At 40.0% G+C, this 144,179-nt stretch overlaps 1 protein-coding gene across 1 annotated transcript; it reads left to right on the forward strand.

The window, feature by feature from the left end:
- Window positions 1-14,995: 14,995 nt before the first annotated feature.
- bcam (basal cell adhesion molecule (Lutheran blood group)) lies at window positions 14,996-116,846 on the forward strand. Its single transcript, XM_062990991.1, has 16 exons — window positions 14,996-15,235; window positions 84,878-84,996; window positions 87,209-87,428; window positions 91,913-91,995; window positions 92,406-92,502; window positions 94,080-94,262; window positions 94,357-94,478; window positions 94,565-94,709; window positions 96,133-96,248; window positions 96,551-96,692; window positions 99,065-99,189; window positions 100,209-100,350; window positions 100,502-100,534; window positions 112,655-112,796; window positions 114,600-114,699; window positions 114,806-116,846. The coding sequence occupies exons 1-16, from the start codon at window positions 15,169-15,171 to the stop codon at window positions 114,806-114,808; spliced, it is 1,839 nt and encodes a 612-aa protein (XP_062847061.1). The 5' UTR covers window positions 14,996-15,168; the 3' UTR covers window positions 114,809-116,846.
- Window positions 116,847-144,179: the final 27,333 nt, after the last annotated feature.

A 144,179-nucleotide genomic window follows, 5' to 3' on the forward strand; every position in this document is an offset into this window, starting at 1 on the left:
TATCAAACCTTTGTCAAGCACTACAATACAGAGTTGCATGCACAAATGCCACTTAAAACTTTACTGTGTAAACAAGAAGCCTTATGTTAACCATGTCCAGAAGTGGTGTCGACTTCTCTGGGCTCAGAGTATCTAGGATGGACCATCACACAGTTGAAACGTGTTTTGTGGTCAGATGAATCAGCATTCCAGCTCAAAGTCGAAAAGGACCATCCAGACAGTTATTAGCAACAAGTTCAAAAGCCAGGGTCTTTCATGGTATGGGGCTGTGTCAGTGCCCTTGGGGCAGTGTCACTTCTGTGATGGCAGCATTAATGCAGAAAAGTACATTGAGATCTTAGAGCAACATATGCTGCCTTCAAGACGTCATCTTTTCCAGGGACGTCCATGCATTTTTCAACAAGACAATGCAAAACCACATGCTGCACACATTACAAAGTCATGGATGCAGAAAAAGAGAGTACGGATACTGGACTGGCCTGCCTGCAGTCCTGACCTGTCCACAATAGAGAATATGTGGAGAATTTTGAAACGAAAAATGCGACAACGACGACCCCGTACTGTTGCACATCTTAAGACGTGTTTGCAGGAAGAATGGGACAAAATAAAAGCTGAAACACTAAATCACTTGGTCTCCTCGGTGCCAAAACGTCTTTTAAGTGTGGTGAAAAGGAATGGCAACATTATAAAGTGGTAAATGCTTTACTGTCCCAACTTATTTTGGAATGTGTTGCAGGTCTGAAATGCAGGAATGAATGTTTATTAATATATGAAATGAAGTTGATTATTTCTTTGTACTTTTTTGTCAGTTAAATACATGTTCAAGAGAATGAACAATTGACAGATACTATTTTTACTGCATATGAAACATGTTCTAACCTTTCCAGAAATATGATTTGTAAATCAAAAGTAGTAAAGACTTGTTTGTTCCTGACTGTTCACTGGTTGGTTTCATTTTCATACTTATTTAACTGCTGTAAGTGTTTGTCTTTGAAGTGGGTTTTGTGGGTTACATATATTTCAATTTTCCACATGATTAGCTTCGGAGTAAGAGGCAAAAAAAACATCGTCCCACACACACACACACACACACACACACACACACAGTCATGCACTGAAGTGCTACACCCACCTTTGGACTTGGTCGGGAAAGCTAAGGGAAGGCATGTTAACTCTGTGTGTGTGTGTGTGTGTGTGTGTGTGTTTTCACTTCAAATTGTGTTGTTTTCAATTTTGTTGCAATAACCTTCAGGGCAAAGAGATATGCTACATTTTCAATATTAAGAAGCATGTAAGCCAAGTGAGGGCGGCACAATGGCTCTGTGGGTAGCACTGTCGCCTCACAGCAAGAAGGTATTGGGTTCGATTCCCAGATGAAGTGGATTCCTGCATGTCATTTGCATGTTCTCCCTGTGTCCAAATACATACAGTCAGGTTAACTGGAGATACAAAATTCCCCCTATCTATGAATGTGTGTGTGTGTGTGTGTGTGTGTGTTTGCCCTGTCATAGACTGGCAACCTGTCTAGGGTGTTTCCTGCCTTCTGCTTTGTGAATCGGACTCACTGCGACCCTGAATAGGATGAAGCGGTGGTAAAACAGACACTGATTGAATGTCAGCTAAGTGCTTTATATTGTATTTAGCTAGGCAGTCGAGTCACATTATTATGACCACCAGCTAATATCCAGAGTAACCGCTGTGTGCAGCACGGCCAGCAGCTAGATGAGCGGGGAGTGGCTCAATGAGGTCCTGGTAGGTTGCCACAGGTATTTGGAGCCATGCTGACTTCAGTGCATCCTGCAGCACAGCTGATGGAGGGGACGTGGGGGAGGATCGAGATGGTCCCACAGATGCTCAATTGAGTTCAAGTCTGGGGAATTAGAGAGCCAGAGTAGTACTTGGTAGTCTTGGTCATGCTCTTCCAACCAATGTCAGACATTTCTAGCCTTGTGGCATGTCACATTGTCTTGCTGGAAGATCCCATCCGCCCCAGGGGAGACAATTTTACCCATTGTACTTTTACCCATGACAGCAACAAGGGACGACAGCCTATCGAACACCTTATACACCCACCAAGCCAGCTCACAAAACTTCCTTCAGTGCTACATGCTGCCGTCGAAAGTAGGACGTGGTCATAATAATGTGACTTGACTGTGTATAAGGTGTGAAAATAACTCATTTCAAGCTGGTAATATGAAAATCTTGCTTATAAGATAGTGTCAAACAAGGTTTCCAATTACTCTCAGCCATATACTGTACATTCCACAGTGAAACCTCATTGGATTTTGACACCCACTGAATAAAGAACATTGTGGAGCTTGACCAGAGACTATTGTGTACGTTCAAGAAGAAGAGCAGGGAAATTGTATTATCCTCGTCCACATGGCACGCTGCTAAAGTAAGCTCAAATATGCAAATGATCATGGAATCCCAAAGCGTAGACACCACACACTGGGACTGTTGTGACTGGATGGGGATAGGTGTGTTGAGAAAGCCTTGGTTACTGTAAAATAACATGTATAACATCTAGCATATCTAACCCATGTTTGTCAAATGAACTGTTTTAGTGCATTAATTACTCCAAAAGTCTTTGTCAAAGTCATAATAATGACACATTCAACCTAAACTTGCAATCAACAACGTGTAGAACCACCTATAGCATATAGAACCACAATAACAATATCTGCTCCTGCCTACGCCACAGTAAATTCATCACATTTAAGTCTAGACTGTGTTTTCCCATTCTAAAAGCATTATAATTAAGGCCCTACCTAATTTACGGACGTGAAAGTCACAGTGAGATGAGCCGTTTCCCGTGTAATATGCATTTTACTGTAAAATTAAAAATTTAAGCTTTGTGTTTAGCTATTTAACATTTGTCATTCACGTAGTGTTTGAAATATGACGCCTAATATGCAATATGCTTTTTAGCCTAATTTCACCCTGTTCTTCAATGGTCAGGACCCCCACAGGACCACCACAGAGTAGGAATTATTTAGGTCGTGGATAATTCTCAGCACTGCACTGCACATGACACTGTCATGGTGGTGGTGTGTTAGTGTGTGTTGTGCTGGTATGAGTGGATCAGACACAGCAGCATTGCTGGAGTTTTTAAATATCGTGTCTACTCACTGTCCACTCTATTAGACTCTCCTACCTAGCTGGTCGACCTTGTAGATGTAAGTCAGAGACGATCGCTCATCTATTGCTGCTGTTTGACTTGGTCATCTTGTAGACCTTCATCAGTGGTCACAGGACGCTGCCCAGGGGGCGCTGTTGGCTGGATATTTTTGGTTGGTGGACTATTCTCAGTCCAGCAGTGACAGTGAGGTATTTTAAAAACTCCATCAGCGCTGCTGTGTCTGATCCACTCATACCAGCACAACACACACTAACACACCACCACCATGTCGGTGTCACTGCAGTGCTGAGAATGATCCACCATCCAAATAATACCTGCTCTGTAGTGGTCCTAAGGGGGTCCTGACCATTGAAGAACAGCAGTCAGTAATTGTAGAACTACAAAGTGCTTCTATATAGTAAGTGGAGCTGATAAAATGGACAGTGAGTGTCGAAACAAGGAGGTGGTTTTAATGATATGGTTTTAAATTGGGGTTTTTATTTAGTAATCCCAAAGAGTTCAGAAATGTTGGCTTGCACCAGTTATTAGACTCTCTACATTCAAAAGCAACATAAACTTTTTTTTAAATAGCTGCTTTAAAAAAATAATAGAGCTTCCTTTTGAACAATTACATTAAAATGAATCATTTTCGATCTCCCCGCCTGACAGAGTGCTTAAGTGATTTCCCATCACAGCATGTCCATTGTTATCTGAGAGAAAATAATTGCAGAGGTACCACTTAGTATAAAATAGAAGTGCATAGGCAAGTAGAAATATACAAAACATTCTAAGGTTGGTGTTTGCATCCTAAAGAAAGATGTTACTGTCACAAACACAAACCCAGCGTTAGATATGATTGGAAGGCTTTTATAATTCTTTGTTCTTACTGTTTTTTCTCTCTTAGCCAGGTAGGTCATCTTTTTTTCTTTTTAACATCCAATTTGTCATTCAGAGTGTCTTTGTTCTCTCCCGGTGCATGTTTTTGTTCCCCGAGGCTCCACGTTAAGCGAACCCTCGCCACGAAATCAAAGCGTGAGCAGTCTTCTACATGCTTTTTTTGTCATTTCATTTTTCATGGCTTTATCAGCCAATCATCCGGGAACGCTCAAGATCCCTGTGGCATCCCTATTTTTTTTTTTCCCTAGTAGGATGAAGGTTTTGATGTTGGTGAAGTAGCAGGGCAGACCATGAAAAAGTCAATAGGTCAGCATGAAATACTAGAATATTCTTTTTGCCTTGGCCAGGCTTTGCAATTCTATGCTACAGGCATTAGAGGCCAAACATAGGACTCACTCCATTTCAAATCTCCTGCCAACCTGCATTAGATAGTTATTTAAGAATCTACACTGGTACTATCATGAAGCATTTAGAGGTATCACTTCCCATGTACCCATGAGCCGGTCATGTAAAATCATTAAAATAAGGTACAGTGCTGTAAAAAAGCAGCTGCATACACCGACTAGGCATAACATTATGACCACTGACAGGTGTAGTGAATAACACTGAATTATCTTTCATCACGGCACCTGTTAGTGGGTGGGATATATTAGTCAGCAAGTGAACATTTTATCCTCAAAGTTGATGTGTCAGAGCATCTCCAAAACTGCAGCTCTTGTGGGGTGTTCCCAGTCTGCAGTGGTCAGTATCTATCAAAAGTGGTCCAAGGTAAAAACAGTGGTAAACTGGCAACAGGGTCATGGGCGGCCAAGGCTCGTTGATGCACGTGGGGAGCGAAGGCTGTACCGTGTGGTCCGATCCAACAGAGGAGCTACTGTAGCTCAAATTGCTGAAGAAGTTAATGCTGGTTCTGATAGAAAGGTGTCAGAATACACAGTGCATCACAGTTTGTTGCGTATGGGGCTGCATAGCCGCAGACCAATCAAGGTGCCTATGCTGACCCCTGTCCACCACCGAAAGCGCCAACAATGGGTACGTGAGCATCGGAACTGGACCATGGAGCAATGGAATGGAATGGTCTGATGAATCAGGTTTTCTTTTACATCACGTGGATGGCCGGGAGCGTGTGCGTCACTTATCTGGGGAACACATTAAACCAGGATGCACTATGAGAACAAGGAAGCCAACGGGGGCAGTGTGATGCTTTGGGCAATGTTCAGCTGACAAACCTTGTGTCCTGCCGTCCATGTGGATGTTACTTTGACACGTACCACCTACTTAAGCATTGTTACAGACCATGTACACCCTTTCAGATTCAGCAGGATAATGCGCCCTGCCACAACAACGAATTTGAGGTGTTGACTTGGCCTCCAAATTCCCCAGATCTCAATCCAGTCGAGCATCTGTTGGATGTGCTGGACAAACAAGTCCGATCCATGAAGGCCCCACCTCACAACTTACAGCAGTTAAAGGATCTGCTGCTAACATCTTGGTGCCAGATACCACAGCACATCTTCAGTGGTCTAGTGGAGTCCATGCCTCGATGGGTCAGGGCTGTTTTGGCAGCAAAAGGAAGACCAACACAATATTAGGAAAGTGGTCATAATGTTATATCTGATCGGTGTATGTTTGAAAGTAGAAGGGTGTGGCATTTATTAGCCCAAATCACATTATAAAAGAAGTTTTAGTATGCCTAAATGGGCTAAAAATAAGCTTTAGAAATGGCCATCCCAATTCAATTCAACACTTTCAAGCAATTCATCCCTTTCAAGCTAATGTTTAATGTACTTAAAAGTGAACATTTACACCACAAAGCTATGAAAGTTGGTAAAACCGGATGGCCTTTAAAGTGTTAAAAAGCAGAAGTAAAAAGAGCTGGGTGACAAATAGACACTCCTACCTAGTTGGTCCACCTTGTAGATGTAAAGTCAGAGACAATCACTCATCTATTGCTGCTGTTTGAGTTGGTCATCTTCTAGACCTTCATCAGTGGTCACAGGACGCTGCCTACGGGGTGCTGTTGGCTGGATATTTTTGGTTGGTGGACTATTCTCAGTCCAGCAGTGACAGTGAGGTGTTTAAAAACTCCAGCAGCGCTGCTGTGTCTGATCCACTCATACCAGCACAACACACACTAACACACGAGAATCATCCACAATCTAAATAATACCTACTGTGTGGTGGTCCTGACCATTGAGGAACAGGGTGAAATCAGGCTAGAAAAGTATGTAAAGAAACAGATGGACTACAGTCAGTAATTGTAGAACTACAAAATGCTCCTATATGGTAAGTGGAGCTGATAAAATTGACAGTGAGTGTAGAAACAAGGAGGTGGTTTTAATGTTATGGTTGATCGGTGTAAATAAATACAGCCCTTCCTCCCAAATTAGCAGCTTAATGCTTGACTGATGTTAGTTGGTGATTACAACAGTCAGAGACAAATGCCCCTTCCCCAAACTGTTGTCATTAATCTGGTAGCTAAAGTTATGTAATTTAATTGATTTTATACTTCTGTTAGCAGTGGTTGTAGCTAAAAACCAAGCTGAACTCAATCATGAAAAGTACGATACACAGTATAGAATGTTCAGTGACTAATCCATTAAGTGAGTGCATGGGTAATCCAGTAGGCATAAATAGCTACATTATATGTGAGTTCTTATGTCTCCTGAGCATATCATTGCTTTACTGAGAGTAGTAGTGGAGTCCCAGATGTTGTCATGTGATGACCAGTGGTTGTGCTGTGCTGTCATGCTCCCTGAATAGCTCTCAGCCACTGAAGTAATGATACGCTATGTATAACTTGGATTGAGCTTGGATTCCCTCATATGGTGTAACAAATAACAGTCACTGAATTACAATTACAACACATAACTGTACAGGTAAATAATATATCACTGGTTGCCAGTTAACACTATGCTATATTTCAGAGCAATATAAGGCAACTAACAGAGGTCCAAAAAGACCAAACTGCAAAATGATTTAAAAGTAAAATTTCACATTAAGGGTAGTTTCACAATATCTCAAAAACACAGACAGAGCCTTTTTTATTTCACCAGTCTCCTAATCCATGGTGAAATAAAGCACGGTGGACTATAGACAGTGACACCTGTGTTCCATTGGCCTGCTTTCCTGTTTTTCATAGGGCCATCCAGATAAATTACCTCTCAGATTAAAAAAAATAGTTTAGAATTTTTTTTAACTTGACCACTGTTTCTTGAACTTTCAGAACTGCTGTGCTATACATTATATGGCCAAAAGTATATGAACACCTGTCCTAATTATAATTATTATAATTGAGTTCTGGGAGGCTGTTGTAGCTGCAATAAAGGGGGAAACTTGAAATGTCCAAAAACAACATGGTCAGGTATCCACATACTTTTGGCTGTACTGTGTACAGGTTTCAGATATTTTGTTGACTGCTCATCTTTGATCTTTCTTTTTCCCTTCAGTATTGCACCAAATCCCTTGTGTCTTATATGTACTAATAACAGTGTCTGACTTACTCAGGGGAGAAAAACAGCTGTTTTGGTTCAGTTATCCCAGGAATTCTAGTTTTGGGTCTTCACTGAGATACTATTATTATCCTCTGAGAGAGAGAGAGAGAGAAAGAGAGAGAGATTAACTATTTTGCTGCAAGCAATAAAGACTGCAATCAGAAAGAAGTTTAGATATTGTGTACTTCTACAACCCCATATCAGAAAACGTTGGAACAGGATGGAAAATGCAAATAATAAAAAAACAGAGTTTCTTATGTTTACTTTGACTTTTAATTAATTGCAGACAGTTTGAGATATTTCATGTTTTATCTGCTCAACTTCATTACATTTATTAATAAACATCCATTCCTGCATTTCAGGCCTGCAACACATTCTAAAAAAAAGTTGGGACAGTAAAGCATTTACCACTGTGTAATGTTGCCATTCCTTTTCACCACACTTAAAAAACGTTTTGGCATCGAGGAGACCAAGTGATTTAGTGTTTCAGCTTTTATTTTGTCTCATTCTTCCTACAAACACTTAAGATGTGCAACAGTACAGGGTCGTCATTGTCCCATTTTTCGTTTCAAAATTCTCCACACATTCTCTATTGTGGACAGGTCAGGACTGCAGGCAGGCCAGTTCAGTACCCGTACCCTCTTCTTCCACAGTCATGCCTTTATAATGTGTGCAGCATGTGGTTTTGCATTGTCTAGTTGAAAAATTCATGGACGTCCCTGGAAAAGATGACGTCTTGAAGGCAGCACATGTTGCTCTAAGATCTCAATGTACTTTTCTGCATTAATGCTGCCATCACAGAAGTGTAAATGACCTTTGCCAGGGGCACCGACACACCCCATACCATGACAGACCCTGGCTTTTGGACTTGTTGCTGATAACAGTCTGGATGGTCCTTCTGGTCTTTGGTCTGGAGCACACGGCGTCCATTTTTTTCAAAAAACAGCTGGAATGCTGATTCATCTCACCACAATACACGTTTCCACTGTGTGATGGTCCATCCTAGATGCCTCCATGCCCAGAGAAGTCCACGCCACTTCTGGACATGGTTAACATAAGGCTTCATAAGGTAAAGTTTTAAGTGGCATTTGTGCATGTAACTCTGTATTGTAGTGCTTGACAAAGGTTTATCAAAGTAATCCCTCACCCATGTGGTTATACCAGCTATTGTTGAGTGGTGGTTCTTGATGCAGTACCGCCTGAGGGATCGAAGATCACGGGTGTTCAGCTTAAGCTTGCGCCCTTGGCCTTCACGCACTGAAATTCCTCCTGATTCCTTGAATCGTTTAATGATATTATGCACAGTAGAGGGAGAAATATGCAAATCCCTTCCAAGCTTTCTTTGAGGTACATTGTTTTTAACCATTTCAATCATTTTCTCACACATTTGTTGACAAACTGGAGATCCTCTGATCATCTTTACTCATCAAAGACTCAGCTTTCCTGGATGCTGCTATTGTACCAAACCATAATTACAATCACCTGTTGACATCACCTGTTTGGAATCACATCATTATTTAGTTTTTTCACCTCATTAGACCTAAATTGCCCCTGTCCCAACTTTCTGGAATGTGTTGCAGGCCTGAAATGCACGAATGGAGGTATATTAACAAATGAAATGAAGGTGAGCAGATAAAACATGAAATATATCAGGTTCAAACTGTCTGCAATCAAATAAAAGTAAATGTAAGAAACACTGCATTTTTATTTTATTTGCATTTTCCATACTGATTCGGGGTTGTATATATAGGTTTTATTAATGAGTTTAGGTGTTTTAGCCACACCCATTCTAACAGGGATATATAATCAAGTATATAAAATCAGTTATATGCTTTCAACAGTTTGGCCATTATTCTTTCATGTTCCAGTAATCATTGAGGGTCTATATGATCTATAGGTTTCATGTAGAAACAGTGGTACTTAAAGAGTGGGGATGTTTTAAGGGTCCTAGGTAGTCAGTTGGTCCAAAAGCTCCCCAGGGAACAAGAAATCATTCAGCAGAATGAAAACGGGCTTGGGTGAGGGGCCCAGTGTAATAATTCAAAAAGGGTCCAAAATCTGTATAGATATGGAAATTAAACCATCTGTTAATTTAGGAGCAGGATCTGCTTTTTTGCATTCTATTTATTCCCCGCTGCTAAACAGCATCCGTCTAATCATGATCCTACCACCACCACGTTTTACAGTTATAATATTGTTACTTGGCTTGAGATCCAAAACAAAAAGTTCCACTTTGGTCTTGGTTTTTTCCCTAAATCTGTGTTTTAATAGTACTAAGACCCTAAACAACTCTCTCTCTTTTATAATTATGACTGACTACAGCTGCTGGCTTCTCGGTGCCCATATTTGGTCTATCTTACATGCACTTACTAGAATAATCCATTAAAACTACAGTTAAACATAAACTGTGCTATAAAGCCATTTCTGAGCAACTTCAGGTCTCAAGATCAATTAAGCATGCAAATGTCTATAGGTGCAGTGCACATGGAACAGTGGATAATTTGTCAAGGTCAGAAAAAAAGCCAAGTAAAAATTGTAATCCAAGAATCAGACAAATTCAGCTATTGGAACACAGGTGTCACTGTCCACAGTCAATCAAATCTTCAACACCATGGGCTTAGAAGGTGTCGTGCACAAATAAACAAATAAATGAATGCAGCCCTGTCTCCAAAACTGGTAGCTTAATGCTCAACTGAAGTTGGTTGATGGTTACAACAACAAAAACAACCCCTCTGGAGAAGAATTATGTGGTCAGAATAAACAAAGATTGAGTTATTTGGTAACAGTATGTTCAAAACGGAAAATGTAAGTCATTCAAACCCAACAACACTGTTCCCACTGTCAAGAAGGGTGGTGGGCGGCAGCAGTGTTTGGCTCTGGGCTGTTTTGCTGCTGTTGGACAAAAAAAAAGGAAGATTACAACATGTTTCAATCTTGCACACAGTTCAGTGTTAGGATAGGACAAATAGGTCAAACGAACATCCCAAAACTGGCACCCAATTTTAGAAATGGCTATCAGACTAAAATGAGCATTTGGAATGGCCTGTCTAAAGTCCTGACCATAACTCTATTATAAATATACAAATATGTGAACTGTACTGAAAAGTCAAATCTGTGCCAAAAAAACAACAACTTTGTGGGCAGTGGTAGCAAAAAGTCAAAAGGACATGCATGGACGTCCCTGGAAAAGATGACGTCTTGAAGGAAGCATATGTTACCCTAAGATCTCAATGTACTTTTCTGCATTAATGCTGCCATCACAGAAGTGTACCATGACAGACCCTGGGTTTTGGACTTGTTGCTGATAACAGTCTGGATGGTCCGTGTCTTTGGTCCAGAGCACACGGCGTCCACCTGGAATGCTGATTCATCTGACCACAATACATGTTTCCACTGTGTGATGGTCCATCCTAGATGCCTCCAAGCCCAGAAAAGTCGATGCCGCTTCTGGACATGGTTAACATAGGCTTCTTTTTTGCACAGTAAAGTTTAAAGTGACATTTGTGCATGTAACTCTGTATTGTAGTGCTTGACAAAGGTTTGCCAAAGTAATCCCTCACCCATGTGATTATATCAGCTATTGTTGAGTGGCGGTTCTTGATGCAGTGCCGTCTAAGGGATCGAATATCACGGGCGTTCAGCTTAAGCTTGCCTTTACGTACTGAAATTCCTCACAATTCCTTGAATCATTTGATGATATTATGCACTGTAGAGGGAGAAATATGCAAATCCCTTCCAATCTTTCTTTGAGGTACAGTGTATCACAAAAGTGAGTACACCCCTCACATTTCTGCAAATATTTCATTATATCTTTTCATGGGACAACACTATAGACATGAAACTTGGATATAACTTAGAGTAGTCAGTGTACAGCTTGTATAGCAGTGTAGATTTACTGTCTTCTGAAAATAACTCAACACACAGCCATTAATGTCTAAATAGCTGGCAACATAAGTGAGTACACCCCACAGTGAACATGTCCAAATTGTGCCCAAATGTGTCGTTGTCCCTCCCTGGTGTCATGTGTCAAGGTCCCAGGTGTAAATGGGGAGCAGGGCTGTTAAATTTGGTGTTTTGGGTACAATTCTCTCATACTGGCCACTGGATATTCAACATAGCACCTCATGGCAAAGAACTCTCTGAGGATGTGAGAAATAGAATTGTTGCTCTCCACAAAGATGGCCTGGGCTATAAGGAGATTGCTAACACCCTGAAACTGAGCTACAGCATGGTGGCCAAGGTCATACAGCGGTTTTCCAGGACAGGTTCCACTCGGAACAGACTTCGCCAGGGTCGACCAAAGAAGTTGAGTCCACGTGTTCGGCGTCATATCCAGAGGTTGGCTTTAAAAAATAGACACATGAGTGCTGCCAGCATTGCTGCAGAGGTTGAAGACGTGGGAGGTCAGCCTGTCAGTGCTCAGACCATACGCCGCACACTGCATCAACTCGGTCTGCATGGTCGTCATCCCAGAAGGAAGCTGACGCACAAGAAAGCCAGCAAACAGTTTGCTGAAGACAAGCAGTCCAAGAACATGGATTACTGGAATGCCCTGTGGTCTGACGACACCAAGATAAACTTGTTTGGCTCAGATGGTGTCCAGCATGTGTGGCGGCGCCCTGGTGAGAAGTACCAAGACAACTGTATCTTGCCTACAGTCAAGCATGGTGGTGGTAGCATCATGGTCTTGGGCTGCATGAGTGTTGCTGGCACTGGGGAGCTGCAGTTCATTGAGGGAAGCATGAATTCCAACATGTACTGTGACATTCTGAAACAGAGCATGATCCCCTCCCTTCGAAAACTGGGCCTCATGGCAGTTTTCAAACAGGATAACGACCCCAAACACAACCTCCAAGATGACAACTGCCTTGCTGAGGAAGCTGAAGGTAAAGGGGATGGACTAAACCCAATTGAGCACCTGTGGCGCATCCTCAAGTGGAAGGTGGAGGAGTTCAAGGTGTCTAACATCCACCAGCTCTGTGATGTCATCATGGAGGAGTGGAAGAGGATTCCAGTAGCAACCTGTGCAGCTCTGGTGAATTCCATGCCCAGGAGGGTTAAGGCAGTGCTGGATAATAATGGTGGTCACACAAAATATTGACACTTTGGGCACAATTTGGACATGTTCACTGTGGGGTGTACTCACTTATGTTGCCAGCCATTTAGACATGAATGGCTGTGTGTTGAGTTATTTTCAGAAGACAGTAAATCTACACTGCTATACAAGTTGTACACTGACTACTCTAACTTATATCCAAGTTTCATGTCTATAGTGTTGTCCCATGAAAAGATATAATGAAATATTTGCAGAAATGTGAGGGGTGTACTCACTTTTGTGATACACTGTACATTGTTTTTAAACATTTCAATAATTTTCTCACACATTTGTTGACAAACTGGAGATCCTCTGATCATCTTTACTCATCAAAGACTCAGCCTTTCCTGGATGCCGCTTTTGTACCAAACCAATCACCTGTTGACATCACCTGTTTGGAATCACATCATTATTTAGTTTTTTCACCTCATTACTAGCCCTAAATTGCCCCGTCCCAACTTTTTTTGGAATGTGTTGCAGCTGTCAATTGAAGCTGAGCAGACAAAACATGAAATATTTTAAAATAAATGAAATAAACTGTTTGCAATCAAAAGTCAAAGGAACACTGCATTTTTATTTTATTTGTGTTTTCCATACTGTCCCAACTTTTTCTGATTTGGGGTTGTATATTTTGATAGAACTTATATACAAGAACTTAAAGTGAAACTACAGTTTAGTTATTGTTGTTTGGGACAGTTGCTAATGTGTTGTTGTGTTTAATCTGAACTTAGACATTATTTGTTTATATCTATGCTATATTTCCAACAGTGGTGGACCGTGAGGGCCAGCAAGGCCTTCTCTGCTGGCCTAAACACTGTCAGAATCACTGACTAATGTGTTAATATATTTTTCCATGAATATTCATAAATTATTTCCAAATAGTCTGTTTTCTTTCTTTCATAGATTTTTTTCCTGGTTGTGCTGCTTCCAGTCGTGCATATTTATACTAGAGCTATTATCAAATCATATTTCAGTCATCATGTGTTGCCTGGGTCAAATAAATCTACCTTAAGGGCTTTAAAATCCGTAGTGCGGGCGCCTCTAGCCTAAAATAAATGGCAATGAAATTGATACTTTAACCAATCAGAATTTGAGTTGCCAAGGCCATCTAGCACGCGTGCAATTACATTGGCGTTTTAAGTCCTCTGATTGGATGGTTAAAGAACATAAAGTGTAGATTTAACGAACTTTATCTGTAGTGACTTGCACACTCGAAAATATATTTTTCTTGATTTAAGCTGTTTTATCAACCCACAATGGCTGAAGGGAGAGAAGAAATTGATTCGGTCGCAGATTTACTTACAAACCCATTTTCTACACGGACTTTTCAAGAAAAGCTGGACATCGTTAAGAAAGGACGGACAACCCCGAAGTTATCATGCCTGTCGCAACAGGGAAAAGGATTCGTTTGCCACTTTCAATTGAGTAATTACGAGCGGTAATTGTCATTTTATTATGTTATTATTGATGCATTTTGATGTGTGTCGCAGCTGTGACTGCAGTGGAAGGAAACTTGTTGAATTGTGCTATGTGGGTTTGTTGCTTTAGTAATGGCATTCTATTGGCTACTTGAGTTATCTGTGAGGCAACGACGCGTTATACTACATTTCTGCATAATATTGATGGTTTCTATAGCCATAATGATGTTATTAAGAGGTGGATTTATTCAGGCAATAAGCCACTGAAAGCCTAGGTGTGAAATACACGGCTCGTCACTGATTTCCAATATGTTTTGTGTGGATTATATTGACTTGTGGCTTGACTCGGACTCTAGCCTAAAGACTCGTGACTTGACTCGGACTCTAGCCTAAGACTCGTGACTTGACTCGGACTCGTATTTTGTGACTTGTGAACATCTCTGCCCAGATGTCTAGCCATCACAATTAAGCCCTTGTCAAACTTGCTCAAATCCTTATGCTCGCCCATTTTTCCTGCTTCTAAACACATCAACTTTGAGGAATCAAATCACTTGACATGTCAGTGGTCATATCGTTATGTCTGGTCGGTGTATAATTGATATGATATTAATCAAGATTATCCACCTGTTAGCAATAGGTGTGGTCGAAACACTTGAACTTGGTGATGAGGACAGGTGTCAGCACACTTTTGGCCATATGGTGTACATTTCCCAAAACAACTTGAGACAATGAAGTACACAGCTGTCCAAGAAGCTGAATCATTTTTCACTGCACCGTATGATTCATCTGGACTTCTTCCCCTGCTGAGATTTTGATATTAGTCTTTCGAGGGGGGAAAAGAAGGAGGGGAAGACGGAAGAAGAAGGGGGGCTGTTTGGAGGGTCACCTTTTGTGCAAATACATCAACCAAAGGCACCGCCTGCCTCCCGCATCAAGTTTCTCTGAGCGCTCAGGCACCGGCTGTTGGTTTGACTGTGCGTGTGTGCGCCAGTGCGTCAGTGTGTTTGAGACACAGCCAGAGATAGGATCGGAGTAAGATCAGCAGATCAGAAGTGCTAACGGGACTCCACACAGCAGACTACAGCACAGCACAGCAGGACCGGGAGTCCGAGAGAAACCAAGTCTTGAGGAGTTGTTGTGAACATGCAGAGAATGATGGGTTCGGGACGTGTGTGTTTTTTCTGCGTCTGGCTTTTACTCGCACTGCACGGTAAGCGCGCTTTCACTTTTTACTTTACTTTTTTATTTCAACTGTGCAATCTCATTAGAACTTGCATTTCAATCAGTGCTTTGTGTGTTCGCTTCCTTTTCACCTTTTTATTGCACTTTAATTTCTCAGCGCTTAAATTTTAAACGCCAACTGGATTTAGTAGACTAGATTGAGCGCTTCGGTTGCCAGATTCACAAAATCCCGCTTTGTTGTACTCGTTTAATCATCCTATACTGCAGGTATTAAATCAAGGTGGCACGGTGGATTGGTGGAATGGGTGCTGCAGAGCAACATAAGTCCTGTGCACTTGAGTTCGTTCCTCTCCTTCAGTAGTTGTCTGTAAGGAGATTGGAATGCTTTCCCTGGTACTCCTGTTTCATTCCACCTCTAATTACAAAACCAGTAGTAAGGTGGACTGGCTACTATAAATGTCCCCAAATTACTGTCATAGTGGCACATCAGGTTGGTTTGTTTATTGGGATTTTTTAACGTCATGTTTTACACTTTGGTTACATTCATGACAGAAATTACAGGGTTACAATTTTGTATCTCCAATTTACCTCACTTGCATGTCTTTGGACTGTGGGAGGAAACCGGAGCACCCAGAGGAAACCCACGCAGACACGGGAAACACGTGCAAGGACCACCCCTGGGGATCGAACCCAGGACCTTCTTGCTGTGACGCAACAGTGCTACCCACCGAGCCACCGTGCCGTCCTTGTATTCTTTTAATCATACTGTACAGCAGGTATTAAAATCAGGGTGGCACGGTGGCTTGGTGGAACGGGAAGTCCTGGGCACTTGAGTTCGTTCCTGTCCTTTAGTGGTTGTCTGTAAGGGGATTGGAATGCTTTCCCTGGTACTCCTGTTTCATTCCACCTCTAATTCAAAAACCATTAAGAGGGTGGACAGGCTATTATAAATGTCCCCTAGGTGGGATTAGGTTCATATATGAGTAAGTCTGTCACTGTGGAAGAAACTAAACCCTCTTCCAAGGTGTAGTCCCAACTTGTGATAATTCTATATGGGTTGGCTGGACCCACCATTGGAAAGACTGAAACGCTTAGGAAAAATGAGTGAATAAATATGGCTATTCAATTTATTGGCATAGTGGCACATCAGGTAGAGTGGGTTCTAGAGACCTTTCCCTTGAACACTCTGTATTTTCATTGGTGCTTTGGGTGCCCTGAACTTTTGTGTTGCTTCGCAATGGACTGATGCCTAATCCAGGGTATGTCCCCACTTTGTGCCCAGTGTCTTCTGTTGGCCGAACTAATCATGACCCTGATTAGTATAGTGGTTGGTTAAAATGAATCAATGAATGAATATTCAAATATTTGGAATTTATAAGCCAGGTTCTAGAGATGTGACAGGTGTAATGACAAAGTCACCTACTGGTTAGATTAGAGGTTTAATTAGCTCTTATAAAATGACAGATCCAGGACCAGATTTGCATTCCTACTGTACGCAAGAAGAATGTCTTTAAGATGATAGAAGGAATTCATTTGAAATGAGGGATTTGGTATCCAGGAGGATAAAAATCCGGCAACCCTGCGAGACGCTCAGCCGCTACAACCTGCTTCTTCACCTGCAGCTACCAAACTCAACAGAAACAAAAGGGTGTTTCAAAAGTTATTAGGGGCGATTTTAATCAGTTAGAATAATGAAATGGGATACATTTTACACCAAAATTTCCATATATTAACAACGATCAAGTTTTAATTGTGGATTATAGCACGCGGGTCTTAGACGGTCTCGTGCGTGTGTGCGTGTGCGCGCGCGCATCTGCGTTTGTGTTCAGATTTTGACCCTGTAACAATTCTGAAGACATTTGGTCGGTCTAGTTCTTCTCAAAAAGCAAATAATACTTCAAATATTGTTTAATTTGAATATAATTTTTGATTATTAATGTTAAAGAGGAACAGGGACACAAACAGAAATTGGCTTCAAGGTAACTGTATAATGTTAAGAATGCATTTAAAAGAACAGAAGCCTTTGTCGAGAAATGAGAGAACTTGAACCTCAAAAGTCACATACACTGATCAGCCATAACATGAGCAGCGCTGCTGGAGTTTTTAAATACCGTGTCCACTCACTGTCCACTCTATTAGACACTCCTACCTAGTTGGTCCACCTTGTAGATGTAAAGTCAGAGACGATCGCTCATCTAAGCTGTCCTCACAATGAAGGACCCCCCCCCCCCACACACACACACACACAATAACTCAAGATCCCCCCACCCTTTTTCTCAGCACTGGACTCTACATTTTATTATACACACATATGTATACATTTACATACAGAATATATGGTTGGTTATTATGTTGTTATTACCATACTGATGTATAATAGTAATTGCATCTAATTGTATTTTATTTACTCTATTTACTGTACTTACACTGTACTGGAGGTGCTGTAACACTCAAATTCCCCCCATGGGGATCAAGAAAAAAGGAATCTTATCTTATCTGTATCTTATTGCTGCTGTTTGAGTTGGTCATCTTCGAAGACCTTCATCAGTAGTCACAGGATGCTGCCCATGGGGCGCTGTTGGCTGGATATTTTTGGTATGTGGACTATTTTCAGTCCAGCAGTGACAGTGAGGTGTTTAAAAACCAGCACAACACACACTAACACACCACCACCATGTCAGTGTCTGCAGTGCAGTGCTGAGAATGAGCCACCACCCAAATAATACCTACTCTGTAGTGGTCCTGTGGAGGTCCCGACCGTTAAAGAACAGGGTGAAAGCAGGCTAAAAAGGATCACCTTCTACATTGCAGAACATTCTTCCTGGAGATCTTTAGTTCTAAACCCAGACTCAAACCACACCTTCTTCAGCTGGCAGACACTATCTGAATACCTGTAGATCAGCTGGAGCAGGTGTGTTAAATCATGCTTGGAGCTAAACTCTGTAGGAAAGCACTGCAGACCTCCAAGAGATGGCATGGTGCCCATATGACTATGATTTATGAAGGGCTGTTATATCAATATGCGCTGCAGAGTTTGCTGTATTCATTTCGGGCCTCACAATCCCCGGTTAGCATGTAATATACAGTAGACCCTTGAGTTATGAACGGTTTACCATACGAACATTTTGGGTTACGAACGATCTTTTTCAACTTAACGTACGAACAAATTTCAAATTACGAACCGAAATTTGTGAAATACGTGACGTTACGAACAAGTTGACTCAGAGGGTCTCTCTCTCTCTCTCGCTCTATATATATATATACTGTATATATATATATATATATATACTGTATATATATATATATATATATATATATATATATATATATATATATATATATATACTGTATATATACTGTATATATATATATATATATATATATATATATATATATATATACTGTATATATACTGTATATACAGTAGTGTTCAAAAAAATAGCAGTGATTTTAAAAAAGTCAATAAAGCACAAAATCATTATAATAACTTTTATTTCCATAAATGCAAATGCACTGAAAATACTACACTTTTAATTCTAAATCAAAACATTTACAACATTTAGCCAGTTTGTGTTAATCCTTTACAGAAAGTTAAGAAAAATGAATATTAGGCTGTTCAAAAAAATAGCAGTGCCAGCATTTTTCTTTAAAAACTCAAAAAATGTATCTATAAACTGAAAATGTTCACTTCACTTTACTTTAAATTACTGAACTAATATTTAGTGGCATAACAATTGTTTCTGAGATCTGTGTTGCATGGAGTCGACCAACTTCTGGTACCTCTGAACAGGTATTCTGTTTGGACCAGTCAATGTGTTCTTTGGGAAATTTGAACCCATTCAGGACACGTCTTTTTCTTAACAACGGAACTTTGCAAGGAGTTCTTGCTGGTAAATTGGCTTCATTTAATCATCTTCTGTACTCACTGGTAACTTCAGATGTTCCTTGATCTTTCTGGAGGTGATCACTGGCTGAACCTTTGCCATTCTGGCTATTCTTTGATCCATTCAAACAGTAGTTCCACGCTTCCTTCTGCATCTTTCAGGTTTTGGTTGTCACTTTAAGGCATTTGAGATCATTTTAGCTGAGCAGGCTATAATTTGCTGCACTTCTCTGTATGTTTTTTCCCTCTAAAATCAACTTTTTAATCAAAGTACGCTGTTCATCAGAACAATGTCTGGAACAACCCATTTTACTCAGTATTTCAGAAGGAAATGTGCTATGACCAACCTGTGCAACATTTGCCACCCTCCTACCTTAAATAAGGGCCAAAATTGACACCCATTCTTCTGCAGAATGAATGACTTCACCAATTAAACTCCTCACTGCTATTATTTTGAACAACCCCCTTTCAATCAAGGCTTTGATTACTCAGAATGAACGGCATGCATGTCCTAATTGTTGGGTTTGTTTTGTTTTCAATACTCTACTACACTTTCAAGTAAATTTTTTGCTATGTAGAAATAGCATTTCTACTAAAAACTTTTATTTATCAAGTTAGTGGTGTTGGACTGCTATTTTTTTGAACACCACTGTATATATATATACAGTATATTAGGGCTGTCATGCGATAATTGTTTTTAATCGAGATTAATCGTGATTAAAGAGCCAAATTAATCTCGATTAATCGCAATTAATCGCAAACTAATAATTAAGCAAAATTTGAACAGTTATGCACATTTTTATTGCAAGAACCATTTCTAGATGCAACACCAGTGGTGTAACTAGGAGCTCATGGGCCCCAGTTGGGCCCCCTCAACAAATTGCATATGCTGATGGCTGAACAGAAAAAAAGAACAGAATAAAAGTTACTCGGAAGTTACAATAACTGCCTCTGGTATTTTTAATGCACAGTTTTAGTTTTTTTAGTTTTACTTAACGAAAATATTGTAATTGTAATTGTAATATAATAAAAATGACTTGGCGAGTGCAGCCAGGGGGGAGGGGGGGGGTCTTAGTGAGGTGAGTGGTTGAGTTCATGTCGTGGAGGACCCCAGAAACCCCCCCCCCCTTCCCTGGGCCCTGGTGCTTAAGCTTTCTGACTAACCCAGAAATCATGCTTTCAAAATATTTTTATCTAATATTATGCGTCAGTAACAAAACACAGATATGATTATTTCATAGATCTATTAAGAAAAGCTTTTAATACTGTGTTGTGCAGAAACATGACTGGGAAATATTGTTCTAAATTACCATTTAAACACCTATAAATACCTAAAACAATTAAGTTACCAAACATTATATATAAGTTATTGACTGTAGCTATAAAAAGTGTTAATTAATACAGCCCATGTAAATGCTTAGTCCATATAAATATCAGATACAAATGTGTTTTTAAAAAACTAAAAACATCACAAATATAAATCATGTTTATAGCCATGTGATAGAATAACCTGAATAAACTGTAGAGGTGAAGCATTACGCAGTTTCACTTCTGTCTCAAACAGTACCTGAGGGAAGGAGGCGGAGCTACGCGGTTTTGATGGACAGGTCTAGCAGCCAATGGAGATACTCGTTACAGAGATTGCGTGATTTCATTCATCTTTGTGGACAGAACACCCCGGACTTTGGACATGCTGCTTTACACAGTCCAGTGTGTTCTGTGTACAGTTCATGCGCTTTACATCCAAATTCATCTGAAATACAGTTCATTACCACAGAGACACATATTTACGTGGCACAAACAGCCAAATAAAAATAGTTCGATAAAAAATTTAAAATGTGTTAAATTAAAAATGTAATGCGTTAATCGCGTTAATTAACGCGTTAAACGACAGCCCTAATATATATATATATACAGTATATATACAGTAGACGAACATTCGGACAGCGGACGGTGTTTTTTCTGTGTTTTCTTTATATTTTGTAAAATTCTACAGTATATTAAAATGGCCCCAAAGAATGTGCAGAGAAAGTGCAGTGGTGAGAAAATGAACAAATCTATTACTACTGTATTTGTTGTGTTGTATAATTACTCCTACCAGTAGCTGTCACTGTCTATCAGACAGAGGGGACGGTTAGTGAGAGAGAAGAAGGAAGTTATTCTTTCATGCAATTACACCTACAAAATACAATACTTATTGTTGTTATTGAGTTATTGTTGTTTCTGGTAGATACATTTCATAAAAAAAGAAGGAAATGTATTATGGTGTACGGTACAGCACACGTACTGTACTGAAATGTGGTGTGTGTTTTATGTACAGTACTACTGTGTATTGTTGTTCATTATTGTTTATTACAGTATTATCTATTCTATAATTTAAGATTAAGGGAAAATATACTTGTATTTATAACAAAAATGACAATTTAAGACATTAGAAAGGTTAGGTAAGGGGGTGATTTGGGAGGTCCGGCACAGATTCATTCTATTTACATTATTTCTTATGGGAAAAATAGGTTTAACTAACGAACATTTTGACTTAAGAACAGCCCTTCGGAAGCAATTAAATTCGTAAGTCAAGGGTCTGCTGTATGGCCGATCACGGTATGTTATGTTGATGGGATATATTTTGAGTGCCTGATATACTTCCAGTAAACTCATCCCTGTTTAAGTTAGTGCTGGATGTTGACTTGAAAACACATACAGTGGTGCTTTCCTAATTGCTTTCCTAATTCCTAAATGTTCCAGACTTTGCGGCAGCAGTTTGGTTCATAACGGTGAGCTCCATAAAATGGAAAAGGCACTTCAGTGGCCTCGCAGAGCCTAACCTCCACCCCTCTATGCACTTTTGGGATGAATTAAAACATTGATTGCGAGAGAGGGTTTCTCATTTAACATCTGGGACTGTCTCTAAAATTTTGTGGAAGCCTTAGTATAAGCATGGATGCTGTTAAAGCTAACAAAGGGGGCGTGTAACTTTACATTTATGCCCATGGTTTGGAAAAAGGATGTCCAACATCTAGTAGTGAACAACATTGCTGTATAAGGGACCTATCCCAAATCTATTGTGTCTTAAAATGAACCAAATATACATTTAGTTTGGTGGTACAGAGGGTGCTGTGATGCCATTTTTACATCTTTTAGTCAAGCTCAGCACACTAATAATACAGTATGAGGTTTACTTTTGATTACAGTAACAGAAGGGACCCTGGTGGTAAATCATCAGAACATCACCGTGTGCAAAGTGCTATTTACAAAAGCACTGCTTCCCCTCTTTGTCCTTTCCAGCATTATTTCCCCGCACCTATTTCCTTGCTCCTATTTCTTCTACATTAAGACCCCCCACCCTTTTCCACCTTGCCATCAAGTACACGCACACTGCCTACCCCCCTCAGCCTCCAGTAATTATTATGGCATTAGGGAGTCTTTAAATGAAAAAAAACTGTGCTTTCATCCTGGCCACGAGATAAAAGCTGAGCTGTTTTTTAAGGGATCCCAGTCTCAAGGGCCACTGGTTCACATTATGGTACTTGAAGCTTGCAGTTGTGATTTTGTTATTATGGGGTGGTGCTCACTGTGCTCCTTCCAGTTTCTGATAATGGTCCACACAATACATTAAGGATTAATCAACTAGACTCATTGCTAACAGGTGTACACTGATCAGCCATAACATTAAAACCACCTCCTTGTTTCTACACTCACTGTCCATTTTATCAGCTCCACTTACCATATACAAGCACTTTGTAGTTCTACAATTACTGACTGTAGTCCATCTGTTTCTCTGCATATCTTTTTAGCCTGCTTTTCACTACAGAGCAGGTATTATTTAGGTGGTGCATCATTCTCAGCACTGTAGTGACACTGACATGGTGGTGGTATGTTAGTGTGTGTTGTGCTGGTATGAGTGGATAAGACACAGCAGTGCTGCTGGAGTCTTTAAATAGCGTGTCCACTCACTGTCCACTCTATTAGACACTCCTACCTAGTTGGTCCACCTTGTAGACGTAAAGTCAGAGAAGATCGCTCATCTTCTAGACCTTCATCAGTGATCACAGGACGCTGCCCACAGGGTGCTGTTGGCTGGATGTTTTTGGTTGGTGGACTATTCTCAGTCCAGCAGTGACAGTGAGGTGTTTAAAAACTCCATCAGCACTGCTGTGTCTGATCCACTCATACCAGCACAACACACACTAACACACCACCACCATGTCAGTGTCACTGCAGTGCTGAGAATGACCCACCACCCAAATATGACCTGCTCTGTAGTGGTCCTGGGAGAGTCCTGACCATTGAAGAACAGCATGAAAGGGGGCTAACAAAGCATGCAGAGAAACAGATGGACTACAGTCAGTAATTGTAGAACTACAAAGTGCTCCTATATGGTAAGTGGAGCTGATAAAATGGACAGTGAGTGGTGCATTTGTGTAAATCAGGATGGCAATACCGTGGCTGATTGTTGAGCTTGATTAGGCTTTTTTAGGAGGGGGGTGTTGGTTAAGGGTGGGATTTAACATGTTGCTCCAGGCCTCTTATTAGTTGTTATTCTTGCATGGCAGCAGGAGGGGTCTCAGCTTGGAATGAGAGGTATTTTTCTAAGGACAGGCTCCATCTCGCCCCCTGATTCTTTACTTCCTTCGCTCTTACTCTATCTCTCTAAGACACATGGGCATGCACAAGTGGCCAACAGTGGTTGTCACAAAACCGCAACATGCTGGTGTTAATCCAACAACACGTTATGCTACTTCTCTCAAACAGTTGTATGTTTTGGACAACTGCATTTTATGTGGTCATGATTTGTTACCAACTCACACTGTATAATAACAAGTGTTTGAGGATTATAGAGAGCGTAGCATGTAGCTCCTGTTCTGGCTGGCACTGGCTGGTGAAAACTGTGTCAGAGGAGTTAGCTATTGACCCCCCTCAACCAGCATTGGAAAAATTGCAGGGTGGAATTGAAAGTCACTAAATAGGGAAAAAAATGTGTCCCAAACCTCATGGTATATAGATGTATAAAACCAAGCACCTAGGCATGCAGACTGCTTCTACAAACATTTATGAAAGAATGGGTGGCTCTCAGGAGCTCAGTGAATTCCAGCGTGGTACCGTGATAGGATGCCACCTGTGCAACAAGTGCAGTCATGAAATTTCCTCCCTACTAAATATTCCACAGTCGACTGTCAGTGGTATTATAACAATGTGGAAGCGATTAGGAACGACAGCAACTCAGCCACGAAGTGGTAGGCCACATAAAATGACAGAGGCGGATGCTGAGGCGCATAGTGCGCAGAGGTCACCAACTTTCTGCAGAGTCAATCGCTACAGACCTCCAAACTTCATGTGGCCTTCAGATTAGCTGAAGAACAGTGTGTAGAGAGCTTCATGGAATGGGTTTCCATGGCCGAGCAGCTGCATCCAAGCCTGACATCACCAAGCACAAAGCAAAGCGTTGGATGCAGTGGTGTAAAGCACGCCGCCACTGGACTCTAAAGCAGTGGAGACGTGTTCTCAGGAGTGACGAATAACGCTTCTCCATCTGGCAATCTGATGGATTCTGGATTTGGTGGTTGCCAGGAGAACGGTACTTGTCTGACTGCATTGTGCCAAGTGTAAAGTTTGGTGGAGGGGGGATTATGGTGTGGGGTTGTTTTTCAGGAGTTGGGCTCGGCCCCTTAGTTCCAGTGAAAGGAACTCTTAATGCTTCAGCATACCAAGAGATTTTATACAATTTTATGCTCCCAACTTTGTGGGAACAGTTTGGGGATGGCCCCTTCCTGTTCCAACATGACTGCAAACCAGTGCACAAAGCAAGTCCTGACCTCAACCCGATAGAACACCTTTGGGATGATCCAGGCCTTCTCATCCAACATCAGTGTCTGACCTTACAAATGCGCTTCTGGAAGAATGGTCAAAGATTCCCATAAACACACTCCTAAACCTTGTAGAAAGCCTTCCCAGAAGAGTTGAAGCTGTTATAGCTGCAAAGGGTAGGCCGACATCATATTAAACCCTATGGATTAAGAATGGGATGTCACTCAAGTTCATATGCGTGTGAAGGCAGACGAGCGAATACTTTTGGCAATATAGTGTAGTAATCCAGCCAATGACAAGGTTATGACATGACCCACCTGGCCAGGTGTTAAGCACACGCCCAGTAGAGGCTTTTCTATGGATCTGGACTACCTACTAGAAGATTGCAAGTTCAAATCCTGGTTTACTAATCCACCAATGCTGGGCCTTTGAGCAAGAAACTAAAACGTCAAGCTCTAGACATCATCGGATGCATACCTTCAAACTAATGATGGTTTTCTTACTTTTATTATTATATGTTAACACACCAGTGTAAACAAATGTGGGAACTGGACTTTAATGTGGGAACAAGGATCCCCTTGTCTGGCAGTGGGTTTAGGTGCATTTTTTTGCACCACAAAGACAGCTGCTTTTTTATCTTCAGTGTCCTACTTTGATGTGGGAGCAACATAAGAGAACTAAAACTCCAAGGTGTTATAGAACATCCCGTCCATGAGAGTCTAGCTTTAGATCCTAATATCAGTAAAGCTCTGGTAGAGATCAGATAAATACACACTCGTCTAATGTTCTGGATCATCTTGTCTATTTTGGCGATCTTGGCACCTGTTTCCTCATGTCGCTCTCTTTGTTGTCTGTAATTATAGTGCTATTATAAGTCATGGCCGTTCATTAATGTTTCAGGTGACTTACTATGTTTACCTTGTTTAGTCTGGTGGTGCATGACCTGGCATTGCTGACTGTCTTACTTGTGAGTTTATTGAACTAAAGTCCTGAGATTTGTGTTCAGGTAGTTCTAAGCAGAGATGTTCACAAGCCACAAAATACGAGTCCGAGTCAAGTCACGAGTCTTTAGGCTAGAGTCCGAGTCAAGTCACAAGTTTTTAGGCTAGAGTCCGAGTCAAGTCACGAGTCTTTAGGCTAGAGTACAAGTCAAGTCACGAGTCTTTAGGCTAGAGGCCGAGTCAAGTCACGAGTCTTTAGGCTAGAGTCCGAGTCAAGTCACGAGTCTTTAGGCTAGAGTCCGAGTCAAGTCACGAGTCTTTAGGCTAGAGTCCAAGTCAAGTCACGAGTCTTTAGGCTAGAGTCCGAGTCAAGTCACGTGTCTTTAGGCTAGAGTCCGAGTCAAGTCACGAGTCTTTAGGCTAGAGTCTGAGTCAAGTCACAAGTCTGTAGACTAGAGTCCAAGTCAAGTCACGAGTCTTTAGGCTAGAGTCCAAGTCAAGTCACAAGTCTTTAGGCTAGAGTCCAAATCAAGTCACGAACCTTTAGGCTAGAGTCTGAGTCAAGTCACAAGTTACAAAATACGAGTCCGAGCCAAGTCACAAGTCTTTAGACTAGAGTCCAATTCAAGTCACAAATCAATATAATATGCACAAAACATATACTGGAAATGTAGCGTAGAAATAAACAAATAATATGTAACTTCAGATCAAAAACAACAGATTAGCAACTGTATTTTGCCGTTTTACTTAGTGCCTTTACTTTCCTAGTCATTGTGCAAATGAATGTAATTTCCGTAACAAGAAGGTACCAGTTAAAAGCTTAAACTGATACGTTTTGTTTTCATTACATTACAAAAGCTATAAATCACGGGACAGCGGCCAAAATCCAAAACACAGCAAAAAAAATCATAACCACTGCTTACCTTAGCTTATGTTCTCCCAGATGCTATTAAATTTATAACAGTGTGTTGTGCCATTAGGAATATAATCCGTTATTTTGTAAATGTGCTTATACTTAAAAACCTCCAAACTTTTCCCGGTTGTGAAGTAAAACACGAACTCGTTAGAAATCCAATCAAGCGTTTCATTGACAATCATCTGTGTGAGGCAAACTAAATAAATGTAAATAACAGCATTTCTTACTAAAAATTACAATCAGAAAGTCTGATTGGTTCAGAAAGCGGTCTTTCAACCATTAGCGCCAATTCTGCCCCTATCTCTGGTTCTAAGAGCTAAGAGCTACAAATCCAGTGAAATCACTAGAACATCCAGCCTCCATCAATTATTTTCTCTTAACTTTAAAAACAAAGCCCATCTCAGTCTGTTCCTCCACCCCTCAACGAGGTTGTTCCTAAGTCTCAGCTCTGCCCAGAGCTCCGGTGTTCAAACGCTTTTTTTGACACTACAAAGTGCTGGAGCCGGGCACAGGCTGAGCCAGAGGAAGCACTCTAGCCTTTGATTTTTTTCTAAGCCTGTATTTTCAAGGCTGCCCTGTTATTAGGGCCATGCTGGAAATGCAGAGATAAAAAAGATAAAAGAGGTTATCTATGTATCGGTGTGTAAGCCTTTATTTTAAGGGATATGGTACTTTGAAGGATGGCCTTGAACATGAGGTAATGGTGTTGAGAATGGAGTTTCAGTAGCTCTTCTGGGAAACATGGTTAATTTTGGCTGATCAATTAAGCTATAGGAAGTAGTGTGTGATAAGTACTGGTGCATTCAGATCTCTCGGGGTTTTTTGGAAAGAAATATCTCACAAATTACAGAAAGCCATCCTCTCCCCTGGCTCCATTAGACATGGATCGATAGGGAACTACGCATTAGATGCGCCAAATTGATCTGTTTACTGTTTGTTTCACATCCGTCAGCAAAGTGAACAAGACTGGAGCTTGCAACCATGACTATTTTTACCCTTTCTGGTTTCTTTTTCAATGCCTCAGTTTCTACTAGCAAGTATCCCAAGACTCAGTTTGAAAAGATGACAGCTCAGGTCTAAAGCTTGGATTATGCTTTTTTGTGGTTCTTACAGAGAGGGCCTTCGGGAAAGACTATTGCTATAACCTCTGTAAAGCTCTTCTCTTGTTTAAGACTACACCTTAGAGCAGTGTTGAAAAGTCAAAGTTCCCATCCACCTCTGGATGGGAATTTCAGCTTTTCAACACTGCTTTAAGGTGTAGTGTTAAACAAGAGCAGAGCTTTACTATACACCGAGCAGCCATAACATTAAAACCACCTCCTTGTTTCTACACACACTGTTCATTTTATCAGCTCCATTTACCATGTAGAAGCACTTTGTAGTTCTACAATTACTGACTGTAGTCCATCTGTTTCTCTGCATGCTTTGTTAGCCCCCTTTCATGCTGTTCTTCAATGGTCAGGACTCTCCAAGAACCACTACAGAGCAGGTATTATTTGGGTGGTGGGTCATTCTCAGCACTGCAGTGACACTGGCATGGTGGTGGTGTGTGTTGTGCTGGTATGAGTCCATTCACTGTCCACTCTATTAGACACTCCTACCTAGTTGGTCCACCTTGTAGATGTAAAGTCAGAGATGATCGCTCATCTATTGCTGCTGTTTGAGTTGGTCATCTTCTAGACCTTTATCAGTGGTCAAAGGACGCTGCCCACAGGGCGCTGTTGGCTGGATATTTTAGGTTGGTGGACTATTTTCAGTCCAGCAGTGACAGTGAAAGCAGTATCCCCTCATACCAGCACAACACACACTAACACACCACCACGTCAGTGTCACTGCAGTGCTGAGAATGATCCACCACCCAAATAATACCTGCTCTGTAGTGGTCCTGGGAGAGTCCTGACCATTGAAGAACAGCATGAAAGGGGGCTAACAAAGCATGCAGAGAAGCAGATGGACTACAGTCAGTATTTGTAGAACTTCAAAGTGCTCCTATATGGTAAGTGGAGCTGATAAAATGGACAGCAATTGTAGAAATAAGGAGGTGGTTTTAATGTTATGGCTGATCGGTGTATGTGCCAGCAGCACGAAAGTAGCATTTCTTGTTTATAAATTAAGCAGCATGTAGCTTGGTATTCAATATTTTAATCACCCATTTACCATGGCAGCAAGTTGTGTATTTCTTATTGGTAGAACTTCTCAGCCCAATGGTTCTTTTACTCCAACTTGTTTACTACCTCTGTGACTACCTCATGACAAATTGCCATCAAATTACTGGTCTGATTACCAAGGCTCCAGGTTTTCTAAAGACTGTCTCAGATGGCTTTCCAGAGCACGCATAAATGGACCTACTCTGGGGACCCTCCCACACCTGCCTCAAGCCGAAGCAGCTTTAACACGCATGGGTCAAAATGCCACAGTGTGTTGAAACAAGTCTTGAGTAAAGACTCCTTAAACATTCCCTTCCTCCACTAGACTGTGACTACTGTCCTGCTTATCCCAGCGGGCAAACATTCCCCGCAAAACAGCATGCAAGTGCCGAGTGAAGAGAGGGTTTTTATAGCCGTGAGCTGATAGCTGTTTGGTTAGTTGTAAGTACCCCTGGGCTAAAGATCTTTTGCACCCTCTTAAATGCCATTCGAGTGGGGTTTTTCCTGGGATACTACTGGTTTAAGTCTATTTTCATTCCAATATGGTGCAGTCAGAATATATAGAATTGAGTACAATATTCAACATAAATTATTTATGTCAATAACATAATCAGCCTAAAAGGTATTCTTGACCTCCCCATTAAGGTTGTCGATAACTACCTCCTCTGTTTTGGCAAGGTTCTCCAAAAGAATTTAGTCTGTTGTCTATAAAAATTTCTGCCCATTCAGCTGAAAGACCATTTGTGAGGTCAGGCACTGATGTTGGATGATAAGGACGGGCTTAAACTGACATTACAATTCACCCCAAAGATGCCTATTAGGGTAGAAGGATTAGGGCTGTGTACTGGTCCTTGGAGTTGCTCCTCACCAAACTTATAAAACATTAAATCACGTCTTAATACAAACTCCTTTATGCTTGAATAAAAAGAAAGCATATAATTAATTTTTAATTGATTTAATACATGTTAGCAATGGGTGTGGCTGAAACACTTGAAGTGAATAATTAGAAGACATGCTTTTGACTACACCGACGAGGCATAACATTAAAACCACCTCCTTGTTTCTACACTCATTGTCCATTTTATCAGCTCCATTGACTGCAATTACTGACTAGTCCATCTGTTTCTCTGCGTGCTTTGTTAGCCCTCATTTATGCCGTTCTTCAATGGTCAGGACTCTCACAGGACCACCACAGAGCAGGTATTATTTAGGTGGTGGATCATTCTTAGCACTGCAGTGACACTGACATGGAAGTGGTGTGTTAGTGTGTGTTGTGCTGGTATGAGTGGATAAGACACAGCACCGCTGCTGGAGTTTTTATACACCTTACTGTTACTGCTGGCCTGAGAATAGTCCACCAACCAAAAATATCCAGCCAACAGTGCCCTGTGGGCAGCATCCTATGACCACTGATGAAGGTCTAGAAGATGACCGACTCAAACAGCAGCAATAGATAAGCTATCGTCTCTGACTTTACATCTACAAGGTGGACCAACTAGGTAGGAGTGTCTAATAGAGTGGACAGTGAGTGGACACGGTATTTAAAAACTCCAGCAGCGCTGCTGTTTCTGATCTACTTATACCAGCACAACACACACTAACACAACAACCACCATGTCATTGTCACTGTAGTGCTGAGAATGATCCACCACCTAAATAATACCTGCTCTGTGGTGGTCCTGTGGGGGTCCTGAGCACTGAAGAACAGGGTGAAAGCAGGCTAAAAAAGCATGCAGAGAAACAGATGGACTACAATCAGTAATTGTAGAACTATGAAGTGGAGCTGATAAAATGGACAGTGAGTGTAGAAACAAGGAGGTGGTTTTAATGTTATGGCTGATCAGTGTATAATGTAACACATTGCAGTGTGATCTGGCAGATGTCTAGCTTTCACTCTAGAATATACTGGTTTGGTATTACAGCACTACCAAGTTGTAATTTCTTTTACAAAATAGTTAATTTGACTAGCAAATCACATACCAAATTGTTGTTTTGCACTGAAATAAAGGATTGTAGCCTCACACAAGTTGTAAATGTCTGTGGACTTCTAAGTGTACAATAACAAAAGAAAGTTACAGTAGCTAAGCTTTTAAAGCTAAAATTATTAGATACCTGGTTATGTTGGACGGGCCATACTTTAATACTATTGTAACTACATGTTAAAATGATTTTCTGAGAAACTAGCAAGCTTACAATGCTGTAATAGTTCTTGATAAGGCATGTTTTTGTCAAAATACTGCCCAATACCTAAATCCTAAAGCTCATACACATATAAAAAATTTAAAATAACAGCATCAGGAAGGAATATGCTCTCTTTCTACATTAACTAGCTGTCCTTAGTAAACCTCTATGGCGCAGAGTGGCCCCTCCTGTAATTTCCTACCAAACAGAGAATGGCCATCTGTACCCTCAGGATTGGGTCCAAATGTTGCACCAAACCTCTCCACCATGGAATCAGAGGAATCAGAGCTACACATGAGTTCTTGGCCAGCTTGTTGAATTGTATTGGCTTAATAGTCACTAGGATGGCATCAAGTTCCACCAATAGGTCATTTTTCCCTGCAGTGGTCCATTTTTTTGGTCCTGTTATTTTATCTCTGCACCAAATAACATTGATTACTGGTAATGCTGGTACTAGTGGTGGTAAATTCGGTTAATTCATGGACTAATCTGAGTCACTCAGTAATGAATCACTCAGTAATGTGATCCGGTTCACATGAGTCACTCGAGTCACTTGCCCAGTTTTAGAAAAAACACACTCAGAGATGGCCACAATGCAGAGCCTGCTCTTCATCACTGTGGACAAGTTTTTATAGAATTCATTTTTTTATATACACTCGCCTTGTGTACGTAGCAGCAGCCAGTCAGAGGACTAATAGGATCCGGGTTAATTGAGACCTCAGACTCGTGATTCACGATTCAGTACGAAGATTCGAATCATTAACCCGGGTGATTCAGGAACGGCCTAGCTCTAGCTGGTACTAAACATGAACCGGTAATGTTGGAACTGGAGTAGAACCTGTGATACTGGATCAGCTGTCATTTTAAAACCATGTTATAAAAGCAGTTGCATGGGCTCATACAACTGCTAGGAAACATACACATATGTGGACAACTGACCATGAGCTTGTTGGACATCCCATTCCAATACCAGACATCAATCTGAAGGCTTATAGGCTGTTTACTGTTTGAGCCTCTACTCTTCTAGTGTCTGTGTAGGTATTTGTTCAGCATTTGGAAGGGTCAGGTGCTAGTGTTGTCTAACAATCACTGTTCCAGTTTATCTTAAAGGTGTTCATTGGGGTTAAGGTCAGGGCTCTATGTAGGCTACTGGAGATACTCTATACAAGGGGCACAGTCATGCTGGAACATGAAATTAAAGTTGGAAGTTTAAACTTTATATGATTAATTTGCACACTTGTAATCGAGAGTGTCTAAAACACCTGAACTCAGTAATTAGGAGGGGTGTCCACATACTTTTGTAAAATTTCTTGAATGTAACCTGTCCAGTATCTAGTTTAAGTTAACAAGATCTATTGCAAGAACAAACACAGTTATTTAAGTCTAGTCAGGCATCACATTACTATCTTAAATCTTTTTATCTTGTCTTTTTACTTTTGGACAGTGTGTACTGGTAGCATGAAAGTAACCTTTTCCTTTGCCTCACATTTCATGCTTTTTAAGGTGGTTAATGGTTAACAGCTCATTGTTAACTCCCTTTCGGCAAAATGGTCACTTTTTATTACCCTGGTGCTGCATGACCAGGGAGCACTCTAAGGAATTTTGGGAATGATTGTAAATGTCCCACCCAAGCTTGAGGAGACAGAAGGAATTTTTAAAGAACCCTGTTAAGGATGTCATGCTTCTTTTAATATGAGATAGTTCCAAGTCTTATATGACAAACACAAAAACTGCTTTGTCTTGTTAAATGCACTATGCTTAGGCCCACCACTACTGACATCTTGAGCTTTGGAGTTGTTGCTACCAACCTGGCCAGGGTTAACAGACACAACTGTGAATTGGGAAGGAGGTTAATGGAGTTCCTTATTGCTGCTGCAAATGTGGCTTCTGCTGGCTGGTCAAAGCGCCTGCCCAGGGGTGCGGGAAGCTCACGGAAGGGCATACACTGGCCGGCAGAAAGACGTGGTCAGTGACCACATGCATACATTTCAAGCTCATAGAACAGGTTCCAAGAGTGATATTGCATGTGTCCTCGGCTGCAACAGTCACTGCCAAGTTCCAAACATATTTTGGAGGCAACATTGGCCCAAATTCAGGGTTAAAGATTGGATTTCCAAGGTCGCTTAAGTGCTCCCAAGACTAAAATCATCAAAGCAATGCTAAGAACTGGCTAGAGTGGAACAAAGCCCAGTGCTAATGAATCCTGGAGCAATGGAAGGTTTGGTAGAAGTCATAGTGCCAAGTGTAAAGTGAATGAGTAATACTATTCTGAGCAGTGGCGTAACTAGGAGCTCATGGGCCCCAGTGCAAAAAAAAATGTTGGCCCCCCTCAACAGATTTCATATACAGTATATATCCGATCAGGCATAAAATTATGACCATCTCCTTGTTTTTACATTCACTGTCCATTTTATCAGCTCTACTTACCGTATAGATTACTTTGTAGTTCTACAATGACTGACATTCTTAGCACTGCAGTGACACTGACATGGTAGTGGTGTGTTAGTGTGTGTTGTGCTGGTATGAGTGGATAAGACACAGCAGCGCTGATGGAGTTTTTAAACACCTCACTGTCACTGCTGGACTGAGAATAGTCCCCCAACCAAAAATGTCCAGCCAACAGTGCCCTGTGGGCAGCGTCCTGTGACCACTGATGAAGGTCTAGAGGATGACCAACTCAAACAGTAGCAATAGATGAGCGATCGTCTCTGACTTTACATCTACAAGGTGGACCAACTAGGTAGGAGTGTCTAATTGAGTGGACAGTGAGTGGACACGGTATTTAAAAACTCCAGCAGCGCTGCTGTGTCTGATCCACTCATACCAGCACAACACACACTGACACACCACCACAATGTCAGTGTCACTGCAGTGCCGAGAATGATCCACCACCTAAATAATACCTGCCCTGTGGGGGTCCTGATTATTGAAGAACAGGGTGAAACAAGGAGGTGGTTTTAATGTTAAGGCTGATCAGTGTATGTGCTTCCAACATTGTTACACCAGTAGCCCTTACCTGTCTGGGAAGTGAATTTGTGTCCATTTAGTCAAAAGAGCATTTGTGAGCATTCCACTATTCCATATCATTCCATAGCAGAAACACCAGAATGGAATAAAATAGAGAGGTGTCCACATACTTTTGGCTATATGGTGTAGGGGGGTTTCCGAGTTTGACACCATGGATCAGGTAGCAGAATAGGTAGCGGATCATATTTTCTGCTGGAGGTGCATGTTCAGGTGATACCCTCTGGGAGGTAATGGTCTTGCTCTTCACACTGCTCATATATCCATTACGATACCCTGCAAAACAAGCGGGAGCTTGACTTTATAGCCACTTAACAAGCGGTCTAAAGTTACCAGGTATAAAAGTTATCTAGGCCTTTCCTTGTCTAATTTTTGCAATTCTGCACAGTTTCTTTTCACTCATACTACTTCTGTCTGTAACAGATCAGAAAGCACGGTGTTGGAGCATGTATTCCTAATCATTATCCCAAGCTGCCAAGCAAGGAGCTGAGAACGGGAAGTCGGTTGCCAGCTCCAATTCCAGTTCCCAAGTTTGACTGACAGTCTTTCTCGTAATCACATTCTAGCCAGCGGCGGAGGAGCTCACATTTGTTTCCAGTATGACCTAGGTCGTTCTGTGGCTTACCTATTATATAAACCTTTACTGTATGACTGCTGGAAATGCTGAATTTGTCGATTGAATGAATGTTTATCAGCCCCTGTTCTTGATTATAACCCAGCCAGACGATGATTTATTTTATCATGAGCACAATTAATTTATTTTCCTCTCTGCGCTTAGTGGTTCCAATTTACCGTTTATCTGATGCACACACTGACATCAAAATAATTTAAGTAAAACAGGAGCGGATGTGTCGTCCTGACTGCACAAGCTCAAGAAGCGGTGTATTTGTAATGAAAAGCTAATTAGAAACCTAACTGGATGCTTTAAAAAAAAGTAAGGATTAAGATCAAATCTGCTTTGCACATGCTGAGCAAGGTGGTCTTACCAGGGTGTGCCAGAGCAGATATTGTGTTATTCCATGTACCGGGTGTGGTAGGAATGAATTCAGGACCCAAGGGGTTGAAAGGCTTACCTTATCTGTGTCGGACAGTGCCCCCATGGCTTTAGATTCACAAGACACCAAGTCAATTAACAGTTGGAGTTGCCATGTGGGCGTGGGTGTGGGTGTGGGTGTGGGTGCATAGTAAAAAGGCCTCAGTGGGGAGGGTTCGCTGAAGCATGACATAAGAAACATGGTAGGAACAGATGCCCACAATGCAGCATATGGGCAGGGAGGACAATCAGTATTGGCTTCACATATTTCTTTTCCCATTCCTTGTCCTGATTTCTCTTTTAATTTAGTGCCTATGTGGGATAAACAGGGGATGGTTTCATTACTATATTACCCCGCCTATTTACACCAATATGTCACCGTGATGCTTTCTCTACCAAGCTTCACAACAAAAATCAGGTTTTGGTGATCGTGTACAGTGCACTTACCATATAGAAGCACTTTGTAGTTCTACAATCAATGACTGTAGTCCATCTGTTTCTCTGCATGCTTTGTTACCCCCGTTCATGCTGTTCTTCAATGGTTAGGACTCTCCCAGGACCACTACAGAGCAGGTATTATTTGGCTGGTGGATCATTCTCAGCACTGCAGTGACACTGACATGGTGGTGGTGTGTTAGTGTGTGTTGTGCTGGTATGAGTGGATAAGACACAGCAGCGCTGATGGAGTTTTTAAACACCTCACTGTCACTATTGGACTGAGAAAAGTCCACCAACCAAAAATATATTCAGCCAACAGCGCCCTGTGGGCAGCGTCCTGTGACCACTGATGAAGGTCTAGAAGATGACCAACTCAAACAGCAGCAATAGATGAGCGATCATCTCTGACTTTACATCTACAAGGTGGACGAATTAGGTAGGAGTGTCTGATAGAGTGGACAGTGAGTGGACACAGTATTTAAAAACTCCAGCAGCGCTGCTGTGTCTGATCCACTCATACCAGCACAACACACACTAACACACCACCACCATGTCAGTTTCACTGCAGTGCTGAGAATGATCCACCACCCAAATAATACCTGCTCTGTAGTGGTCCTGGGAGTGTCCTGACCATTGAAGAACAGCATGAAAGGGGGCTAACAAAGCATGCAGAGAAACAGATGGACTACAGTCAGTAATTGTAGACCTACAAAGTGCTTCTATATGGTAAGTGGAGCTGATAAAATTGACAGTGAGTGTAGAAACATGTTTTCTAGTGAGATCTTTGGAGTATATACAGTAATTTGTCCACTTTCAGCAAGAATAGCAACAGTGCATTCTTTTCCATTTGTGAACTGTCTACTGATAAACACCTAAATAATTAGAAACAATTTGTAACTTATTCCATGTTCATACTTTTGTTACAATTGTTCTATTGACTGAGTCACCTCTACAAACCCCAGCCACATTGTACATAGAATATGTACATAGAATAAGTCCAGAGAGATTTGCGTGTCTTTTTCAGCCTACATTATTACAATGTACATTCCTGAAAATCCTTACTGTACAGTACTGCCACAGGAAAAAAAGAACATTTTTGTTTCCCCAATAAATCTTTTAATGGATGTCCTTTTAAGAGCTTTTAGAGTGTTTTTTAAACTGTTTAACTGAAAGGTTATTTTTGCTGTGAATTGATCTGTTTATTGTAGCACAATGATAGGTCTAGCAAGGACCATGAACTGAAGGTTTTTTTAGCAAACCAAAAAGTTTCTCCTTATGGCATTTTTATAAAAAAGCCTTTCTGGCACCCTAATTTTGAAGGGTATAGTCTGTAAATAAATAGATGGATGGATGGATGGATGGATGGATAAGATAGATAGATAGATAGATAGATAGATAGATAGATAGATAGATAGATAGATAGATAGATAGATAGATAGATAGATAGATAGATAGATAGATAGATAGATAGATAGATAGATAGATAGATAGATAGATAGATAGATAGATAGATAGATAGATAGATAGATAGATAGATAGATAGACAGGCAGAGAGGTAGATCACTTTATTAATCCCATAGGGAAAGTCTGTTATAAAAGCAGCTTAAGGTACATTAAAGTAAAAAGTATTAAAGTACACACGTATTATTGTACAACACTATGTGGTTGAATAAATAGATAAAAATGTAACATGTAATATAATAGACTATTATAAAAGTGTCATTTGAAGTGTCATATGAAAAGTACAGTGTTACTAGTTCAGACAGAATCTACTTTAAAATTTGGATGAACATAGAATAGAATGTCTTTATTTGTCACATATACATATAGAGGTGTACAGTACAATGAAACACTTTTTCTACATATCCAAGAAAGGGTTAGGGTCTTGTTTAAGGGCCCAACAGTGACTGCATAGCAGAGCCAGGGTTCAAACCCTCAAACCTTCAGTTGATAGCCAGAAGCACAACCCACCAGGCTACTGTTTTCCCACATCATTAAAGGTAATAAATACAAAAATCCAGTTGATTCCAAAGGGTTCACAAACATATCTTGTGTGCTGGGACCTTTGTATGTATAACTGCTCTTTTGTTTCTGGAATGTGTCTTTCCAGCACACACTCTTGTTTGTAGAGGTGTAACAGTGAGAGGACAGGGCTACATTGTTAAGACATTCCTCAGGCTCCTGGAATGCAGATATTAATGTGGTGAGATTAGACACAAGCGAATGAGAGAGTGAAGGAACGGGTGATGAAGGAGGGTACAGAACTAGACAGAAAGAATGGAAAAGAGGGAGAGTTTGGAATGGCAAAGGAGGTGTTGAGAGAAGACAGTGACAGAAACAGATGAGGACAAAGAATAATGACTTCTTTATGAACTGATTTGTTATTGTTCATGGAGTTGTGTGCAGCAGATATGTTCACAAGTCACAAAATGCCAAGTCCAAGTCACAAGTCTTTAGGCTAGAGTCAGAATCAAGTCACGAGTCTTTAGGCCAGAGTCTTAATCAAGTCACGAGTCTTTAGACCAGAGTCTTAATCAAGTCACAAATCTTTAGGGTAGAGTCTGAGTCACATAACAAATCTTTAGGCTAGAGTCTGAGTCAAGTCACGAGTCTTTAGGCTAGATTCTTAATCAAGCCATGAGTCTTTAGGCTAGGGTCCAAGCCAAGTAACAAATCTTTAGGCTACAGTCTAAATAAAGTCACAAGTCTGTAGGCTAGAGTCTAAGTTAAGTCATGAGTCTGTAGGCTAGAGTCGAAGCTAAGTCATGGGTCTGTAGGCTAGAAACTAAGTTATGAGTCTTTAGGCTAGACTTTAAGTCAAGTCACAAGTCTTTAGGCTAGAGTCTAAGTTAAGTCACAAGTCTTTATGCCAAATTAAGTCACAAGGCTTTAGGCTAGAGTCTAAGATAAGTCACAAGTCTTTAGGCTAGAGTCTAAGTCAAGTCACAAGTCTTTAGGCTAGAGTCTAAGTCAAGTCACAAGACTTTAGGCTAGAGTCTGAGTCTAGGCTAGAGTATGAGTCAACTCACAAGTCTTTAGGCTAGAGTCTAAATCAAGTCAAAAGTCTTTAGGCTAGAGTTCAAGTCACAAATCGTTAGACTAAAGTCTTGGGTCACAAGTCTTTAGGCTAGAGTCTAAGTCAAGTCATGAGTCTTTAGGCTAGAGTCTAAGTCAAGTCATGAGTCTTTAAGCTAGAGTATAAGTCAGTTCACAAGTCTTTAGGCTAGAGTCAGAGTCAAGTCACGAGTCTTTAGGCTAGAGTCTAAGGCAAGTCACAAGTCTTTAGGCTAGAGTCTGAGTCAAGTCACAAGTTATTCGGCTAGAGTTTAAGTCACAAGTCATTAGGCTAAAGTCTTGGATCACAAGTCTTTAGGCTAGAGTCCAAGTCACGTAACAAATCATTAGGCTAGAGTCTAAATCAGGTCACAAGTCTTTAGGCTAGAGTCTAAGTCAAGTCACAAGTCTTTAGGCCAGGGATCAGCATATAACACAAACTGTTAGTATGTACAGTATATGGGCAAATGTATTGGGACACTCCTTATAATTACTGAATTCATGTGTTTCTGAAGCTGTAGCTGACTGCTACCACTTATGGTGCCCCCACCAAAGCCATGCTACTCTGCTTTGTTTACAAATGTCGCTGCTCACCGATGTCTCGCTCACGCTAGTCGGATGTTGAGATGCATTACAAGAAAAAGTCAATTCTGAAGTCTGAATTCCAAACAAGGACTGGCCCAAACAAAAAGCAAGAGAACCTGGGGTAGATACGCTGTTTCTGGAATTAGGATTTAAAACAGTCTTTATTGTAGTAAATCTGATTAAGCTAACTGGTTTGCAGCCAAATTAGGTTACTGAAGCACAAAAGTAGTGATTTGTAAACAAGTCGGCTGCTTTTGGTAAACGCTGCAAGTGGACTTGCCTGGAACAGCCAAAGCACTGGTATCTTAAGTCTAAAACGTATAACTAAGCGATGAGTGTCTGTGCCTGCAATACTGCCTGCATTGCAAGCATGGTTGTCTTATGGTGGCTCCAAGACTTGTGCACCCGTCCCCCATCCAGCATGCCTCTATGAGCTTTGCCGCTATATTCAAATGCCAGGTGGCATTAAGCACCAGTTTGCCTCGGTGCCAGCAGGCCTCTTACCCCCCTCCCCAACACAGAAGGCAGTATGATCTCTGTCAAAGTCATCCCTCGTTCTTCCTAAACCTCTCTGGCACAGCCTTACTTTAGGTATAGCCAATCATCAAGTGTGTTTTTTGGGCCATCTTCTTCCTTCTGCCCATCTGTTTCCTGTGTACCCAACAGTTGGCTGGCTCTGGTTTGACATTACCCTGAAAATATCCAGTCTAAGATGTCTTAGTCTTCATTTTTATCTTTTTGGTTGCATCTTAAAATGTAAAAGACATAATAAAAATTATTTTTACATGCTGTTTAAACTTGGAGCTAACGTGAACTTGGTTTTGTATTTTGCACCATTGTTCTTCTGCATATGCCAGCCACCTATATATATATATATATATACACACACACACACTGTTCAGCCATAACATTAAAACCACCACCTTCTTTATACACTCACTTTGTTAGCCCCCTCTTACCCTGTCCTTCAATGGTCAGGACTCCCACATGACCACCACAGAACAGATATTATTTAGGTGCTGGATCATTCTCAGCACTGCAGTTACACTGACATGGTGGTGGTGTGTTAGTGTGTGTTTTGCTGCTATGAGTGGATCAGACAGAGCAGCGCTGCTGGAGATTTTAAATACCGTGTCCACTCACTGTCCACTCCTACCTAGTTGGTCCACCTTGTAGATATAAAGTCAGAGACGATTGCTCATCTATTGCTGCTGTTTGAGTTGGTCATCTTCTAGACCTTCATCAGTGGTCACAGGATGCTGCCCACAGGGCGCTGTTGGCTTGATATTTCTGGTTGGTGGACTATTCTCAGTCCAGCAGTGACAGTGAGGTGTTTAAAAACTCCAGCAGCACTGCGGTGTCTTATCCACTCATACCAGCACAACACACACTAACACACCCCCACCATGTCAGTGTCACAGCAGTGCTGAGAATGATCCACCATCCAAATAATACCTACTCTTTAGTGGTCATGTGGGGGTCCTGACCATTGAAGAACAGGGTGAAAGCAGGCTAAAGAAGTATGCAGAGAAATAGATGGACTACAGTCAGTAATTGTAGAACTACAAAGTGCTTCTATATGGTAAGTGGAGCTGATTAAATGGATAATGAGTGTAGAAACAAGGAGGTGGTTTTAATGTTATGGCTGAAAATATGGTGTGTTTTTAACAACGTTTTAAATATCCTGCTTTTTAAATAATCAGAAATAATTTAGTTTAACCACTACTCTCAGAGGCAATTGAAAAGAGGAAAATATTCATTTTACATCAGCGTACACGCCAGTTAAATAAAGTTTGATGTGTCTTTATTGTTTTATGATTTCATTAGAATTTTTATTGCTGTTTACTTTGCTAAATTGAGCTGCTTTATGAATGCATGAAAGGTGCTGTATACAGTCATTACCATTATAATGAAGCAAAGGAAAGCTGGCAGCACATGCAAACACAGGAGACCCCCAGTCCCATAAAGCAAAACCCAGCAGCTGGGAAACAGTTGGTCAGTCTAAGACAAAAAGCTCTTGACAGTCTGGCAAGCGACGTATTCAAAACCCGCATTCACTGAGAGAACGTGTAACGAGGGACCCTGGCCTGTTGCACATCATGGACTATAAACAGCTGGTTGTTTCATGCCGCTTTTTAGGCTCTGGCACAGATGTTGATTTCATAGATGACTTCATGCTAAGTTCTCTGATTTCTTTTGATTTTGCCCTTAGTAAGAAAGGCAGAATGAACAGTTGTGCTGGAGGACTGAACAGAGTTAACGGGGAGTAAGAGACAGCTGGGGACTCTGATGCCCAGATCGGCTTACGTCTATTCGATGCCACGGCTGCTTGTGCTTTTTGTCCGTCCACTTTTTTGGACTTCTTTGGCATTTTTTCTCTTTTTGCTGCAGCTACTGTAGAGCTACACAATATGGCCACACAAAAAATGAAGCTACATAAAAAATTTTATTGATTGTATTTATTTAATAGCAAAATTATGTTGAAATGATTGTCATTGTACAAAATACAAACAAAATGTAACTGATGCACATTCTTATTTACAGTATATTTTAAATGTTATGTTAAAGAAAGAAAGATAGAAAGAAAGATATCCTTTATTTGTCATATATACATATACAGATGTACAGTACAATGAAATTCTTTCTTCGCGTATCCCAGCTGGTGTTGGAAGCTGGGGTCAGAGCGCAGGGTCAGCCAACTTACGGCGCCCCTGGAGCAGACAGGGTTAAGGGTCTTGCTCAAGGACCCAACAGTGGCTGCATAGCAGAGCTTGGATTTGAACCGCCAATCTTCCGGTTGATAGCCCAAAGCCCTACCCACTAGGCTACCACAGGCCCAAAATAAATACAGGTATAGGGCGGCACGGTGGCTCGGTGGGTAGCACTGTCGCCTCACAGCAAGAAGGTACTTGGTTCGATCCTCAGACGGGTCCTCAGGCGGTCCGGGTTCTTTCTGTGCGGAGTTCGCATGTTCTCCCTGTGTCTGTGTGGGTTTCCTCCGGGAGCTCCGGTTTCCTCCCACAGTCCAAAAACATGCAGTCAGGTTAATTGGAGACACTGAATTGCCTAGGTGAATGGGTGTGTGTTTGTGTGTATGTGTCCCATTGAAAAAGCTGGGATAGGCTCCACCACCCCCACGACCCTAATTGGTTAAGCAGTTAAGAAAGTGAGTGAGAGTGAGTAAATAATAAATTAATCATAAATTTTAATCATAAAATCAAAGTCTACAAAAATTCAACTATATAAAGAAATGTTAATCTTCATAATAAGCTCATTTTAAAACAACAACATCTAAAATACAACTGCCTAAAAAAGAACACAAGTATATTTTGCCCCAATGCCATTACAAAGGAAAACAAGAGCAACAAAACCATGCCCAAAGGATTATGGTTGCATGATTGCAGATATAGAACATTTTTATGGATTCCTCTAAGTACCAGGAAATTTAATTGCCTTTATAGAGGAGTTACAATGGGTCATGTTTTGATCTTCTAGCATGTGATTGGCGTAAGATCAAGCTTCTGCCTTGGCAAACCCAGTTCTTTGATCTAAACCCCTATGTTAGGTGAGATGATCAGGAGACTCCACAGGAAAGAACCTATTAGCCTGGAAAAATAGAAAAAATCTGTGCTGAGAATGATTTAATTTCCTGCTCTAATCAAGCATTATATTGGAAGACTTAGTGCTGTTTTCTTGCCCAAGAGTGTTTACATTACATACAAGACACATTTGGTGCCAGTAATAGTGATACAGTGTTGTGTTTTCTTCAGCCATTACATTAAAACCACCTCCTAGTTTCTACACTCACTGTCCATTTTATCAGCTCCACTTACCATATAGAAGCACTTTGTAGTTCTACAATTACTGACTGTAATACATCTGTTTCTCTGCATGCTTTGTTAGCCCCCTTTCATGTTATTCTTCAATGGTCAGGACCCCCATAGGACCACTACAGATCAGGTATTATTTAGGTGGTGGATCATTCTCAGCACTGCAGTGACACTGACATGGGGGTGGTGTGTTAGTGTGTGTTGTGCTGGTATGAGTGGATCAGACACAGCAGCACTGATGGAGTTTTTAAACACCTCACTGTCACTGCTGGACTGAGAATAGTCCACCAACCAAATATATCCAGCCAACAGCGTCTTGTGACCACTGATGAAGGTCTATAAGATGACCAACTCAAACAGCAGCAATAGATGAGCAATCGTCTCTGACTTGACATCTACAAGGTGGACCAACCAGGTAGGAGTGTCTAATAGAGTGGACAGTGAGTGGACATTGCTGTGTCTGATCCACTCATACCAGCACAACACACACTAACATACCATCACCATGTCATTGTCACTGCAGTGCTGAAAATGATCCACTATCTAAATTATACCTACTCTGTAGTGGTCCTGAAAGACCATTGAAGAACAGCATGAAAGGGGGCTAACAAAGCATGTAGAGAAACAGATGGACTACAGTCAGTAATTGTAGAACTACAAAGTGCTTTTATATGGTAAGTGGAGCTAATAAAATGGACAGTGAGTGTAGAAACAAGGAGGTGGTTTTAATGTCATGGCTGATCAGTGTATTTACTTTAGTTAAAGGTTAAATTGTCTTCATACCTTTGTTGTGTAAGACATTACCAAGAATTTTAGATTTACATATTTTCACACTATTAAAATGATACGTTGATTAAAAAAAGTCTCAGAATGAGTACACACATACCCATGAGCCAACGTGCTGGATGATCAGTCAGTCGTCTCAAGGCCAGGCTCAAACACACAGGCACTGAAACCTAAGCTGCTGTCTGGAGGTGAAAACCACCCCAGGCAGTGGCTATAAACACACACGTTCACTCACAAATCATGGTGTTACATAAAGATACATTTTTAAAGTCCTATAGTCCCCAGGAGGAGACATGGTTGGGGGGCAATGATTTGAGAAGAATGCAATTTGTTCATTGAAAAACTTACAGCCTCTCGATGAGTGACACACCGCCATGGGCACACTCCCCACTCCTCCTCCTGAACCTGACAAATGGGCTCACTATACCCTATCCTTGTTATTTTTTTCTTTCTTTTTGTACTTGTTTGGACATGGACTGCCACCTGCTTCCTTCCTATGGTCCCATAAAACGTTCCACCTATAACACACACACAGCCGGCGGGCATGCATGCATGCTGCTTACATGTTTACCAGTAACTGAGATGTCTGTTGTTTCAAATCATGGATATACTGAGAGAGAAACTGGTCCTCATGAAATTTGTGTCAGGGTGCAAGCAATGCCAATCTGTCCCAGGGCATCATAAACTCACACCTATAGGCAATTTGAAGCAGCTGATTCACCAACAGATATACACCGATCAGTCCAACTATTTCTCTGCATGCTTTGTTAGCCCACTTTCATGCTGTTCTTCAAGTCAGGACTGTCCCAGGACCACAGAGTAGGCATTATTCGGGTGGTGGGTCATTCTCAGCACTGCATGGTGACACTGGCATGGTGGTGGTGTGTTAGTGTGTGTTAAACACCTCACTGTCACTGCTGGACTGGTCTAGAAGATGACCAACTCAATCAGCAGCAATAGATGAGCGATCATCTCTGACTTTACATCTACAAGGTGGACCAACTAGGTAGGAGTGTCTCATACAGTGGACAGTGAGTGGACACTGCATTTTAAAACTCCAGCAGTGCTGCTGTGTCTGATCCACTCATACCAGCACAACACACACTAACACACCACCACCATGTCAGTGTCACTGCAGTGCTGAGAATGATCCACCACCTAAATAATACCTACTCTGTAGTGGTCCTGTGGGGGTCCTGACCATTGAGGAACAGGGTGAAAGCAGGCTAAAAAAGTATTCAGAGCAACAGATGGACTACAGTCAGTAATTGTAGAACTACAAAGTGCTTCTATGTGGTAAGTGGAGCTTATAAAATGGACAGTGAGTGTAGAAACAAGCGGTGGTTTTAATGTTATAGCTGATCAGTGTATTTGGGAGATGGAAGGAAACTGAGTACCCAGAGGTAAGAATTAAATCCATGTTAGTGTGGTGCTACTCTACCAGCTGTGCCACTGTGCATCCCAAAATGCTTTCACAATTATTCTAAGCAAGCTTTTGGGCCATTGATAATATAATTTAGCATTTTCAGACAACATTACAATGAAAATTGGCTCTGATTACCTCCCAAATTCTGGCTAATTGTGGTTTATAGCATCATTGGGTCTCAAACTAGCTATGTTATAGGATTACCACTCTGGGGCTACAATTAATACAACACAAAAACTAATTAAAAAACACTGTGTAAAATAACCATTTTACTGCAACAGTCACAAACAGGCCAATCTTGGTGTGACTGTAATCAATGACGTAAAGGTAACAAAGTTAAAGTTGTGATATCACATCTGCATGTGTGATGTACAGTGTGATCTTTTATCTGATGACTGGTGGTTAAATAGTTTTCATATTTCTTTTTATTCAGTTTGTTATCAGCTGTCTTTGGTCTTTAGCCTGGTTTAAGCTTTGTTCTGAACAGACTGAAGCCTTTAGACTAATAGATAAGCAGTATATTGGTTCAGAAATGAACACTTAAAAGACGTTTTGGCACCGAGGAGACCAAGTGATTTAGTGTATCAGCTTTTATTTTGTCCCATTCTTCCTGCAAACACATCTTAAGATGTGCAACAGTACGGGGTCGTCGTTGTCACATTTTTGGTTTCAAAATTCTCCACACATTCTCTATTGGGGACAGGTCAGGACTGCAGGCAGGCCAGTCCAGTACCCGTACCCTCTTCTTCTGCAGCCATGCCTTTGTAATGTGTGCAGCATGTGGTTTTGCATTGTCTTGTTGAAAAATGCATGGACGTCCCTGGAAAAGATGATGTCTTGAAGGCAGCAAATGTTGCTCTAAGATCTCAGTGTACTTTTCTGTGTTAATGCTGCCATCACAGAAGTGTAAAGTGTGGGATTTTGATATCCCTCTTAAACATTTGTTAGGTAAGGCATTGCTGTTAGACGAAAAGGCCTCAAAGGTGTCCAATCTGGTTGAGGTCAGAGCCAAATTGTGTTTTAATGACCCATGCTTTGTATACAGGGGACAATCCTTCTTGTAAACAAAAGGACATAAACTTTAAGAGGTTCAAGTGGTTTATTGTTAAGATCACAATTGAAAGGAAGTAAGAATGTGTGGGTTGGAGAGAAAATATGGTTCTGTGTAAAACACGAAAAACCATGGTATGAGCAAAGTGTTAATGTTTACTGTCAGTTCATCATCGTCTCTGTTCGCACATTTTAAATGTACGTTATGCAGTTTTTTCCACCAGTTGATTTGTAGAACAGTGTGCATTAACTTAAATGAATACCAAAACCATGTAATATTTTACTACAGTGGTACCTTGTAACTCCCCTAAACTCAAAATCTTTGAAACTCAATGCCCTTCGTCGAGAAATTTGTACCCCTAAACTCAACATTTCCCTTAAACTCAACATGTTCACCTTAAAAATTGATTTATTTCAAATGAACAATGAACAGCCGCTTTGTTCCGCACTTGACTTGAGCGGTGCAGTAAGACACCATCAAAGTGCGAATATGGACAGTTGTAGCCTAGCGGTTAAGGTACTGTACTAGTAAGCAGAAGGTTGCTGGTTCAAACCCCACCACTGCTGGCTGCCACTGTTGGGCCCTTGAGCAAGGCCCTTAACCCTCAATTGCTTAGACTGTATAATGTAAGTTGCTTTGAGTAAAAGCGTCTGCTAAATGCTGAAAACGTAAATGTAAATACGAGAAGAATCTGCATTTGTGTGCATAACCGCCACATGTATCTGTGTTTAGCTGAATTTTTCTTGTTTCACTTTTAAACTTGTGTTATAGCTCAGAATTCTGAGAAATTGTAAGAATCTGCTTTTTTTTGAGAGTCTAAAACGTTATCATTAAAAAAAGCTTAACATGCATTTATGTATTAAAATTATGACATAGAAACACTAAACGTTTAATTATTAGTGCTTATAAGTTCTCTCACGTTAAGCTTTGTGCAACAGTTATTTATTTTTAACTGTTTTTAATTGTATTTCAGTGTATTTTTTTTATTATATTTGTGTTATTTTCAGTGTATAAGTGTCAAAAACAACCCCATTATTTTACATTAGCCTAAAATATTTGCAGTTTGGGACCATGGAACGCATTAACAGCTTTCCCATACTGTACATCCTTATTGGAAAAATACCTCGAAACTCAACACCTTTTAAACTCAACGCCACTCCCAGAACCAGTTGACATTGAGTTTTAAGATACCACTGTATATATAAAAAAGAAAAAATACTTATCCTTAAATGTACTAATTTATCTAATAATTAATAACTTAGTATTTTGGGAGTCATGTGACCTTGTGCACCTTGCACCCATCATCCTTTGAAGTGAACTAATCACAGACAAGCACTGATTCAAAGAAGGTTACTAGACCATTTCAAGGCACCTACAGTATCATATGTCAGAGCTCAGCTTACTATATCCTAAACATAATTTCAGCCATATAACCTAGTAAACCTAGAATCATTGGCTTTACTAGGTTACTTATTTTGAGTTTTACCTTTTTATCTGTTCACCTCTCTTATTTTCTCTTTATATTTAAAAGATTTTCGAGCTTAAAAGGGTGAAGGACTGGAAATGAACAGTAGCTCTTATTTCTTCTTATCTTTCTATTTCACCCCATACTTTCTCACTCGGGCACACTCTAAAGGTTCCAACTCACTGCCCCTTTGTTTCCTCATTCCCTCCCTTCCTCCCTTCTGTTATCAGCTTTTGCTCAAGGTTGAATCTAGCTTGCCAGATCAATTGAGGAGTTGGAGGAGCCGGTGCCAGGACTCTGCAGGGCAGCTGTAGCTCCAAATTGTCTTTTTCTCTCTTTTTCTTTTTTATGCCTTTCAATGAATATCACTGTTCTCTATTTTTAAGTAAATTAAAGACCATTCAGCATCCACACTTACTTTTCTTGCCTCTTCTTGTCTTACAATTCAATTCTATTCAAAGAGCTTTATTAGCATGACTGTTGTAGTAGTTGCAGTATTGCCAAAGACAGTTATATAAATATACTGTAGAATTTATATAATATACTATAAAATTTTAGGGAAAATATAACATTTAGGGCTGAATAGCACCGCATTTTACTCTGTTTGTGTTTGGCTTCTCCAATAACTACAGTACTTTTCTTTTTAAAGTGCTATAATTTTGTTGATGTTGATTGATTTAAGGGGAGACTGGTTCTGTTGAAGTGCGGTGTGTGTTTGTGTTTCTTTGTGTAGAGTCTGTGTGTGTGTTTGTGTAGTGTCTGTGTGTATGTTTGTGTAGTCTGTGTGTGTTTGTGTAGAGTTTGTGTTTGTTGGTGTAGTGTCTGTGTTTCTGTAGTCTGTGTGTTTGTGTTGTGTCTGTGTTTGTGTAGTGTCTGTGTGTATGTTTGTGTAGTGTGTGTGTTTGTGTAGAGTTTGTGTTTGTTTGTGTAGTGTTTGTGTCTGTGTGTGTAGTGTCTGTGGTTGTTTGTGTAGTGTCTGTGTTTGTGTGTGTTTGTGTAGTGTCTGTGCGTGTTTGTGTAGTGTCTGTGTTTGTGTAGTGTCTGTGTGTGTTTGTGTAGTCTGTGTTTGTGTAGTGTCTGTGTAATTGATGTGTGTGTTTGTGTAATGTTTGTGTGTTTGTGTAGTGTCTGTGTAATGTTTGTGTGTGTTTGTGTAGTGTCTGTGTTTGTGTAATGTTTGTGTGTTTGAGTAGTGTATGTGTTTGTATAATGTTTGTGTAGTGTCTGTGTTTGTGTAGTGTCTGTGTATGTTTGTGTAGTGTCTGTGTATGTTTGTGTGGTGTCTGTGGTTGTTTCTGTAGTGTCTACGTGTGTTTGTGTAATGTTTGTGTCTGTTTCTGTAGTGTCTGTTTGTGTAGAGTCTGTGTTTGTTTGTGTAGTGTCTGTGTGTGTTTCTGTTGTGTCTGTGTGTGTTTCTGTAGTGTTTGTGTAGTGCCTGTGTGTGTTTGTGTAGTGTCTGTGTTTGTTTGTGTAGTATCTGTGTGTTTGCGTAGTGTATGTGTAATTGATGTGTGTGTTTATGTAGTTTCTGTGTTTGTGTAATGTTTGTGTGTGTTTGTTTTTTGTGTAGTGTCTGTATTTGTGTAGTGTCTGTAATTGCTGTGTGTGTTTGTGTGGTGTCTGTGTAATTGCTGTGTGTATTTGTGTGGTGTCTGTATTTGTTTGTGTAGTCTTTGTGTGTGTTTGCTGGGTTTTAATCCACCTCATATGCAAATGTTAAAAATATGCATTAAACAGCTTGAAGAGAAAATGAAAGTTATCTTTTTAATATTGTATTTTATTCCTGCAGTGCTAGACAGAATAGCAGCCAGTGCTACGTGCCCTGTCACTCCTGTATCATTCGATGCATTTTTCATTTTCCTGCCGTCTCCCTTCTTTTCCTTTGATCTTGCTAAGCTGGTGATTTACTTTGTTCTTTCCTTCCATTATGACATGTTGGCTCTTTGTTTTAATGTCTTTTTTCACATTGTTTATAGGTTTTTCATCACAGTTATTGAGCGTGGCTTGTTCTCCACCTGTTTTTTTTTTTTTTCTTTTTTCTTTTTTTTTTTTTCGGGCGTCATATTTCTGCCCGGATCTTTTAGCTTGATAGCACCTGCATATGTCTGCAGGTGACTGGATATGCATTTTTGGTGACTTTTCAATAGCAAAGTGGAGGAAGCTGTGTATAGATCTCAGAAAGCAGATCTGAGCTTTTTAGAAGTCTGCTGGGAAATGTCATTTAGGGTTGTTTTTAAGTTCCATTACTTTCAGTTCCATCAAGAGAAATAATTGTCTGTAAGGACACAAAAACAGTTGTCTGACAGGGTAAAAACTTCATGTTGAAAAAACATGTTGAAAGCAGCTGGAACTTAGGTGTGACTGTCCACAGTCAAGCAAGTCTTACCTTGCCATAGGCTTGGACAAAAACTCCTGAAGTGAGGTCATTATAATCAAATAACTGACTCTTTGTTTGATCTGACCACAATGGCCAGAACTACTTAGAGGTATTTATACCCATATTGGGCAGTTGTAGCCTAGTGGTTAAGGTACTGGTCTAGTAATCAGAAGGTTGCTGGTTCCACTGTTGGGCCAATGAGCAAGGCCCTTAACCCTCAATTGCTTAAACAATATACACCGACAAGGCATAACATTATGACCACTGACAGGTGAAGTGAATAACGCTGATTATCTCTTTAATGCCGAAGTGTACATGTAAAAATATTGCTGCCAGTGGATCTGCGGTTTATTGCATTGCAGGAAATGAAGTCATGAAAAGTGGGTGTTAAAACATGAAAATGACCCGAAAGGCTAAATCAGACTAATATTAGATCTTGTTACAAGTCCTGAATCTTGTAACAATACATGGGCTGTACTGAAAAGTCAAATATGTGTCAAAAACCACACGATTGTTCAGGTAATTCAAATTATGTAAGTAGAGTGGTCATATATCCAATAAGACTTGTGCCAGAAGCTTCTTTACAGCTCATCTGGGTCAAAAATCAAAAATGTATGTATGTATATATTTGACCTGCCTAAAGCAGAAAATTAGATTGTACAGCGTTAAGGATAAACACTCTACAGCTTAGACTGTATAGCAGCTCAGCAAGCCAAAAGCAAAAGCAAGGAAAAGAGTCAAATAAGCAAGGAGTCAGGGAATTGACTCTTTCCTCACAATAATCTAATTACAACTAGTAAAAGAAAGCGCTTGGTAAAACCTTAACCGTGATCAGCAGGTCAGCTACTTAATCCACCTCCAAATCAGCTGTGGTGTATAAGAAAACAAAATAAGCAGTAGAGCTTCTGGGATTTGATTTATGCTTCTGGGTTGATTTATGCTTCCTGTCAGAAGAAGTGGCAGATGAAGTTAACTGACCCGTTACATCCACAGTCTAGATGTTTACTACAAATACACATAAATGTTTGACTTCTGTATTGTGTAAAGATTAAGACTACGTTTAAAAAGCACGCCCTCCGGGTTTCACAGTTTTAACATGAGGGCAAGCAGGAAGAAAGAATGTATGAGAACGGTGATCTGTGTTGATATGTGGGTTGAAAAGAAAATATGTTTCTACGTGAAACAGGAAAGGCATGTGCAGGGTGCAATGTCTGCAGTGCCTTAAATAGTCGCACATTTTCCATTTAGTAGGTTAGATTTTGTCCTAGTTGACTTATTAATATTAGAAAAATACCAAGCAACTTAACAATGTACTATGATATACATACACTGATCAACCATAACATTAAAAGCACCTCCTTGTTTCCACACTCACTGTCCATTTTATCAGCTCCACTTACCATATAGAAGCACTTTGTATTTCTACAATTACTGACTGTAGTCCATCTGTTTCTCTGCATGCTTTGTTAGCCCCCTTTCATGCTCTTCTTCAATGGTCAGGACTCTCCCAGAACCACTACAGAGCAGGTATTTTTGGGTAGTGGATCATTCTCAGCACTGCAGTGACACTGACATGGTGGTGGTGTGTTGGAGTTTTTAAACACCTCACTTTCCCTGCTGGACTGAGAATAGTCCACCAACCAAAAATATCCAGCCAACATCTACAAGGTGGACTAACTAGGTAGGAGTGTCTAATAGATTGGACAGTAAGTGGACAAGGTATTTAAAAACTCCAGCAGCGCTGCTGTGTCTTATCCACTCATATCAGCACAACACATACTAACACACCACCACCGTCAGTCAGTGTCAGTGTTGTGACTGTTGTGTTGTAGGGGCCTTAGAAGTTTTATTTGGTTGTTGTTATTAAATTTTTAGTCACATAAAATATCACTAAAGTCCCAATACATCTGTGACATGCACTGTAGAGCTAATTATATAAACATCCCATTTCAAAACCATAGGTATTATAACAGCCTTTCCTATTCTGGGGAGCCTTTGTACCAGATTTTGAAGTGTAGCTGTGGGAATTAGTGCCCATTCAGTTTGTAAAAAAGCATTTGTGAGGTGAGGCCAGGCACTCGCTCGTTATCAATGTTTTAAATCAACCAATCATCAAATTAACTGTTAATGACAGTATTACATTGATTAGATTGATTATATTGATGGTAAAGGGCAAATGATGTACATAAACCTTACTATAGAGTCTGTTTTACAGACTTTTACAGCCGTTCCAGGTAAGCCCTTCCTGGAATGCGTATGTGTACAGGTGTCATATGTGTGTTATAATAGATTTCAGACAAAGCTCGTCGTCTGTGAAATTCAAATCTTCAGACAGATCATTCTGACTTACCCCTCTTTACACAACACAGTTTTCACCAGTGAACAATGCTCAGTATTTCTAGATTGTATCAAACTTACATGGAATTGTCCTCACATATATCTATGTAAATATTGTTAATGGACAATACTTGGTACATTGGGTATTTGGGACTGAACTCGTAATATATTCAGTATTTCCTGCTATAATATATACTCCTTTGAAGTCTTTCTTCTGAATGCGCCCCTTTAGCTTCCAGCGTTTTTATTATGAGGCCAAAGACCCATATTTCAATTACGATCTGCTTATGATCTGACCCCACCTGAGGCCCTTTCTCTCCCTTTCTTCCTTCATCTGTTCCTGTCTTATTGTTGAACACCTTGCAATCAGAGTTACCTCAGTCTGTTACAGACTTGACATCATACTTTGACCAAAATTAATTCACTCCACTTAAATTTTTGATGCTGTAAGGGATTTTATGTAGACAGGATCTAGCATCTAATTTTCTTAAATTTCTAGGTCTTCAGAAAAGTTATTTACTTTAAGAATATATGAGACTAAAGGTGTAATTTGAAGCAATTTTGATTGAATTTTCATGACTTTATGGCCGAAGCCTCGCAATGCTTCGGCAACCTGTATGGGATATGTTTCTGCATTTGTGCCCAGTGATTCCGGGAAAATTAGGCCTGCCATGAACCTAACCAGGATAAAGTTGTGGTACAGTAATATAAATGAAATAAAGAAATAACTTTATATATAACTGATTTTATATACTTGTTAGCTGTAAATGTGGCTGAAAGAGTTTTTATTTTGATGGGTGTATCTCCATATTTGGACCTAATATAAAGCTTTTCTATTCCACAATAAGCTTTTCTTACTACCACCCATATATAGTAATTTGATTTGCATGAAATTAGGTTCAGCTAAATATTAAATACATACAGATTCTGCAAGTAGAATCACAAAGAAGTGCAGCAGTGTGCATGTGTTCTCGTGTGAGTGTGTGTGTGTGTGTGTGTGTTCGGTGACAGCAAAATACAGCAGGTGGGTCGTAATGAAAGCAGCTACAGTAGAATGTTCCATACTGGCACAAGGAGCCAAACGAAATTCGAAGAGCATAAGTGCCGGCATTAGCAGCAGGCACGACAGATCACAGCTTTGAATTCTTTCAGTGATATTAGTTCAGCATGTTTTAACATTTTTCCATCTGGTTTTGTAAAATGCAATAAAAGCACAAATCTGTGATCAGTTTATTCTCTTAAACATTTATGTTGAAAAAAGTACAAAGAAATGGCTTTTGATGTTTTGTCTGACTAACTGGACTGTCAGATTTTGAATCGGATTCCTTCAACACACATGCATTCCGCAATAAGCAGATGAATTGGTAACAGGTGAAGATATCATCATTGGTTATAAAAGAAGGATCCACCAAGGCTCAGTCTTTGCAAGCTAAGATTGGTCATGTCTCAACCAAGAGTAGTTCAAAACGAACATTTCTCAATGCAAGATTTCAAAAAAATTTAACTGTTTACCATCTACTGTACATAATATTGTAAAAAGATTCAGGGAATTCAAAGAAATCTTGGTCCGTGCAGGGCAAGACCGGAAACCACTGTTAAATGCATATGCATGACCTTCACACCCATAGACGCCATTGCCTCAAAAACCGTAACCTTTTTTTTTGCAGAAACACAGCTTAGTTCTCTAGGCCCAAGATCATCTCACATGGACCAAAATGTGGTTAGATAAGTTCACGTTTCAGTTTGTTTTTGTAAAAATGGACATCGTTCTTTATGCCAAAGACCAATACGGTTATTAGCTGAAGCTGTATTAAGCAAGAATGGGTAAAATTCCACTGTCAAGCCGCTCAGGTGGCGTGGCGGTAAAAAGACACGCTGCAACCAGAGCTGAATTCTGAGTACCTCGTATCGAATCCAGCTCTGCCTCACTGGTTCGAGGCTGAGTGGCTGTATGAGCAACGATTGGCCGGTTGCTCAGTTGGGGGGTGGGACGAAGAACCGGATGTGAGTCTCTCTCTGTCAGAATGCGATTACGACCTCTGCTGGCTGATTAGAGGCGCCTGCACAGAGATGAGGAAGAGTGCCCTTAGGGTGTGTCTCTCTGCATGCAACGCTAGGTGGCGCCACACTCATCAATGTGTGGGTGGCAAAAATGCATCCGGCTGCTGCCCATGTTTCGGAGGGGATATGGGTAAGCTTCAATCTCCTCGGTCAGGGCAGGGTTCGGCATAGACAGAGAGGAAGCACGATGCAAATTGAATAATTGGATGCGCTAAAGGGGGAGAAAAATTCCACTGTCAAAACTGTAACAATTACTATATTCAGTTCCCAAACCATTCAAATGTGTAATTAATAGGAAATGTGATGTAATACAGTGGTAAACATGTTTTTGTGTCTATTTTAAATGTGTTTATATTTATTTAATACAGTTACATTGGACAGGTGGCACGGTGGCTAAGTGGGTAGTACTGTCACCTCACAGCAAGAAGGTCCTGGGTTCGTTCTCCAGGCGGGGCGGTCCGGGTCCTTTCTGTTCGAAGTTCGCATGTTCTCTCTGTGTCTGCGTGGGTTTCCTTCGGGAGCTCCGGTTTCCTCCCACAGTCCAAAAACATGCAGTCAGGTTAATTGGAGACACTGAACGGCCCTATAAATGAATGGGTGTGTGTATGCGTGTCTGCCCTGCGATGGACTGGCGCCCCGTCCACGGTGTTACTGTGTGCCTTGCGCCCATTGAAAAGCTTGAATAGGCTCCAGCACCCCCCCCTCCCCCCACACGACCCTGATTGGACAATAAGAAAATGAATGAATACATTTCCTTGAAGTCCTTATAGGCATGGTATGGCAAGTTGGATTAAATGGAACTCTAGTGGCCTCCAAGAAATTTATCTTATTGGAAATCTTTAGGTAGAATTAATACACCAACTTGAATGAATTCTGACTGAGGTGGCACAAATTTCCACAGACTCGCCAAATGTTGTAAAAAGTCCTGACACATCAAGTGGGGGCTGTTATGGCTGCACTGATGGGCAAGTCTACACTAATGCTTTTGTGCTCATCGTCAGGTGTCCACATACTTTGTCCACATAATGTTTTCCTCGCTCAAGCGCTCCTGGTTGATTCACATCTATGAATTATCTTCCTGTCTGTGCGTCAGTAATGGTTATATGTGTGGAATTCAGTGGCATGCACGTAGAAGTGTGTGTGGTATTCAGTGTGTCTAAACTTGCACATACATCAAGGCGTGCTGTGGTGTTGAGATAGGTAGTAGCGGGTGACGCAGTGGAGGAATGCGATTACATGTTTGTCTTCTATAGTCAAACGTTATCTCCGAGACTTGGTCTGCCCAACATTCTGGGATAGATGTTAATGGCAACAGGTTTTTAGTTTCAGGTCCTGTTGTAGCTGCTGTTCTATTACCATATGCTGGAGTTACAGGTTACATACGCTCGCAATAATTCATCATAATTGTAACGAATGGGCTAGACTTGTCAAGAGGGGCAGACACACACGCAGAGATGCTAACAAAACCTTTAATAATAACCAAAAAAGCAAGACAAGACACGCTAACACCTATGCTAAATGCTAACGCTAAGCTAAACACTACACTAATCTAAACACATAACGTGACTAAACTATCCTAGACCCTAAGCTAAGCTTACACCCAACACTAATGCTAACAAATGCTAAATACACATGACTAACACAAAACACGAACAAGACTAATACTAAACAAAACTTCTAAACAACATGAGCACGAACAAGAGCCATGAAAGCAAAAGCATGACAAAACCAAACCGAAACATGAGCATGACAAAGCAAAAGCATGACCGTCAAAGCTAAAATAGTCTCCACTGAAGGATCCAAGCTGTGGATCATTAGCTTCATAGACGAATCAGGATATAGGGGACGTTGGCTTTACCCAAAAAAACACACCACCACAATGTGCTCCTGGAGAGAGGGGCGTGGCACGTACCGGACCGCACAGAAAGAATAAAAAAATTGTCACGAATTCAGCCCCTCTGTGCTCCCGGAGCATGTTTGGTGTGTAGGTGCCACGCCCATGTCTCAGAGCACATGGCTGAGGAGGCTTTGTTTGTCTTCGCCTCCTCATTTTTATTGGTCTCCTGCTAATTATCCACAGCTGCACCTTGTTTAAGGGGAATGCTCAGGGAATTTAAGAAGGCAGTTGTGGATCATCCAAAGAAGACTATTTTGGTTTGGTTTGGTTAGTCCATGCTAAGTCTTGTTCATGTTTTGTGTTAGCCTGTTAGCTTAGCTTAGGGTTTAGGTTTGGTTAGGTTCATATGTTTAGATTAGCATTAGCTTAGGTCATGTGTTAGTGTGTGTTGTCTTGTGTACCCTTGTATTGTGTTTTGTTATTATTGAATGTTTTGTTAAACATCTCTGTGTGTGTATCCGCCCCTCTCTTGTCTCGTTAGCCCATTTGTTACATAACTAGAAATTACTATGAAAGCAGTTATGGAGCAGACTGGACATAAGGAATGCACTTCAGGTGTTATTGTCTCCTATCACCCCTAGGTGGAAGCGTCTCGTTGCAGCAAAAAAAGCTCAGGGTTCCCACTGATTTTCCGCCATTGGTGGTTTGTGTTTTTTATTATGCTCATCATTTTATTTTAAAACCCCCCGCCCGGTCGGTCCGTGAAATTATATCTTCTATGAAACCGGTCCGTGGTGCAAAGAAGGTTGGGGAACACTGTTTTAAAGAACACACAACCTGTGTGAGTATCTATGTCCATTACACAACAACAGAGGAATACACAGATCCAGAAAATAATAAAATGATTATAAAGGATTATTAAAGCGAGGAGTACAATCATTAGAGAAAAAGTTGCCGGTGCAAGAAGGCTTTACGTGGATTAGCTTCCCATGAGCTGTATCGATCCTAGCCTTTTACTCAGACTTGTTTACACGCTGTCTACCTTCGGTCCCACTGTGCACAGCCTGTGTGAATGTACATGTGTGTATGTGTGTGTGTGTTAGGGTGTTTATGTCAGTATGTGACTTCTTAGCCCCCACTTTTCATCCACCAAAGTTCATCCAAGCATTATAAGTTAATCCTCCATAATAGGGAATAATGGATGAAGGAAAGAGGGGAAACAAAAGGGTGACGCAATAAGGGAATAAAGAAGATGGATGGGTTTTGGAGGAGATAGAGTAGCGGTAAGAGCATAGCTTAGTGCAGTGTTTTGGTGAGATTTAGGGTGATAACCTGCACAGACAGCTTGTCTGTTGGTTGGCATGCTTTTGTAACTTAATCCCTGCACAGATCTATAACCACAACACTGCCTAGACAGATAAACTACATGGCCATTAGCATGGGAACACCTGAACATCACATCCATGTGATTGCTCAGCATTGCATTCCAAGTCCATTAGCAGTAACTGTAGAATTGGTTATACATAGGGCCCTACTATATTAACAAAAGTGGCACATTTCAAAGCAGTCATTAAGTAACACTCATCAATTAAATTATAGAATAAACAGAAGCTACAATACACAGCACAGCCTACCTTAATAGGTGAAAGACGAAAATTCTCGTCCATGTTTTGACACCCCCCAGCGTCTACAGAATCAGTTGGGAGTTTTCCAAACTCAAGTACACGAGTTGTGTTTTTAGCTGCTTTAGACTTTGACATCTTGGACATCTTGTCTAACCAATTGCTATTGTAGCCGAGCGTCTTTAAAGTTTGCCGAGTTTATAAAGAAAGAAATAAACTGTACATAGACAAACTATTGTGAGCATAATACTTGTTCATTTGAGCACAGACTACAGAGAGATGATCATGTGTGTAGAGAAGCACACTTTTCATTGACTATGGAATCCCCAAAAGGACAAAATGCACTCAAGTCTGTTACACTAACTTAATTTTCTAATGCCGTATGATTGCTAGGACCGCCTCATATTGCACCTCATATTTAATACGCTATGCAAATGTAAACTGTTGAATCACAAAACACAAACCTTAAATTTTAAATTTCATAGCAAATTGCATATTTCACTGGAAACGGCTCATTTTACAGTCCGTGAGTTTAGGTAGGGCCTTAGTTATATAGTATATAAAACCATTATACACTACATGACTACTGTGGTTTACTTCTATTCTACCTTAAGAGCAAAGGTAAGGTTGGGATTCAATAGTGGCCAGTAAAGCCTGGTTCACAGTTGTTTTCAAGGACCCACTAACTTTAACAGTTGTCTAGCTGAAAGTTTTTAGCAGCGGGTGTATCTGAAAGACCACAATCCACCAGTTACACTGGGTTGACATATTGCAGGGTGTTTACTTTTCTCTTTTTATAGGCAGGGTATTTCAAATATGAATCAAAATTACAGCTCTGCTAACACACGATTGGCTGGGTCTCCACAAGGGTTGTCTGTAAATTATTCTCCAGGCCACCCAAGGAGGATGGGTTCCTTTCTGTAATTTTAAGGGAGTTCTTCCTTGCCACTGTCGCCCTCGGCTTGCTCAACAGGGGTTTTTGGTCTGTCGGTCCTGGATTCTGTAAAGGTGCTTTGAGACAATGTCTGATGTAAAAAGCTCTACAAATACATTTGACTTGACCTCCCAAGTGCTGCAATTACGACCTCTGCTGATCGATGGCGCCTGAGCAACGAGACCTGATATAATGGAGATCGGTGCGTGACTCTGAGTGTGCAAAACAGATCCCCATATGAACCTGCATCATGCAGTTGAAAAGATGTACACATGTCGGAGGGGGCGCGTGACGGTTGCGACCCTCCTCTGTCAGGAGTGGAGGTCTGCAGCAGTGGATGCGAATTACATTTGTATAGAATACGAATAGATTGGTAGGAAAATTGGGGGGAAATGCATAGACAGAAAATTCAAAAGGCAAGGCAAGACAAGTTTGGCAAAAAGAGGCAAAATTAAAAAGATGAGGTACTGGAAATGCTTTACAGCTGCAGGTACTGGAAATACTTCCTGAATATAACAACAGGCCAGTAAGAGTGGGGAATGAAATGGATACCAACTGAATATGCAATGATTAAAAGACGGGAAATAGGGCTAAAAAGCCAGGGACTCGAAGAAGAGGTGAAATGAAAGGCGGATAGATGGAGGATGGAGGGGTGCAGGGAGTGGAGGGAAGTGGCAGGTGCAGGGCAGGATGGTGGAAAATACATGGTGACTTTAGCAGCAGGGATTCTTTGCACATTTCTGCCCCATCCCCCTTTCTGCCCCTCTTCTTACCCATCCACTTCTTATCACATTACCTTCATGTGCCCTTCCAGCAAACCTTACATTTTAGCTACATTGTGCATGTTGCCCTTTGAAGCAGCTTAACCCAAGTTTATCTTGAACAGAATTTACACGCCTACAGACACACACTCACACATTGGAGCCAAAAGTTTACATACATTTTTGTGTGTGAATAAAATATACTCAAAATTAAAATATACATGTAGCATTTTTGACTTTTGCTAAATGCTCTTTAATTTTTTCAGAAAGCCCACTAGGTGGCGCAGCAGGATATTTAGCTAGCACACCAGAGCTGGGATTGTGAACTCCTTAAGTTCGAATCTCAGCTCTGCTACCAAGTCGCAATTGGTGGTACCTGCAGTAGACAAAATTGGCTACTAAAGATCTCTGCCTACTTCCTGCGAAACTAAGTTCGCGAGCATTGCACGAAGCCGAACGTGCCTTCGCGAGCTTACAAGTTGGCATACTTTCAGCGGTTTCGTTTTGCCTGTCGCGTCTGCTCCACAGCTGCAGGTGACGCTGTGACATTTATGCTGTTAAGTTACATGACTACTGAAAAACGATGGCTGCGTCCGAAATCGCATAGTTAAACAGTACGTACTAAATTAGAGGCAGTGCGCACTGCTCGGCCGGTACAGAAGTAAGCTCTTTCAGTACGCAAGTGCGATGTGTTTGCATACACAAAAAATGGCTGCCCAAGCGGTAGATTATCCGGGTACTTTTCGAATGCTGTTTAATGAATACTACGTATTCAGACAAATTACCCGCTTCTGCGTACTGTTCAGTATGGAGGTATGCGATTTCGGACGCAGCAGATGATCACAGTTGAGACGCTTTTAAAAATCTTCATGGCACGTGGTCGTCGTCCGCGGAGTTCGCCCAGCTTCCATGTGCGTGACAAGGCGAGCAAAGCCTCTGTGCGACACTCGTAGTTGTTCGCTTTCTCCGCAATTACGTCACATTACGTCTCTACTTTTTGAGAAGACTGAGGAAAGCTCATCTGCCACCCCCCATTCTCACTACGTTCTACAGAGGAACAATCGAGAGCATCCTGAGCGGCTGCATCACTGTCTGGTTCGGAAATTGTACTGCGTCGGACCGCAAAACTCTCCAGCGAGTAGTGAGGACAGCTGAAAAGATCAACTATGCTATTGACTGTTACTATGTTACTATGCACAAGTTTCTTTAATTTCTGCACCTTACTCGCATCTTTGCACCTTATTTAAATTTTTAAGGCACCTTATCGGCATTGCCGTTTTACGCTGCTAATGTACAACATGCCACTACCTCATGAACCATTGTACCATCTATTCACCATCATGTACTAACACTTGTCTTTAGTCCTGTCTTCTAATTACTTGTTTAGATTAGGGATAATTAGGAATATCTTTTGTAGTTATTTATTATAGGAATTTTTGTATTTATTGTTGTATTTACACTGTTTTGTTTTGTCTTGCACTTTTTGTACTGTGTTACACCGTGATCCTAGAGGAACGCTGTTTCGTTTCAATATGTACTTGTATGTAGCTGAAATGACAATAAAACCTCTCTGACTCTCTGACTGAGTCTGACATTGGTTGCCCAAGCCAGGTGAACACAATGCGTCTCCTCATGAAGTTTGGTGTGGCCTAAAGTCTGCTGGGTGGAAAAATACTGGACTAAAAAGGGGGTGGGGTCTTCGATGCCTTGTAAGGACAGAAGTGGAGGAACACAGAGATTAGCATGTGACTCTCCATGTGCAAGACTGGCCTCACACGTAAATCCATCAAAGTATAAGCAAGTAAGAGGGGGTGGGAGGAAGCTCCTTAGATGTGATTGGGGTCTCCATCAGTGGAGAACTAATTGGCTACACAAAAATTAAAGAAAATAGGGAGAAAATCCATATCAAATAGAAAAAAGAAAGCCCACAATAGACTCAGACTCTTTAATTGACATACCAGTGTATGTTAACCTGTAGACACACACTGATCATGTTGCCCTCATGAGACCTTTCAGTGTTGTAATTAACTCATGCTATTAGGTTTCACTGCTGAGGACCATTTCTATAAGTGAAGCCTATTGTTATTAAATTAGCGCCTAACAACGCAGTAAAATTAAAAGCAAACCATATTAGCTTCATGTAAACAAACAGATAGCACTCAGGCTAATTTAGTAGCTCGCAGCATGCTCAGTCTTTTACTTCTACGCTGGCTATCAGGAAGACAAGCCCTAGGCTGTACTGTAATACATAATCTTCCTGTCTTCCTCTTTCTTTCTTACCATCTCTGTCTTGCCTGCCAAGTACCGGCCTCATTAGTGGAAAAGGGATGGAACTGGCCTACTGCCAACTAGAGATGAGGGTGAAATACAGAAATACAGAGACAAAAATAGGGGGATTTTTAAATGAAAGGACCTTCTGCATTCTTGAAGAATTAAAAAAATATTACTCTTTGCATGCTATGCAAATCAAACATCTGTCATAAATGTGAGTTAAAAACCACAAATGTGTCACAGAGTAAAACATTGTAATTATTATTGAAATATCAAGACTGCCATGACATACTTCTTTAATAAGAGATATGACTTTATTGATCTCCATAGGAAAATTACCTTGTTACAGCAGTACAAAAGAAGAATGGTAAATAATAACTAAGAAATAACCTTTAAAATTGAAAACATAAATACAGATACATACAGTACATGAAAGAATTGCACACATAGGGTGTGTTTGAAATCCTAGGGAGCTCTCTATATAGACTAGACATAGCATTTTACGTCATCCTATGCGTGCTTTTGAGAAGCAGCCTGTTTGAATTCTTAGATGCCTAAAATGCTGCCTAGTAAAGGCACCTTGAATCTGAACCGTATAATGACAGAATAACGAGGGAGCATCCGATGCTACCTTAGCAGTGAAGGCAATCCCAGCATTCAGTGCATCACAACTTTCTCACAAAAAATAAAAAACATGGCGGATGGTGCGGAGAAACAAATGTTATTTCAAGCGTAAATAAATTACTATTGATTTTTAATATGTATGAACTTGCACAAGTGTGACAGCAAATTTAACTGTTTTTGGTACACGGAGGGATGTTAGTTGACATGCTAGCGCATTGTGCCACCTCATCCCATTGGTTTGAATGGCATGAGGCTAACTGTGTTCGCTTAGTAAGCAAAAACTGATGGAATCGCTGTCTAAATAGTGCGTTCAAATAACCTCACTTCTAAGTCGATCACTTATTAGCATTTTCTCTACTTAGGCAGCTGCCTATGTAAACATTTTATCCAAACTTGTCCAATCCTTAATGGCTTTACTTTCTTCAGGAGCCATATTATGCTGGAACAACAAACTATAGCAAGAAAGTTGAAAGCATATACTAGTCATTTGTTTTATGTTATTGATTTTAAACACCAATTAGCAGTGGATGTGCTTGAGACACTGTATAATTTGTATAATCATGTAATGAGAATAGATAATCATTACAGGTTGTGTGTTAATTACACTGCTCTTTTAAAACATATACATTTGTTCTTATAGTATATTTCATGTTGGGTTTTTTTTTTACTTGAGTTGCACTGTTTAAACACCATAGTTTGCATTCACCAAAACCCACACCAGCAAATCATGTGACTATCTGCTGTGTTTAAGACTTGTGGTTCAAAGGGTACTTGGTATGTGGTAAAGAACAGGGTTTGATAAGTTATCTAAGATAGGTCAGGTCTGGTCCATTTTTGGCTCTGTGGGCAAGGATCATTGTTTTAAATTGAATGCTGCAGCCAGTAAAGAAAGCAGCTCTTGGGTTTATTAAAATCAGGACATGCAGCTGCAGTTTGAATCAGTTGCAGAGGTCTGATGCCGAACATGGGGAAAACCTGCCAAGAGAGAGTCACAGTAGTCCAGCCTTGAAATGACAAGAAACTGGAATCTAAGATTCTTCTGTAAAAGAAGGTTCCACCTTTCCAATGCTGTGGCAATGCATATATATTTACATTTTCGACATTTAACTGACGCTTGTATCCAAAGTGACTTACAGTAATGTGACAGTATATTATCTAAGCAATTGAGGGTTAAGGGGCTTGCTTGCTCAAAGGCCCAACAGTGACAATCTGACAGTGGTGGGGCTTCAACCAGCGACCTTTCGATTACTAGTCTAGTACATTAACTGCTGGGCTACAACTGCCCTTTTCAGAGTGATGCCCTGCAGGACATCACCAAGGTTTCATATTTTTTCAGGATGCCTAGAAATAAATAGCTATGTCATATTAGGAATTACTGTAAATTTGTAATCCTCTGATAATATGGTATGTACTTTATGGTTTCACCAATTGGGAGCACTCATTTATTTCATTGATGTTTGCCTACTAGCTCATTATCTGATAAAATCTACCAGTTCTGACATCTGCCTTGTAAATCACCTAACTAGAAACACAGATGACACAAGTCCCATAAATTTTAATGAGGAAATGTTATAACATACGTCAATAGATAATAGATTATACTACCTCAATTATATTGCTATTGTATTGAAAGGTTCACCCAACCCACCAAATCCTGCCTTCCTGGTAAGCATGTGCGGAACCAGACCACATTTAAACATATTAACTTATTCAATAAAAGATGTTCTGATGTCCTGTTCTGAGCAACAAAATGTGGTTTACCAGACTATATTACACTGCTGGATCTGTTCCTCTTTTTCATAAGAACATTTCCAGTTCCGAATGGCCTCTATAGCAGCTGTGAATAGAGGCACTGTTTAGTCTCACTGTGGATCCCAGTTAGCACTTCTGGCTATCTAAAACACAAATACAGTCCTTTATTATTACAACATAAGAAATCAAAACCATGATAGATAGATAGAACACCACAGTAAAGACATATGTAAGGAGGCATATGTAAGTGGATACATAGATGGATGGATGGGTGGGTAAATGGGTTAATGGTTGGATGGATGGGTAGGTGGGTGGGGTAGATAGATAGACACACTCAAATTGTACACACACCAGTTTCAGTGAATAAATGGATGGAGGGATGGATGGATGGACAGACGGACGGATGGACAGAGACAGACAGATACATAGATAGGTTGATTGATTGATAAGCCCTAGTAGCATTATACAACAATGAACGTACACACTATAATTCAACAGCACAAATTCAAGCAAACAGAGCACAACCACCAAGATTGAAAGGACCATATTGGATAACTTTAGCCATATATTGGCTAACTGTAGCAAATCCAACACTGCAGTCTCTATAGTCTCTATAGTGCAGTTATAAATGTGGAAGGAATACCAGCACTGAGACTGTGGTGTTGGATTTGCTACAATACCATATAACAGAGGCTTTACCCTTTAACTTTGTGGCAAATCTTTGGTCAGCAGCCTTTTCTGTGATGTCCATTAAGACATGGTTTAAGAGTTATGGAGGAACTCCAGTGGTCAGAGTCCTGACTTCAACCCCACTAAACAGCTTTGTGGTGAATTGGAACATCAATAAAGAGCCTTCTCATCCTACATACAACAAATGCTCTTTTGACTGAATGTGTGCGTTTCCACAATGCTAATAGTCATGGTTTTGGAATAGGATGAACATTTCTATACATTTTTATCCAAAGTGACTTACAATCATATTTAATAAAATATAAGCAATTAACAAATAAGGGCCTTGCTCAGAGGCCCAACTGTGGCAAATTGGCAACAGTCCAGCTCCTTATCCACAAAACTAACACTGCTGTATGTTCAACTCCCTTTTAGCCATATAGCGTAATGCCTTCTACCCTTGTATATTAATAATTCTCATTGCTGTATGCATTTTGTTGACTCACCATGTTTTGTAGCTATTTTTAGAAAGCCTATAAGCTGCTCAGGTGGCGCAGTGGTAAAACACACTAACACATCAGAGCTGATATTTCGAACTTGTTGGTTCGAAACTCAGCTCTGCCATCCGGCTACATGAACAACGGTTGGCTGCTGTTCATAAAGGGTGGGAGCCGGAGCCCGGGAGCTCATAACTGATGCAATTACGACCTCTGCTGGCTGGTTGATGGCGCCTGCACAGAGTCGAGGAATAATGCATTGATCAGGGTGTGGCTCTCCGTACACAAAGCTGATCCGCATATGAACTCGCCTTGTGCAGGTGAAGGTGTTAGACTCGCTCTCCTCAATCAGGAGTGGAGATCAGCATCGGTAGAGAGGAAGCGTAATGCAATCGGGTAATTGGAAACGACTAGATTGGGACGGGAATTGGGAAAAAAGAACCTGAGACCTTAGGCTGGGAAGGCTAGACTTAGGTTAGGCTACTGTAGTACTGTCATCGAGTTACGATATTTTTACCTTATGATGGGGTTATCGGAACAGAACCCCATCGTAGGTGGAGGAGCACCTGTAGTCATAGAAAAGAAACAGCTGCAGAAATCACTGAAATTCCAAAGCTGCCTTATTATTTCATGACGAGTGTATATAAACTTATGACTTCAGTTGTAAATACACCGTATAATTAATAATGAACATCAGATTCGAAGTGGACATCTGCTAAATATTCGGAAAATCAAATTCCAGAGTTTCCCTGAATGACTCAGTAGAAAGGGTGGACTAGTAGGGGCTAGCAGAGAGGAAGACAGTGCGCCACTTAATGCTCTAACCCTTTTAGTGAGATTAGCTTGCTTTTTAAAGTCTCACATGATCATGCTATTTATCTTGTGACTCAGCCTCTCTCCTCTATTTGTGCCCTCTTTCGGAAATGAGTTTTACCGATTGCCCTGCTAGTTGCCAAATCCTCCGCTGCATCCTGCTCAGTCCCATATAAAGTATAAAATACACAACTGTTATTTTTTTTGTTCTAAACTGTCATTGCCAATGTGCCACCCTATTCACCTATCTCTTCGACTCCGTCATCCCCTCTGTCTGATCTGTGAGAGCTCAAATTTAATTCAGTTCATTTTTCTTCTCATTATGGACTGCAGTATGATTATCTGCTCTATGCCAGCTGATTCCTCCGGTAAACAGGCCTATTATAGATAATGACATAAATTACCCAAATAAATAGCTGAAATGCGATTTTACTGAAAAACTATACCCCCTCACCCATCAGTTTCAGAATATTTAAACCTGGATGCTGCACAGCAAAACAGGTCCTAAAACCTGGCTTTAATCTTTGCCTGCAGTCAGAGTCTGTGAGGAGCTTAGCATTTTTGGCGTGTATGTGTGAGTTTTGCATTTTTTGTGTGTCTGTGTGAGTTGTATTTGGGTATACTGTCTCCTTTCTCCTTAAAAACATGTCAAGAGTATATTTACACAAACTGCTCTTAGTAGCAAGGATTAGTTTTATATCTGGGATTTCTCTCTACCATGCACCATTGATTTTTCAGTTAATTTGTACACTTTTAGTTTAATTAAATCGAAACAACCAGCCTGACATAGGCAGCATAGTTGTAGTTTCACATTTTTTTCTTTACTTCTTTATGACTGACTAAACTCCATCCTTCTCTCTATATCAGTCTCTCTATATGGTTTGATTCCTGTCTTGATTTGAATGCTTTTGAACCTTATTTAAATTTGTTCTGTGGATGGTATCTGCTATAATGATAGACCTTACATGAGATAAAGTTGGCAGGTAGTGTGTTGCATTTTTTATAAATAGCTGTTAGTAGAGGGGATTGGGTTTATATCTGGGATTTTCTTATCAATTCTAACAAGACTGTTTCACCTTGTTGCACAAGACCACAATACTTAGCAGTAGTCGTTCTAATTAGCACACTTTTAGTTCAATCAAAGGAACCGGCCTGACATAGGGAGCATGGTTGTAGTTTCACTTTTTTTTTTTCACTTCGTTATGACGGACTACACTCCATCCTTCTCTAGATCTGTCTCTCTATATGGTTTGATCCCTGTCCTGATTTGAATGCTTTTGAACCTTAATTAAATTGGTTCTGTGGATGGTATCTGCTATCTTGATAGACCTGACAAAGAGATGGAGAAAGTTGGCAGGTAATGTGTTGCATTTTTCATAAATTGCTCTTAGTAGAGGGGATTAGATTTATATCTGGGATTTTCTCATCAATTCTGACAAGACTGTTCCAGTTCATTAACAGTAGTCGTTCTAATCAGCACACTTTTAGTTCTAAAGAACCAGCCTGATATAGGCAGCATGGTTGGTTGTAGTTTCACATTTTCTAAACGGACTAAACTCCATCCTTCTCTAGATCTGTCTTTCTCTATGTTTTATCCCTGTCTTGATTTGAATGCGTTTGAACCTTAATTAAATTTGTTCTGCGGATGGTCTCTGCTATATTGATAGACCTCACAAAGAGACAGAGGAAGTTGGCAGGTAATGTGTTGCATTTTTTATAAATTGCTCTTAGTAGAGGGGATTACGGGGATAGAGGGGATACTTGACAGTAGTCGTTCTAATTAGCACACTTTTAGTTTAATTAAATCGAAAGAACCGGCCTGACATATGCAGCATGGTTGTAGTTTCACTTTTTTATATACATCTTTATGACGGACTAAACTCCATCCTTCTCTAGATCGGTCTTTCTCTATGGTTTGATCCCTGTCTTGATTTGAATGCTTTTGGACCTTATTTAAATTTGTTCTGTGGATGGTCCCTGCTATAATGATAGACCTTACAGAAATGGAGGAAGTTGGCAGGTAATGTGTTGCATTTTTTATAAATTGCTCTTAGTAGAGGGGATTAGGTTTATATGTGGGATTTTCTCATCAATTCTGACAAGACTGTTCCAGTTGAGTTGCGCAAGACCATAATATTTAACAGTAGTCGTTCTAATCAGCACACTTTTAGTTTGATTAAATGTAAAGAACCGGCCTGACATATGCAGTATGGTTGTAGTTTCACATTTTTTTTCTTTACTTCTTTATAACGGGTTAATTTCCATCCTTCTCTAGATCAGTTTCTCTATATGGTTTGATTCCTGTCTTGATTTGAATGCTTTTGGACCTTAATTAAATTTGTTCTGTGGATGGTCCCTGCTGTCATGGTAGACCTGACAAAGAGATAAAGGAAGTTGGCAGGTATGGTAGAAGCTGGAGGTGTGTGGGTTTTTTTTTGTTTTTTTGTTTTGGCCATGATCGTATAGTGGGGACTCAGAGTATCCATTATTCTTCGCCTGAAGCACTGCTGGTGGCTACTGGAGCAGCGCTGGTTCATAAATAAGCACTAAAACTTGCAAAAAAGGAGAGAACAAAGCGAGCCTCCCTACAAAATAAAGCCTATCACTCATGTAAACAGAAAGACGTGCGCCGGCTAGTGGACAATTACTGAACTACTGGTCTTGGTACACTTCTCGGTGGAATTGTAAACAATCAGACCGGACATTTGGTTTCCAGATTTTGTCTGTTAAATCCGAAATCCGTTAAATGGAGGTCTGTTAAATCGAGGTTTCACTGTATTTGAAAAAATGTAATATTTTAAGGCCCAGTATCTACCTGTCACAGTGAGTGAATCCTTACCTCAACTGAACCTCATCGTTCTCTCTAAAACTATTTTTTAAAGCCTACCCTTTCCCAGGCAGCGAGGCATCATGGGGAAAAGGTGCACAGAGTAATTGGATCTGCCTGAGGGTATTGGAGGGTACAGACTGTCCCCGGACATAAATATTAACTTGCTGTTTCATCTCGGCCTCCTCTCTGATGCTCCCTAATTGAATTGCAGCCTTTTAGGAGACTCAATACTTGTGTTTTTTTACCGCACGCTGGATGATTATCAATCCTGCGATCTCCCATCAAACCTTCTAATATGATTTGCTGCACTATTTTTACTGACAGATTTGTGCTTCTGTTTAGCTTGAAAATATATCTCTCTTTACTTTCTGACCAGTGTGAAAAATTAATAAAACATGAATATCATCAGTTACAAATGAGCAATGATGTCTAAATTATTAATTGAAACACGCTTATGGACAAACTGTTCGAGCCGACCAAGTCAACCATGAATTATAGATGCAAAACAGCATATGAAACAACTTTATATCTGCCTGGAACATTGACTCAGCATAGTCTGATCTCTGTAGGCATAATAAATACTGTATATTTCACTGAGACATATGTTTTCTTGTTCAGTTATTTTCTTATTAATATAATATTAATACCAAGTTTCCAGAGTGGGAATGGTAAAAAATGTAATAAAAATTAACCACGTTTTAGGTACAGTGGTATCTTGTAACTCAACGTCCCCTAAACTCAAAATCTTTGAAACTCAACACCCTTCTTCAAAGTGAGACTATGAGACGAATCTGCATTTGTGTGGAATAACTGTCAGATTCACTCTGAAAGCTCCACATGTATCTGTGTTCATCTGGATTTTTCTCCTGTTGAACATGAACATGAACTAACAAAAGCATGACATGACAAGAGCATGACATGACAAGAGCATGACAATCATGACAAGACAAACCAAAATCAACCAAACCAAACCAAAGACTCCACCATCAGCTGCTTGCTTACATCCTCTTACCTACAACAACAAGGTGCAGCTGTGGATAATTAGCAGCAGACCAGTCACAATTGTGGGGGCGGTGGCTCATCACATAAACAAGTCCACCTCCAACATGTGCTCAGGGAGGCTTAATTCGTGACAAGTGTAAACAATTTTCGAAAAAACTGTTTACAATTTCATAATAATTTTAGGACATTTTTAGTCATCAGCTTGTTTTTTTATTCTGATATTGTTTTCTCGCAAGGTCCTGGGTTCAATCCCCAGGCGGGGTGGTCCAGGGGCTCCGGTTTCCTCCCACAGTCCAAAAACAAGCAGTCAGGTTAATTGGAGACACTGAATTGCCCTACAGGTAAATGGGTGTGTGTATGTATTTGTGTCTGCCCTGCGATGGACTGGCGCCCCGTCCAGGGTATTACTGTGTACCTTGCGCCCATTGAAAAGCTGGGATAGGCTCCAGCACCCCCCCCCCCCCCCCACGACCCTGATTGGATAAGCGGTTAAGACAGTGAGTGAGTGTTTTCTTGCTCTCTTATACCTGCCCCCTGCCATTTCTTTTAGCATGATACTAGTCAACACATGCTAGATTTCAAAGAGTCTAACCTTTGCTCCCATCGTCAGGACAACCTCGGCAGCTGAGACAAATATCTGCAAGACAAAAGGCCGAGAGTGAGCTGTCCTTGTAGCCCACTTCACTCTGTTTATCCTGAGATGGAGTAAAATAAAGGGCGGGTGGCTTTTTTCAGAAAATCTGTGTGTATGGCTGTGTGTCTATGTGGAAAAATACCTTATTGACACATTGTTACTTGTTAATAGTAATAGATAATATAGAATATAGTGATATACACTTTTGTCCAAAAGTATGTGGATACCCCTTCTTGTTATTAAGTTCAGGTAATATCCAAGTTCAAGCTATGAACTGTCTAAAAGTATAGTGTGGAGAAACTCCAGTGGCTTGCTCAGAGCCCATATTGAACCATATTTTCCCATTTTCTCCCAATTTAACATAGCCAGGTAGTCTTCTATTGCTGGGAACCCCAATCACATCCGAGAAGGGTGTATTCGCTCCCTTTGACATTTGCGCAGCCCACCAAACCATACTGATTCCCCCATACTTTACTGGATTTGCGTGAGGCCGGTCTTGCATATGAAGAGTCACACACTGATCTCCGCATCCCTCCACGTCTGTACAGGAGCCTTGGGCTTCTAACCAGAGTCCTTCTAACCCAGCAGATTTAGTGGCCAATTTTGCCATCTTCTGCTGATGGGGGATCCCTGATTGCAGTCGACGTGGGTATATTGCTGCTCACACCTCCTCCGACCCACGCGCAGCCCTTAGCGGAACCTTTTTTTACCCATGCATTCTGCGCCTCTCTATCTGCTAATCAGGGTCCTTTGAAGAGCCCACCCACATAGTCCGGTTATCCTGCCCTAGCAGAAACGTGTCTGCTGCAGTTATGCCCGCTAGATGGCGACCAGCCGACCAATGTCAACGCCGAGTTTCAAACCAAGGAGTTCAGAATCTCGGCACTGGTGTGCTAGCGAAATATCCCACTGCGCCACCTGGGCGGCAGCACAAATGCCTCTTTTTTAAGTGAATGTGCACTCACCACTGACCCACTTCAACATCTTGTAAAAAGCCTTTCCAGTAAACTGGAAAAGTTTAGGGCCAACTCTATATTAACACCCATAGTTTTGGAATGGGGTGTCTAATAAGCTCATAATTAGGTGTCTACATACTTTTGCTCATATAATGTACAGGATAAAGGTTAGGAAAGGTTAATGATAGCTGACTATTTTAGTGTATGACATTGGAGATACATTTATATTATAGGACACACAGGCTTAAATAAGCTCTTGCAGAGACGCCATGGCTTGGCAACTTCAGCTGTGTCTCCATTCATGTCCAGTACTATTCATGTTCTGCACCTTTTTATGTTTCTTCTTGACTACCACACAGGTGTTCTTGACTACCACACAAGCCTCCAGAACTTTGTAAGCTTGATCAGATCTGATGTTCTACTCTGTTGCCCTGAATTAGATATACAATGACCAGCATGTGACTTGCTGTTAAACTGCACTCCATACTAAAGTATAATAGATGTTGAAGTCCGAATGATACTGAGCCACGTGGCCGGAAGTTCGGTAGTCCAAGAATAAATAATTATATCTACTTTATTGATAAAAATTGGAGATTTGCAGGATGAATGTGCTGATGATGACCCTGCAGCAATTATGCAATGCAGTCCTGTCAACATGGATCAAAATCTCAAAGGAACTCTATGATCTATTGATAAGCCACACCAGGTCAAAATCAGGGTGTTGTTTTAAGCCAAAAACTACAATCGGTATCCAATTATGTCATTAAAGTGGTTGTATAACAGTCCGCCAGTAAATAAAACCTGGTGGAGACTGTTTTAGATGTTGGCAAAGGAAGTCAGGATCAGTCTCTATGGTTTATACTCTAAGAATAAATAGAATGATGACTTGAAACAGCTGCTTCCATGAGTCACATGGTGAATTGCAGATAGGCCAGAGACCTTTATAAACATATTTTCCACTTCATTTCCTCATTCATTCTTTTGTAATGAACTTTCACTTATTCCCATTGACCTGTTTACTCTAAATTAAATATATGCAAAAAAAAGCTAAATAGGAAATTATAATAAAAAGCAAATAATAAAAAACACAGAGTTTCTGAAATTTACTTTGACTTTTATTTGATTGCATACCGGATGAACCTGAGATATTTCCTGTTTTGTCTGCTCAACTTCATAAAAAAAAAATTGGGACAGTAAAGCATTTACCACTTTGTAAAGTTGCCATTCCTTTTCACCACACTTAAAAGACGTTTTGGCACCGATGAGACCAAGTGATTTAGTGTTTCAGCTTTTATTTTGTCCCATTCTTCCTGCAAACACGTCTTAAGATGTGCAACAGTATGAGCATTCTCTATTGGGGACAGGTCAGGACTGCAGACAGGCTCTAAGATCTCAATGTACTTTTCTGCATTAATTCTGCCATCACAGAAGTGTAAATGACCTTTGCCAAGGGCACTGACACAGCCCCATACAATGACAGATCCTGACTTTTGGACTTGTTCCTAATAACAGTCTGGATGGTCTTTTTCGTCTTTGGTCCGGACCACATGGTCCATTTTTTTTTCCAAAAAAGACCTGCAATGCTGATTCATCTGACCACAATACATGTTTCCACAGTGTGATGGTCCATCCTAGATGCCTCAGAGCCCTAAGAAGTCGACGCCACTCCTGGACATGGTTAACATAAGGCTTCTTTTTTGCACAGTAAAGTTTTAAGTGACATTTGTGCATGTAACTCTGTATTGTAGTGCTTGACAAAGGTTTGCCAAAGTAATTTCTTGCCCATGTGGTTCCTGATGCAGTGCCATCTGAGGGATTAAAGATCACAGGTGTTCAGCTTAAGCTTGCGCCCTTGACCTTTATGCACTGAAATTCCTCCCAATTCCTTGAATTGTTTAATAATATTACGCACTGTAGAGGGAGAAATATGGAAATCTCTTTCAATCTTTCTTTGAGGTTGTTTTTAACCATTTCAATCATTTCCTCATGCATTTGTTGACAAACTGGAGATCATCTGATCATCTTTGCTCATCAAAGACTCAGCCTTTCCTGGATGCTGCTTTTGTACCAAACCATGATTACAATCACCTGTTGACATCACCTGTTCGGAATCACATAATTATTTAGTTTTTTCACCTCATTACTAGCCCTAAATTGCCCCCATCCCAACTGTTTTTGGAATGTGTTGCAGGCCTGAAATGCAGGAATGGATGTTTATTACTAGATGAAATGAGGTTAAGCAGACAAAACATGAAATATCTTGGGTTCAAACTGTCTGCAATCAAATAAACGTCAAAATAAATGTAAGGAACACTGCATTTTTATTTTATTTGCATTTTCCATACTGTCCCAACTTTTTCTGATTTGGGGTTGTATTATAAAGCATTTGCATCATATAAAGCTTGCAAAATCAGACTAAATCGCTAACTGACCAACAATGGAGGCCTGTTTAAAACTCAAACATCCCAGTACCAGCCTGGTATTGTAGTATGCTTACTTTGCAAAGTGAAACCAACAGCAAGTTCAAGTGTGACTTTAACTTTAGCCGATGGAAATAAACCTTCATTTGCATCATGTGCCCAACGTTTTAAACATTTGTTTACAGTTTTCTAAGCTTTTAATGGCAACCCAGACAGGATCTGTCTGCTTTGCCCCAATTGTCTCCTTTCCTCTGCCCATCTATCTTCTCTACCCCGTGACTGTGTGCACTGTATGGGTGTGTGTAGGTGTGTGAGTTTGTAGGTGTGTGTGTGTGAGAGAAATGCTGCAGCTGTTGTTCTTGCACTTGCACCTGTTTCTGTCTCATCATGATGGTGATGACTGATGCCAGGCCCTACATTGACCCACCCCTCCTTTTTCCACCCCCCACGTAGACTACCCACACTCACAATCATGTACATAATGTTGAGAGGATTTCTAAAGCAAATATACAGTTTATTGCTGGTGGTTGCATGGTATAGAGTAAACATGTTAGTGCCACTCAATGACCCATGCAGATACAGTGCTGGAACAAGTAATTGCCCTCTTTTTACTTCGTTAATGCTCATTAAAAGAAGTAGGATATAAAACTGAAGAAACCTGCCACAGCTTTGTGTTGAGCCAGGACTTTGTCTAGGCTAAATGTAATTTAGTTAAGAATTATCCAAGTGTCTTTTCTTTGCTACCCTCCATGTGCCTGCTGATTTGGATGGTTCAAGGTTGACTGAAATTAAGCCCAACAGCATTTAGCAGATGCTTTTATCCAAAACACTGTAAATGAATACAATTTGCGCAATTAGGGGTTAAGAGTCCAAGGGGCCCAAGAGCAGCAACTTGACAGTGGTGGGGTTTGACCTTAACCCTGGTTCCCAAGAGCCATGTAATTTAACTCCACCAGTACCCATCACTGTTTTACACTCCTGAACCAGACATCGGTAACGAGACCCAGTTGACCTTTCTCTCTCAGGCACAGCCAATAGTGCCTGTTTGGATGCCTGGCCAGGTTGATAGCACCGCCTGAGATTTAAACTCAAGAGCTCAAGTAACGGTGGGCCCAAATGTGACTTTTTAAAAGATTAAATCAACATAGCTGATGGCATATTTTAAGGCACAGTGGCACAGGGTCTTGGGTTTGATCCCTTGAGCGTATGTCCAAGAGGCCATTCTTCAAGTATTTCGGTTGCCTCCAATCTCTTCAATACATGCTTGTAGGTACAGTATATAGACTCTAATTTGTTTCAAATTGTGGGTTGATAGTGTGTGTGTCACCTTTGTAAATGTCACTAGCCTTTGACTTGTGTTTTGAGGTTCTCCCACCGACTGATATTACCACTGTAAGTCCGAATGCCATTATGTCTCCAGCACTGGCACTGGTAAATTCTTGTATTTTTATTTCAGTGTGTGTACACTGACTGTTTAAGAATATGCATTCATCAAGCTTGATTTTAAGAGCTTCTCAATCACACTGGATGAAACAGTACATATATTTCCCATCAGCAGGTAGTGTGTACATAAATGTGTCCATGACTCACTTTCTCTGGCAGTGCGTCCCTGCAAAGGTCATGTTTGTTTTGCCAACAGAAAACAGTCGAAGGCTAATCCTGTTTAGAGAAACAAACCAACGTCCTTCTTCCAATTTGGCACCGGCTTTCACACACAGGGCACAGACCTGAGTCCTTACAAATAACCTAATTTCCCAAAGTACTACCACAAATGACAGTCATTTAGCAGATGCTTTTATCCAAAGTGACTTACAGTATGCAAGTATACAAGTACTACCTTTTGATTACCCATTCAGTGCCCTTACCACTAGGCTACAACTGCCCTTTTACATAGTTGATTTTACACACATTAGCAGTGGGTTTGGCTGAAACCCCTGAATTTATTTGGGAGGAGTGTCCACATAGCTTTGGCTATAAGCATAATATAGTCAAGGGCTTTAGGCTGAGTCAAGGGCGGTGATAGAATCTTAAGAACATACGGCATGGTGGCTCAGTGAGTAGCACTGTCGCCTCACAGCAAGAAGGTCCTGGGTTTGATCCCCAGGCGAGGTGGTCCTTTCTGTGCAGAGTTTGCATGTTCTCCTCGTGTCTGCATGGTTTCCTCCTACAGTCCAAAAACATGCAGTCAGGTTAATTGGAGACACTGAATTGCCCTGTAGGTGAATGGGTGTGCGTATGTGTCTGCCCTGCAATGGACTGGCGCCCCGTCCAGGGTGTAACTGTGTGCCTTGCGTCCATTGAAAAGCTGGGATAGGCTCCATCAACCCCCGACACACACACACACACACACGACCCTAATTGGATAAGCGGTTAAGACAGTGAGTGAGTGAGTGTATAACATGCACTTATATAGTTAAATATATAAAGAAGGGGAATGACAAAATGTATTGAGTTTTGCAAAAGGTCTGATGCTGCATGTCAGAATGTCATCAAGTCATGGCAAGTGATGTCAGCAGTCCATAACCCTTCCACCATCACTTATTTTACATTAAGGGGTCCCAGCTAAGGGAAATGAGAAATTACTTTCCCCTGGCATCCCATATTAAAAAGTTAGATCTAATTTTAATGGTTACTTGGAATATATCCAATCACACAACAGACCACTAATCCTCCATCAACAAATAATTTGCTGGTTTGGATCGTATTTAAAAGGTAGTTACTTGCTAACATTGAGGTGGATTTTCTTAAGCCTACGAGTGCAATCTGCTGTCCTCCAAGGCTCTGTTCTAGGCCTCGTATTGATCTTAGGTTAAACACAGCTCCTGGGACACCATACATCATCATCTTATTACATTTTAAAAGTGTATGACGACATTGGTTCAGATACACAAGTGTATGATCCCAAAGTGTATGATCCCCAATTTATGTTTTAGTAATAATGTATAAAAATTAGATGGCCAGAGATCAAAAATGAAATACCCACTCTCCTGCTGTGCATTGAGCTGATGATTAAGACATAGATACAAAGAAAACACTCCATCATGCACCTGGGTCCAGTCCTCCATGCTCCATGTCTCATGAAAAAAACCTCCTGCCTGCCGGCTAACACCATCTGAAATTCAGTTTTTGCAGAAGTGCACTTTCTCTGAAATCTGTGCTCTAGTTTATATGTGCAAACTTAATATCATAATTTTTAGTAACATTTCTATCAATTAAGCACTATAAAAAAATCTGGCTTACAGGTTTGCCTTGTAAATGTGACTACAGGATGGTATCAATAATAGATACTAATGCTAATAGTGAGTTTTATCATACCTACAACTCACTATTGCATTGGTTCAATTTGGATATGGTTAAGGTACTGGATCAGTAATTGAAGGGTTGCTGGTTCAAGCCCCACCACTGCCAGGTTGCTGCTGTTGGGCCCTTGAGCAAGGCCCTTAACCCTCAATGGCTCAGACTGTATACTGTAAGTCGCTTTGAATGACAGCATCTGCTAAATGTTGTAAATGTAAATGGATATAACCGATTTCCTCATGCTCTCTGGCAACCCATGTCTCTTTCCATGTCTCAGTCCTGCAGACTGGTGCACACCGACAAAGCCATGTGAAGCCACAAAGCTTCTTTACACTGGCCAGTGGTGGATTGGATTCCTACACTACCACACATGCCTTCGCCATCATGACTCCCCATCTGACCTTTCCTCCATCAGACATGATAAACTGTGTCTCTTTAGCATTTGACCAGGCACATACCTGGAGATTAGGTTTCCACAGTGGAGAGCTAGCAGGTTAAACTGCTGCACCACCCAAGCGTCCAGCCTGTGTTTTTAAATGACTGGAAGACAGGAACTAGTACAGCAATTTCATTTTAAATGTCTGTATAGGATGAAATACTGTACTATATACTGTAAGTCCCATTAGATGACACTGGTAGCCTAGTGGGTAGAGCTATGGGCTACTAATAAAAAGGTTGTGGGTTAAAATCCTGGTTTTGTCATGTAGTCACTGTTGGGCTCTTGAGCAAGGCCCTTACAAAGGCACTGTACAATGGCTCACCCTGTGCTCTGACAAAGATTTTCATTGTATTGTATATGTGTATATGTATATATGATAATTAAAGGCATTCGCTGTGTGATTTGCCTTACAATTAAAATTATATATATATACTGTATATACACTGATCAGCCATAACATTAAAACCACCTACTAGTTTCTACACTCACTGTCCATTTTATCAGCTCCACTCACCATATAGAAGCACTTTGTAGTTCTACAATTACTGACTGTAGTCCATCTATTTCTCTGCATGCTTTGTAAGCCCTCTTTCATGCTGTTCTTCAATGGTCAGGACCAATAGAGCAGGTATTATTTAGGTGCTAGATCATTTTCAGCACTGCAGTGACACTGACATGGTGTTGGTGTGTTAGTGGTTGTTGTGCTGGTATGAGTGGAGTATGGTAGGAGTAACCACCTCACTGTCACTGCTGGAATGAGAATAGTCCACCAACCAAAAACATCCAGCCAACAGTGCCCCATAGGCAGTGTCCTGTGACCACTAATGAAGGTCTAGATGACCAACTCAAACAGCAGCAATAGATGAGCGATCGTCTCTGACTTTACATCTACAAGGTGGACCAACTAGGTAGGAGTGTCTAATAGAGTGGACAGTGAGTGGACACGGTATTTAAAAACTCCAGCAGCGCTGCTGTGTCTGATCCACTCATACCAGCACAACACACACTAACACACCACCACCATGTCAGTGTCACTGCTGTGCTGAGAATGATCCACCACCTAAATATTACCTACTCTGTGGTGGTCCTGTGGGGGTCCTGACCATTGAAGAACATGGTGAAAGAGGGCCAAAAAAGTATGTAGAGAAATAGATGGACTACAGTCAGTAATTGTAGAACTACAAAGTGCTTCTACATGGTAAGTGGAGCTGATAATATAGGTAATGAGTGTAGAAACAAGCAAGTGGTTTTAATGTTATGGCTGATCAGTGTATATATGCAGTAATTATTAAGAACAATATATACATAAAAAACAATTTAACATTGTTTTACATGTTGTTTGCAGTTGTTGTTGAGTAACTACATTTTTTTTGAAGAATTTGAATACAGTACTGCACTTGGTCCGAGATTCACTGTGTACACTAGCGCACAGCATGAGTGTCTTATTCTCCTGATGAATATTTAATGCATGCGTGAGAGTTCGTCCATCCACAGGTCTGTGCCCACTCAGTGTGAGTGTCTGTCAGTGTCTGTCCCTCACAGTCAGAATGTCTCGTACCCATCTGTCCCTCCCTTCTTTTTGCCTTCACCGTCCTCGTTCAAATTCGATTACCGTGCCTCCTTGTGATGAAAGGACCCCCCAGCCTGCACACACATACACACCCCACACACACCCTTCTGCCTCTGCTGGGGGTCAGGATAAAGGGGGGCACTAATTACCAGCTAATTGCCCTTCCAGTTTTGGCCAGCTGCTCTCCCGGGTAGAAACAGACAGCAGGAGCTTCACTGATCACACGATCTGTCCTTAGAGAGACACAAACTGCGTGGCACATGAAAAGCCCAAGAAAAATTTATGACTACACAAATGCAACACAGTGCACAGGAGCCATCTGTCTTTCTCGGTCTTTGTGTCTGTCTTGATTCACCTGAACACTACATTCATCTTTTCCCAAATCCATGGCCATCAAAACTGAGTTTATCTATATTTGCTGCAATGAAAACTTGGGCAACAATTGAAAAATTGGGCATTGATGATAGACCACTTTCCAATTTACACCAAATGTTTTGGATGTGGTTGAAGACTGTTGGGGTTAAATGCAATTTTACATGTACCATACACATTTAGACTTTTATTAAGCCCAGATTCATTCTGCAAACTGCCACTTGATGATTCACTCCCAAAAATTACAATAGTGCCCAATAGATGTGCTTTATACCACTTTATCTGACAAATGGACTTAGTCTTGTTGATCTTAGGCTTGTGTGCTGTTGCTTCTTCATGGAAACCAATAAAGCTACGATTGAACAGTTCTATGCATTTACATTTTCAGCATTTAGCAGACGCCTTTATCAAAAGTGACTTACATTACAGTTACACTATACAGTCTGAGCAATTGAGGGTTAAGGGCCTTGCTCAGGGGCCCAACAGCAGCAACCTGGTAGTGGTGGAGCTTGAACCGGCGACATTCTGATCACTGGTCCAGTACCTTAACCACTGGGTTACAGCTGGCCCCATGCTAGTGTTCCTTCCAGTGTGCGTTGAAAGGCCTAACTTGACACCCAGCATTCCTATTCTCAAAGTTTTGTTATCTTTTGGCTGAGCTGTTGTAGCACCTAGACTAGTGCTACATTTTATCAAACTTGCTGGAATGGTAGTCAGACCTTTGAAGCCTGCTATAAATAAGTACGTGAAAGACTTAGAGATTCCATAAAGAAGTGAGCACTCGTTTGATGTTGAACACACACTGAGGTGTTGAGGTTTGGCTGTGCGATTCTGCTAAAATATCACACACACACACACACACACACACACACACACACACACACACACACACACACACACATACACCCACACAAAGGTCATTGTATATGTGTGTGTGTTGTTTGTATGTGATGTATATTTCCTTTTTTATGGAAACGAATGTCTATTAGATGTATAGAATAAAATAGAATGCCTTTATTTGTCATATATACATATACAGATGTATAAATTCTTTCTTCGCATATCCCAGCTAGTTTGGAAGCATTGTACGGGGCCCTGGAGCAGACAGGGTTAAGGGCCTTGCTCAAGAGCCCAACAGTGGCTGCATGGCAGAGCTGGGATTCGAACTCTTAACCTTTCAGTTGATAGCCCAAAGCCCTACGTACTAGGCTACCAATGTCCCCATCCTAAAGTAATTACAGTAATACACACGTCATTAGAAAATGAAGTAGAAGCTGAGATACAAGCTGCTGGCTTGTACAAGCTGTTACACGAGTGACAATGTTAACAGTCGAACAAGCTTTACATTGGCATAAGCTTAGAGAACAAATCCTCTGATCTTCCTTTTTCTTTATCTGTGTGATTAGCAAACAGCATGATGTATGGCTTCCTCTTGATGCAGTGGTGGACAGTGTTAAGTAACAATTGTGGCTACTTTTATCACATTAGCATGACAGTTGACATATGCTCACACACACATATAACAGGGGTTTCTTTACATTTACCTAATCTTTTTACAATATCATGTACAATAGGCGGTGAAAGACCTAAATTATTTGCAATCCTGCATTGTCCCAATTTGGATATAACCAATTCTCTCATGCTCTCTGGTAATCCCTGTCTCTTGTGCAACACCCTTGATGCCCAAGTCGTGCAGGCTGGCGCACAAACTGCTTTTTTACACTGGCCAGTGGTGGATTCCTACACTACTATTCATGCCTTCACTACACATGACTCCCCATTTGACCTTTCCTCCCTCGGGCATGGTGATTATCAACAAACTTAAAATATAATTGTTTCTGCATAGAATTGATGTATGACTTTCTCTTGATGCAGTGGCGGACTGTGTTAAGTGACAATTGTGGCAACCTTTATTACATTAGTATGACATATTTAACAGGAATTTCTGGCCTTGCCCTTTACAGACTACGATTTCTTCATATTTACCTAATCTGTTTACAGTATCATGTACAGTAGATGGTGAAAGGTGGTTCTCTCACAAAGTTTAGCACAAAGTGTTGAGCAATAATCCTTCTTTCATTGCGCAAAGTCTTTTGTGGATTCTCCTTTTACAATCAGTCATGATCCCCTCACCTGTTACCAATTTACTTGCTTTGTTTATATTTCTAAAGTTGGTCAGTTAAAGATTAGAAAACTCTTCTTTGTACTTGTCCCAACATTTCCAGCAGTAGAGTTTGTACTTTTAATGGGTGTGGTCAATCTAGCACTATTTATTCATTATTTATTAAAATAAATGAAACACTGACTAAAAGTGACTTATTGCTGAGGGTTTTACTTTGATTACAACTATCCAGCGTACAGACTGGAGTGCATTAGAGCAATTATTTGTTCATTATGGATGCTCTCTGATTTAAGCAGGCTGCTCTAAGTGCATTAGTTTTCTACTTAACATCTATAACCCACTGCAGTATGATGTGCTTTTGCACTGTTTCTAAAGGATGAAGTCCGAGTTTTGTAATGTTCTCCTAAGCAAAATGTTCATGCTGAGGTCAGTAAACTGACATCGAGCTCAGAGCTGCATTATAGAGCTTTTAGCACCTTTCAAACTGCTTATAAGCATACGATCCTGAGAGTATGAGTTTTCTGTAATGCCTTACGGGAATTAAGAGTGAAACGGTTATATAAGACTTGGTTTTGATGTCCTGCCACAGAGCATGAATGTATTTGTAAGGCACTTGAAAGTGAAGAATAGACTCTCTCACAAACTTATGATCTTTTTTTAAAACTATAAAGCTATATTTATGTAAAATGCAGAATCAGTATTACTTTTTATGAGCCAGACTGCTATAGTCCAAATCACACCAACATGATATGTCTAAGTATGTCACTAACAATGTAGTATAATCAGAATTAGCTTTATTCACCAAGTATGTTTGTACGTACAAGGAATTTGTTTCCGGCTGTTGGTAGATCTCTACAATATACACAGATCAGGCATAACATTATGACCAGCTTCCTAATATTGTGTCGACCCCCCTTTTGCTGCCAAACACAGCCCTGCAACTGCGATGCACTGTGTATTCTGACACCTTTCTATCAGAACCAGCATTAACTTCTTCAGCAACTTGAGCTACAGTAGCTCGTCTCTCAGATCACACTGGCCAGCCATCGCTCCCCACGTGCATCAATGAGCCTTGGCCGCCCATGACCCAATCGCCGGTTTACCACAGTTCCTTCCTTGGACCACTTTTGATAGATACTGACCACTGCAGACCGGGAACACCCCACAGGAACTGCAGTTTTGGAGATGTTTTGGAGATGCTCTGATCCAGTCGTCTAGCCATCACAATTTGGCCCTTGTGAAACTCGCTCAAATCCTTACACTTGAACATTTTTCCTCCTTCTGACACATCAACTTTGAGGATAAAATGTTCACTTGCTGCCTAATATATCCCACCCACTAACAGGTCCCGTGATGAAAAGATAATCAGTGTTATTCACTTCACCTGTCAGTGGTCACAATGTTATGTCTGGTCGGTGTATAGACAACACAGTATACAGACAAAACAAGCAGAAAATCATTTCAGTGTGTAAACAATGTTTGTTTTTCACAATACATTTCTGTCCTAGAAGTAATAGTGAATGTGTGCCCTGCTAATCACAAATGACAATTTTTTTCAGAGACCACAACTATAACCAAGATGCAGGCAAGGGATTGGGCATGTTACAGACACAATAGTAGCAGATTTTAGTGTAATTTCATCATCACAATCAATGCCAGCATTAAATGTGCCAATGTATTTGGCACTTGTCAAAGAATCAGCGGCTGTTAGGTAATCAGTATTTTGGTAGAATTTAACTTAATTGTTTGATTTACCATTTCAGTTGGCGTAGTGGCAGAGCAGATGTTGTTGAGTCTTTATATCTACAGGTTTCTAGCTTCATTTCCCTACATGCAAATATGTGGATTATATACTCTAGTTTGGATCAGAGACTACATTGGAACCATCCTTTGCTTTGTATACATCAATAAACTTATCCCCAGATTCTAAGTTAGCTCCTTAAGGGAGTCCATGGTTGTTGAGTTTTAGCACAAAGATCTCAGAGTCTGAGAATGTATGCCCTTAAATTACCATAAGCATATCATAGCATAATATTATCAACAAAGCAGAATGTCTCTCTTTTTCTCTCTATCTCACACCTGCCACTAAACTGCTGCTTTGAGCATACACAGGCAGCAGGAACACACTGGTTTTAGTGTGTGGGTGTGTGTGGACAGTTGTGCTCAGTAAATGACGCCTTCTTTAGCATTTGTCTTTACTTGACAGTGAAATAGCTGTGACAGACGTCATTAATGCGACTGCACGGAGTGGTCAGAGTGTGAACTTTGTGGGGTGGTTGAGCTGAAAACCTTTTTACATACAGTATGTGGGTATTAAACAAGTGACAAACAACAGCAATTTAACAGAGAAATCTGACATTAAAAGCAAATTTATATCTGAGTAATACACTACTGACAAACATTGCAATTTAATGCTTTCTGTGTGAACAAAAGTGCATTTTAGGATTTCAAGTCATTATACACTATTGTCAAACAGCTGTGGACACCCTCCTAATAAATGAGTTCAGATGTGTCAGCCATACCAGTTTTTAGCTTGTATAAAATAAACAAAAAGCTTTTAATTTGCTGTTCCAGCATGATTGTAACCCTGTGCACAAAGCAAGGATTGATGGGTTTGTCCTCAACCCTATTGAATTATAATTGCGAGCCATGGCTTGTTTTCCTACATCAGTGCCTAAATCTACAAATGCTTTGTTGAATAAATGGGTACCAATTCAAGTTCAAAATCTTATATAAAGCCATTTGAAGAGTGGGGGCTGTTATAGGTGCAAAGATGTGAAGTGGTTAAGTAAATTCAGGACAAATAAAACAAGAAATCCAGCTGAATTTGCAGGGCTGTAGTCTGTTATGTGTTGTTAATCAATAATATTTGATAATAATAGAAGTTTCTCTATTTTTGTCTTTGCAGTATCTCTAGCTTCATTCATAGTGAAGGTGACCCCAACTGTGGATGTGCTTAAAGGACAAACTGCCCAGCTGCCCTGCTCCCACACCAACTCTAAGCAAAGCCTGGTTCAGTGGTTCATTGTGAGTATACAGTATTCAGTCCAGTTCTTTTGTGTGTATGGGTGATTATTTGAACCTTAAATCTACCAAGTTCTAGAGTTCTCCACCAATTTCGACCTACCAAGCATCTTTTATCCTGATGCTTTGTGGTTGCATTCAGTGGTATTATTGAATTTGTTTTGTACCTTTTTTGTGTTTTTGTTTATGCCTTTTTTTCCCCTTTTCTCCCAACTTTGTCCAACTGCCCGATTGCATCATGCTTCCTCTCCACTAACGCCAATGCCCGCTCTGACTCAGGAGAACAAAGCTAACTTGCGCCCCCTCTGACACATGGGCAGCAGCCGTATGCATTTTTCACCTGCTCTAGGCGAGTTCTAATGCGGGTCAGCCCTGTGTACGGAGCCATCAATCAGCCAGCAGAGGTCGTAGTCGCATCAGTTACAAGGAGACCCTATCCGGCTTACTACTACCCCACCTCTATATGAACAACAGGCCAATCGTTGTTTATGTGGCCGCTCAGCCCAGCCACTTGGCAGAGCTGAGATTCGATACGATGTATTCGAGATCCCAGCTCCGGTGTGCTAGTGTGTGTTTTACCTAGTGTGTGTTATGAACTGAGTTTCACCACTTAAAAAATAGCTTTTATACTTTGAACAGTGCATATTAAAAACACTTAGGAATTATTTGTGCATAAAAGGCAAAGCCAAAAAAATTACTAAATCACTGCTTATAATTTTTGATCCCTCCCACGTAAAAAAAACCCACTTTTGACACATTGTTATCGATATATACATTTGACACATTGTTATCGATATATACTGTCGCTACTTCCACAAATGTGTAAGCATAGAGAATTACATTTTTAGCATTTAGCAGATGCTTTTGTCCAGAGCGACTTACAGTACTGTGACAGTATACTGTCTAAGCAATTGAGGGTTAAGAGCCTTGTTCAAGGGCCCAAAAGTGACAACCCAGCAGTGGTGGGGTTTGAACCAGCAACCTTTTGATCACTAATCCAGTACCTTAGAATGGAGATATCAACAATTCTTAGAACCTCTTTTCAAAGACTTACTCACAATAGAAATATGTATTGTGCTTTGACAAGTCAATCTCTCAAGTTGATTTTGGAAGGAATGGATGACTTATTGTCTAAAGAAAAAAAAAATTCCAAACTTCAAAACTGTTTCCACCTTGGAGTTCAAAAGCAAGAGTCTTGAATTAGAGGTATATAAGTGCACATTAGTACGGGCACCATTAATACTAAATAATAAATACAGTGGTACCTTGAAACTCAACGTCAGTTGGTTCTGGGAGTGGTGTTGAGTTTTAAAGGCTTTGAGTTTCAAGGTATTTTTTTCCATAAGGATGTATGGGACCTGTTTATGCGTTCTATGATCCCGTGGAACTGCACATATTTTAGACTTATGTAAATGATGGGGTTGTTTTTGACACTTGAATTGAAAACAGTAAAAAAGCAATAAAAATACAATTAAACCTGCACTTTACCTTTATTTCTTAATTGCTTCCTTATGCTTTCTAATCGTAAAGATGCTTGATCTTGGAATACCATATTCCATTCAGTAAAGGCGCATTCACACAAAAGTGTAACACAAAAGTGTTTAAAAGTGAAACAGGAGAAAAATCCAGCTAAACACAGATACATGTGTTGGCTTTCAGAGTAGATTTCACAGTTATTCCACACAAATGCAGATTCGTCTCATATGAGCACTTTGATGACGTTTTACCACACCGCTCAAGCCAAGCACTGAACAAAGCGGCTGGTTATTGTTCATTTGAAATTAAAAAAAGAAACTGAACACGTTGAGTATAAGGGAAACGTTGAGTTTAAGGGCACAAATTTCACAAATTTGACAAAGGCCGTTGAGTTTCAAAGGTTTTGAGTTTATGGGACATAGAGTTACAAGGTACCACTATACAAATATATAAATATGGAATTGGTGTATATTTACCAAAAGAAACAAAAACAAAGTTTTAGGAGTAAAACATAATTTTTGTACTCATGTCTGTCTTGATGCCTGAGATTTGAACCCTCATGTGGTGGTGGGTAAACGCAATAAACCGCTGTGTCACCCTAATGCTTTCAAACTGTTTAATTTAATTGCATTTTTAGTTTTGTATGCAGTATGAATAATTCAGATATTAAATAATTCAGATATTAAAACTTCATCATTTACCTGCCTGGTTTTCTCTCCATGTTGTTTTCATAATCTAGGAGGATGCAGAAGGCACAAGAAAACGGCTAGCTTACAGGTCTAACCCTGGCGTGTTTGGTGTGGACAGAGACACACCATTTTCAGGACGGGTTAACATAGAAGATGACAATACACTGGTCATCTCTGATGTCAAGGTCATGGACGAGAGGAAATTCATCTGCCAGGTTAATGCAGGAGTCGTGGGCACCTCAGAGGCTGAGACTGAACTGAAGGTTTTCTGTAAGTGCACTGTACAGCCCACAAATTGTCATAACTATCACTAATAACACCTTACTTACAATAGGAAACCAAAACATCAGCTGCTAGTTTCAAGTTGACACCTAGGTTAAAAAGGCTGTTTTCTTAAAACCACAGTGTCATCCACCAATATTTTTGAGTTTAACACGTCAACCAAGGAGTAGATACAGCAAAAAGAAGATTATTTAAATACTCAAAGTAAGTCAGACAATGAAATGGTTAAGATGTCTTGTGGAGTCCATGTCTCGACGGGTCAGTGCTGTTTAAAGAGCATGTATTTTGGGGGGTGGATATAATGTTATGACTGATTGGTGTATATAAAACACAAATAGTCTGTGGATTAGCTCTGCTTTGTTCTAAATACGTTTTAAAAGGCAGTCTTGGCAGGCGGCTGGTATTGCGTATTTGCCATGCTAAATGCTTCTAGATCAGGTTTTTTTTAATTTATAGTATAAAGTTATCCAATAATTGAAAACCTTTTCTAGACATTAAGAATCAATTCTAGGTTCTTCAGCGCTTAGGACTCACGTGACTTTTTTGTAAAGATGTATATATGTCATGCAAAAACACTGATCACCACAAATTCCACTAATATAAATGTAATTACTACTAATAATAATTTTTTTGGCAGTAGTAACTGTGGTTTTAGGCCCTCCGGCATGTAAGATGGACTGAAGTGCAGCAAAATGAATGAGACAGTGAGGGAGTGTAAGCATTACAGCATCTGGCTTATAAAAGCCAATATATTTCCTATCCTCTTTCTCTCTGAGCCCATTTCCCTGCAGCATTAGCCATTACCCCAGCTCCATCACTCAGTTCTCTCTAGGGAGGATAGTCTCAGAGCTCCCATTCACAATCGTTAGAGCAATTATGGCTCTCGATGCGCTGTCTGCACAGGAACACAAAGCTCTATACAGGACAGACTTAGTAAAAGCATGCTGTATATTATATACAAATATACATAATTACAAAGCTAGAGTTTGACAGACTGTAAATCACTGTGAATAGAAGAATTGTCTGCTTTGCCACCACTTTATCTTGGTCAGAGTCCTGGTGGGTCAGATTCATTAGGCTAAAGGCAGAAGACACCCCGGACAGGTTGCTACTCCGTCATAAGGCACACACACACATTCACACTACGGGCAATTTTCAGTAGCTCCAATTGGCCTGACATTATTTACATTTACCCTAAAAGCAACTTACAGTTCCAACAGAATACAATGCAAGCTATTAGGGCTTAAGGGCCTAGCTTAGTGGCAACTTGTCGAATGTAGGGACCAAAACTGTGACCTGCCGATCAGTAAAATAAGAAGAAAATCTTTTAACCAATAAGATGCAGAGAAATCCTCCAATCAAATAGAGAATTGTAATCAAAAAACTGCTCCAGCAATTAAGGGCACTCAAGTAATAAGTTTGCGTGGTTTAGCCACATTCATTGCTAATTTGTGACTCAGTAAGGTCCTGGTAGGTTGTCACAGTCACAGGTATCTGGAGCCATGCTGACTACAGTGCATCCCACAGCTGCTTAAGGGTGTGTGGGGGAGGATCCATAGAGTGAACACGACGGTCAAGGTGCTCCCACAGATGCTCAATTGGTTCAAGTCTGGGGAATAAGGGGGCCAGGGTAGTACTTGGAAGTCATTGTCATGCTATTCCAATCAATGTTGGACATTTCTAACTGTGTGAAATGTCGCATTGTCTTGCTGGAAGATCCCATTCGCCCCTGGAAAGACAATCGGCATGCATGGGTGTACATGATCTGCAAGGATAAATTCATACCCAAATCGGTTAAGGTTGCCTTTCACACCTTTTATACCTACCAAGTCAGCTCACAAAACGTGACTTTCTTTATGAGCTACGCACTGCAGCTGTTGAGTAGGAAATGGTCATAATGTGACTCGACTGTGTAATTACATGCTTACAACTTTGTACTGACAGTTTGGTAAAAGCTATTTTCGGCTCCATAAGTGTGTCCCTGTGCATATAAGTACATGATGTGTACTTTGAAACTTTGAATTTTAGTGGCTTGTCAGAGCTGTGAACACTACCTCATTAAAACATCTGTCAATTGAATGCCAGCCTTTTTCTGTCCAGCATCAGGGCATGACCTTACAAATGCTCTTTTTAGTGAATCACCACAAATTTTCCCCAGACACACTTCAAAATCTTGAATAAAGCCTCTGTGAAACTCACAAACTTTGGGGGGCAAATCCATATGAATGACAGTCATTTTAGATTGTGATGTCCAACAAGCTCTTTATCAGGTGTCTACATACATTATGATAGCAATAAACCTTTATACTGCTTTCTTACCAAGTGTTGAATACTATTCAACATGGGCATGTGGGTGGTGCAGCAGCCAATTTACGCTAGTCCACTAACACTGGTATCAAGAGCTCAAATCCACAGTAGTGCTGTTGGCCAGTCGTACAGTAGATTGCATTACTTGCTTTGTTTGAGGGTAATTTATTAGGATTTTAACATCATGTTTTACACACTTTGGGTACATTAATGACAGAAACGGTAGTTACAGGTTACACAAGATTTACAATCATGGACAATTTTGTATCTCCAAGTCACCTGACCGCATGTCTTTGGATTGTGGGAGGAAACCCACTCAGACACAAGATGAACATTCAAACTTCACACAGAATGGTCCCAGACCGCTCTACCTCAGAATCAAAACCCAGGACTTTCACACCTTAAAATGTCAGGACAATGCCACCCTAAAATGAAATGTCATTAAAGCATTTTCATTTAGCCTGTGTGAAGGCTGGAGGCTTTGAGAACTATGACCCAGTCTCTGGAGTAACTTCAGGTCAAATGTTCTGCTCCAGGCTGTTGATTTTTAGAAGGAAAAAAAACCCTTCCCCACTGGACCTCTGGGCCTTCTTAAATACCTAACAAATTAATCCTGATCTGATTGGAATATGAAGTTGTGGCCTTTAGGTTGTTTTTTGACAGCTAATATAGCACTGGTCATTGGTCCACACCCTTCTCTACTGTTGTCCTAAGGGCAAAATGCCATCCATCAAACATGACAGCTGAAATTGCGTTATAATAAATGGCGTCCAATATGTGATCTTCACGCCTCTAACACCTCTGACCAGCTCATTAAAATGCTACTTATGACTAATAAATAAAATTAAAAACTCCATATGTCTCAGTTGGTTTACTCTCAGCAAAAGGAGGATGGTGATATCAAAAGAGAGTCTAGGGATTGTGATTGTTGGTTATTTTTTAAACCATAATATGGTTAGACATCCTATAACCTATAAAACCATGGCACTAAAAATGAGTTGGCCCTTTTTGCAACTAGAACAGCCTCTACTCTTCCAAATAGTAGTGCGTTTGTGGGCATTTGTGCTTGTCAGACCTTCCACAAGTGGTTGGCATAAAATTGTACCAATGTATTGTGTGGCTGAAACACCTGAATTCAAGAATTAGAGGGTGTCTACATACAATTTTTTTCTATACACTGATCAGCCATCTCATTAAAACCACCTCCTTGTTTCTACACTCACTGTCCATTTTATCAGCTCTACTTACAATATAGAAGCACTTTGCAGTTCCACAATTACTGACTGTAGTCCATCTGTTTCTCTGAATGCTTTGTTAGCCCCCTTTTATGCTGTCCTTCGATGATCAGGACTCTCTCAGGACCACTACACAGCAGGTATTACTTGGGTGGTGGGTCATTCTCAGCACTGCAGTGACACTGACATGGTGGTGGTGTGTTAGTGTGTGTTGTGCTGGTATGAGTCCTGATGGAGTTTGTAAACACCTCACTGTCGGACTGAGAATAGTCTACCAAACAAATATACCCAGCCAACAGCACCCCATGGGCAGCGTCCAGTGACCACTGATGAGGGTCTACTGTAGAAGATGACCAACTCAAACAGCAGCAATAGATGAGCGATCCTCTCTGACTTTACATCTACAAGGTGAAGCAACTAGGTAGGAGTGTCTAATAGAGTGGACAGTGAGTGGACACAGTATTTAAAAACGCCAACAGCGCTGCAGTGTCTAATCCACTCATACGAGCGCAACACACACTAACACACCACCACCATGTCATTGTCACTGTAGTGCTGAGAATGATCCACCACCTAAATAATACCTGCTCTGTGGTGGTCCTGTAGGGGTCCTGACCATTAAAGAACAGGGTGAAAGCAGGCTAAAAAGGTATGTAGAGAAACAGATGGACTACAGTCAGTAATTGTAGAACTACAAAGTGCTTCTATATGGTAAGTGGAGCTGATAAAATGGACAGTGAGTGTAGAAATAAGGAGGTGGTTTTAATGTTATGGCAGGGAGCATCCCACAATGAGTTGTATCATTATGGGATTTGTAAAGCCTGTCTTAGGTACTAATTTAAGGCTAAATTTATTCAGAATTGCTGATGTCTAGGGTATTACTGAATTGATATTTCTCAGGATTAATTTCTTCCACTTTCTCTCCCATAGTTGCTCCAGAAAAACCTGTCATGGACGGCAATAAGCAAGCCATTACGTTGAGCCATGGTGAAGACGATGGCCCTGCAGCTGAGGTACTTTCTACATAACAGAAGAGTATTTGTGCTTATTATCAAGTCTGAATATACTTCATTTTCCCTGCACATTCTGGCAACCTCTGCAGACTGCACGGCACCCGCGCTGGCCGAGCAGGGTGTCGAACCACTGGTTAGATCTTTACACTGACCAATGGAAGATTCTTACAAAGCATGGCACCTTTGACTAGACAATAGGAGTCATTGATGCTGCAACAGTAAGGTTTTCCCTATCCAGCCTTACTTTTATAGGACACAGCCAACTGTGCCTGCCAAGTGCTTGGTCAGGCCGGTGGCACCGCCAAGACTCAAACCTGAGACTTGGGTTTTTGCGGTAGTAGGCAGCCAGACTTCATTTTACAAGAATGATATTTCAGTGTTACTTAAACATGTGATTGCTTTCTACTCAGGTGGGCACATGCATCAGTTACAATGGTTACCCTATGCCTCGGATCGTCTGGTTTAAAGACTCCATTCCTCTGCCAGAGGAGACAGATGAGAAAGAAAGTGAGTATTGCACTTCTACTAAAATACCTGCAATAAGAGACTCTTGTGGGGTGTTCTCGGTCTGCAGTGGTCAGTATCTATCAAAAGTGGTCCAATGAAGGAACAGTGGTAAACCGGCGACAGGGTCATGGGTGGCCAAGGCTCATTGATGCACGTGGGGAGCGAAGGCTGGCCCGTGTGGTCCGATTCAACAGACAAGCTACTGTAGCTCAAATTGCTGAAGAAGTTAATGCTGGTTCTGATAGAAAGGTGTCGGAATACACAGTGCATCACAGTTTGTTGCATATGGGGCCGCATAGCCGCAGACCAGTCAGGGTGCCCATGCTGACCCCTATCCACTGCCGAAAGTGCCAACAATGGGCACGTGAGCATTGGAACTGGACCACGGAGCAATGGAAGAAGATGGCCTGGTCTGATGAATCACGTTTTTTTTTACATCACGTGGATGGCCAGGTGCGTTGCTTAGCTGGGGAACACATGGCACCAGGATGCACTTTGGGAAGATGGCAAGCTGGTTAAGGCAATGTGATACTTTGGGCAATGTTCTGCTGGGAAACCTTGGGTCCTGCCATTCATGTGGATGTTACTTTGACTTGGCCTCCAAATTCCTCAAATCTCAATCCAATCGAGCATCTGTGGGATGTTCTGGACAAACAAGTCCGATCCATGGAGGCCCCACCTCACAACTTACAGGAGTTAAAGGATCTGCTGCTAATATCTTGGTGCCAGATATCACAGCACACCTTCAGGAGTCTTGTGGAGTCCATGCTTTGACGGGTCAGGGCTGTTTTGGCAGCAAAAGGGGGACCAACACATGCCTGGTTGGTGTATGTATGTCTAATGAGCATTTGAGTGTTTGAAAAAAGTAGCTGATGATGAATTCAGCAAATGTGTAGCTGTATGTAGGAAAAACCTGGCAACCTAGGAGTAAACATCAGAGGCAGATACTTCCACTAATTTTATAGGCTGATCAAGTCTAAATCCCAATAACTCTTGGTGTAATTCGCTGGCATATTATCTGAGCAAAGGATTAAATATTACTGCTGCAATATTTAAGATAGATGGACCAAGTAAGCATCATGCTTTTCTAAGTTTTACTGTGTTGCTTTCCAGGAGTGCAGCAAATGCAGTAGTATTCGTCATGGCCGCTCAGGTGGCGCAGCAGTAAAAACACACGCTGACACCAGAGCTGGGATCTCGAATACATCGTATCGAGTCTGGCTGGCTGGGCTGAGCGGCCACATGAACAACGATTGGCCTGTTGTTCAGATAGGGGTGGGATTAAGCCGGATAGGATCTCTCTCATAACTAATGCAATTACGACCTCTGCTGGCTGATTGATGGTGCTTGCACAGAGATGGGAAAAGAGTGCTGTCAGGGTGTGTCTCTCCGTACACAGTGCTGATCCGCATTGCACTCGTCAATGTGTAGGTGACAAAACGCATACAGCTGATGCCCACGTGTCGGAGTGGGCCGTGGGTTAGCTTCGTTCTCCTCAATCAGAGCGGAGATCAGCATTGGTGGAAAGGAAGCATGGACATGCTTTGACTCTGTTATTCTGTATCTCTCTATTTCAGAACTATACATGGCTCAAAGTGTTATTAAAGAGTCCACTGGTCTCTTCACGGTCAAAAGAACCCTGTACATGAAGCTCAGCAAAGCAGACGCCAAGTCACTCTTCCACTGCACCGTGGAGTACAAAATGCCCAACGAGCAATTCAAAAATGATACCTCGGAAAAGTTCAACGTCTCAATGCTGTGTGAGTTTTACACCTAATGCATTTAAATTCTAGCATTTGTGATGCTTTTTAATAACCATTTAAATGTTCTCCTTATTCCTTTCACTTCCCACAGACCCAGCAGAGAATGCATTTTTCGAACTGATGAACCAGGAACCTATCAAAGAAGGCGATGAGGTTAAGATGAACTGCAAGACGGACGGCAACCCTCAGCCTGAATTTGAGTACTTGAAAAATGTAAGGGCACTTCTAGCATCCATATGTTCTTTATAGGCTCGCCTCATGTCGTTGCTCATGTTTTGGCTTCTGCTTTTGTCTTACAGGGGGTGCATTTTCATACCGGGGATGGATGGTTGATTCTGAAAAATGTCGACCGCAGAGATGCTGGCTCCTATATGTGTGAGGCACAGGACTTTGATGCTCTGGATGAGGCCAATTTAAAAAAGACACTCAGCATTAATGTACACTGTGAGTAGATACGACTTTAAAGTTGGGACAGCATGGAGTCTCTTACATTTACTTTTATTTGATTGCAAATAATTTTTTTCATTCATTCATTTGATTTATTAATAAACATCCATTCCTGCATTTTAGGCCTGCAACACATTCTAAAAAAAGTTGGGACAGTAAAGCATTTACCACTTTGTAATGTTGCCATTCCTTTTCACCACACTTAAAAGACGTTTTGGCATCGAGGAGACCAAGTGATTTAGTGTTTCAGCTTTTATTTTGTCCCATTCTTCATGCCAACACGTCTTAAGATGTGCAACAGTACGGGGTCGTCGTTGTCACATTTTTCATTTGAAAATTCTCCACACGTTCTCTATTGGGGACAGGTCAGGACTGCAGGCTGGCCAGTCCAGTACCCGTACCCTCTTCTTCCGCAGCCATGCCTTTGTAATGTGTGCAGCATGTGGTTTTGCATTGTCTTGTTGAAAAATGCATGGACGTCCCTGGAAAAAGATGAAGATGAAGGCAGCATATGTTACTCTAAGATCTCAATGCACTTTTCTGCATTAATGCTGCATCAAGGTCACTGACACAGCCCCATACCATGGCAGACCCTGGCTTTTAGACTTGTTGCTGATGATTAATTTGACCACAATACACGTTTCCACTGTGTAATGGTCCATCGTAGATGCCTCAGAGCCCAGAGAAGTCAACGCTGCTTTTAGACAAGGCTTCTTTTTTGCACAGTAAAGTTTTAAGTGGCATTTGTGCATGTAACTCTATATTGTAGTGCTTGACAAAGGTTTGACAAAGTAATCCCTCACCCATGTGGTTATATCAGCTATTGTTGAGGGCGGTTCTTGATGCAGTGCTGTCTGAGGGATCGAAGTTCACGGGCGTTCAGCTTAAGTTTGCGCCCTTGCCCTTTATGCACTGAAATTCCTCCTGATTCCTTCAATGGTTTAATGATGTTATGCACTGTAGAGGGAGAAATATGCCAATTCCTTCCAATCTTACTTTGAGGTACATTGTTTTTATACATTTCAATAATTTTCTCACGCATTTATTAACAAACTGGAGATCCTCTGATCATCTTTGCTCATTAAAGACTCAGCCTTTCCTGGATGCTGCTTTTGTACCAAACCATGATTACAATCACCTGTTAACATCACCTGTTTGGAATCACATCATTATTTAATTTTTTCACCTTATTACTAGCCCTAAATTGCCCCCGTCCCAATTTTTTTTTGGAATGTGTTGCAGGCCTGAAATGCAGGAATGGAGGTTTATTAATAAATGAAATGAAGTTGGGTTCAAACTGTCTGCAATCTGCTGTGCTGTTGTTCATGATAACACACTCCCTCTGGTGCTCTATTGCCTAAATACCTTGTGTTCATACTCCTAATCAAAGCACGACTAACCAGTCCCTCCCATCTTCCAGATCTGGACCCAGTGTCAGTGGAGCCAGCTGGACCATTAGTGATTGGTCAAGGCGCTGCCCTAGAGCTGCAATGCAAGACCAAGTCTTCTGATGACTATTTTCTGTCATGGATGAAGGTAAATTCCTTACAAGGCAAAAAAACAACAGTTGCACCTTGTTCAAATGCCCATGGTTTAACAAGCTCATGGTTACGTATCACATACTTTGGGCAGTATAGTGTACAGTTTTCTCACAAATGAGTAAACGTTAAGCTTTACTTTACTGTTAACATTTTTTGATACGCCAGCTGTGCCTCCAGATATCTACTGCCTCCCCAGACTGCTGTCTTTATAATTTATAAATCACGGTGGTCACTAGTGACCATTATAAATAAACTGCAGTGGTAATGATGATATGTGTACGTGTGTTTGTATTTCAGGATGGTCAGAAGCTGGTTCAGAGGGGTGAGCTCTCTATACAGCCCGTGTCTCTGGCTGATGCTGGCGAGTACGTGTGTGTTGCGTCTGCCCCCATGGTGCCAGGCCTGCGAAAAGAAGCTAATGTCACGGTGACAGTCTCAGGTACGACACACACACCAATACTATTATGTATTTCTATAAGAGTAACGTAATTATTTTACTTGCTCATTTAGGTCATTATCCAATCAGCGAGTGATATTGTACCTGCAAATTTCCACAGATCACACGCACACAGGTCAAGAATAGAATTTAAAAAAGGAACCTGAATGGCTTAGTCCATTGTGTATTTGTTGGTGCAAGATGGGCTGATTTCAGTCAGAAACTGCTGATCTGGGTTTTATTATGCACAGCTAAATCATCCAGTAAACAGCAGTTTTGCAGGCTAAAATACACGTCACATTTGTAGGGAAGAGGTTAGCAAAATGACTACACTGATCTGAGCTGGCAACATAAATAGCCACCGCTTTCATCCATAGTGAGCTGAAATAGATAGACAGACAGACAGACAGATAGGTAGACAGATAGATAAACAGATAAATATATGATAGACAGACAGACAGATAGATAGATAGACAGACAAACAGACAGATAGATAAATAAATAGACAGATAGATAAAAATATGACAGACATAATAAAAATATGATAGAAAGATAGACAGACAGACAAAAAAAGAAAGACAAATACATTGACAGAGAGACAGGCAGACAGACAGACAGACAGAGATAGATAGATAGATAGATAGATAGATAGATAGATAGATAGATAGATAGATAGATAGATAGATAGATAGATAGATATATGAATAAACAGACAGAGATAGACAGACAGAAAAAATATGATAGAAAAAAGACAGACAAATAGATAGAAAGGCGGACAGACAGACAGAAAAATAAACAGACAGACAGATAGATAAAAATATTATAGACAGACAGATAGATGGGCGGACGGACGGATAAAAAATATGACAGACAGACAGATAGATACAAAATATGATTGATAGATAGACACAGACAGACAGACAGATAAAATATGATAGAAAGATAGATAGACAGACAGACCGACATACAGACAGACAGATAGATAGACAGATAGATAGATAGATAGATAGATAGATACAAATATGATAGATAGACAGACACAGACAGACAGACATAGACAGATAGATAGATAGATAGATAGATAGATAGATAGATAGATAGATAGATAGATAGATAGATAGATAGATAGACAGACGGATAAAAAATATGACAGACAGACAGATAGATAAAAAAATATGATTGACAGACAGACAGATAGATAAAATATGACAGACAGACAGACAGACAGACAGACAGACAGACAGACAGACAGACAGACAGATAGATAGATAGATAGATAGATAAAAATATGACAGACAGACAAATAGATGAAACGACAGATAAAGTAGATAGATAGACAGACATAAAAATGATGAAGATTTGATCGACTCTAATGTGTAATATGCTTAATGGTGGCTTTAAAAGCTTCTTATAAATTGGTGTTCTTTTTTCACAGGCTTGCTACATAATATTTTTAGCTTTTCCCAGACACGTGCAAGTAAACATTTCCTTAAAAATGTAAACTGTAACTATTTCAGATTTTTCCTCAGACACCTTTATTTTTTTAACCTCTGTAAGTTGTTATTACAGTATTTCCGCCTTAGAAGTTTGATTTATTTTTATTTTTGTAGCTCCTGCTTCTCTATAATTACAGACCTCACGCATGTTCCAGGTGCACTGTTTCACTGCTGCATCATTAGAAGATGTAGCAGGCCTTGTTGTGTTTCAAATTAGTACATGGGAACAGTTAAGAACAGTGCAGTAGTAATAAGTACAGGATGTGGTGATCATTTCTATCCTGCTTTGTGGTGGATTCAAGCTCCTGTGGCCCTTAGAGACAATGACTTGGATGGGTCACTGATGTGATGTCCCTTTCCTTGGCCAAATCTAATAATATTACTCAGAACACTCAACAATTCCAGGGAGGATGAGATCTCCTGTAATAAAAGTCGACAGATAGGGCCAAAAGTATGTGGACACCTGACCATTACCTTGTTGGATATCCCATTACAAAACTAATGCCATTAGTATGAAGTTGTAATCACAAGATGTTTTCCACAAGATTTTGGACTGTGTGTGTGGAATTTGGTGCCCATTTTATCAAAAGCTTCTTTGTCAGGTCAGGCAGTGATGTTGCACGAGAAGGCCTGGCTTGCGATCAGTGTTCCAATTCATCCCAAAGGTGTTTGTTGGATTTCCCAGCTTTTCCAGAAATAGAGTTTGTCTATGATTTATTGTATGCATCAATTACAGTAGCAATGCGTGTGGCTGAAACACCTGAACTCAGTCATTAGTAGGGGTGTCCACACACTTTTGCCTATATAGTGTTTATTCTAATATTTCTCCTAACTGCATGTATTTCATCCTGATGTCCGATCTCTTTCTGTTTCCTGCAGGCAAACCAGAGATCAGTGAGCCGATGCATGGGAAGGTTGGTAAGCAGGGACAGATGGTCACTCTCAAGTGCTCTGCTCTAGGACATCCTGGTCCACAGTTTACCTGGACACCCCGCGGCAAAGAGGTGTGTGTGTGTTTGTGTGTCCACAAGTGCATGTTTTATTTAATGGCACATTTACGCAGTTGGTTGTGATATTGATTTATTGATTCAATTGTGCAGCTACATAATTAAGCAATAGAACACGAGAGGGAGTGTGTTATCGCGAATAACATCACGGCTGTGATTTGGTCGCAGGCACGAACCGAAGGTGAGTGCCGTAGATCATCACAGCCGTGATGTTATTCGCGATAACACACGACCTCGAGTGTTCTGTTGCTTTTATACAACAGTTTTTACAAAATAAAGAAAGAAAATAAATCAAAGAAGCCCTGAATTTCATATTAATTATGCTTTAATATTGACAATATCTTCCGCCAAAAAGTAGTTCCACAACGAATATAAAGTTTAACACTACAAAGCAGACATCCCAAGTTGCAAAAACTCATTTCAGGGAGGTAAGAACAAGAAGAAGAAGAAAGCAAGAACCTCCGAAGGGAAAAAAAGAAATAAAAAAACCTCTCGCACACACCAAAGGCTATGGATGATAACAGAACTACTAGGAGCTGCTAACTGGCTTAACTAACTGTTCGCGTTACAAACACATTAATGTTCCCTAAATAGTGCACTAGATTGTGTATCAGATCATGGATATATGTTCCCTACATAGTGCACTAGATAGTGAATTAGACAATTGGTTATGTTCCCTACACAGTGCGCTAGATTGTATATCAGATAACAGATTTAAAACGCGACCGGGAAAAAAAGGCTGTGTTGCCTGCGTGCGCGTTTGTGTGCATGAAGCTTGTCGTTAATGGCAACGCGTCAGCGGATACCATTGTGGTGTGAAAAGACCGTGCTGTTATCACGAATATCAGCACGTTTAAGTCGCTCTGGATAAGAGCGTCTGCTAAATGCCGAAAATGTAATGTAATGTAATGTAAATGTTTAGAACGCTTCTCAACCAATCAGATTGTAAGGTCGGAACTACCTGTTGTATAATATGTAATGTATTTACATTCTCTGTGTATCCTGTGTATGTGTAGTCAGTGACAATTGAAGGAACTAAGTACATCAGCACAGTCACCTTGGAGGCCACAGCCGCAGTTCTGAAAGACGGAGTCACTTGTGAGGCCGCCAACAAACACGGGACGGACAGCAAGAAGTTCATGGTCGAAATCAGCTCAGGTAAGCCGAGCATGTTTATTAAGGCAATTCAACTAGTCTATCGCAAAGACTGAAAAGGCAGCCCAGGGTCAAACTCAAGAAATTCAAGAAAGACTGATTTTACTAAGGTAAATGTAATTAAAAAAACTCTATTCCCCTTTTTTTCCTACAGACAACCTGATCGATGGGAACAGTGCCGGACGAGGTAGACAATCGAGTCTGCTCTCTCTAGTCCTCTCCTTCCTTTCTGGACTTTGTCTTCTCCATACTCTGTAGCCTAGCTCCTCCTGCACTGTGTACATTGTATATTGCAACCAGTATGGCTGTGTATATTGTATATTGTATTATGTTTCCCATCTTTGTATGACATCCGTCCTGACTTTGTGGAACCCTTACTTCCAACTTTTTCCTTCTTGGGGGCAATATAGAATTTGATTCTACTTTATTCTCTTCTCCTTCCTTCCTTGTTTCTGCTTGAGGTGTGGTAACTTTCCCATTGTTATTTCCTTCACCACCATGTGTGTGTGAGTGTGCGTGTATGTGTGTGTCTACTATAGAGTGTTACACCATAGTGTTGTGCTTGTCACATTTATGTTCATATTTTTAAATTTACATGCACTCTAATAATCTGAGAATTATCTGATCTTACCTGGGTATTACCTGACAATTGACATCAAAAGTTTACTTTTAAAGAACATATATCTTTTTCTGTGAGAAAATAATAGTAACAGTATTCCAAGAACTGCCAAATACAAGGCTGTCAGGATTTTAAAGTCCGGTGGAGTGAATTTTTGTAAGACATGGGAACGGATACGTCTACTGTAAAGCTAACAAGTCAGACTGGTGGTGGTAGTGGAATGGTCTGGGAATGTTTTGGTGCCTCAGCGACTAGGGGGAGATTACTATTAATTGTGCCTTTTAACATAAATCTGCATATATAGAAAAAAACAGAAGGGGTACACAATGTACATAAAACATACAGATGTTTGTTTATTATGATTTTAACGTCAAGTTTTACACTTTGGTTACATTCATGACAAAAACGGTAGTTACTCATTACACAAGATTCATCAGTTCACAAGGTTATATTGAACACAGTCATGGACAATTTTGTATCTCCAATTCACCTCTCTTGCGTGTCTTTGGACTGTGGGAGGAAACCGGAGCACCTGGAGGAAACCCACGTGGACACAGGGAGAACGTACAAACTCTACACAGAAAGGACCGCCCCACCTGGGGATCGAACCCAGGACCTTCTTGCTGTGAGGCGACAATGCTACCCACTTAGCCACTGTGTCGCCCAAAACATCAGATGCAAAATCAAGCAATTGAACTGAATTTGCCTTAATGGCATTAAAGTAACAAGTAACATTTAGATATTTAGCTGATATTATCTTTACACACTTTTTTTTATTAATTAAGTTGAGTATAGTTGATCATTAAACGATTATTAGATGACATGGTTCGTCTCTCTAATAACCCATGGAGTTATTTCTAATCGAGCAACTCCAAACAACAGTTATCCGACTCATTTTAAGAAGTTACTACATATCAGTGGCGGGCAAACTACGGCCCATGGGCCACATATGGCCCGTTAGGCTGTTTGATCCGGCCATTAAGAATTTACAAAATTGTCCTTTAGAGTAGGGCTTGCAAACTGAATCACTGAGTCAATGAGTCAGAAACGACTCTTTTCAAATGAATTATTCATTGGAATCGAATCAGGGAGCTGTGCTCTTATCTATGTAAAGATTCAATCGTTTTGCTCACTCTATTTCAGTACAGTGTTGTGCTCAAGCAACTTAATGAATCAGTTCATTTGTTAAAGAGATTCTGAGATCAGGCCTTGATAAACAGCCGTATAAACCAATCAGAGCTTCCGAATTCAGATTTTGGGCGGAATTCCAATCTCTCTCTTCATTGGTTGTTGTATAAGTGCCATTTAGTGAACGAATGACTAGTTTCAGCTTTTTACCACGAAAGCCGAGAGAATGAATTATCTAAAACGGTTTTCATTAGTTAGGTGGATAAAAACAGTTGGGTATGGATTTTATATATTCTGGAAATATTATGGAAACATAAAAGATGGTCACCAAGAAGAAAAAAAGTGAATTATATCCCTAACTGAACAACACAAGGATATAGATCAGGTAAGCAGCGGTTATGATTTTCTGCTGCTGTGTGGTTGATCTTGGTCGCAGTTCTGCTGTTTACCGTGCGCTTTCATTTTGCAATGATAGCAAAGCATTGTGATTTTTTTATGCTCATTTATTTGAAGTAAAACGGACAGCATAAATGTGATTGTGAGATTCTGCTGGTTTGTTTAATTTTGTCAAAATGTATATATAATATAGATATAATATTAATATTGTCAATATGAATACAAATATAGTCTTGTAATAATACAAAATATAAACACTGTAATTCTGTCAAAATGTATCAGAACTACAGTATTTTGTAAGACAGCTCATAAACAATATAAATTATAAGCTAAAATACGGGCAGTGGCCTGCCATTGTACTTTAAGTTTACATTGTATCGAATCGTGTATCGCAACTTCTCAAAAGCACATCGAGATATGTTTTTTAGTCATATCGTACAGCCCTACTTTAAAGCCCGCTTTTATTTCACCTTTTTTCTTCAATATCCTGCATTTCAGTTGATTCCACCAGTTTGCGCACTCCAAACACTACCATCTTTGTTAAAGTCGAGCCTATCGTCTATACACACAGACATTTCATTCTTTAATTGATCATTTATAATAGTTCACCCCCCATCTGCTACTGGCCCGGCCCGTCTGTCAAATTTTAAAACCCAGTGTGGCCCTTGAGCCAAAAAGTTTGCCCACCCATGCTATATATCAGTTTGGTCATTTTATCAAAAAGAGTCGACTCCTTTAAAAACTGATTTGAATATGAATTGACTCCTCATGGCGTGTCACTTCCTGACATTCATAAAGGTAATATATTATTTTATATTATTTAGCGAATTATTCAGCTGTATGAACTGTATATGCTGCTTGTACAGCTTCACTTATCCATTTATTTGCTGGTTAACTTTGTTGACTTAGCGCTGATAGCTAGCTTATGTTACCTGCAACAATTATGGCAGTTATGCTAATAATATTTCTCTTTTTTTGTATTAAGTATTAGTAACAACCCTTACATATTTGAACTATACAAGTTTTTTTATCCTCTAGACTGCATGCAATAGTAGAATTGGTCACCAAAATAAAGTAGTTATTAAAATAAAGTATTTTTTTAGTCACTTATTGTTTTGGAACTGAAGTGCCAGCCCTAGTCAAAAGAAGCGTACACATTCACAACAGTGGGAGCTTAGATCAGCTGATCAGCCATAACATTAAAACCACCTCCTTGTTTCTACACTCACTGTCCATTGTATCAGCTCCACTTACCATATAGAAGCACTTTGTAGTTCTACAATTACTGACTGTAGTCCATCTGTTCCTCTGCATGCTTTGTTGGCCCCCTTTTCATGCTGTTTCTCAATGGTCAGGACTCTCCCAGGACCACCACAAAGCAGGTATTATATGGGTGGTGGGTCATTCTCAGCACTGCAGTGACACTGACATGGTGGTGGTGTGTTAGTGTGTGTTGTGCTGGTATGAGTTTTTAAACACCGCGTCCACTCACTGTCCACTCTATTAGACACTCCTACCTAGTTGGTCCACCTTGTAGATGTAAAGTCAGAGACGATCGCTCATCTATTACTGCTGTTTGAGTTGGTCATCTTCTAGACCTTCATCAGTGGTCACAGGAAGCTGCCCATGGGGCGCTGTTGGCTGGATATTTTTGGTTGGTGGACTATTCTCAGTCCAGCAGGGACAGTGAGGTGTTTAAAAACTCAATCAGCATTGCTGTGTCTTATCCGCTCATACCAGCACAACACACACTAACACACCACCACCATGTCAGTGTCACAGCAGTGCTGAGAATGATCCACCACCTAAATAATACCTACTCTGTAGTGGTCCTGTGGGGGTCCTGATCATTAAAGAACAGGGTGAAAGCAGGTTAAAAAAGTATGCAGAGAAAGAAATGGACTACAGTCAGTAATTGTAGAACTACAAAGTGCTTCTATATGGTAAGTGAAGCTGATAAAATGGACAGTGAGTGTAGAAACAAGGAGGTGGTTTTAATGATATGGTTGATCTGTGTATTTTGTTAATATATTTAAAAAAACTGTCAAAACAAAATACAATAAGAGAAAGGTCTTGATGTTACACACACACATATATAAGGTTTTCTGTTGATGACAGATGACAGGATGACTGTGTTAATTGTTCATTGTTTTGGCTAGCATATTTTTATAATTATAAACCCCAGAGTATAAATGTACAACTTAATGGAACAACATATTTTATTGTTTTTTTATTTTATTATTTGATTTTTTTTGTTTAGAAAGAAAAAGTAACCATGGTCCATGGTCATGTTCAGGTCCCATGTAAACAAACTTTTTGTGTCCTGATTATGTTTATATGCTACCTTTGTTTTAAACTATAATTGGAGTAAAATTATTTACCATCACATTCATTCTCTTAACAAAGTACAAATTTATTTAAATGACAAAAATGCAAAGAAATAACCTGTTTTGACAGACTCGAAAGTTTATAGAATATTTAAATCATTTTGAAAGATTCTACAATGAGCAGGTGAGGTGGTAACAGGTGAGAATATGAGGCGTCATGATTGGGCATAAAAGGAGGATCCACCAAATGCATCTCAAGCAAAGATGGGTCTTAGTTCACCACTTTGTGCCAGAATTGTCAATCAGTTCAAAAAGAACATTTCTCAATGCAAGATTACAAATAATTTTCTACCATCTACTGTACATAATATTGTGAAAAGATTCAGGGACTCTGGAGTCATCTCAGTTTGTGTAGGGCAAGTCCTGAAATGTTAAATGTGTGTGACCTCAATGCCTCTGATGGCATTGCATGGGCTCAGGAGTACTTTGGAAAACTTTGTACTTTGTTGTTACTTAACACAGTCTTTCGTGGCATCAAGAAACATAAACATCTTATGCAAAAAGAAAGCTACGCTTCAATTCTATGGAAAAACACAGCCAAGTTTTGTAGGGCTGAGCTCATCTCACAAGGAACGTGGAAGTTTGAGTCCATGTTCAGCTCATTTTCATGAAAAACAAACATTTAGTTCTCTATATCGAAGACGAAAAGTATCATCCATACTGTTACAGTGTATCACAAAAGTGAGTACACCCCTCACATTTCTGCAGATATTTAAGTATATCTTTTCATGGGACAACACTGACAAAATGACACTTTGACACAATGAAAAGTAGTCTGTGTGCAGCTTATATAACAGTGTAAATTTATTCTTCCCTCAAAATAACTCAATATACAGCCATTAATGTCTAAACCACCGGCAACAAAAGTGAGTACACCCCTTAGTGAAAGTTCCTGAAGTGTCAATATTTTGTGTGGCCACCATTATTTCCCAGAACTGCCTTAACTCTCCTGGGCATGGAGTTTACCAGAGCTTCACAGGTTGCCACTGGAATGCTTTTCCACTCCTCCATGATGACATCACGGAGCTGGCGGATATTCGAGACTTTGCGCTCCTCCACCTTCCGCTTGAGGATGCCCCAAAGATGTTCTATTGGGTTTAGGTCTGGAGACATGCTTGGCCAGTCCATCACCTTTACCCTCAGCCTCTTCAATAAAGCAGTGGTCGTCTTAGAGGTGTGTTTGGGGTCATTATCATGCTGGAACACTGCCCTGCGACCCAGTTTCCGGAGGGAGGGGATCATGCTCTGCTTCAGTATTTCACAGTACATATTGGAGTTCATGTGTCCCTCAATGAAATGTAACTCCCCAACACCTGCTGCACTCATGCAGCCCCAGACCATGGCATTCCCACCACCATGCTTGACTGTAGGCATGACACACTTATCTTTGTACTCCTCACCTGATTGCCGCCACACATGCTTGAGACCATCTGAACCAAACAAATTAATCTTGGTCTCATCAGACCATAGGACATGGTTCCAGTAATCCATGTCCTTTGTTGACATGTCTTCAGCAAACTGTTTGAGGGCTTTCTTGTGTAGAGACTTCAGAAGAGGCTTCCTTCTGGGGTGACAGCCATGCAGACCAATTTGATGTAGTGTGCGGCGTATGGTCTGAGCACTGACAGGCTGACCCCCCACCTTTTCAATCTCTGCAGCAATGCTGACAGCACTCCTGCGCCTATCTTTCAAAGACAGCAGTTGGATGTGACGCTGAGCACGTGCACTCAGCTTCTTTGGACGACCAACGCGAGGTCTGTTCTGAGTGGACCCTGCTCTTTTAAAACGCTGGATGATCTTGGCCACTGTGCTGCAGCTCAGTTTCAGGGTGTTGGCAATCTTCTTGTAGCCTTGGCCATCTTCATGTAGCGCAACAATTCGTCTTTTAAGATCCTCAGAGAGTTCTTTGCCATGAGGTGCCATGTTGGAACTTTCAGTGACCAGTATGAGAGAGTGTGAGAGCTGAACTACTAAATTGAACACACCTGCTCCCTATGCACACCTGAGACCTAGTAACACTAACAAATCACATGACATTTTGGAGGGAAAATGACAAGCAGTGCTCAATTCGGACATTTAGGGGTGTAGTCTCTTAGGGGTGTACTCACTTTTGTTGCCGGTGGTTTAGACATTAATGGCTGTATATTGAGTTATTTTGAGGGAAGAATAAATTTACACTGTTATATAAGCTGCACACAGACTACTTTTCATTGTGTCAAAGTGTCATTTTGTCAGTGTTGTCCCATGAAAAGATATACTTAAATATCTGCAGAAATGTGAGGGGTGTACTCACTTCTGTGATACACTGTATCAGATGCAAAAGTCAACATATGGTGTCATGATATCATTCTGCATGCACTAGAACAAAGTGGCACAGAGAATGTATTGAAAATGTATGGCACATCATGAAGAGATAAATCAGATGATGGCAACCATGGACTGTTGAGCACCTCATATCATATCAATAAAGAATGGGCAAAAATTCCACTTGCAAAACTGCAACTGCAACAACTACAACTCCTCACTTGTATGTCCTTAAAATTTGTGTGCCACAATTGTTGGCATCCCCTGACATTTTTATAAGTGAAAGAGGTCATTAAGAGATCAACAGGAGATGTTTAGAATCTGCCTGGAAAAGGACGCATGTCTACATTGACACACAGTACAAGCCAGGGAAGGCAAAGCACAAAAGGCAGTCCACCCCACCAACTGGCACAGCGTGGGTCCAAATGTGGGGTTTCCAGAAAAGGGCTGTCACCACTGTCTTTAGGGCAGCTCGCTCCTGACACTGGATGAATTCCCAAAAAAAGATAAAAGGCCACATACTCCAGCAGAAAACCAGACTGGATCAAGCCAGACATCAAGTATTCAGAGAAAGCAAGTTGCCAACAGAAAAGCTGTTGTATAAAAATGCTACTATGTTACTATGCTATACTTTAAAAACTTGAACATACATAAGCACCACTTCAATCAATGGCTGTCTTGAGTCTATATGGTATGTCTAAAAAATAATTATACTAATGCCATTATTGTCTATTCTTCATTACTAAAGAAACAGTTCAGATGGTCTGAGGCAGATAGAGGTTAACTTGGTGGCTTAAAGCCATTTAAAGCAATCCATGGTCATGGTGGGTCTGATGCCAGACCTGAAACATTGGGCACAAGGTAATAATACACTTTGCACAAGCCACCAGTCTATCACAGTCCATCACATTTACTTTTTCACTCATTCTTATCTAATGTGATGGACTGGCGACCTGTCCAGGGTGTTTCCTACGTTACGCCCAGTGAACTGTACCCACCACAACCCTGTGTAGGATAAAGTGGTGGTAAAATGTATGACTGAATGAATCATTTTCACCTAAAGTTTTAGAGTAGCCAGGTTTTTCAAGAAGGAAGGGGGGGGGGTCCACTGACAAAAGGGCAGCACATGCAAATCTTGTGTGGTACCCAGCCTCGCTGGCGTGGTACCCATTTGATTAACCTAAGTACTTGGGGTAAAATGATTATCAGATTATTTTGTACATGTAAACATACTCAGTGTTTCAGGCTTCTGTATCTGTGTTTAAATGGTTCACTATTTGGGACTCAACTCTTTCTCTTCTTAAATTGCTGCATAAAGGAAGTCCTGCATTTGCAACAGGTTTGTAAACTGGTGTGTGTGTATGTGTGTGTGTGTGTTTGAGAGAAACAGCATACATTAATAATGGGTGTTATTTGTTAAGGCTGGTTTATACTTTTGTGTCACAAAGAAGTACAAAATTTTGGCAAACATGCCCTTAATTGCAAATGAATTAATAAGGGCAATTAACAAAATTAAAATAGGTATTTATTTTCTTGACTAATTGCACAGACCAACTTTTGACTATATAACAATACGTTCATTTCTTATTGTTCAGTAACTGTTGTCACTGCTGTTTTCAGGTCATCCTGCAACTCTTTGCAAGTTATAAGTCTATCCTTAGTGTCATAAAATATGGTGCACTTGTCTGAGAATCAGTTCATGGTCCCATGCACTTTACATTTTTTATTTAAGAATTGTTCAAACGGCCGCTCAGGTGGCGCAGCGGTAAAAACACACGCTGGAACCTGAGCTGGATCTCGAATACATCGTATCGAATCTCAGCTCTGCCTGCCGACTGAGGCTGAGCGGCCACATGAACAACATCAACAACAATTGGCCTGTTGTTCAGATATGGGCGGGACTAAGCCGGATGGGGTCTTCCTCTCTCATGACAGGTGCAATTACGACCTCTGCTGGCGGATTGATGGCGCCTGCACAGAGATGAGAAAAGAGTGCTCTCAGGGTGTGTCTCTCCATACACAGTGCTGAGCTGCACTGCACTCATCAAAGTGTAGGTGAAAAGATGCATACGGCATGCTGCCCACGTGTCGGAGGGGGCGTGGGTTAGCTTCGTTCTCCTCAAACAGAGCAGGGATCGGCATTGGTGGAGAGGAAGCATGATGCAATCGGGCAATTGGACACGCTAAAAAGGGAGAAAAAGGGGAGAAAATGCATAAAGAAAATAAAAAAGTAATAAAAAAAGAATTGTTCAAACCACCATCTAGCGGGCATAATTGGCAGTGTCTGCAGCAGGCACGGTTCTGCTAGGGAGGGATAACCGGACTATGTGGCTGGGCTGTGTAAAGGACCCTGATTGGCAGATAGAGAGGTGCCTGTGCAGAGTGCATAGGTGAAAAAGGGTTTCGCAAAGGGCTGTGCATGGGTCGTGAGCAGCAATATACCCACCTCACTGCAATTAGGGATCCCTCAGCAGCGGAAGACAAATTGACCCCTACGAAACTTTATGAAGCGCCTTTACCTTGATTGCTTTTTGTTGTGTAAAGTCTTCCTGGCTAGTAGCAACATAAAACAAGGTGCAATTTACACAACAATGTTATTTTTCATTGACCTAAAAATAGTTTTTAATGTAACCTTTATCTTACGTTCAAACCCCACATTGCCCTGTGTTCTCACCAGAAGTGTCATCATTACCTGTGGGTGCTTGGGTGCCGATGCCAAGCAAAAAAAATCTAATATCATGGCAGTATAGCATACTGGCTATTAGGGATGTAACGATACACTCTACACACGATTTGATACATGATACTGGGTTCACGATATTATTTTTTTCCCGATTTCTTAAGTTTCTCTTAAAAAAATAAATAAAATACTGTATTTGTGCTTTTATTTATTTTTATTATAAATATATTTTATTTATCTAAATAATGAATGCCCTTTTATTTCTGACATATGTACAAAACTATGCAAAACAATGATGCACATTTCCCTTCTTGTGTAAAAAAAACTGAAATTAAATTTTAAAACAAATCCCACATTCAATAAATAAAAGAATAATACAAATAAAGAAAGTATCCTCACATAGATAAATTTGGCTGGAAAATTCCGAACCTGGCAACCCTGTAGCGCCAGTGCCTTCTGCTGTTTAAAGTGAATATCAATTCATTATACACATGATCCGATTTGAATCGGTACACATGTGAATCGATGTCTTGTGGTGCATCGTTACATCCCTACTGGCTAGCTATCTACAGAGTGTATAAAAAAAATTTTTTATCAAAAAATCTGATTTCTTCTCACCCAGTTTTTACCACAAATAAGATTTTAGCTAAAAATAAAAATCCTGGAGGGAAATCACTTACCTATAAAGTTTATTCTTGCATAGTGCATCACTGTGCCGGAGGGATGTAACGATTCACCACAATACAGTTAATAACCGATTCAAAAATTCCACGATTCAAATTGATTTCACATGTAAAATGAATCGATATTCACTTTGACATCAACAAGGCAAGGTGTATAGCACCAGTGTCTTTTGCTGTTTACTGGCGCTGTACGCCTGGTTGCCAAATTCGGGGTTTATCAGCCAAATTGGGCTTAATTCAAAATTGTTTTGCATAGTTTGTACCTACCTCAGAAATAAAAGGGCATTCATTATTTAGATAAATAAAAGATAAACACAAATACAGTATTTTCTTTTCTTTTTTAAGAGAAATAATAAAAGGAAACTGTCATAATTTGTCATCAATTTCAGTTTTTTAAAAATCGGTAAAAAATCGTATCGTGAACCCAGTATCGTGAATCGCATCGCATCGTGGGTAGAGTGTATCGTTACATCCCTACTGTGCAGTGAACATGACAAGAAAATAGCGCTCCTAAAACCATTATCTAGGAACCGATAATGGAGATAATGTGTGTATCGCTCTGCTTGATTTTCAATTCCTATCGCCACATCGCCTCTATCGCCACATCGCCTCTTTCCTAATTTGCATAAAGTTATGAAGTGTCTCTGACTTTTGCATCGCTAATGTTCACTCTGCCTCCTGCTGCCAGAAATCATCAGCTCTAATTGAAAACAAATGACAGCGGTCGCATTGTTTCGCTGCTGGTCTGAACGTAGGGTTACATGTATAATTTTATGAAGTGACAAATATGCATCCGAATCTAATAATTTGTTTTAAACATATATTTTTGGTTTATTAACTCGTACTTGTTCATATTGAAAAATTGTACAAAATGAAAAGGTATTATGTGTGTAAATGTAGAAAGGATATACAGACTGAAAGTACACTGAGCAGCCATAACATTAAAACCACCTCCATGTTTCTACACTATGTTCATTTTATCAGCTTCACTTACCATATAGAAGCACTTTGTAGTTCTACAATTACTGACTGTAGTCCATCTGTGTCTCTACAAACCTTTTTACCTGCTTTCACCCTTCTCTTTAATGGTCAGGACTCCCACAGGACCACCACAGAGCAGGCATTATTCAGGTGGTGGATCATTCTCAGCACTGCAGTGACACTGACATGGTGGTGGTGTGTTAGTTTGTGTTGTGCTGGTATGAGTGGATCAGTTTTTAAATACCGTGTCCATTCACTGTCCACTCTATTAGACACTCCTACCTAGTTGGTCCACCTTGTAGATCTAAAGTCAGAGACGTTCGCTTATCTACTGCTGCTGTTTGAGTTGGTCATCTTCTAGACCTTCATCAGTGGTCACAGGACGCTGCCCACAGGGAGCTGTTGGCTAGATATATTTTTGGTTGGTGGACTATTCTTAGTCCAGCAGTGACAGTGTCTTATCCACTCATACCAGCACAACACACACTAACACACCACCACCATGTCAGTGTCACTGCAGTGCTGATAATGACCCACCACCCAAATAATACTTACTCTGTAGTGGTCCTGGGAGAGTCCTGATCATTGAAGAACAGCATGAAAGGGGGCTAACAAGCATGCAGAGAAACAGATGGACTACAGTCAGTAATTGTAGAACTACAAAGTGCTTCTATATGGTAAGTAGAGCTGATAAAATGGACAATGTGTTTAGAAACAGAGAGGTGGTTTTAATGTTATGGCTGGTGGGTGAGTATAAATAGCTTTCTGATTAGGAGAACGTGCAGCCCTTACATGTGAGTTTACACGACACATGATGCATAAAACATAAAGCAGCCCTAACTCACATGAGACTTGTTGTCTGCCTTGCCATTGTTATATCAAAGAAGCAATGCTTCCTTGTTCTTAATTTCCTTCCCACCCTTTCTACCACACCCAACCTCTCTGAACTCTTTTACACTCTCCTTAAATGTAATGTTCTTCACATTTTTGTTATTTATCATTATCAAACATTCTCTTTTTCTTACTATTTTATTTTGTAAGTGTCAATTCAATTTTATGTGCCCCTATTTGCATAACTCTCTCTCACTTGCCTCATATTTTCCTGTCTTCTTTCTCTCTTTGTTTACAGCTGAATCTCAGCAGGGTGGCTCCAGTACTGTGGTAATAGCCGTGGTGGTGTGCGTGCTACTGCTGGTGTTGCTTGTAGCTGCTCTCTATTTTCTTAGCAAGACGGGCAAGATGTCCTGTGGCAAGAAAGGCAAGAAAGAAGTGTGAGTACTCTGGACCTTCATAACACACTACACGGCCTAAAGTATGTATGTGGACACTTGACCATTAGCTTGTTGAATTCCATAAACTGTAAGCGTTTCAATAAAGTTGGACCCCACTGTCTGGCTATAGCAGACTCCACTCTTCTGGGAGTGATATTGTTTAATTGGAATTCAATTATTTAGTCATAATTTGAATGCCTGATTGATATTCCAATTCATCACAGGGGTGTTCAAGTTCAAAGGGGTTAAGGTCAAAAATTGGTTTACTTTGGTGGCCTTTTATTTCGGTCCATATAGTGTATTAATAATAGACCAAATTAGGATTTTGTGAACAAAGTGTGTACACGTTTAGGTTTTACAATGAAAAGCCACTTACATAAGGAAAATGAAAAAACTTTTTGTCTGTGACTGAATGATTGAAATATTAATCTCCTCTCCTCAGGACTTACTAAAAGCTATTTTAGAAAGGCCACATAGTTTTACTGAGCCATTCTCTCAGCACTATAAACAGATTTTAATATAAAAACAATCCCCTACTTCTAAAATTAGATGTTCATGGGAAAATAAGATGGGATTTGCGTTGCAAGACACACTGAGGGGAAGTGTGTAAAGGAATGTTTGGATTTAACCTCTTGTGCTTGTTTGGTTGTTGCCTTTTCCAAATCTGACACTGAAATAAACCTTATTTGCTTGGCTTGGTTGTGTCTGTAACTAGGATTTTAGAATATGTTTAGGTATGTTTTGCCCATTAATTGCTTTGTATTTGTAACAGTTATAGGAGTCGTATAGGAGCACTTTGTAGTTCTGTAGCTCTGCATGCTTTTTAGCCCCCTTTCATGCTGTTCTTTGATGGTCAGGACCACCACAGAGTAGGTATTATTTAGGTGGTGGATCATTCTCAGCACTGCAGTGACACTGACATGGTGGTGGTGTGTTAGTGTGTGTTGTGCTGGCATGAGTGGATCAGACACAGCAATGCTGATTGAGTTTTTAAACACCTCATTGTCACTGCTGGACTGATAATAGTCCACCAGCCAAAATTATCCAGCCAATAGCGCCCCATGGGCAGCGTTATGTGACCACTGATGAAGGTCTAGAAGATGACCAACTCAAACAGCAGCAATAGATGAGCGATCGTCTCTGACTTTACATCTACAAGGTGGACCAACTAGGTAGGAGTGTCTAATAGAGTGGACAGTGAGTGGACACGGTATTTAAAAACTCATACCAGCACAACACACACTAACACACCACCACCATGTTAGTGTCACTGCAGTGCTGAGAATGATCCACCACCTAAATAATACCTACCCTGTGGTGATCATGTGGGGGTCCTGACCATTGAAGAACAGGGTGAAAGCAGGCTAAAAAGATATGTAGAGAAATAGATGGACTACAGTCAGTAATTGTAGAACTACAAAGTGCTTCTATATGGTAAGTGGAGCTGATAAAATGGACAGTGAGTGTAGAAACAAGGAGGTGGTTTTAATGTTAATGACCTGTTTGCATATAAGTGGGATGAAATGAGAACGGAATGGGATGTTCAACAAGCTATTGGTCCGCCACACATACTTTTGATAGTATACTTTTAATAATATAATGTGTGTGGTTACAAAAGTCTGTGGACATGTGACCATGTTGCCACCCCGTTTGCGACTAAGCCTCTAGTCTTCCGGAAATGAATTGAATCTTTATATCCATTGAGTGAAATCCTAAATGATGTCAATACTGTTATATGGTTACTTATAATATAGGTGGATTTTCAATCAAGTTTTTGTATTTAGTCCTTTTTTTTGTATGCAGTACATCTCCGAAGGGCAACGACGACATTGTGGTGGAGATGAAATCTGACGAAAAGTCCTATGAGGAGTCAGGACTGCTCAATAAACGCCATGTAGAGAAGGTAAGGTGAAAGTTTAGCCTCCTGGCATAAAAGAGGCAAACTGCTTCGGGGTTGTCGTGGTGACATAACTTATGACTTGTCTTTGTTTTCTTTGTTCTTCCATTAGTGAAAGTAAGGAAGAAGAATCTGCTAGAAGAAATTGAAGCGTGACTGAGGTGTTTTTTTTTCTTTTTCTTTTTGAGAAAGGCACCAACGTAAAGGAGAAGAGAAGACATTTTTTAAGCTGTAAATTTTGTTAAGGGCGGGATTGTTGGAAGGTTGGTTTTTGGAATTGGGGTTTTTCATACAAGGGGTGGGATTAGTGACGATGGGTTTGAACAATAGGGACTGTATAATGGAAAGTGTTTTTTTTTTTCTTTTTTATGGGCATAGGGTAAATGTTCAGACATTATTTTAGTCAGACCACTGATTATAACTGTGTAAAGAAGTCAGTATCGGCAATTTAATCCAGTACCAGACACTGTACCAAATGCCAGAATCCAATGCATTGTCAATTACTAAATCACTGTACTGTTGGATTCTTGCTTAATGGCATGAATGAAACCATTTACAGCTGAAGTCAAAAGTTGGCATACACTTGTTGGGTCTTAAGCACTCAAATGCCTGCAGTTGCCCTGAATAAATGCATTTACTGAATCCTATAAATGTAAATATATACATCCAGCAACCTGACTGTATCTGCTGCCCTTATAAATACAGCTAGTTTGAATGCACCCTTTAAAGTGTACTGTTTAACAAATTGTGAGAGTGGGAATTTCCCTTGAATGGACAGATAAAATCTATAAACCATCAAAATTCAGACCATCTACAAATTAGAACGAAGGAGGGACTGTATACAGTCGAGCAAGCTTTACATCACGTTTACAGCCTGTTGTGTAAGTAGAATGCCACTGCTTCTGTATTTTGTAATGCATTGTTAATATAACTAGCAAAAAAATTCAACTGAATTTAAGGTGTACACCTTGAGGCCTTTGATAATGTAAAGCTTGCTTGACTGTGGGTAGTTTCAACCAGATTTCAGCAGTTTCTATTGCATTGCAGTCCTTTTTTGTAGTTCTTTGGAGTTCTAGCATAAGATGACAGTTTATACTTTTTAAAAGTGTAATGGCCTTCAACAAACATGCCCTATTTTTTAAAGGCAAAGGAATAAACGTATAAAAGACTCAAACTTGTGGGTTCTAGTCATACAAACATTTGCAGAAACCATCAATTTCAGTGCAGAGGTCAAACACTCTAGCCCAGTGGTCCCCAACCACCGGGCCGCACAGAAAGAATAAATAATTAGAGTTCGGGTGTTACTGTCTCGAATCACCACTAGGTGGGAGCAGCATCTCGTTGCTTCGAAAAAAGCTTAGGATTAACACTGATATTCCATTCTATAGTTATTCTATTTAAAATCCTCCCGTCCCTGCTGGTACGTGAAATTATATCTTATATGAAACCGGTGCTGCAAAAAAAAGGTTGGGGACCCTTGCTCTAACCATACTCGAGCTCCCGAGTTTATATCCTAGCTGTGCTATTGACTGGACAGGTGCCTGTACAGACACATGATTACCTGTGTATCTGTATCTGCTGCAGCTGGTCAAGGCGCCTATACAGTTCTTTGCATGTGAGACTCCGTCCCTTGGCTGGTGAAAAGAAGCGATTCAAGTGGGTACATGACCACATTGACACTCCTATATCTGGAGTGTGAGTGGTGACAGCAATGAGAAAGATAGGCTCTAATTGGACATGACTGCATTGTTTAAAAATAATAAATCAAAGTATAAAAAGTAATCCCGAGACTACCATGGCATTCATGACTCTCACAAGTGTATGTAAACTTTTGATTTGAAATTGTGCCATCTATCTAACCCAATTTAACCGATTCCTCTGATTGTTTCTAAACACTGTGCTCAAAGTGGCATAATCATAGCCATGACTGGTAGAGATGCCATGACTGTGAACCTGCATGCTACTGAAAATAATGTCTCATCCTTCCCTGTGTTGTGTATATATATAGACATATTGTTGTACTACATGATTTCTCTGTTTTCAGCACTGCACACATTTGAAAGTTTGAGAAAACCAAATGCTTGCTTGGAAGGTAATATGTGGAGGATTGTTCAAATACAAAATACAACCGAATGCTCAAACGGTTAACTAAATCGCTGATTGTTTATTCTGGGATGAACCAGCATAGCTGTTCTAGTTTTATCTGTGGATTTACAGACAGGTAACAAATAAAGTGAAAAAGACCTACCACCTATAAATACATGGTAAAACAAGTAAACAAACAGTGCAACAAATCTAAAGCCTTGATTAAAAGAGCTTTATACGTACAGTAATTGTGCTATACTTTACACTAGAGGAGGGCTAAAAAGTTGTCAGAAGTGAAAATGCTTTCGGATTGATCTAACATCCTACCTAGCTTTGTAGTAGTCTTAGTCTTTAAGCAGTCACAGTTGACCTTAAAACAAATGTTGGCCAGTGCCCCAAGAGAATGGTTTAGCTATAAACGCTAGACCCCTGCTAACACGGATTGAATCACTTGTCCCCTAAGAGTCCACTGCTCTTTCTAAATAAATACAAATATACACCGATCAGCCATAACATTAAAACCACCTCCTTGTTTCTACACTCACTGTCCATTTCATCAGCTCCACTTACCATATAGAAGCACTTTGTAGTTCTAAAATTACTGACTGTAGTCAGTCTGTTTCTCTACATACTTTTTTAGCCTGCTTTCACCCTGTTCTTCAATGGCCAGAACCCCAACAGGACCACTACAGAGCAGGTATTATTTAGGTGGTGGATCATTCTCAGCACTGCAGTGACACTGACATGGTGGTGGTGTGTTAGTGTGTGTTGTGCTGGTGTTTTTAAATACCGTGTCCACTCACTGTCCACTCTAATAGACACTCCTACCTAGTTGGTCCACCTTGTAGATGTAAAATCAGAGACAGTCACTCAGCTATTGCTGCTGTTTGAGTTGGTCATCTTCTAGACCTTCATCAGTGGTCACAGGACGCTGCCCACAGGGTGCTGTTGGCTGGATATATTTTTGGTTGGTGGACTATTTTCAGTCCAGCAATGACAGTGAGGTTTTAAAAACTCCATCAGCATTACTGTGTCTGATCCACTCATACCAGCACAACACTCATTAACAGACCACCACCGTGTCAGTGTCACTGCAGTGCTGAGAATGATCCACCACCCAAATAATACCTACTCTGTAGTGGTCCTGTGGGGGTCCTGACCATTGAAGGACAGCATGAAAGGGGGCTAACAAAGCATGCAGAGAAACAGATGGACTACAGTCACTACAAAGTGCTTCTATATGGTAAGTGGAGCTGATAAAATGGACAGTGAGTGTTAATGTTATGGTTGATCGGTGTAAATAGATACAGAGATGTTAGACCGATGTCTTCCTGCCCTCTACCACACACATCAAAGCACCGATTAAAAACGAATTGAAAAATAGTGTTTTTATGCCTTTAGTACAGCTCCAGACAATTCTAGAATTTATCACATAGAGGAATTTGACATTAAAGCAGATCTGGTGGCTTATGTTGGCACAACACATTCCTAAATGATGTTGATGTTTTTGCTACATCCGTCACCTGTCTGTACACATCTCAGTGCAGCCTGGTCTTGTATGAGGAATTCAGTCACAGTCATGTAAAAGGCTGTGAAAATACAGAGCACAGTTGTCTCTTTAATGGGATAATTTGACTTAAAGCTGGTAATTATATGAGCTATAATTCCTGTACGCTGTGTTCACGACTGCTGGGAACTTAGGATTTTCAGACTTTTGGCTTCCAGGTCCATACACCTATTCAACAAAACATACAAAACTGTAGAGTAGTTTAATAGCAGTCTGGTATTGCTGACTGTAGTCCATCTGTTTCTCTACATACTTTCTTAGCCTGCTTTCACCCTGTTCTTTAATGGTCAGACACTACAGAGCAGGTATTATTTGGGTGGTGGATCATTCTCCGCACTGCAGTGACACTGACATGGTGGTGGTGTGTTAGTGTGTGTTGTGCTGGTATGAGTGGATCAGACACAGCAGCACTGCTGGAGTTTTTAAATATCGTGTCCACCGACTGTCCACTCTATTAGACACTCCTACCTAGTTGGTCCACCTTGTAGATGTAAAGTCAGAGACGATCGCTCGTCGTTTGCTGCTGTTTGAGTTGGTCATCTTCTAAACCTTCATCAGTGGTCACAGGGCGCCGTTGGTTTGATATGTTTGGTTGGTGGACTATTCTCAGTCCAGCAGTGACAGTGAGGTGTTTAAAAACTCCAGCAGCACTGCTGTGTCTGATCCACTCCTACCAGCACAACACACACTAACACACCACCACCATGTCAGTGTCACTGCAGTGCTGAGAATGATCCACCACCCAAATAATACCTACTCTGTAGTGGTCCTCTGGGGGTCCTGATCATTGAAGAACAGCATGAAAGGGGGCTAACAAAGCATGCAGAGAAACAGATGGACTACAGTCAGTCATTGTAGAACTACAAAGTGCTTCTATATGGTAAGTGGTGATGATAACATGGACAAAGTGTGTAGATCGGTGTAGATGCTACAAGAAAGAAGGCATTTACCCCAAGAGGCAGTTTAAATTGGTGAATTTTATTTGAAAGTGAGGAGCAATTAGGAATTGCTAATTCATTTATTGGCATGCATTAGGAACAGAAAATGAACAGCTACAAAAAAAGTCTGTTTTGGTTTTAAATTAGGGTTTCCTTTTTAGTCATGAACACAGCATTAGTCCCAGAATTTTACCATTTAGATTGACTCATTAGATTTACATTTCTAATGTGGCAGCGGTTTCCAAAGGGCATTCATTATTGTATTTATCATTTAATACCTTCTTCTGCTTTACTAGTATTTATTTTCTTTTTTTAAACCAAATGTCGAAATGCTTTTTGTCCAAACATATTAGAAAGCTTGTTTTAGATATGTGTTTTTTTATTTTTTATTAAATTGAACTGAATGTTTGGCTTCTATCACTGCTATTACACTCATTTAACCACTTGTCACACGTCAGTGATGTTCTAATGTGATTATCTACTGCATGTAACACACACCAATACACCATACACACACACTGCTTTTTCCCTAAAGGCATTTTAGCATACTATAAAAACATTCTAGATACACTCACTGGTATTGCACGTTAATAGTAATTACATAAGGCTGGAGATGGAGGGGTTTACACTATACATAGTGCTTACCTACTCATATTTGTGTTTCCATCAGCTACACATATGCTGAATGTAGGACTATAAGGATCTTCATTTATTGTTTCTCAAAGTAAGTACACTATATTGCCAAATGTATTCGCTCGTCTGCCTTCACACGCATATGAACTTGAGTGACGTCCTATTCTTAATTCATAGGGTTTAATATGTTGTCAGCCCACCCTTTGCAGCTATAACAGCTTCAACTCTTCTGGGAAGGCTTTACACAAGGTTTAGGGGTGTGTTAATGGGAATTTTTGACCATTCTTCCAGAAGCGCATTTGTGAGGTCAGACATTGATGTTGGACGAGAAGGCCTGGCTTACAGTCTCCGCTCTAATTCATCCCAAAGGTGTTCTATCGGGTTATGCAGTCAGACTCGTCCATCGGATTGTCAGACGGAAAAGCGTGATTCGTCACTCCAGAGAACACATCTCCACTGCTCTAGAGTCCAGTGGCGGCGTGCTTTACACCACTGCATCCGACGCTTTGCATTGCGCTTGGTGATGTAAGGCTTGGATGCAGCTGCTCGGCCATGGAAACCCATTCCATGAAGCTCTCTACGCACTGTTCTTCAGCTAATCTGAAGGCCACATGAAGTTTGGAGGTCTGTAGCGATTAAATCTGCAGAAAGTTGGCGACCTCTGCGCATCCGCTGACCCCGCTGTCATTTTACATGGCTACCACTTCGTGGCTGAGTTGCTGTCATTCCCAATCGCTTCCACTTTGTTATAATACCACTGACAGTTATCTGTGGAATATTTAGTAGCGAGGAAATTTCACGACTGGACTTGTTGCACAGGTGGCATCCTATCATGGTACCATGATGGAATTCACTGAGCTCCTGAGAGCGACCCGTTCATTCACAAATGTGTGTAGAATCAGTCTGCATGCCTAGGTGCTTGGTTTTATACACCTGTGGCCATGGAAGTGATTGGAACACCTGAATTCAATGATTTGGATGGGTGAGTGAATACTTTTGGCAATATAGTGTAGGTAACAAAATGACAGTGGAAATCTTAAGGTTCAGTTAGGGTTGACATATGTTCACGCAACCCATTCTTTTGCATATGGTACAATTAAAACCCATTCTTTCATGATAAGAAAATGTTCTCTGTATTCTTAAAAAAAAAAAAAAAAAAATACTGAATTGTGGCTCTTATTTTTATGTCTCTTCCACTGGTCTTGCAAGTCAGGTTTATATATCTTGTTGACTCTTGTGACTGCTTTTTCAATCCAAATGTATTGTATTGTATATTTTGTGAAATTAGTTGTGAGCTTTGTAGCCTGTTTTTTTTTCTATTTTTGTGCACCTGTCTAGAATTTATACTTACAAAAAAATAAACAAAATCCAACTTTACCTGTGTTATGTCTGTCTCTCTTTTTACAGCTTTTAGAACTTCTAAATTTCTAGGATTGTGTTCAGCTACATTTGTAGATTGTTGTAGACCTGCTACATGCAAATTAAAACAGAATTAAATTAATTAAAGGTTTAAAAGATTATTTTACAATGGCTGAGTCCAGGACACAGTTGTCCAGTGAGTATACAAAGTGAATAGAGATAGAACGTAATTGGGATTATTTCTTTAGAAAATAAACAATGCTGGTTCCTCACGAAGACACAGCTGATAGAACTTCCTTTCCTAATATTGTGCTGGCTTCAAAGTCAAATAAATCCTACAAAACGTTTTCCTTATATAGCGTATTTGGTGCAAGATAAGGCAGTGTGATGCTTTGGGCAATGTTCTGCTGGGAAACCTTGGGTCCTGCCAAGGAATGGTTTGAGGAGCACAACAACGAGTTTGAGGTGTTGACTTGGCCTCCAAATCCCCCAGATCTTAATCCAATCAAGCATCTGTGGGATGTGCTGGACAAACAAGTCTGATCCATGGAGGCCCCACCTTAAAACTTACAGGAGTTAAAGGATCTGCTGCTAACATCTTGGTGCCAGATACCACAGCACACCTTCAGGGGTCTAGTGAAGTCCATGCCTCGATGGGTCAGGGCTGTTTTGGCAGCAAAAGGGGTGATTTGTGAGTTCAATGTGACCATATTAATAGGGCTTTTTTGAGTGCTTTGTTTAGATCTCAGAGAGGCAGATCAGGTCAAGAATTCCACAGAGAGCCACTTCTAAGCCCAGGAACCACGTCAACCACCAGACTGTAGGAAAGGAGGATTACCTTAAATTCTTATCCAGTCCTTCTCATTTAATATCAGTGATAGGGACTCATAACCTTGTTTGACTAAATGGAGAACCAAATATGGAGAACTCTATACAGGCATAACATTTAAACCACCTCCTTGTTTCTACTCTCACTGTCCATTTTATCAGCTCCACTTACCATATAGAAGCACTTTGTAGTTCTGCAATTACTGACTGTAGTCCATCTATTTCTCTACATACTTTTTTAACCTGCTTTCACCCTGTTCTTCAATGGTCAGGACCCCCAGGACCAGTAATTGTAGAACTACAAAGTGTTTCTATATGGTAAGTGGAGCTGATTAAATGGACAGTGAGTGTAGAAACAAGGAGGTGGTTTTAATGTTATGGCTGATCAGTGTATATCTGCCTATGGTTTTGCAATGGTATGTCCAACAAGCTCATGGTCAAGTGTCCACATACTTTTGACCATATAGTGCAGTTTTGTCAGCGTTTACAAATAGATTTCCTAATTGCTGACTCTTTCAGACCTTTAATGAGATTCTTTTTGATGAGTTTGCCTCTGCTTCTTTTCTGCCAGCTGTGTTTTTACTGTTCCTGACCTGCCAAGTACCCATTAAGATATTAAAATACCTCCTACTGAAAGAGGGTGATTTGTGGGCAGGAGGGAGAGAGGAGACAGGCAGGAGTGGTAGGAAGATGGGAGGAGGGCTGATTAGAAGAAAGAACTTAATAAGTACTCCCCGAAAAAAAGAAAAATGGTTAAACTGAATAAATGAAATGTAGGAATAAATCCTTGAAAGTAGGAAATGAATCATATAATGAAATTCCTAGAATATCTGAATCTAAATAATACATACAAACTTCTTTTTGAAGCAATAAATACACTAACAATTTACAACACAGTCCTTGCATCAATACCAGCAATGGGATATACACCAATCAGGCATAACATTAAAACCACCTCCTTGTTTCTACACTCACTGTCTATTTTATCAGCTCCACTTACCGTATAGAAGCACTTTGTAGTTCTACAATTACTGACTGCAGTCCATCTGTTTCTCTGCATGCTTTGGTAACCCCCTTTCATGCTGTTCTTCAATGGTCAGGACCCCCACAGAGCAGGTATTATTTGGGTGGTGGATAATTCTCAGCACTGCAGTGACACTGACATGGTGGTGGTGTGTTAGTGTGTGTTGTGCTGGTATGAGTGGATCAGACACAGCAGCACTGCTTTAGTTTTTAAACACCTCACTGTCACTGCTGGACTGAGAATAGTCCACCAACCAAAAATATCCAGCCAACAGCGCCCCGTGGGTAGCGTCCTGTCACCACTGATGAAGGCCTAGAAGATGACCAACTTAAACAGCAGCAATAGATGAGCGATCGTCTCTGACTTTACATCTACAAGGTGGACCAACTAGGTAGGAGTGTCTAATAGAGTGGACACGGTGTTTAAAAACTCCAGCAGTGCTGCTGTGTCTAATCCACTCATACCAGCACAACACACACTAACACACCACCACCATGTCAGTGTCACTGCAGTGCTGAGAATGATCCACCACCTAAATAATACCTGCTCTGTGGGGGTATGATACCATGATGATACCATGTCCAAAAAAGCACGTCAGCAAGAAGTGAGCAATCAAAGAAAAGAAAAGAATCTGGGTGAAGGAGTGGATTGGGCTACGTGGCCAGCAGGGATTGTCTGTTCTGCAGAGAAAGTTTGAGGTAAGTAACCTATATATTTTTTGCAATGCAGCGTGGGTATTATGGTTTGGCGTGGAAGGTCACAAATACTGTAAAGCTTGTGTATGCTGATGTATTCTGATAGAAACCATATTATGCCCTTGTCCACATTGTCCCATATCTTGCGTTCTCATTGGCTTTAGTTGGACACCGCACTCACTGCCAGTCACAACCTGATTGCAACAACTTTCGCACTACAGGATTCTGACTCACAGACAGGTCTAGATATTTAACATGCTAGATATTTTTCTTGAGTCTGCAAGCGATCGCCGAGCTGCTTGGATCAATTAAACCGTCACTCAATAATAGCTGGTATAACCACATGGGTGAGGGATTACTTTGGCAAACCTTTGTCAAGCACTACAATACAGAGTTACATGCACAAATGCCACTTCAAACTTTACTGTGCAAAAAAGAAGCCTTATGTTAACCATGTCCAGAAGCGCAGTCGACTTCTCTGGGCTTGGAGGCATCTAGGATGGACCATCACACAGTGCAAATGTGTATTGTGGTCAGATGAATCAGCGTTCCAGGTATTTTTTGGAAAAAATTTACGCGGTGTGCTCCAGACCTAAGACGAAAAGGACCATCCAGACTGTTATCAGCAACAAGTCCAAAAGCCAGGGTCTGTCATGGTATGGGGCTGTGTCAGTGCCCTTGGCAAAGGTCATTTACACTTCTGTGATGGCAGCATTAATTCAGAAAAGTACATTGAGATCTTAGAGCAACATATGCTGCCTTCAAGACGTCATCTTTTCCAGGGACGTCCATGCATTTTTCAACTAGACAATGCAAAACCACATGCTGCACACATTACAAAGGCATGACTGTGGAAGAAGAGGGTACGAGTACTGAACTGGCCTGCCTGCAGTCCTGACCTGTCCCCAATAGAGAATGTGTGGAGAACTTTGAAACAAAAAATGTGACAACGACCCCGTACTGTTGCACATCTTAAGACGTGTTTGCAGGAAGAATGGGACAAAATAAAAGCTGAAACACTAAATCACTTGGTCTCCTCGGTGCCAAAATGTCTTTTAAGTGTGGTGAAAAGAAATGACAACATTACAAAGTGGTAAATGCTTTACTGTCGCAACTTTTTTTGAAATGTGTTGCAGGCCTGAAATGCAGGAATGGATGTTTATTAATAAATGAAATGAAGTTGACCAGATAAAACATGAAATATCTCAGGTTCATCCTGTCTGCAATCAAATAAAAGTCAAAGTAAATGTAAGAAACTCTGTGTTTTTTATTATTTGCATTTTTCATGCTGTCCCAACTTTTTCTGATTTGGGGTGGTACTTTTTTTTTTTGCTTATATTAATGAACAAGAACAAACTTGTAAATGCAACGTGTGTAAATCTGAACAATTATGTACAATCAAATTATACGAAATAAAAGAAAAAGTGGATCAATACTTGTCTCCTGACTGTATTTACTTATTAAATAGTCAACTCACACTTAAATGCGCTCACATAAGCAGTGACCTTGCCTTAACCTGTCTGATGTTTAATTTATGGCTGTAATAAAAGCGCGCACACATTGTAGCTCTTTAATCTAATTAAAACTTCCATCAGTCTCAGCAAAGTGCCAGCACTTACCTAATGATTTACCTAACTGCCCACATTTGCTTGAATGAAAAGACACACAGGAATGATGCAGGAATTAAGCAAAAATACCACAAAACCTACAACCCCAAATCAAAAAAAGTTGGGACAGCATTAAAAATGCAAATAATAAAAAACACAGAGTTTCTTACATCTACTTTGATTTTTATTTGATTGCAGACAGGATGAACCTGAGATATTTCGAGTTTTGTCTGGTCAACTTCATTTCATTTGTTAATAAACATCCATTCCTGTATTTCAGGCCTGCAACACATTTCAAAAAAAGTTGGGACAGTAAAGCATTTACCACTTTGTAATGTTGCTATTCCTTTTCACCACACTTAAAAGACGTTTTGGCCCCGAATAGACCAAGTGATTTAGTGTTTCAGCTTTTATTTTGTCCCATTCTTCCTGCAAACACGTCTTAAGATGTGCAACAGTACGGGGTCGTCGTTGTCACATTTTTCCTTTCAAAATTCTCTATTGGGGACAGGTCAGGACTGCAGGCAGGCCAGTCCAGTACCCGTACCCTCTTCTTCTGCAGCCATGCCTTTGTAATGTGTGCTGCATGTGGTTTTATATTGTCTTGTTGAAAAATTCATGGACGTCTTTGGAAAAGATGACGTCTTGAAGGCAGCACATGTTGCTCTAAGATCTCAATGTACTTTTCTGCATTAATGCTGCCATCACAGAAGTGTAAATTACCTTTGCCAAGGGATCAGCACTATTCCTCAGGCGGCGCCATCAATTAGCCAGCAGAGGTCGTAATTGTACCAGTTATGAGGAGCCCTGGTCTGGCTTATTCCACCCTGTGAACAACAGCCAATCGTTGTTCATGTAGCCGCCCAGTCCAGCCGGATGGCAGAGCTGAGATTCGATACCATGTATTCGAAATCCCAGCTCTGGTGCTCTAGTGTATTTTACCGCTGCGCCACATGCTTAATATTCTAATAATCATTCCTAGGTTTTAAAATGGGACATTCAACAAGCTTATGGTCAGGCTTAAACTTTTGCCAGTAGTTTATTAAGTGTATATTAAATAACAAAAACAAAAATGGTTTAATACTTGTTTCTGTTTTACCCATGATAAGTCTTGATTTTTCTTGTTTTTTATTTTATTTATTTATTTGCTTTGGATTTTAATACATGTTGAGTGATCAATGACTGTATTGATGTTAATCCATCCTGCTGGTTTCAGCATGAAACCTGATCATGGTACATTTACATTTTCAGCATTCAGCAGACACCTTTATCCAAAGCGAATTACAGTATACAGTCCAAGCAATTCAGTGTTAAGTACCTTAATGCTCAGTGTAACCTGGCAGGTGGGGTTTGAACCAGCAACCAGACAGGAGCTAACAGACAAACCAAAATCACTAGCGAAGGCGAACCGGCATGACAGAGTGCAATTCAAATAGTCTCCAATGTAGAGTCCCAAGCTCCCTTCTTAAATAACATGCACTTGTTACCTCAGATGAGGTGCAGCTGGGGCGTGGCACTTGTTTGTTTGTGGAAACAGGGCGGCACGGTGGCTTAGTGGGTAGCGCTGTCGCCTCACAACAAGAAGGTCCTGGGTTCGATCCCCAGGTGGGTCCTTTCTGTGCGGAGTTTGCATGTTCTCCCCGTGGGTTTCCTCCGGGTGCTCCGGTTTCCTCCCACAGTCCAAAAACATGCCACCAGGCTAATTGGAAACACTGAAATGTCCTATAGATACCTAGCCACTAGATGCACAAAGCAGTGCATTGTAGTGCCCAAGCTCGGATAAAATAGGGAGGGTTGTGTCAGGAAGGGCATCGGGCGTAAAAATTGTGCCAAATCGGGGCGGATCGTGATCCGCCGAGAGCCGACCCCGCAACCGAGCGGGACAAAGGCCAAGGAAAAGAAGAAGAAGTTTGTTTGTGGAAACAATGGCCGTTGAAATCTCTATGTCACAAAAAGAGGACCAGCAACCTTCTGCTTACTAGTCCAGTACCTTAACTGCTAGGCTGCAACTGCCTAACTGTATAGTAGTGACTGTATGTTATTGGCTTTTTTTGTTCCTGCCCATTCTGCATCTACACTCTTCAATGCCAATTCTATACTTCTGTGTTTTTCATACACTTGGACATTTTATCAGGTACACTCACTGTGCATTTTATTATGAAGACCATGCATGGGCAAGTTTAAGAGCTACACCTACTACATAGATGCATTTTGTGTGTATACAGTTACTGCCTGTAGTGCATCTGTTGGTCTGTACACTATGTCACCCCCTTTAGCCTGTCCATTAATGGACTCCCACTGACAAGATATTATTTGGATGATGAGTCATTTTCAGCGCTGCAATAACATTGACATGGTAATGACAGGCCGCTGTGTATCCGGTGTGGCAGAGTTGCTGGAGGGCTTTAACTAAAAAAACAGAAAGGCAAAAGCACACTGTGTTTAGAAAGTGTCCAGAGATAAAAGACTGTACCAGAGTTGTACTAGAACAACACGCACTTCCATGCCATTACCATGTTAGTGTCACTAGTACTGAGAATCATCTTGCTCCAGAATAATATCTGCTGAGTGAAGGTGCTATGGGTGGCCCTTTCTAATAATGAAAGGTGCCTTTCATTATTTTCCTTTAAGTGCTTGGTTAGCATACATGTACTTTATAGCTTTACAATGTAATGATTGCCCCTCCTCGATCTAGTAATGAAAATGGACCACCATACAACCACTGCTGACCAGATACTGAGGACTATTCTCAGCAACATGGTACCAAAAATGGTAACAAAACCTTTAATAGTATGGAAACCCATTCCCACCCTTTTCATGTAAACAGAAACAAGACAAAACAAGGCATAAACAGTAACAGACAGACGTGAGCTAACAGACAGACAGGAGCTAACAGACAAACCAAAATCATAATGAAAAATCAAAAGATGAGGTGCAGCTGGGGATAATTAGAAGGAGACCAATCATAAAAGGGGTGTTGGCTTGAGACAAAGAGTGCTCCCGGAGAGAGGGGCGTGGCACTTAAACTCATGAAGAAGAACATGCAAACTCTGCACAGAATGGACCCGGACCATCCTGCCTGGGGGTCGAACCCAGGACCTTCTTGCTGTGAGGCGACAGTGCTACCCACCAAGCCACTGTGCTTTACTACTGAACTTAAATGTAAGTCTCTGTGTTCATATATTTGATATTTATTATGTTCAACACTTACTGGAACACAAATTTACACCTAACAGAAATGGTATATAAAAAAATCATCCATTGTTATGGCAAAAAGCTGGTTAAATACATAGTTTGACAATTTAGGTGTGAAGAAACTCCAGTGGCTTGATAAGATGTCAAAAGCTCCTTTTTTAAATAACATGTGCTTGTCACCGCAGATGAGGTGCAGCTGGGGCTAATTAGATCATAAAAGGGCTCCCGGAGACAGGGGTGTGGCACCTAAACTCCAGGAGCCTAGACAGGCTGGATATGTGACACTTGTTTGTGGAAACAATGACCGTTAAAGTCTCTGTGCCAGAAAAAGAGGACCATCCATACTGTTATCAGTGAAAGATGCTAAAGCCAATATCTGTCATAATATTGGGGTGCATCAATGCCCACAGCATGGATGACTTGAATTTCTGTGAGGAAAGCTTTGACACAGAGGTGTATACTTGTATCTTAGAGAGACATGTGGCCACCAAAGTGATGTCTCTTCCAAGAAGGTTTATGGTTATTCTAGCAAGACAATGCCAGTCTTCCTTCGAATGATTGTTTGTATAGATGATCTTGGGATCTGAAATTATTTCAAGTGATGCGTCTGACTATCTGTATACAAACTCAGACATACTCAAGCTTGCTAAGGAAGCTATTTCTACTGTTTCTAACAGTGTTGCCAACTCCTCAGTAAGGAAAGTAGCTATTGGCTGTCCTAAAAGTCGCTAGAAGTCGCTAAATGACGTCATTGCCTAATTTGCATATGATCCATTTGCATGTAATTGACGCTGTAGAAGAGGAATAACATCGTGGGAAAGACAAAAAGTGGGTTAAAAAACACCCTAAATATGTTTAGAACTACAAATGAACATTCTTCTGTTAATTCGTGGTTTGTTTTTGTTTTTTAAGAAAATACTGAGCTACTCTGGGCAGGGTTGCCAGATTGCGACAGTAATTTTCAGCCAAAATGCATGAAAAAACGCCCAAAACACAGGATAAGCAGATGGTGTTTAGCATTTCACAAATAATAAACCAGTTAAACCATCATGACCTACAAATTAATATCTTAAAATGTACAGATCAGTAATTATACATTATAAAGGAAAAAATTTTTTGACTTGCATGTCTTTAAAGTAGCCTGCCAAGTTTGTAAAATGCATTATTTGTTAGGACACACAACCCTTTGCATGTAAATAAAAATAAACTTGCAAGCAATGAAAGTTCAACCTCTCGTACATATGAGACTTGCTTACCTTCATATTCAACTCAAATCACTTGTCTAACATATGAATCAGTGTATTGATGGGCGTGGCAACAGTGTCTTGGACTGGAAAGAATAACCTGTCAATCAAACTTTTGACAACGGGTTGGATGTGGTGGGAGAAGGTAGGGAGAAGGGAGACCTATTTATATTCCACCTGCTTTAGCAATAGCTTTTTTTATTTATATTTTAAGCTGCCAAAATAATTACAAACCAGCCCAAATTTTGTCCACCTGCCAAAGTGTGTTTTTCCCTGCCAATTTCCAACAAAATCCGCTCATTTTGGTGGAAACCCACCCAATCTGGCAACACTGACTGTGATACTGACCGCCCGTGCTTGAGGACAGTAACTGCAGAACAATGTGTGTTTTCACGTTCGAGTCTCCAAAAGTCTCCAATAACACCAGAAAAAGTCGCTAGATTTGTCGCTAGTCGCTTTTTTGAAAAAAAGTCGCTAGAGGGGTCTGAAAAGTCGCTAAATATAGCGACAAAGTCGGCAACACCGGTTTCTAAGAGCAAGAGTTGCTAGAGTCCCCTAGTTTCAACAAGACAAATAAAGATATATACAGGTCTAAAGCTAAAAAACAATGCCCCAGGCATGATCACTATCTTAGTCTTTAGGGGCATTTAGGTGCATTCAGGCAGTAGCGTGTAGAGTTTGAGTCAGAATAGACTTGTTTTTCTTCTTTATCTGATCTAGCTCAGACAGTCTGACTTGCCACTGGTAGACTCTGCTGTGTCTTGGTTAGGAATGCTGTCTGAACTGTGATTCAATTGCTTTGGTGTATTTCTTTTCTATAGAGGTGTAACTGAAGCAAACCCCAAACTATAAATTCATTCATTCATTTAATTTCCGTTTACATGGCATTCATATGCTAGTAAAATTGCCACTTTTTAAAACATTTGCCAGAAATACAACCCCAAATCAGAAAAAGTTGGAACAGTATGGAAAATTTATTTGATTGCAGACAGGATGAACCTGAGATATTTCATGTTTTATCTGCTCAACTTAATTTCATTTATTAATAAACATCCATTCCTGCATTTCAGGCCTGCAACACATTCCAAAAAATGAACGCCCGTGATCTTCGATCCCTCAGACGGCACTGCATCAAGAACCACCACTCAACAATAGCTGATATAACCACATGGGTGAGGGATTACTTTGGCAAACCTTTATCAAGCACTACAATACAGAGTTACATGCACAAATGCCACTTCAAACTTTACTGTGCAAAAAAGAAGCCTTATGTTAACCATGTCCAGAAGCGGCGCCGACTTCTCTAGGCTCGGAGGCATCTAGGATGGACCATCACACAATGGAAACGTGTATTGTGGTCAGATGAATCAGCATTCCAGGTCTTTTTTGGAAAAAATGGACACCGTGTGCTCCGGACCAAATACGAAAAGGACCATCCAGACTGTTATCAGCAACAAGTCCAAAAGCCAGGGTCTGCCATGGTTGAAACGAAAAATGCAACAACAATGACGACCCCATACTGTTGCACATCTTAAGACGTGTTTGCAGGAAGAATGGGACAAAATAAAAGCTGAAACACTAAATCACTTGGTCTCCTCGGTGCCAAAACGTCTTTTAAGTGTGGTGAAAAGGAATGGCAACATTACAAAGTGCTAAATGCTTTACTGTCCTAGCTTTTTTGGAATGCGTTGCAGGCCTGAAATGCAGGAATGGATGTTTATTAATAAATGAAATGAAATTGACCAGACAAAACATGAAATATCTCAGGTTCATCAGTCAAAGTAAATGTAAGAAACTCTGTGTTTTTTATTATTTGCATTTTCCATACTGTCCCAACTTTTTCTGAGTTGGGGTTGTAATAAAATACATTAATAAATCAGAATTTTGAATCATATGAATCAGAATTTTTGGGTACAAAATTGCATAGATGCAGAGTTGACATCCTGTGACATACACTCATACAATCAACTTCATTTTTCTTGTTTAGGGTCGTTCCCTGTTTGAAAACACTACCAAATCCAGTCTGAACTGAGTACTAGAAGAAATGATTTGAAAGAATGTTTTGAAATAACTTACATACCTGCCACCACATTTCTTATCATTTTTCAGATAAAAGGAAGGCTGATAGGCAGACGCTTGCACAGATTTTCTCAGGCCTTGGTCTGAGTCAGGCCTAAGCTGCTGGTAAAACAATATTCAGGGTCAAACAAGTTTACAAAGTACTGTATATTTAGAACTGGATGTAGTCATATGACTCTCTGGCACAAATTTCTGAAGCCTCAAATAGCTAATTAGCTAAACAGCACCATCACGCAATCAATGAACATATAATGATTTAACTTGCTCTTAAAGAATTATATCTGTTATAGTATTACCAGTAGAATAAACAAGGACTGAAACTTTTCTTTACTCTTTACATAAAGTTATACTGTGTATAGCAGTGGAAAATCCTCAGTTCTGATTGGCTGGTGTTCCTTATATTGAGGCATCTCTAAAAGTAGATCCAGTCATGTTTACATTTTCAGCATTTAAGAGACACTTTTATTCAAAGCGACTTACAGTACTGTGACAGTATATTGTCTTAGCTATTGAGGGTTAAGGGCCTTGCTCAGGGGCCCAACAGTGGAAACCTGGCAGTGGTGGGGCTTGAACCAGTGACCTATTGATTACTAGTCCAGTACCTTAACCACTAAGCTACAACTGCCCTGTTGTGAACTGTTGAATCACAGTTCTAAATCAATGCACCAAACTAAATATTACATTGTTTACTACTACTACTATTATTATTATTATTGTTGTTATTATTATTATCTTTATTACTACTACTATAATTATTGTTATTATTATTATTATTATCTTTACTACTACTACTATTATTATTATTGTTGTTATTATTATTATTATTATCTTTACTACTACTACTACTATTATTGTTATTGTTATTGTTATTATTATTATTATTATTAATATTATTATTATTATTATCTTTACTACTACTACTATTATTATTATTATTATTATTGTTATTATTATTATCTTTACTACTACTACTATTAGTATTATTGTTATTATCTATACTGCTACTATTATCATTATTATTGTTATTGTTATTATCTTTACTACTACTACTATTAGTTTTATTGTTATTATTATTATTATCTTTACTACTACTATTATTATTATTATTATTATTGTTATTGTTATTATTATTATCTTTACTACTACTACTATTAGTATTATTGTTATTATTATTATTATTATCTTTACTACTACTACTATTATTATTATTATTATTGTTATTATTATCTTTACTACTACTACTATCAGCATTATTGTTATTATTATTATTATTATCTTTACTACTACTACTATTATTGCTATTATTATTATTATTATTATTATCTTTACTACTACTACTATTAGTATTATTGTTGTTATAATTATTATTATTATCTTTACTACTACTACTACTATTATTGTTATTGTTATTGTTATTATTATTATTATTATCTTTACGACTACTACTACTATTATTATTATTATTATTGTTATTATTATTATCTTTACTACTACTACTATTAGTATTATTGTTATTATTATTATTATCTATACTGCTACTATTATCATTATTATTGTTATTGTTATTATTATTATCTTTACTACTACTACTATTAGTTTTATTGTTATTATTATTATCTTTACTACTACTAATATTATTATTATTATTATTATTGTTATTGTTATTATTATTATCTTTACTACAACTACTATTAGTATTATTGTTATTATTATTATTATTATCTTTACTACTACTACTATTAGTATTATAATTATTGTTATTATTATTATCTTTACTACTACTACTATTATTATTGCTATTATTATTATTATCTTTACTACTACTACTATTAGTATTATTGTTGTTATTATTATTATTACTACTACTACTATTATTATTATTATTATTGTTATTATTATTATCTGTACTACTACTACTATTAGTATTATTGTTATTATTATTATTATCTTTACTACTACTACTACTACTATTATTATTATTATTATTGTTATTATTATCTTTACTACTACTACTATTAGTATTATTGTTATTATTATTATTATTATTATTATCTTTACTACTACTACTATTATTATTGCTATTATTATTATTATTATTATCTTTACTACTACTACTATTAGTATTATTGTTGTTATTATTATTATTATTATCTTTACTACTACTATTAGTATTATTGTTGATATTATTATTATTATTACTACTACTATTATTATTATTATTATTGTTATTATTATTATCTGTACTACTACTACTATTGGTATTATTGTTATTATTATTATTATCTTTACTACTGCTACTATAATTATTGCTATTATTATTATTATTATTATCTTTACTACTACTATTAGTATTATTGTTGTTATTATTATTATTATCTTTACTACTACTACTACTATTATTGTTATTGTTATTATTATTATTATTATCTTCACTACTACTACTACTATTATTATTATTATTATTATTGTTATTATTATTATCTTTACTACTACTACTACTATTAGTATTATTGTTATTATTATTATTATTATTATTATCTATACTGCTACTATTATCATTATTATTGTTATTGTTATTATTATTATCTTTACTACTACTATTATTAGTTTTATTGTTATTATTATTATTATCTTTACTACTACTATTATTATTATTATTATTATTATTATTGTTATTATTATTATTATCTTTACTACTACTACTATTAGTATTATTGTTATTATTATTATTATTATATTTACTACTACTACTATTATTATTATTATTATTGTTATTATTATTATCTTTACTACTACTACTATTAGTATTATTGTTATTATTATTATTATTATTATTATTATTATCTTTACTACTACTACTATTATTATTGCTATTATTATTATTATTATCTTTACTACTACTACTATTAGTATTATTTTTGTTATTATTATTATTACTACTACTACTATTATTATTATTATTGTTATTATTATTATCTGTACTACTACTACTATTAGTATTATACCGGCACCTGTCCTCTCCAACATGTGAAACCGGCAGACGCTTCTTGGATTCACCAACTTGGATTCTTACAGAAAGACACGCTATGCCCTATTCAGTTTTAAAACTGATCCTTGCCTCTGATCACTATATGCATTCATGCACACTAATAATCTGATTAAGATCAGGTTCTGGCAGTAATCTGATTATTCAAATGGTTACAACGACAGCATAGTTTGATGACCCTAATCTGATTCAGGCAATATACCAATTATCAGTAATGTGAATTAGATTTCTCCCTGTAATTTAAGCATGTACTGTATACTGGTATTTAGATTGTTTTGTCTGCAACTTATTTCAGTGTTATTAATAATACTTGGGGAATGTGGGGAAAGGTGTTGAACAATTAAAACTGATTATGCTATAGAAATGTTTAACAATACCTGCATTTTATAAAATATACTGAATCATCCCGACCTACCCTGTCACCTCCAGGATGGAGGGTGTCTAGCATTACTCAGTACACCTGGGGCAATTCTTTACTGATAATCCACTCAGGGCTGTACTCTGTCTGTACACACTTTCTCTTTTGTAGTACTTTGCTTTCAGGTTGTAACATGCTGGTGGACTGAGTAGCAAGAATAGTTACACCCTTTTTTCTTACTAAGCCTTCCCCCTCCACCCACCTACTAAGTTTTTTGGTAATCGCATTGCATGGAGTGGTATTGCTCCTATATCGTGCTAGCTAATGCTGCTGTTAGAAGCCCACCCTCTTTTTTTCCCTTTTTTTTACCTGTTGTTTTCTTTACCTGGGTTCATCTTATTGTCTTCCACACAACAAGGTAACTGGTGGCTCAGTTTGAGGTGACCACCCATTACAAGATACACCGATCAGCCATAAAATTAAAACCACCTTCTTGTTTCTACACTCACTGTCCATTTTATCAGCTCCACTTACCATATAGAAGCACTTTGTAGTTCTACAATTACTGACTGTAGTCCATCTGTTTTCTGCATGCTTTGTTAGCCCCCTTTCATGCTGTTCTTCAATGTTCCACTACAGAGTAGGTATTATTTGGGTGTTGCTGGTATGAGTGGATCAGACACAGCAGCACTGATGGAGTTTTTACACACCTCATTGTCACTGCTGGACTGAGAATAGCCCACCAACCAAAAATATCCAGCCAACAGCGCCCCGTAGGCAGCGTCCGCTGACCACTGATGAAGGTCTAGAAGATGACCAACTCAAACAGCAGCAATAGATGAGCGATCGTCTCTGACTTTACATCTACAAGGTGGACCAACTAGGTAGGAGTGTCTAATAGAGTGGACAGTGAGTGGACATGGTATTTAAAAACTCCAGCAGCGCTGCTGTGTCTGATCCACTTCTACCAGCACAACACACACTAACACACCACCACCATGTCAGTGTCACTGCAGTGCTGAGAATGATCCACCACCCAAATAATACCTAAATAATACCTGCTCTGTGGTGGTCCTGTGGGGGTCTTGACCATTGAAGAACATGGTGAAAGCAGGCTAAAAATGTATGTAGAGAAACAGATGAACTACAGTTGGTAATTGTAGAACTTTCGACCCAGTTGTTCCTCTAAAGTGCACTACGTAGGGTATTCCACCATTTTAAGTGGGATTCCAATCCAAAGGTAACGAAAATGTTCAAATGAAGTGAACTTCAAACTGTGTAGGGAGTAGGGAGCGACGCTTCCTCACTAAGCCGGAAGCTAGCTGTAATATTTACACATTGCGTGTTGTGGGTATATATATATATATATGTATTTATTTATTTATTTTTTGCGAGTCGTGAGTCGAGTCCGAGTCATTTCAAATGAGTCCGAGTCGAGTCTGAAGTCGCTGCGTGTGCGACTTATGTGCGACTCGGACTCGAGTCCCCATTTCTGCCTTGAGGGCCTCAGCCGAAGCCCAAATTAAACCTAACGAAACATCTCTGGAGAGACCTAAAGATGGCAGCTCACAGATGTTCAAATAATATAGGACACCAATTTTTCCTCATGTGAATTCCTCATGGGTTACGTAAACTTGTACTTGGAATACATTTTTCAGAAAGTCATCATTTTCTTTTTCATGCATGAGTAATGAGTCTCAAACACTGTACACATACCTAGTAGAATTAGTGGAACATACTAAGACAAGCCACATCTTGAGTATATTTCACCATTAATGTGTTCAAGTACCGGAAAACATTGTTGCAAGCCAGAGATTTTTGAGAATACGGTCAGATCCGAACAGATCCAGCTTGATCCAGCGCACAATAAAGGACAAAAAACAATCAGAGTACTCTCACGGAATCTGAGCCACCTGTCCATGTATGAGGAATTTGTGTGTGTATGCTCTCCAGGGTAAAAACCTGCAGGAGTTATGAGAAACAATGTGAGCAGAAGAACTGAGAGCACCCCCTCTCTGACTCAGGTATTGATCCGAAACTTGAAACGAACAACTGGAGAATGGCATGTTCATTATCACCCACATTCCACACAAGCAACAGATACGTTTAAGCTCTATTGTAGCCGAATAACAACTGTTTGTACAGCACGGTATATATTGACTTTCTTATCAGGCTTACTTCACCTTGAGCTTAGAAGGTGGCAAGAAAGATTATTTTGAAACTGACACCTTAACACTCAAGTGAATTTTGCTGCTAAATATATGGACAATGAAAGATCATAAGTAGAGGATTCTTTTTTTGCTCCACTGCCTTAAGCTAGCTTGACAGAAGAAAAACATATACACACGATCAGCCATAACATTAAAACCACCTCCTTGTTTCTACACTCACTGTCCATTTTATCAGCTTCACTTACAACACTTTACAATTACTGACTGTAGTCCATCTGTCTCTTTCACGCTGTTCTTTATGCCAATCAAGCGTTTCATTGACACATCATCTGTGTGACGCAAACTGAATGAATGCAAATAACAGCATTCCTTACTAAAAATTACAATCAGAAGGTCTGATCGGTTCAGGAAGAGCTCTTTCAACCATAGCGCCAAGTAGGAGCACTCCCATTTCCCAGCAGGAAAGGGGGCTAACAAAGCATGTAGAGAAATAGATGGACTACAGTCAGTAATTGTAGAACTACAAAGTGCTCCTATATGGTAAATGGAGCTGATAAAATGGACAATGAGTGTAGAAACATGGAGGGGGTTTTAATGTTATGGCTGGTCGGTGTATAATGGAGTATACTTTGTAATGGACTGGTGCCCTATCCAGGATGTATTCCTACATTGTGCCTGGAGTTTCCTAATTAGTGAACCAATAACAACCTGCTTTGGATAAAGTGGTTACCAAAGATGAATGAATAAATGACATGTAATTTAATGTCTTTTTAAGCCATAAAATGATCAATTTGCTGTGATGAATAAATCTCAGCATATTCTGTTGTTTTTTTTGGTTTGCTGAGAGGAGGGTAAATGGAGGGTATAATAGATGGGTAACCTTGGCAACAAGGTTGTGGAAGAGACTGCTACAACGGGATTTTGAGAATACAGCAGAATGCGTGTTTCAGCTCTTTTGCTCCTCATTCAATTTCACAAAGTGCACTTTAAAAAACTCAGTATTTTATGAAATTAAAAAATACTATTTTAATGCTGTTTTATTTACTGAACAATATAAACCTGAAGCAAAATGAATACCGTGTTCATGGGCACCGAAACAAAGACAACTGTTTTTATGGTATTAATCATTATAATATTACCAAGCAGGCAGTGTTGTGGGTGCTGGGTTTCATTTAAATAGATTGAGTAGAAGATCAATATGTGAGACCACCAAGCCTTTTCATCTGTGGGCTGAAAGTAAAAGGCTAACACGATCAGCACTCAGACATAACTATATCAACATATGGGGATAGTAGGGAAAGAGAAAAAGGGGGTTTCAAGATCCAATCAATGCTCCAATGCATCCCAAGGGTGTTTAGTAGGGTTGAGGTCAGGGCTTTGTAAAGGCCACTGGAGTTCCTTCACACTAAACCCTTCAAACCATGTTTTTTATACAACCCTAAATCAGAAAAAGTTGGGACAGTATGGGAAATGCAAATAAAATAAAAACACAGTGTTCCTTACATTTACTTTGAGTTTTATTTGATTGTAGAGAGGATGAACCTGAGATATTTAATGTTTTGTCTGGTCAACTTTATTTCATTTATTAATGAACATCCATTACTGCATTTCAGACCTGCAACACATTCCAAAAACAGTTGGGACGGGGCAATTTAGGGCTAGTAATGAAGTGAAAAAATTAAATAATGATGATGACAGGTGATGTCAACAGGTGATTGTAATCATGGTTTGGTACAAAAGCAGCATCCAGGAAAGTCTGAGTCTTTGATGAGCAAAGATGATCAGAGGATCTCCAGTTTATCAACAAATGTGTGAGAAAATGATTGAAATGTTTAAAAACAATGTAAACAAAGAAAGATTGGAAGGGATTTGCATATTTCTCCCTCTACAGTGCATAATATTATTAAACGATTCAAGGAATCGGGAGGAATTTCAGTGCGTAAAGGCCAAGGGCGCAAGCTTAAGCTGAATGCCCGTGATCTTCGATCCCTCAGATGGCACTGCATCAAGAACTGCCACTCAACAATAGCTGATATAACCACATGGGTGAGGGATTACTTTGGCAAACCTTTGTCAAGCACTACAATAGAGAGTTACATGCACAAATGCCACTTAAAACTTTACTGTGCAGTTGTATGTTAACCAGGTCCAGAAGCGGCTTCTCTGGGCTTGAAGGCATCTAGGATGGACCATCACACAGTGATAACATGTATTGTGGTCAGATGAATCAGCATTCCGGGTGTGCTCCGGACCAAAGACGAAAAGGACCATCCGGACTGTTATCAGCAACAAGTCCAAAAGTCAGGATCTGTCATAGTATGGGGCTGTGTCAGTGCCCTTGGTAAAGGTCATTTACACTTCTGTGATGGCAGCATTAATGCAGAAAAGTACATTAGAGCAACATGTGCTGCCTTCAAGATGTCATCTTTTCCAGGGACGTCCATGCATTTTTTAACAAGACAATGCAAAACCACATGCTGCCCACATTACAAACACATGACTGTGAAAGAAGAGGGAACGGGTACTGGGCTGACCTGCCTGCAGTCCTGACCTGTCCCCAATAGAGAATGTGTGGAGAATTTTGATTCAAAAATGCGACAACGATGACCCCGTACTGTTGCACATCTTAAGACGTGTTGAAACACTAAATCTCCTCAGTGCCAAAACGTCTTTTAAGTGTGGTGAAAAGGAATGGCAACATTACAAAGTGGTAAATGCTTTACTGTCCCAATTTGTTTTGGAATGTTTTGCAGGCCTAAAATGCAGGAATGAATGTTTATAAATAAATGAAATTAAGCTGACCAGACAAAACATGAAATGTTGTATATGTAAGTATATGTTTTTTATTATTTGCATTTTCCATTCTGTCCCAACTTTTCCTGATTTGGGGCTGTACATCTATATGCAGTTTATGCAGCTAAAACACCTGAACTCAATAATTAATAGGGGTGTGCACATACTTTTGACCGTAGAGTATATGTTACAGTTTGAGAACTCCTTGGACAAGATTTGGCAGCACTGCCATAAATATTAGAACAGAGGAATCTGAGTAGAATGAAGATTGAGCTACTGTCCTTCAGTTCGACAGCAGAGATGAGAGCACAGCTGGATGAATGCTGCACAGAGAAAACTTTTCACATTCACACTTTCATCGACTATTTTAATAATTATCAGATAGATTTAAAATAAAACATAAGAAATATTTTAATGCCTGTGGTGGGACGTGACACCAGCAGTACAGGATGAATCCTACAAGATGAGACATTCCAAAAGGGGAATAGAATGGTTTGAAACAGAGCCTCAGTAGTAGACATATGGGGGAGGGTCTCAGCTCTAATAAAACATGAGGGAGTAGAGTTAAGACTGAGTAGTGGAGCCTGACTCGTTGGAATTCTTGCCTGAGGCGCTGGTTAAAAAGGGATGAAATGATGGTATCTCTTTTACTACCCCATCTACAGTGCTGTAAAAATATAGTGGCCAAACCCTTAAATATTAACCTCAGGTGTTTTAGCCACCTCCATTGCTAGGGAGTGTAATGGCTAAAATCAATTCTATAAAATGACATGTATGCTTATGTATAACTTAGTGGAAACAGTTTGGAAGCATGACTGTGCCTCTGTGCCCAAAACAAGGTAATGACACAAACCGGGTTTCCATCCAAATGTTTCGCAAGTGTAATGCGCATTTACGAAATATCGGCAGAAAAAAAGCCAAAAATGTCGCGTTTCCATCAACTACAGGTGACGTGTCAATGCGCTGAAGAGAAACGAGCAAGATAGAGAGATTTAACTTGGTTTTTGCTTTAAGTAGAATTATATTTACAACCATTTGCCATCTTTTTATGGTTATTATGGTTTATGTTGTTTGCAGCTAAGAGACGTTGGGCAGAACGAGCAATGGCCCATCTAATGTGGGCTCAAATCTCAGTGCCACGGCGACGTTCACCTCGCATCTGGAAACGTAAACGCACTAAACAATTTTGGGATTTCAGAATGTCAAAATCAGCTGTGCACCATGATGTAAAGCCAAACGTTTACAGTCACCGGCCGCCCGTGCCAACTGAAAAGAGGATTGCTAGTGCCTTGTACAAGCTAGCCACTTGTGCGGACAGGGTAGTGGGCGAGACGTTCGGCATAAGCATAACAACAGTTCACCGTAGTGTATACGCTGTATGCCAAGCAATAACATAAAATGAAACTTGAAACATTATGTCGTATTACCAAATGCGCAGGAGGCAGAAGAAATAGCACAGGTTAATTATGCAGCGCACCACATACCACAGGTGTACGGTGCACTGGATGGTACCCACATTCCAATCCTCCCTCCAGCAGTCGGGTACAGGGACTATGTAAATCGACATTCAGTTTTAAACTATATATATACAGTATATATATATATATATATATATATATATATATATATATATTAGGGCTGTCAAACGATTAAAATTTTTAATCGCGATTAATCCCAGAATTTCATGTAGTTAATCGCGATTAATCGCATTAAAAAAAATCTGTGTAAATGTTATAGAAAAGAAGGATTTTTAAGTGAAATGTTACAATTAAAATGGTGAACACATTTTATGCGAAATGTACTTATGTTAAAAACTGCTGGGGCAAGAGAAACTGTAAGCCCCAGTAGCATAATACAACAAATAATTAACAGTACAAAAACAAAACAAAAGCAAAAAAAAATAAAAAATAGAACCGAGTCTTTCTTGTTATTTACATAAAATGAATAACTGTAATTATGCATAAGGTATATTGCTAGTGTAAAAATTGAATAGTAATTAAAATATCAGATTATTAAATAGTAAAGTGACGTGACAATATTGCACAATTAGGCCAATATAGCCACATATATACAGTACATGCACATATATACCCATATACATACATATTCACACATGTAAATACCCATATACATACATATTCACATATGCAAATACATACACACATACTCAAGTACACATATGCAAATACATACATACATATACTGTAGTATGGACGTTTCTACACGAAGTGAGTGTGTTTTGACCCTTTGGGGCTTCCATAGTTCATGGACTAGCGTTCTTGACTCAGCTGTCCGGTATTCGGTACAATAACAGAAGTAATAAAGTGTTTTGCTCCCGACAACTTGTGAATATAGCGTGTATTTATTTCTTTATTATGCAAGTGCATCACTACAACGCTTGGTTATATTATTTTAACAAACCGCAAATAAACAACGGTGGCAAGTCCGACATTAAAACGTTGGTTCTACCAGTCAAGTCTCAACATGAACTAGAATTTGCGTTAACGGCACTAATTTTTTTAATCGCGTTAAATTGAGATTGCGTTAATGCATTATTATCGCGTTAACTTCGACAGCCCTAATATATATATATATATATAGTATGTGTGTGTGTGCATATATATATATATATATATATATATATATATATATATACACAGTATACAAGATATACAGTTCCCTCCAAAAGTATTGGAACAGTGAGGCCAATTCCTTTATTTTGGCTGTAGACTGAAAACATTTGGGTTTGACATTAAAAGATGAATATGAGACAAAAGATCAACATTTCAGCTTTTATTTACAGGTATTTACATCTGGATCTGATACACAGTTCAGAAGATAGCACCTTTTGTCTGAACCCACCCATTTTTCTTGTGAGCAAATGTATTGGAACAGATCAACTTCAAACAGATTAAAGTGAATAAGACTTAATATTTAGTTGCAAATCCTTTGCTTGCAATAACTGCATCAAGCCTGTGACCCTTTGACATCACTAAACTTTTGCATTCTTTTTTTGTGATGTTTTTCCAGGCTTTTACTGCAGCCTCTTTCAGTTGGTGTTTGTTGGTGTTGGGGTTACTCTCTTCAGTCACCTCTTTAGCAGGTAAAATGCATGCTCTATAGGGTTTAAGTCTGGAGATTGACTAGGCCAGTCCAAAACCTTCCACTTCTTGCCCCTGATGAACTCCTTTGTAGTTTTGGCAGTGTGTTTTGGGTAATTATCTTGCTGTATGATGAAGGATCTCCCAATCAGTTTGGTTGCATCTTTCTTTAAATTAACAGACAAAATGTTTCTGTAGACTTCTAAGTTCATTGTACTGCTGCCATCATGCGTGACATCATCAATGAAGATTAATGAGCCTGTCCCAGAAGAAGCCATGCAAGCCCAAGCCATGACATTACCTCCACTGTGTTTTACAGATGAGCTTGTATGTTTGGGATCATGAGCAGATCCTTTCTTTCTCCAAACTTTAGCCTTTCCATCACATTGGTAAAGGTTCATCTTTGTCTCTTCAGTCCATAAAACTTTATCTGTACTTCTTGGCAAATTCCAGCCTGGCCTTCCTATTCTTCTTGCTCATTAGTGGTTTGCATCTTCTGGTGAAGCCTCTGTACTTTTGTTCATGAAGTCTTCTGCGAACAGTAGATTGTGATACCTTCACTCCTGCCCTCTGGAGGTTGTTGCTGATGTCACTAACAGTTGTTTTAGGGTCTTTCTTTACAGCACGCACAATGTTTCTGTCATCAACTACTGTTGTTTTCCTGGGTCTACCTGTTCGACATCTGTTACTTAGTACACCAGTGACAACTTTTTTCTTCAGGACATTCCAAACGTTTGTACTGGCTATGGCCAATATTTGTGCA

This window comes from Trichomycterus rosablanca, chromosome 3, assembly GCF_030014385.1.
Source record: "Trichomycterus rosablanca isolate fTriRos1 chromosome 3, fTriRos1.hap1, whole genome shotgun sequence".
NCBI classification, from domain to species: Eukaryota; Metazoa; Chordata; class Actinopteri; order Siluriformes; family Trichomycteridae; genus Trichomycterus; species Trichomycterus rosablanca.

Excerpts from the sequence above, each read along its gene's own strand:
- bcam (XM_062990991.1), top strand. The coding sequence starts at position 15,169 with ATGCAGAGAATGATGGGTTCGGGACGTGTGTGTTTTTTCTGCGTCTGG. Across the intron at positions 15,236-84,877 it reads GCTTTTACTCGCACTGCACG|TATCTCTAGCTTCATTCATA; the intron begins GTAAGCGCGCTT and ends TTGTCTTTGCAG. Across the intron at positions 99,190-100,208 it reads GGACACCCCGCGGCAAAGAG|TCAGTGACAATTGAAGGAAC; the intron begins GTGTGTGTGTGT and ends GTGTATGTGTAG.